Genomic DNA, 144179 nt, shown 5'->3' on the forward strand with positions numbered 1-144179 from the left:
GGAACACTATTAAATGTTCAATTTCAATACCATATACCAAAACAAGTTCGAGGGTGTGGTTAAAACAGTGAGTCGGTTCATGAACACTCTGAGAGAAGCCAATGGAATCTAACAGAGAGATAAACGCAGTACTGAAGCTGTCATTCTCAACATCTACATGAATATTAAAATCCCCTACAATAATAACTTTGTCCGTTTTAAGGACTAAAGTTGACAAAAACTCTGCAAATTCAGATAAGAATTCAGAGTACGGACCAGGTGCTCGGTACACTATAACGAAAAGAATTGGTTGCAGTGATTTTCAACGCGGGTGCAAAAGACTAAAAACAAGGCTTTCAAATGAGTTATAGTTTAGTTTAGGTTTAGAGCTGATTAGTAGGCTAGAGTCGAAGATAGCTGCAACTCCACCTCCTCGGCCTGTGCCTCGAGGAATGTGAGTATTAATATGACTGGGAGGGGTGGATTCATTTAGGCTAACATATTCTCCATCACCCAGCCAGGTTTCAGTAAGACAAAATAAATCAATATCATAATCCGATATTAGTTAATTTACTAGTACACCTTTAAAGAGAGAGATCTGATGTTTAAGAGTCCACATTTAATTTTCCTATTAGTTTGCACTGTTGGGACAGGGGACAGGCCTTTAATTCCTTTTGCACAAAACTGAAACTACTATGAAACAATTTATTTATTTCAAACAGAATATTACTTGGATAAAACATATCCAATAATATCAAATACATGTCATTCATTTGATCTAGCTCTGACATACGCTTTTATTTTGAAGTAACATCACGAAAACAACACGGAGCAGGATGAGAGAAGTTAGCAGACAGACAGAGATATACCTCACAGGATTTACAACTTTGATTAATTGTTATGAAAAGCTGTTTTGATTCTTTTGATCGGTGGACGCTTACAGACTAAAGGAATATAAATAATGAAGGACCGGACACATTCGGACTTAAGGAGCAGACTTAACGAGCGCTTCAAAGGTAACGGCAGTCAGCACTTTTTTTCCTTTCCTCTCTTGTACCATGCAGGTTACTCTGGTAAATCTATAACAATTAGACTTTGGGGCTCCTTGTTTCTGTTACATGAACTAAACGACTGAATTGTGGAGAATGTTCCTACACCAGGCCAGTAAAGGAGTTAGGCGGCTATTTGGGACTTTGCATTAAAAGATGAGTTATTTCAACCAAATTCCTGTATGACGATTAATAGTTTAACGTGAATGCAGAATTGTCATTTTCAAACGAGTCATTTCCCGGAAAGAACGTCATTTGGTATAAATAATAGGGAAAACGGGGATGCCTTTGAGAAAAGATCTGTATTTAAACCCAAGCAGGATTCACTTTATTCATTTATCATTGGAAACTTTATTCTCCATACAAATTGAATTGTACCGTGCCTGTAGGCAAATTTACTTTTGCATGTTCAGCTGACCTGCTGTGCACTGACTAAATCACTCTCTTTGATTTACTTAATTAGAAATGTACCATCTGAACACTGTCCCTTGCTTCCCTATAATTGGTACCAAATTAGATAGTTCTTTTGAGGAAACTTCTTGGAAATTATTAGAAATTTTGGACCTCTTAATGAAAGCATTGTATTGTATTGGACTTGGTTGGCAGAGTGTCAGTATTAAAACGCCACAACACACAATCACAACATCCCTCCTTCCATCCATGATCTTATCATGTCAAAAAGTGTCACATGTCAGTTCAAAAACAACAAAATCATGTACTTATCTGCGATAAACAAATCATCAACACAGTTACATTTTTAAACTTTTATTCACTTAAATTCTCAAGTGTTAAAGCAAGAACAAAACATTTATAATGTCCTTTGGTGGGATTTTATTACACTTTATTAATACTGTATATGTAAACTGATATTCTTTGATGCCAGCACGTTGCCAATACAAAGGAAAATCAACTGCACAACTAAAAGTAATCAACAAATAAGTGATTGAAAGAAATAGAAATCAAAAGGAAAGAAAACGGTAAAAACAGTTGCTTCTGCATTTGGATGTCTTAAATAGATACATTAAAGGTTGCCTTTTTTCAATCACAGTTCGGCAAAGATACAAAAGGACTACATGACTCTTTTTTTGTTTGCTCTGTCGAGAAAAGAACTTGCAAATACACCGATGGTTTTCTATGCACTTCTCGTCTGCTCAGGTGAAAACTACCCTCTGTCCATGATCATAGGGAGCAAGGTGGCTCTAAGATAGAAAAAAGAATCAGACAGCTTAATTGGAGTATCTTTTTGCAAGAGAGGAAAGGAGGGGAGGGGAAGGGACTTCTTACACATGTGCATCACTAACATCGGACAAAAGAATCTTTCAACCAACAAGGGTTTACAGAGTAACGTTCACGAAAGCACAGGGTCAGTGGCAGCATGGCGAGGGTATTCGGGGTTGGAGGACAGAAAGGGAGGGAGGATGAACAGGAGGGAGAATGAGATAGAGCTCAAAGGAGAGACAAAAAGCTAGAGAGGGATCGACATGGGCAAGGTTTTTGTGTCACAAAGTGGTAGTCCGGACAGATTTCCTTCTATCCACAAAGCACTGACAGCAAAGAATGCTTCCTGTGTTTTCTCCTCTTTTTGTTTGTCATCGTACTGAAGTATAACGGTTATTGTTTCAGAGGCCAGTCTTTGCCGTTCAGCGGGGACAGCTTCTTTGAGTTTTCTTCAGCGTCAGTTCAGCCAACATTAACTCGCAGAAGCATCCCAGGGAGGGATTGTCGGCCACTGTCTGCTCGTGCGAGAGCTGATTGGTCGCAGCTGTTGTTGCCGTGGCAATAAGAGAGGAAGTGAACGAGTCTGTCATCTTCACTTATCCCTTCTCAAACTAGAAGGAGCTCAAGTACCTGGTATGGCTTAGAGGGGGAGGGGGGTCTGACTTTGCTCATTTTACTTTTATTAGGCAAATGCTCAGTTACTTTTTTTTAAAATAATATCTGGCATAGAAGTATATGTTTTTTTTTCATTTCTATATATTCTTTGAAATTAAATGAAGAGTTTTTGCACTCATTTGCCTGGCACATTCCCTTTATCGTCAGCGCGAGTGTCCATTGAGTCTGGCGGCGGAGAAGCTCAGTACAATACAGTCCAGAAAGCTCATGATTGTTCTTGTTTAATGGTTTTTGATTATTTGAAAGGGGGGATGGGAAGGTTAAGGTGGAGGCGGTGGGGAGTTGATCACTCCCACCAGGTCATGGGTCTCTTCAGAGCACGTCAGGCCAGCAGGAGGCCTCTCTCAGCAGTGCCGAGCCCAGCAGCAGCAGCAGCAGCAGCCTGGGGGACGGTGGAGCCATCAGGGGGGCCTGGCCCGAATCGGGGCCCCCGCAGCCCCCCAGCTCCGTCTCGCAGCGGGGCTTCTCACACTGTAGGCCCGTGTAGGCTGAGGGACAGTTGCAGCGGACATTGTTTACACACTCCCCGCCATTTTGGCAGCGCAGGAGCTCGTTGTCACACACCCGGGCTAATGTAAAGACAGGAGAGAGCAGTGAGTATAAAACATGCAAGAGAATTTTGGGTGACACTTTACTTGAAATGCACTGTGATACATCCAAAGCATCACAGTGCTCACAGTACTCATTATTAATGCTAGAAAATTTGTATTTCATCTCATCTACTGCCCCATTAAGATGATACATAAATGATACCTGTGGGGAAAGCAGGAATTCTCTCATACTCTGATTCTTACAAATCAAAAACTCACAAAATGTTTTCTTCAAGTAAAGTGTTACCGCATTTTATTTCAGAATAGATTTTTTGTATTTAGCAAAATGTAGAACTAGTACTTCAACATTTCATTATGCCATATACTGGAAGTGCAAAAAACACCCTGATACATATATAAGTATATATTATTTTTAAAGCAAACTCTGGAGTGCATGCATCATAATTATATCAGTTACAATTGAAATATATCATGTTAGTAATGTTAGCATAAAGGTAAAGTCACACATTAAAGCCACTATGTGTAAAATTGAAATACAGTGGTAGTATCTAAAAATACATTTATTTTCACAGGTATTGTCTCGTTGGTCTACTTGTGCAATTATGCCATCAGAATAACTTTCAAGAATTTCAAAACACCTTTCATATAGTAACTACTTTTTCCTAGTTTAAAAAAAATTACCTAAAATTTCACATTCCTCCTAAGAATATAACATGTAATGTTACATTATGGCACCTTTTTAAAGGTTACAAAAAAGAAGAATGATTATCAGTATCTAGCTAGACAAAACCCCTTTATAGATACCTGGCAACCGGTTTCAACTCATCTTTTGCCTGTAAACCCAATGATTCTGTCTTTAGTGTGAGCAAATTCCCTATTAACCATTTCCATTTCTTTACTAAAAAACTTGATTAAAGCTCCATCCCATCAGCTATGTTACTGCACACAAATCCACAGTTTCCTCAAAGCCTGAAAGGCTTTCCCCCAAACAGCACTGGCTTTAGACAAACTGAACGTCAGGTGAAAATTGGTGTATATTTAGAGCTGGGACACTGAGGCCACTCTATTCCCAGTGGAGGCAAGCTGTCAAGCAAGCTGGAGGCAAACAAAGCAGCACCGCACAAACTAATAAACCAACAGAGACAAATAAACAGTGATAAACACAGGGGCCACTTCTGCCCATTTCAGTCTTTTATAGGAGTGGAAAACAATGTGGTGAGCAATCTGTGAACTCTATGGTACATAAATATCACAATAACAAATATCAGGCCTCTCTCCTAATACTCAGCATTGGATGCATGCTGTCTCCAAGGAATAGCCAAATTGGGCTTTGATGGGAGGCTTGTTAAGAAACATTGACTCCAGAATCCTATTTGTGCCACGTCTGTTTTGCAGGAGAAAAGGGAGCTGCTGTTTGGCTCAGTAAGTTTTGCTTCAGGCCACAGCTCACCAATTTCTATGCACAACAAGATCCAAATAAGACATCTGAACTCTTTGTCTTTTTTTTCTTTCCAACTGACATATCAATTTCATGACCAATTCAACCACTCAGTAGAAACTAAGGTAATGAATATCAATATATAGAACTACGACCACTGCTACACAAAACAATTTCTTTCTTTGGAAAGCCTTTGTTTACTTGGTTTTGTCCTTATGATGAGGAAGTTAAACTTGAAATGAAAATGTCTCCTCCCAGATGACAAGGAAGAGCAATCAAGTGTATTAATTAAAGAATGTTTTCACAAAGAGGCCTTGATATGATCAGTACACGGGACTCTGGAGAGACTCATTTAATTAGACAATGACCTTTCATCTTGTCCATTCTATCCCTCCTTTCTAAGGATAAGTTGTTTGTTTGTATTATTTCTGTCCTCTAAATGTATCATAAAAATACTCGAAATGATGTGCAAGGTATCATTATGTGTACATACCTTTTCAAAGTGAAACCAACCCTAGGTCAACCATGAACATACTAGAGCCTGAGGGACCTGGAAGCTAGGCTCAAGCTGTGCTAGCTAGGCTGCTGTGTGCAGCAAATGTGCTTGCAGACTAGTTTTCAACAATGACACCTTGTCAGAAAATAACAAAAGTAAATAACTTTATGATATTAATATGATTTTATCATATTAAAATAACAATATAACTCCAGTGTCAAACAAGTCCATAATGTCAAAGAATATGAATTCAGTTGTGTTGGTTTTGTTTTCCAGAAAGTAGGCTAAGCCCAAATACAGTAACATGTGAACTGGGCAAAATGGATTATTTCTTTTGGAACTTGAAAGACAGAGATATATCTTTAAAGGCAGGGGTCATATAGAAATGTTAAAATTTTCATTTTAAGGTGAACCACTACTTTAAAACTTAATTCTGGATGATGCTCAACACTGCATAGCAAGTTCAGTTGACTTTTAAGGAAAGTTCAGGTAATTGACGACCCCTGCAGGCAAAGGGGTTGCTTCATTGGCTGCTAATTAAGCAATGCTAATGCTTGATTTTTAAAAAGAACATCAATAACAAATTAGATGAGATTAAAGGTTCTGGACCATTGTGAAGGGGACAGTAAAACTTGAGGGCACATAAAGTCAACAAAGGGCATTATGGGCTGTGAACTTGTACTATTTGGTCCTTGTTCCAGGAAAAAGGTTCTAACTATGAAAACACGTGTAATAACAGTTCAACAATGTTTTTATCACAATAAAGGTGGGTGTTCTAAAGATGAGTGAGCAATTGTGTTGAAGGCCGAAAAACTGAGTTCAATATTATTGTGAGATCTCTGCACCTTTGTCTCTCTTCAGTCAACCAGTTAACCATTTCTCTGTATGTAAACAGAGCCAGCACAGGCAATAAATGACGAGATTTGTAGCGTTTGCTTTTGATATGAGTGATAATATTTAGAGAGGGGGCCGTTGAACTAGGTGTGCCTGTCTGGGACTGTGATGTGTTTGACAAGAGATCTGAGTTTTAATTGCATTCTTCAGTCTGCATGCAGATAGTCTTGTCCGTGCACATAAACACTGCAGCTGCGGGGAAGCAAGGGAAGGTCAAAACTGAAAAGTTTTCAAACTATTTAAGTCGTGGAATTACTTTTTGTGGAACAAATTCACCATAAAACAGCTATGTGTATTTTTCACTTTGGACCCATTTGCTGTTAAAGTTATTTTTCTAATTGTCGTGTAAAACTGGCTTTTAAGTTATTGCCAGAGGAGTGAAGAAATTCTTTTAGCAGACCAGAATGCAATGCAGTCAGGGCGTTCATTGTTGTCAAAATAAAACTATCCATCTATCTGACATAATATTGTTGTCCCTCTCTCTGCACATGTACAGCACAGCACAGAGAACACCTGTCTTTGGGTGTCCTGCAAAGGCATTTTGGGAAATGTAGTAAAACGTGGTAACTGAAATACTAATAGAAAGTGGGATTGCCAACAGAATAAATTTAAATTTAATTACAAAAGAACACACATCACTCATGTAAATACAAGTTATAAGAGCATCCCAAGATGGATTTTTAAATTTTGCAGTATAAACCTCTTAGGGCTCATTATAGGAAGAGTTTGAGGCATGCTGACTTAGAAGTTGAGTTCAGGCAATAATGTTTGTTTGATTTTCTAATCACAGTTTCATAGCTAATCTGACAAATGAAACCACCGATCCATTCTGTGCTCTGTCTCACAGTGTGTGACTTCCCATCTGTTTTTTCACTTTTCATACTTGTAAACATTGATGCATTACTTGGTGAAATACTGAGAATGTGCTGTACAGCAACAGTAATTCGGAGTTTGTATATGCATTCGTTATAAGATGGCATGGGATGTGAGCCACACCAACCTATGCCTTCACCCCTACCTATTGTATAAACAGATGTGCGTGCTGACAGCGTGTATTCGCACAATACACACTGAATATATTAGTCAAAAACAGTGCATTTTAATGAACATCCATCTGTCTCAGGAACTACTAAAATAAAAGGATTATTCATTTTACGCTGAATTCAAATCATAATGCAGCTGACTTTAAAACACTTTTATTTATGTTGGAGACTAAGGATAATGCAGAGGCATTTTCAGAAACTATAGAAAACAACCACATTGAAATTTGATTTTGAAAGAAAAGTCATCACTGCGGTATATGATCTCATCTAGCCATATTCTAGATATTCATTACAAAGTGTTTTTATTAGTCTTTTATTTAAACCCTTTTCACTCTACAACAGCCTGCCGACTAAACACAGCAAGTTGTGTGGCTGCAATGGAGAAAACTCTGGTCTCTTTGCCTCTTTGATGATGGATTTCTCCATTGACTGTTGAACACCAACGGCAAACAGCGTTTTCAGAACAGTCTGTGAAAGGGTCGATATTGTCTTTGTTTGTCCAGCTATCTTATCTAATGCCACAAAACAAAACTGGCTCGATCATTAGATCAATTTGACAGATGCTTCATTTATCAGGCTCATTTAAGTCCAGTTCCATTTAAAAATCAGTGTACTGAAAATATACTAACAGTTTGGTAGTGGTTCCTCTTATTTTCTCCATTTTGTCTTTAATAGAGGGTATCTCTTTTTTTTGAAAATACACAAAAACTATCCCAGATGAAGCCAAGTCATTTATCTATCCTCAAAGTTTATTTTGTGCATTCATTGTGCTGTGTCTGAGTTGGGTGTTTTCATATGACTGGTCACATTCACGGACTTCTGTGTGGAAGGAAGCAGACCAACTTTTACACCAATATGCTGACATTGTTCAGGATAAAACTATACTCTGCTTACACCTTACATCAAAGAAGGAAATAGAGGCCTCCAACAAGAAATGAATCCCTCAAAATCACAATGTCGAGGTGTCTTACTTAGGACACCTTTGTTAGCTAGAAAAGATATTAATGTTGAGCTACAAGAGGTAGGCTAATAGATGCCAACACCTTAGTGTAAACGTCTACAAATCTGAAGTAACTTATTCGCAGTTAAGAACAGTGATACAAAAAACGGTCACTGTTGATTAAATCCCAATCAGCACCAATTATTAGCTGGTCCACATGATAAGTCAGAGAGCTCCAAAGAGGCCAGATCTTCCGTGCCAAAACTACAAGCGCATTAGTCAACAACTATGCAGCATAAACAGTGTGCAATGGAGCTTTTGTAGCTCAAAGTTCTTTGAGTTAGAATCCTTCATCATGAGGTGTGTAGTTTATTATGGCTACCTCATGTGGGTTTGTCAGTGATGTTTGACTTAAAAAAACAGTGAAAAATTGGTGACATTTGAAAAAAATATGACTACACAGGGCATGCATTGCAAAATGGCCGGGGGGAAATATAAACGGTAGACAGTAATAAATGGGCTGGAACACAAAATGACCTGCATTCTCTATTAAAAATGTTAGTGTTGGATGACATTGTCCTGCTGTGGGCTGGCGAGGGGGTGATGGCTACTCAAACAGATCACAGGCAGCCTGTCAAGCAGTCAATATTGACTCAGCTGTTGTTTTGTTGGTGAGGGACATGGCTGGATAACTGAGTTACTTAGCAGCATGCATCCTGCCATGCTATTGCTTTTCCTGTATTGGAGCCATGTAGGGCACCTGCTGATATTGCATTGTTAACGCAGCCGCAGCAAATGTGAAATGCAGGTTCAGTTAGTAGGCTATATTAGGTTAGCTCATGTTATTGGTTAGGTCTATATTTGCTAAGGCATCTGTGCAATCCTGCGCACGTACAGCACATTCTTCCAGCCAATGCTCAGGAATTACACAGAAAGAAAAGAAATCAGAGAGAGAGAGAGAGAGAGAGAGACAGAACGGAGGGGGAGAACAGTCGGGAGCTGCGTGGAAAGGTTTGTGGTTCTACTTACATTTGCAGCCATCGTCCCACAAATAGCCGGGAAGACACTCCTGACACTTAGGCCCTGTAGTGCCCTCCTTACATATACAAAATCCTGTGCCATTACAGCGATCACTGACTGAGCCAAAGGGATTACAATTACACTCTGGAAAAACAAGACACACACATACACACACAGGGCTGGATACAGGGTGGTGCTTTGACTTCCTAGCACACTTCTAGGATTTTCACAGCGCGGACCACATTCCTCGAGGTCAAATGTAACGTCAACTATTACAACAAGGCATTTGATTATTTTTAACTGGTAAAAAAAGAAAAAAGTGAATAGATTTAAAGACTCATACAGAAAAAATGCTACCATTTCAACTGTAATGGAGACAGAATGAGAAAATAATGAAGTTGAATCTAGATGCATGAAAACTTTGTATTCATTACAGCATAGTTGTAATTATTAAAACATTTATTTTATGGTTATGTAGATAAGATAAAGGTATACAACGTGCAATGAGCAAATATGCAAAGCGTTATCCGTAGCTTTGATTTAAGATGATGAAAAATGGCCTAATCTACACATGCTTTTGAAAAATCTGATTCAGTCATACAGGTACAGATAGAAAAAGATTGAAAGAGGAGACAGGAAATGTGGTGAGCAGGTATCACATAGATAATGGCGTGGAACAAAGACAAAGTGTGAATGTTAAGGTTTTAGCGGAATGAGAGAACAGAGAGTACATTGAAATGGGCATTGTTGTAATATGTTCTTTAATTCTCCCTAATTTTCATAAGGCTGTAAATACTTAATATTAGCCTTCTTAGGAAGATTTTGGGATAATCTTCAAATGCTTCTTTATCATTAACAGAAGAGAATGGTAATTAGCCACACTAAGATTTTGAATATCCTTTATAAAACCTTCTCTATAAAAAAACAACCTGTCAAGTCTCTGGTGTCCTACGCTCAACTGACCTTCCAGCTTTCCACAGCAACTGGAGCACTCTGCAGTCAAAGTGACACCTATTTTGACAGTTCCTGACCATCACATCGCACCTTCTGTGGCTGTGCTGGCTGCACGTGGCTGCACCCGATTGACATCCGGGGGTCAGGCAAAGGAGAGAGGTGACGGCAAGTGACAAACGGCGGAGTCAGTAAGAGAGGGGCAGGGTTATGGCGAGTTTGGCACAAGGCAACGCCTCAGTGAGTCTTAACAACTTGTGACAGTTTTCAGCTGCTACTCCTGAGGCCATTTCATGTATATGACATATGCACTTGCGTGGCACCTCTGACTGGCGGTGTGACTTCACTGCGACATTTCTCTCAGAACTCTTGTTGCTTGTCAGGCTCTCCCCTCAGGACTCACAAATGCACCTGGCACTGAGCGCTGTGAACTCACACTCTACATGCAAGCTCAATAATCCAACAGGGAACCAAACTATTGCTGTAGGACTATGTGAAATGCAATTTTGACACATTTTTACATGTAAGAAAAAGATGGTGCAGTGTATGAATGACTGCATAAAGGTCAAGGACAAAATAACAGAAACACCAGATGAAAATGGCATTTTAAGTTTGATATGACTATCAGGTGAACACTGTTTTTGCAGGTAAGTTATGTGAAATTGAATACTATTGAGACTAAGCAATGGTATTCAGTGTTTATCACAGATTTTATGCATCAGGTTTAAGAAAAGCATTACTTAGCTACATGCTTAATTGGTAAAATTACATATGACTTGCTCGCAAATTATGCAGTTATTTAAAGGAATAATTAAATTGGGAGTTCAATGGGAAGATTGCTACCACTCTCATGTACGCTATATGTCGCTGAAGCCAGGAGACATTTAGCTTAGCATCAAGACTGGAAACGAGAAAACAACTAGCCTTGCTCTGTCTGAAGGTATTACAATCTTACAATAATATTACAAACAGCATCGATTTTTACACTTGACATGTTTGTTTAGAGCTTTAAGAAACAAGATCTAACTTGTTAATTAGCTTTAGAGGTGCTAGTAGGTATATTTGTTAATTTTAGATAGCCGTGCGAGATGTAGCCCCCTGCTTCTATTTTTTATGCTAAACTAAGCTAACTGACTGCTTATTTACTGTCCAAACATGTGAGTGGCTAACTCAAATAAGCAGATTTCCCAGTTATTTCTTTAATGTGGCAAGGAGGAAGTTGAGTAGAAAATCAGAAAGAAAACTACATTATCAAAGAGAAACAGTGGTCACTAGTAAAAGCATACCTAGAGCGAGATGAAAATTAGCTGACCATAGAGGATTATCCTACTTTTCTTTTTCACATTTTTGGTGTTTCCATTAGTTTGTGCACATGCTATATTCTTCATCATCTCTAATGCTTGGTACATGTTATGCCTCAACTAGAAACCAACTGTAACATACTAACAACATCAATAAATACAAGCTATAAACTAGAAACAAGGTACATTCAAGATTGCCACTAGAAGCCAAATGTAAATTACTGCATCAGTAAATAAAAGCTAGCAGCAAGCCCAAAATCAGTCTGCAAACATACCTACCATAGATAGGTAACATACCAAGGAATGAGTGAAAATCACGTAAGCATCAAGGTGTTGTGTGTCTAACTAAAGCTGAAATACTATCATCCCTCGTAAAACACTGATTCTGACTATCGAGCTTGAACAGTGACTATATTTTGGCATCCATATAAAATTTGACATTTAAGGCAAAACTGGAATTGAAAAAGGTAACATTGGCAATGAAACATTTGTATAGAAAAAAAGTTTTACAGAAAATTAAAACTACATGCATTAAAATATTTTTCTGCTTTTTTTACACTTTTTTTTTGTGTCACTGGTTTTCAGTTTCAGCTTTCTAACACTGTTTTGACATGGAGAGTAGTGATCTGAGGGGAGGGGTTAAGTATTATCTGCATACTGATGAGAGAACATCACTCTTTCTGGAATCACCGCAAACCTGAGGCAATCACCGTAGATGTGTGGTCATGTCAGGGGATTACTATGGTGAAGCCAGCTGCTGTTTGGACTTTGATGTGTCTATTCATGCAGTTAAGGTGTAAGTGCTTGGAGCGGCTCAGCAATCATTTCTCACCATATTTTCTCAATAAGTAGTCAATAAAAATAAAGGCTGATCTCAAATACAGGTCAGGGGCAAAAAACAACGGTGAACAAACTCCTGGCGCGTATTACACTGCATCAAGTCATCCTCAGCTCAGAATAAAACTTAAACTCTTGATTTCCTTTTTTAATACAGCGCTCAACGTTAAACTTTTTTGCAACCGACCTGTCAATCACAAGGACCATAATTTACTCAATGAACATCATGTTGTGTTGAAGAATACTTGAAACTAGCGACTGAGACCATAAACTCATTATTAAAGTGTTTGCTGAGGTAATAATTCAGCTGAGAAGTAGCAACTTCTCGCCACCCCTGCTGGCCGTTAGAGAGAATGCAGTGTTAAGTTCTGTCTGCATGTTTTCGCTTTCACACCCAGAGGTTGCCGCTTGATTGAGATTAGAGAAATAACATTTGACACCCACTCGTCACGTAACTACAAATCTGAATTGGACAATGGTGCGTGCCATGAGCTGCAAAGCAACTGCAGGAACTGAGTTTCTGATTTATTTTTTTTAAATACCAATGGGCCAGTGAGTAGCTAGCTCAACCGTCCCGACATAACTTTTTACTGGCCCCAGGCCATCGGGCCATCGTCAAGCCCTGTAATAAAACTGTAATTCTGTGTACACAAGACAGCTTTGTTTTGTGTGTTTGTTAGAGCAATTCCACTAAAATGTTTATTGCACATAATGTGTATCAATCTCAATTTAAAAAATAAAGACATGTAGGATCAATGAATAATTATCTCTATCACTCATGATGTGATTGGTTGCACTAATGGAACATAATTCCTATAATATTGGAGATTATATGTTAATATTTCTGAGTGAGCAGGACAAGTGATAAAACTGTATTAAAACATGGCTGGCTTGATGCGTTAATGCCCTGAAATGGCTTTCATGAGTTCACCTGGAACTCCCAAACCATAAGTAAGTCTGTTTATCTCTGTTGTTGTTTGTTCACATGGACCCTAATGTTAGCTAGTCTAACATTAACTTTGTCATATACTAGCTAACATTTAGTGCTTGTTCCAAGGGACCTCTGCCAGACCAGCATAACATCAGTCAAAATTTACTTTAAACCAGCCCGATTCTATGTGAGAAACATCTATGGACGAGAGGAAGGCTGATTCAGGAAGTGTGACATTATCTCTTTAGTTTGTAGACAATATTAAATCACACTCTCCTTGCCCCTCCCATTAAACCCCTCCTCTCTATGAAAAAATGGGGACAGAAAGTTGAAAGTGAAAACCAGTGACACTGAAACCTGCCGGCATAAAAAAACCTGTCACTGCAAAAAGTACATGAAGAAAAAAACAGAAGATTGTCATTGAAAAACCAATGAATGCAAAAAAACAAATCAAAAAATAATTTCAGTTCCAGTGTTTCCTTTCTCACTTCCAGTTTTGTTTTAAATGCCAAATTTTATTTCCAATGCCCAAATTTAATGTCAGTTTAGGCCCAAATCTGACAAGGACTTAAATGAGTGACATTGTTGTATAAAAGCAGAAGAAGCAAAAGAGGAAGATGTAGAGACCACTGATAGACATGGAGGCAGGAGGGTGAATGGATGATGAAGCAGCGGGGGAGAAAGATGGCACTTTCTCTGGTGGTGACGAGTCAAAGACAGGAGGTGAGGTTTGTGTGAAAGCAGGGTGGCCGTGAAAGGGGCTGAGTGGGGGACTGACCTATGCACACATTTTCATCGTCCAGTTCTGCCGAGGCATTGCGGTAGTAGCCCAGCTTGCATAGCTGGCAGTGCTGGCCCCTAGTGTTGTGCTTACAGCTCACGCAAATGACGGTGTTTAGCAGCTCGATGTAGCTGCATCGGTTGGAGTGGCCGAAGCATTCGCAGTCTTGCAAAGAGAGAGGAAGTGTGAAGGGAAGAGAACAGAGAAAGAGAAAGAAAGGGAGAGACGCGGTACGGAGTGTTGGAATTGCTGGTGTTGCTGCTAGTGCTACGGCGGTGGGGTTAGCAAGAACTTGAGCGAGGCGCCATGGCATGCAAGGTTAAAAATGGAGACTGCGTTGTGAGGGTGGAGAAGGAAATGTTGTGATGGGAGGGAGGGGTAACTCTGGCATTAGCCTGGCATGGGCACAGCCAGAGTTAGAAAAAGACATCACACAAAAAAGCACGGCGTTAGTAGGATTCAAAGAGGTCACATCACTTCAAGCACACCACAACACGAGGCGAGGAGGGCTCCAAAATGATGGCACAGAGACACGGTCACATCGGGAACACCACACAGCTTAAGGCAAACCATGAATGAAATGGATCTTTCAACTCAGGGAATGGTGTTGGGGAGTTTTTAGATTTTTGTCTAATTGATCTGTTGAATGTCATGGTCAGTCTGGTTTGATGGAACAGGATGAAACTCCTAATCTTCAAGCTTCATATATCAACCCTTTGTAATCCAATACATGATGAATTCCAAATCCTTTACTCATCCGATAAACATTTCTAAAGTGGCTGGGTAGTTGTTTTTTAGAGACTTATTACAATCCAACTTGTACTGTCTTCAGAAATCAGTCAATAAGGCAAGTGAGCGTATGGTGAGGTGCAGCTGGGAGAGAGTGTGTCATTGCCTGCTATGCAGTGTTATATCATGCTAAATTAGATATATGGAGTTGTCGCTGGGCTGCAAAACCTCATGCTGCAGTCTATGATACTCACTGGCAGCCCTGGCCCTAGGGGTTTGGGATGGGAGGGGTGCAGCCCCACTTCATCTCTCTCCAACTGAGGATCAGTCTGCCACGCTGAGTGACCACTGACACCATGTGTCACAGCGCAGACAGATGTGACCCTTAAGCCTCACTGGCAGCTGCCTGAACAGAAAGCCCAGTCACAGATCCAGGAGGGGGGGGGGTTGGTCCAAGGGATTGTGGTTATTAGGGATCTGTATTGAGGTCAGGTCTCCGGCAGCTAACAACCTGACAAGGCTTAGAAATGACGGAGAAACAAGTCTAGTCCACTCTAGCTTTCACCTAAAACAGAAAGTCTTGTTTGAGTGTAAGCTAAGATCTTCTACATTAGATACCCCACTGTCGCAGACATACTCTCAGAAGATAAATAATCTCTCCTTTCCAGAAATAGGCTAAGGTCATAAATCATGCACGCATGGGGAATAAAAAGTCTTCGGTCTTGGAAACATGTTCCCCCAAAATAGTTGTAGTCTCACCCACCCACTTTATTTGCACGGAAAAAGACATGATTCCAAGGGACATTTAGAGTGCTTAGAAATGATTCCATTGACCAATGAATCCTCAATGTGCTCTGTATAGTGAAAGCCATCAGTCCAGCACTGGGCTGGAGATATGGATACAGAGTGCTCCAGCATTGGGTTAGTGCTGCAAAGGTTAGGGGGCTTACAGTTAAACAGACACATCAGTTCATACAGTGAGAAGACGTGGGTGTCATCTGGGGGTAGAATGGGGAGGGGCAATGTATGAATTCCAGAGCTCCTACCTCGCTTGCTGTTTGCAACGTGGACAGAAGGGGCAGTGGACAATGCAACTTGAGGAGCTACTAGACAAGTTAAAAGAAGAAACAAACAAACAAAAAAACCCCCATGATATTGCAATTAAACAATAAACATGTAATGTCAGAGAATTAAGAATGCTAAGCATCATGCTTAATATTAAATATAACAGTAAAAAAAAAGAAACATACGCAATAATGATGAATGATGGCATTGGGAAATAAAGAGTGACATTGCCAAGTGAAGTTGGCTGCATGTAGCAGCATCTGTTACAAATGCCTTAGATGGTGAACAATTCAAATATTATGGTCTCTCTTTTATGCTTCGTTTCATTAACAAGTACTTTGTATAATTCAAAAGTCTGTGTGTATGTTTCCCCAGACAGAAACTATCCCCTGACAAACTACTTTCCACCTCAACTGAAGGCCAGACGAGAATTTTCACCCTATAAATTTGCGCACAGCAGCATGGGTAAGGAAACTGGCTAGCAGTGAACACATCAATCCCTCGAATCCTTTCCGGTCATGAAACAAACAGTGGGAAAAAGAAATAATAGGCCCAGCCTCTGCCATTGTACTGGGTGACATAAGCCCTTGACACATACACCGTGTGCGCTTGGCTGCAGTCATGGAAACGAAGAGCTAAGTGGTTATGGGCTGGTTGTTTGCGAGGTGGCTGCGCATTAAATCTGCACGATGGATTAAGCTGAGATAAGCCTAACATCAATCTGCATAAAAAAACACCGTGAAACCTCTCCTGCTTTTCTTCCTGATACGCTAACATCGGACTGAGATTCCCTGGAAGCTCTGCACCTAATTAAAATCGACTGCGTATGTATAAATGTACAGTGCACACAATGAGTGTTTGAGAGGATAATGTACGGCACCGCAGCATGTTGCAACATGAGGGCTCCACGAATACCCAAGCCTCCACTGAAGGAGCCAAAAACCTTTATCATGAGCAAGGCAAGCAGACTGAGGATGTTTTTTTGTTTGTAAGGAGATTGGAAAGGGGAAGATACTACCCACAAATACTCTTAGCTACCAAAGAGTCATATTTTTCTTACTATATAAACACCCCGAGGTAAATTGATCTGTGAAAAAACATAATTATTGCATATTCTTAGATGCCTACCTTCTTTTCGGTTAGCGACACCTAGGGATGAGACATTCGGCCGAACTGCGTGCAATTGAGAGAAACCAGGAGTTATTAATGTGCACTTGTGTGATGCACTTTACAGATAGTCTAGAGGGGGGGACTACGTGGTAGTGGACACACACAACTGGAGACAAGAACATGTCCAGCATGACTCAAACCAGTAAATCAGAAAACAGCAAATACTGTAAAAAAGGGCAGGGCTGACATGGACGAGCAAAGAGAATGCATCCAAAGACCCATTAAGGACATTGGAGAGACGTTGTATGTAATTTCTGTGACTGCCATGGGCTTGCTGTGTATGTGTATGTTTATGGCAATGGCAATGATGAGTGAAAAACTGAAAAAAGATAAAACTTAGTCATGATTTATGCAAGCGAGTCTAAACTATGTATAGCCAATTAAGACGTTAGGGGGCATTTTGTTTAATTCATCACATCGACTATGTAATCAATATCTAATTACAGTGTATTTCTGGTGGAAGAATAACAATGAATAAATAATGGCAGGTGTTGGGACTTGGAATGACGGACTGCTGTGGGTAGCAAAACCTCATAATTACATACAAGTCCGTATTTCCGTGTCAAGGAAATACTTTGCGGTTGGAAATGGAGAGGACTCAAGCAAAGGGAGGAATACGGATAAGTTTCCTCATCGTGCCCCTTAGTCTCTTCACTTGATCTTGCTGTCCTTTTGCTATTGACTCCATGAATCATGCAATCTTGCGTAATTAATGTCCAGTGGTGCCTTGGCAAGATGCCCATCACCCAATGTGCGAATAGAGAATATGACTGCTGTTCAAAAGGCTGAATCATTTTAGAAATGCCTTTTTCACATGGAACAATTGTTTCAAACTTTTTTTTATTGCATTTGTATGGAATTAAATAATACACTAGCTTTGAGCTTGGCATTTATTTATTTATTCTTTTAGCTGACACTTTCATCCAAAGCGACTTGCTATGCATATCAGAGGTCGCACTCCTCTGTAGCAACTAGGAGTTAAGTGTTTTGCTCAGGGACACATTGAAGGAAGTATCACAGAGGGAATTGAACCCAGCTCCCTCACATCAGAGGCACGTGTCTTATCCACTGCCCCATGGCATCGCTACACACTGTAGCAATCACTTTTAAACCCCCCTAACATAACCAGTCATTGATTTGAAAACAGCTTGAACAAAAGACTATCATGCTGTATCTCCTGTCTCATCCTTATCTTTCATTTTTTATCACCCCAAAAAATGTTTCACAATTGATCCTGCTTGAGGATTCTGGCATCGGTGATGAGTGCGACATCTCCAGTGGGTTAAAGTCACTTGAGTCACTCGATGAGAGGCTCTTTGAAATGACAGATTAGCGAATAAAGAGTTTGAGAAAAAGGGTACGCCACGTCAACACTGAAACTCAGGTCTTATATCTACTAAATTGTCAAGAGCCTTGTTCTTTATCTGAGTTGATTTCCTTTGTTAGGCATTTAGCAGTGAAACTGTTTGCTCAAAAACAAAACTGACTTGTGAGGACATGAACAATTAATCTATGATGACAACACAAAGTATGAATAATTTGATAAAAAATGCAACACACATGAGCAAACCACACTCTCCGGATCTATAATGTCTAATTGGTAAAGTAAGTTCATTTTTAGTTATTCTGTGTTGGCAACTGATTGGATGTAACACACATCTGGGTTCCATTAATTATTTTGTTATGGGGAATATTCAGGTATGGCAAGCTAAATGAGTGGTGACGGATTTTAATCAATGCCATACCCATAATGAAATGCAATCTTGCAGAGCCAGAATTGTTTTTTTAAATATTAATTTTATTTTAATGGTCCGCATTAGGCAATTCTGCCTGGCTTAATAAACTTGAAATAGAATTGAGAAAAGTCAATAAGGAATTCAATTACCTTCAAACAACAACATGAAAAGTGCAGCGCTTTCTTTCTTTTTCCACAATAGCGCTGCTTCTAGTCTGTTTGACAAACCCAAGGACATCCTAACCTTGTCCACTCAATTCTTACTTTATTAATAACGCAGACATAACAGTGGTTTGTGTTTGCACTGAAAACAGCCTCATCCTCTTCCATGTGTTCAGTTTTTTAGAGCTTTGCCTGTTCTTTGGGAGGCTGCTGTGACAGGACAGCCGTGAGAACTCTAAATCCCTGTGGGCCAATCTGGGTGAGAATTGAAGACTTTGGTTTGTCAGTGTGCTTTGTACATCACAAAGCCTACCCCACCCACCCCCCGCACGCACGCACGCACGCACGTACGCACGTACGCACGCACGCACGCACACACTTATCAGCATGCACACTCTCCCTGTAAAGGATTTGAGGACAGCCTTTGGACATGGTCTGGCCTGGCATTAGGATGGGACAGAGAGGACTTATGTGAATATGTATGCATTTATATACAGCATGTATGAAGAGCATGCACACACACACACACACACACACACACACACACACACACACACACACACACACACACACACACACTAAGGTCTCAGGCCATGCTGTAGTGGAAGTATCATTTCTAAGGTGTCAGGGAGGCATGCAGTGGAAGATTGGGAGGGGGTTGGTTTGGTCTTCTTGGCCACCTGTCCATTTCTGACTCTTGACGTAGCATCAGACTTTACAACCACTGTTGACTTCCTGTGTAAGCTACCACTCAAAGCCTGATTAAAAACCACCTCGGAACATTCTGTTTTCACCCTGTGTCTCACACAGCACGTTTTGGGAAAATTGCCCAGCAATCATCTTAGCCCTCAAATGATGAAAACAAGACAAGCGTGCATGTGTCGTCCATGTGTCCCTTACATATAACCTGGGCTTGGTGATACTTGGGCATTAACTAGATATTGAGTGAAATTAAGCCGCAAGCATTATATGGAACATATGGAACTCAGAGCTTAAAAATACATTTGTGAATTTTCTCTTTTTTGCTGAGAGTAAGATAACTGATGAAAGCTGAGCCAAGAGACAGTTAGCTTAACCTAGCAGAGGGAAACAGCTAGCCTGGCCCTTTTTACACACAAGTTTTTCTATTGACTAAACAATATAATGTGTTAATTAGGGAGCTTTTAGAGGTGTTTGTGTGATGTGACTGTTTATTTTACCTTTGAAAAGAGCCAGTTCAGAAATTTCCCCTGCTTCAAGTCATTGTCCTAAGCTAAGCTGTTTTCTGATTATAGCTTCATATTTAAGGGACAGCTGTGAGAGGGGCATCGTCATCCTCTAACTCTCAGCAAGAGAGTAAATACCTGTATTTCTCAGACAGTCAAAAACTCCTTAAAGTTGAATTTTTATATGTGTATATGGCATTGGTAAAAAGTACAGAAACTGAAAGGATACAGACTTTATAATGTATCTTTTCTTTTAAATATATATCTAAATCCACAGATAATTTCATAAAAGCATCTTGCTACTAAAGGTCAGTTGTTGGGTGTCTTTGTGTCTTTAGATGAAGTTAATTGATTTCATCACTCATTCCAGTGTATGCTCAAGTGTTAGCATGGAGCACCAGAGCCAACAATACTGCAGCAACAGTATAGATGCCTTTAATTTCTGCTGTCTATATCATCATTTAACAGGTAAGTTGATTATTGTGGTCAATTTATCAAAAACGTGCATGTGTCTTTGTGTCAGAGGACAGGGAGGGGGCAATTTGCTAATCAATTTGCTGGAACAGAAGATACTCTCTAAGAGCAGGGCAATGAGAAGAAAGATAACAGAGAAGTGAGCCAAGCTGTGAATGCACTTTGACTTGTTCAATACAGTCCTATGGTTCCTGCATCACACAGCCTTCCAGGCAGCGGTAACTTGAGACACGGCACCTCTCTTCTTCCTCCCCCTCCTGAGGGGCTACTGGTTGACGAAGATAATACCAGCTGAGGTGCTTGCGGCTTATATTAAAATGACCTCCTGTGACTTTATACTGCCAGAGAGGTCTTGGCACTTTAATAAAGTCTAGATGCCATTTATTTATAATGTATGGGAAAGAGGGGGAAAAAACAACAAATGACATTCTGCATGCAGAGTCAGGCAAGTGTTATCTAGTTGAGTTGAGTCTGGAAAAAGTAAATTAATATGCCCATATCATGACAATATAGCCCCCAGTAATTGCTTATCCCCCACCCGGTCAACAATTGTTGAGTGATCATTCGTAGGTAGGAATCAGAAATGAACACTTGGCACCAAGTTCAGGGTTGTATGGTAAACGGTGGCACAATAGGCAAAGCAAAGCATCAAGCATTCATATAGTTCCTATGTAACTGTTTACTTACTAACTGGACCAATGTTATTCGGAATACCTGCAAAAGAGAAAGAGAAAAAGAACAATTTAAATTAAGGCATACAATTGTCTTTAAGTCACAACTACAACATTTCTTCTTGAGACTAGGAAGTACATTGTTAGTCCTGCCATCCTCTCTCACAGTTGACTGAGTTCCCACCCCAAGACTCATGATTCATCTTGATGAGCTGCATACACTTAAAATGACACACACACATCTAAAGCAATGCTACTCTTCACCGTGATTTGAATGTATTGTCTACTGCACGTTTAGCTTCACTGTTTGTTTTTTTTTGGTTTCTTCTGGTTCCCTCCATTATTTCTGCTTTGATGTCCCTGTTGTTGGTAGTGCCAGAAAAGGTCATGGCTGCCCTCTCCCACAGCAATGAGGCACACACCTGAAAGTGTCCCAACATCAGTGAAAAAACAGTTTCAGTGAATACGACAGGCTCATTGTTGTAAGAGACTGTAATATTTGAGTTATTTTAAAGTTCAAATGTTGAATACTGCTTTAGGAAAAGATGTCGCCCAAGACGCGTAAGGCAGAATTCTCATGCACACAGACACACAATCACACTCTACATATCAAAGGACGTCATAGATGGCAAACTCTGCCTCTGATGCCAAAGGAAGACATGTCTTATCCTGCTGCATGCCTATCCATCCCTCCATCAAGCAATCCCTTGTGCCAGACAGCCACTGAGCAGATAATACAGTCTGTCTCATCCCCATGGTGACCAGATCTCTCCCACACTAGGACATCGCCAGGCTTGTTGCGCCAACCATTTCGCCATCTGAACCATCCACCGACATCTTGTTTTGGGTATTAATTAGCCTGTGAATATGAATTCACACTCGTGGCTGTTTCAGACACCATGAACCATCTGTATCCTGAACAAACTGGTGAGTATTTTGGGTCGGCATTTGTTTTCAAAGGAATTTGCTTTCAGGACATGGACGCCATCTCCAGTTTTTCTAATCATCCGTTTGAACGGAGGCCCTCCCTCCCATCCGTTCTACACCCTGCCCTCAATAAGGCAGTCTGCCCACAAAAACAAACAACCCCCTCACCATGGGAAGGGGAAGCATGCTGGGCATTTGGAGAAATGCGCCCACGTAAACTAGAGAAGGAGGAATGAAATAAAAAGAGTGCTTTCTTCCTCTCTAGCTCACATCTCTCGTGTCAGCCGCTCACCACTACACCTACGGCTGAGGAAGCTGAGGAGGCAAGGAGGCATCTGTGCAGGATTTTTTGGTGGGGCCTTTCATCTAATGGAGCCGTCACGAAATATCTCCAAGGAAACATGAGGATTTCCTGAGTGTGTGCGTGTGTTTGTGTTCGCGGACTTTGATCAAACTCCTGTCATTCAATCACTCTTCCTCTGATCTCTGCCTGCAAGCTGTATTTAGGAGCCAAATCTGTGACCTGTCTGAGAGCTGTGAAGTGCAGGAGGCTATGCTGACATATGGAGGTGGAGCGTAATGGGTGTCAGACCTCAAGGGGGTGGGCAGATGCTAACCAGGAGACTGGAAGGACAGGAGCAATGACAATCACAATCACTGTTTTCGCAAAGTACAGTTTGATTAGACAGCACTGGTTCTGAGAGTGTCACAACTCTATGAAATTGTGGAAACTAAATATCATTCTAAATAAGTGTGTGATTTAAATTCATCTATGTAATATGTAATGGACTGTTTGTTAAGCATCTGCCCCAAACAATTGTCCTGTCTTAGCTTAGCAACGATAACAGCTGCCTCAAGTGTGCATGGGGCTAGTAAGAGAAATACTTACAGAGAGGGTTACACTTTTCCTTATCATAAACATTAAACAAAGACTAACACTAGCTCTCAAAACTACAACACAAGGCTAATGCTGTATCTTTATTTCTATTGTCTGATACATGGATCATCAACTGTTGAGGATGCTGACTTTTTGCCTGGGACATGCAGGTTTAGTCTCGGCCTTTTAGCATGGCATTGTTTATTTATATATATATATATATTTATATATATATATATATATATATATATATTTATATATATATATATATATATATATATATATATATATATATATATATATATATATATATATATATATATATATGTATATATATATGTAATGTGTGTAAACAATCAGTAAGCATAATTATGTCAGATATGGACACCATTATCTATTAACACATGTCGGCTACTGCAAACTTTATTTATGCATACACCACTGAGCCAAACATGAATTATACAAGGTTCCTCCATAGATTCAGAAAGTCAAAAATGTGAGACTGCAAGTATTTTAGCTCTGTAGGTGAAATGTGAGACAAAAAACTAAATAAACACAAAATAACGCAGTGCTAAAAAGGGCCTGGTTAAAGTAGCTGACTGAGCAATAATACGCATTATCTAAATCTAGTCTGGAAAATTTTCAGGGGACCCACTATATTAAATGGAGAGGGGATATAAATATATAACCAGAGAGAGGTGACTTGTGCATCACCAAACGTTGAGCAGAGTGAATATTCTTTATAAAAGTGTTTATATATATATAAAAAATTACAAAGTACTGCGCTGCACCAACTGTACATGACTGCTGTTGGGTGTCTGCTAAATGTCAAAAACACATCAGCTATCCTGATGTACTGGAAGGGCGTGCACGTATATGTGACAAATGTTGAACCCATTACACCAATGTGTTAACTATACATAAAATAGCAGTAGTTTAAAAATGATTTAGCCTATGAGGTGTTGATCTTCCTCTATTTATGATGCAAAACATTTTCCTATGCAATAAAATGTTTGAGTAGTCAAAATGACTTCTCATTCGACAAATTACACTTTGTCAGCTTGTCTAGTTCGGGACCAAATAACCTTTTCTTCCAGGTCATGATCCGGAACACGAATGGCCTGTCAGGGCAATTATTCGCCACTTTATGAACAACCTGTGGGGTTCAAGCAGATGTTCAGGATCCCATGTCGGGTCATTCGATTAATTTACAATCAGCGTCATTTCCAATCCCCTTCACCTGCCTGGCCCCGCCATTATGGGGCACGGCTGCAATCTAATTTTGTCCTATCGCACAGGAAGAGCATTAGGAGCTGCTTATGTTGACGGCGTGCTCCATTGATTTTCATGAGTTGTGCAGGGATCATGGTGGCCAGCCACTGGGTGGTGAACGTGATCTCAGAGGGGCGTACCATTCACTGAACATGGAATCATACACTGTGTTCTGTTGCATGTGGGGCCCCCAGAACACAGTGTATGATTCCCGTCTGTCGCTCCTGTTGACTTTTTTTCTTGTCCCGTCCCAGTCCCGTAATGATTAGTGAAATTGACTACCATCCTGCAGGAACACACACACACACACACACACACACACACACACACACACACACACACACACACACACACACACACATACGTTTGTTCCACTAATGCCACTAATGGGGACATCTCCTTGACATAATGCGTTCCCTAGCACCTAACCCTAACCTTTACCTAATTGTAAGCTGATCCCTGAACCACGTCTTAACCCTTAAAAAGCAACCTCTACCCGTGGGGACCTCAAGAGTTTGTCCCCAAGGGGACACGCTGGGTTGGTGTACATTCAGGTCAATGTCCCCACTGAGATATAAAAAATGAAACACACGCACACACACCCACATAAGACACACAAATGTGGCATTAAAATACAGTACAGATCCTGAGTCATGTGGGGCATCAACTCATTCTCACTTCACAGAGCTGTGTGGTTACAAGTCCCAGTGCTTGATGTTCATCCTTCACTGGTTCAGTTCCAATTATTTTGTCATCCATCCAAGACCATCACTGAAACCTTCCTAATGGATTATCAGAAACCAATAATAAAATGTTCTCTCATGGATCTATGGGTTTTAAATCTTTGGCATACATCCTCACTGAACAAGCTAATCTGTCAAAAAAAAAAAAGAGGATTTCAAATTTGCCATATGGTTCCTACCTTTAACTATCAAGAGCCAATTCAGTTGTTGGCATGGGAGTACGATTGTGTGTGTTTGTTTATGTCTGTGTGACTGTGGGCGTCCTTACATTGTTTCTGTCAGTATCCATTCTGCTTTGACCTTCAATGTGTCTCACCTGTTTGACTTGGCGCTAACTGGACTGCTCTGGAAACGGGCTTATCTGCTGAATTTCCACCGCAGGCAAAGTTGGTAATTACTTTCCCTGTTTGCCATCATTTTACAGCAATCCATCATTATCTTTGGCTATATAGAACCCAGTGATGGTGACAGGCATTGCTAACTGGTTAGTAGCGGAAAGACTGCCAAAACACAAGCACACGGCATGCAACTTGATTGAATTCCTCCGGAGCAAAATTACAGCTTGCCTCGCCAGAGTGCCCGGGTTGCTCACTCGCTCTCAATGTGTAGATCTGAATTGAAGGTGGCACGTCTTAAAGTGCCCAGGAGCCAAGTTGGAAGACGTGCAGTTTAAGATTTCAGGAGAAGGAATGAAGTGTACGTTGGTGGTGGCAGCATTGGGCGATGGAGTGGGGAGATGGAAGAAACAAATATTTGAAATAAAGATTACCGTCACAGCTGCACGCAGCCAAGATGTGGAAAAGACAGAGTAAACAAGCCTGGTCTCTGGGGTGGTTGGGGGTGTTGTGGGGGAGAGAGAGAGAGAGAGAGAGAGAGAGAGAACATGCACATGAAACAAAACCAAGAGATAGAGCGAGAACAGGCGGAGGCAGAAGAAGAAGAGGAAGAACAAGGTGGTGGGGAAGAAGGGCAGAAGGAGCAACAGAACGAGAGGATGCAAAACAACAGGCGATGAGTTTTACAGAGAAGATACAGAAAGGGAAGGGGGCTAAAATGGAAATTCAAATAGCTGCGTAAACAGGAGTAAAAGCATAAATGTGTGGGTGCTGTGTGTGAGGGAGAGGGAGAAGGTTGGAAGTGAGGCTATGTGTGCACAACATGCGTGTTTAGGTGTGTAGATGCATAAACACATGGTGCCAATTGAATACACCGTAGAGCTGTGAGCCTGATGAAAAAAAAAAACTCACATTTTACACAGAGCAGTCTCTCCTGCAAAGCTGAGGAATGACTCTGAAATTAAACACCTTCTTTTTGATCAAGCAATTGTAAGGTAAACAATAAACACAAGGGCCTTCATTTTGTTGAAATTCCAGAAGGAATACATATATTGGCACATGTGTAATGTGATTACATTAGCGCTTGATTAGTGCTTCATTAGGAAAGTAATGTGATTACACTAATGCATTAGTATTAATGTGCTACCCAGGGCTCATTAAACCATTTGAACGCCTATAATACATATTTAAACAACATATTTTTGAAGGCATTTTGCTGTATTTTTGTGCAAACCCCACATAATCCTGTCAAACCTGACTCTCTTTCAGTGGCATAATCTAAAGAACACATCTCGGAGACCCATATGCAGTAATGGATGTTTGTGTTCACTCACAAAAGCACGAGATTTATTCTACAGTGGCATGATCAGTTCCTCTGGGATTTGGTCTTGCCATTAACCTACTTCCTCTGCACAAGTGGGAATAATATTAATAATAAATAAATAAAAAATCTAAATGTCTGTATACATGTCTGTGCAAATAGGTGTGAAGCATTATGTGTGTGTATTTGGTCCCATTTTCATGATCAGCGCCTACCTTTTGGACTAGAGGGCTGATTACAAGGCTGTAGCATCTGGTAGCTCTGCATTAATGTACGCTAATTAGAGAGCAGCAGCAGAAGAATGTAATTTGTAGGTTATAAAATAATATTTGTTGTTATTGTGACTGCCAACTCCAGATATCACAGAGCTTCTTTTCATTTTCATGAAATGCAGGGTTTTCAGTCAGACGGTGGAGGGCTAATGTGGATCTTCTTTCCAGGCACGGGATGAATCATTACAGTGAAATCCACTGCATCCACGTCTTTTACTTCTTTGATCAAAGGCGATCCATAAACTCTGAAGCTGGCTTCAGCTAAATCTGAGCAAGTGTCTACTAATCCTGTCCTGACAAGGAAATCTATTCATTTTATCAAGCTGCAGACAGAATAAATGGCAAATGAATCTCTAAACAGTTTTGAAATTGGGAGAAAATAAATTTTTACTGAAAACAGTCATTTGCGAGGTCGCAACCCATTAAAGTCCCATTCGTTTGTCCTATTGTCAGTTAAGTAGCAGGACAGCTACTATGTTAGGCCTTTCGCTGAAGAAGAACTAATCAGGTCTTTCTTTGAATAGCACCAACATGCTGCCATTTATATATAACTTGTTTTTTTGAAAATCCAGATTTCAGCATTTTAGCTAAGGTACATGTTTGCACTCTTCTTTCCAATATCTGTTCAGTTGAGTGGCCATTAGTGTGTGAACATATTTTGTAAATGAGTCTGTGTTTGTGCATGTGTGTATCAGTTTGAGCTGATGGGTTGAAGCTATTTGAAACCTTAAGTTGCTACAGCAATACACACTGCATGCAAGCACATGCAGGACGCAAAAAAAGGTCTAATTCTCCAGTTATCCATTTAAAGTGCCTTTAAGGATAATTCCTTTAATATAACATTCAGGATACATTTTATTATTTGAAATCAACTTTTCAGAGGGCACCCATTACTGCTCCAATCCACCGCTGGCTTCTATCTCCCTCCGTATCCTCAGCCTTACAGTGAAATGAACTGCCATGGTTGATTCTCAAACTGATCCCTCTCCTTCTGTCTCCACAGAGGGAGGAAGCGTGAGGCTGAGAGATGGGTGGGTGGGTGGGTGGGTGGAGGGGGTTGCGGTGAGAGACATAGATGGAGAGAGGGAAAGTGAGAGAGACAGAGCCACCCCAGAAGGCTGAGTTAGCTGTGACAGAGAGTGATGCCCACTTCCCCTCCTTCTATCTCCGCCATCCTTTTCTTTCATCATCACTTTTTAAATCCTGTTCTTCTTCTTCTTCGTGCCATAGTAAGACGAAATATCACACACACACACACACACACACTCCACACCCCCTTCGGATGATGATTCATCGATCCCCTTATCGCATCAGACGACTTGATGGGCATAGTAAAAAGAAATTAAATCTTAATTAAATTTTCATCTTTGACAAATTTGTCTCCGAAGAGCTGCCATATGCTCGCTGGGTTCAGGGGAAATCATTGAGAGGGAAGGAGACTTTTGGAATTGGTGTTGAATGGGCTTGAAAATTACAAAACAGCACAAGGTGCATTTTTCTGTCGGCCTTGTGCATTTTTTCTTCTATTTAGGAGGGATAGCCTTGCATTCCTATAGATTTTTCACCGCGTTATTACGTTATGGATTTTTCCCCCTCCAAGACAAAGTATAATAATGCAGTTTATACTAAGACTGTTTTTCATCACTTGCAGGGTAAAGGGAGCGCGTGTGTCCTCGTGTGTTGTAGTTATGAATGAGCGTGGACGACTGGATCAGCACCGGTGTGTGTGTGTGTGTGTGTGTGTGTCAACTTTTTTAATAATGTGCTGTCAATCTGAGCTCTGGGTATGACTATTTCACTAACCCTTCCTTAGTCTCATAACACAGATCCTCTGGGAGGGAGAATAAGTCATCAGCCGGCGGCCGAGAGTCCTCCAGCACTGTAGAGAAAGACATCCCATCAGATGCAATAAGGGCGCAGGGCGGGCTAAAACTTGGGTTTTCAAATAAGCACACTTGAACTTATAGCAGTGCTGCTCATTGCTGTCTTAGCGGATGTATGGCATTCAAACTGGCCACTATGGATCCTGTATTCACATGGTATTATATGGAGAGGATAACAAGAATGGGATGAAGTAGACTGTTTTTTATGTTAAATGTGAATGCTATATTAACTCACAAGTCCATCATTCATTTATTAATTCATTCATTCACTGACATCTTATTTACCCCCTTTGTGGGTGTCTTCACATGAGACAGTGGACATGGATCGTAGCTCAGCTCCTGACTTCAGAGCCACAGAGTGCTGCGTGACGGACTTCCTGCTAGGTTCACACTGCTGTTGCTTTGCTTTCTGTTTCCAGGGCTGCAGACCTAATTGGGAGGTAAATCCACAGTTTCCTTGGGCAGAGCTCCTCATGTCAAAATCTCGGCGCTGTGACTTTTGGTTTCCCTTTTCTTTGTTTTTGCAGCACAACATCCATGCCGCTCATTTTCACTCATGCTCTCCATACACCACTTTACAGATTCCTCCCATCCATAGGTTTTGTTGGTTTTGCTTGTTTTGTTGTAGATAAATTGCCTTGTTACTTAGTTTACTCTGTGTCTCCCATTTTTTGTTGCAGTCTACGAGCCAGGCTTTGTGAGCCGACACTGTGTCCTTGTTTTGTTCATACCCCAGGAAGAGCAGCTGTTGTGTTTGTCTGTTGGGGATCCAAATAAATAATAAAAAGCAAGAGTTTGGGTATGTGTTGTAGAGAGAACCCTTGAAAAATATGGAGATTACAATACATCCCAACTTTTGCATGGCTTGTAAATAGTTTTGCGTTCCTCCTTCTAGTCAAGGCAAGTTTATCTTTATAGCCCAATGGGCAAACAATGGGCCCCAAGAATCTTGCTTTTTCTCCCTTGAGGTTTCCTCATGCTCAGGAGTGCACACTCTTTTTACTACACAAAGTTGTTGTAAATTGCTCATTTCATTTCATGAGGTTTGGTCATTAGCATTATTGACGTCTCTTTATTGCCACACAAGTTTCATCACAAAAATATCATACAAGGGTTAAAAAAAATTCACACTGCCCAGCTTCAAGTCAGAAATCAACATATTTAGCAGTACCAGTAGTCACATTAGTGGACCCAATACAAATAAACATGTTAATACATATTTATCACTCGCTTGTGCCAACTGACCCTTCGCTAAGCCACGCCCCGAATACACAGATGGCCAATCACAGCGCAGTATAGAACTCGCTCTGAGGTCCAACGCTTTTGTGGCTGCGCTCCATTGACTTGTATGCAAAAGGTGTCACTTTCTAGCTTTTTTTTGCTGTATTTTTCCAAGATATGGTCAAATGCTGTTCCTGGGGCACTTGTAATATCTACAATCACTACCCAGAGAAGTTTAAAGGAAAAGTACGATTTATTCACTTTCCAAAACCTAAAATAAAATGATCCAGAATCCAGAAAAATGTAGGCTGTGGATTGTTCCTAAAGTGATGTTAGTTAGCTAACACTAGCTAACTTACTACTGAATGTAACGTTATAAAGCCCTACTGTTCTGCTTTGTAATGATTGTAATAGTGAATAGAGCCCTACCCAGCTGTACGGTGGTTCACTTTTACACTGTGATCGGTAGACTTTAGCTTCCGTCTTTATTTTTTTCACGTCAGTTTGAGTCAGTTTGACAGCCTAAAAAGAATCTTCAAATGTATAATGTAACTGCAAAACGATCTGCTTCTTTCTGAGATCGCTTTATCCCAGAATTAGACAAGATTTCTCCAGGGACTGCAGTAATAGACAGGGGCAACACTATGATAAAAGTCTGACAGGTCTGACAGTTTGTCGGACTTAGCAACAGAAGCTAAGAGGGGCGTGGCTTAGCGAAGGGTCAATTAAGAACAAATCTGTTCATAGGAGTGGTTCTTGTGTGAGGCCCACTGTCAAATTGGGCTTATTGGGCCCACATTAACCATGGTTCCCACCACTGCCTAAGCTCTAGAAGAAGATGTGACATCACCATAAGACATTTGACTAAAAGGAGCTGAACCACTTTCTTCAGCTCAAGCAGGGGTAAATAATTGGTTCCGTCTTACATTAACATCTAAGCTGCAGCTGGAGAACATTATTTATTAACTTTATATGATAACGTTATGATATAGTATTAGTTTAAAGCAAAGCTTGTGCCCCTACATCAATAGGTACTTCAAAATAATAATGACTGTGGGGGAATTTAGGGGTACTATGACACAGGTTTCCCCAGGTCATGTACGGGTCCAATAGCTTAGCTAAAGTAGGCCAAAGGTGACAGCCAGGGACTCTCCAAAACAGTAGATCAGACTCTGTCTCTCCTCTCTGCGTGCTTGGTCGGCTGACTGATGTAGTTGTCTGGATAACGATGCACTGTTATCCATTGGCAAGGTATCACAAGGTCGAGATTATCTTTATAGTTTCATTCTATACAGACTGACTGGCTTTGTTTAGAAAGTGATGCATGTGGCTTAAATGACACACAGCGTATCTTGATTTGAACCAATATCCAAAAGACTCTTCACACATGTATGTGAACAACTACCTTATTTGGACACTTAGTGAGTCTCTGTAATTCTAGGAAGGATTTAAATCTTGAGATTTTGTGTTGGCATTCCATGTGTTCACACGTTACATGCTGGCACTGTATCTCTTCTGCCCAGGCTCCATAAACAATGCTATATCCTATATGTTTTCATGAGTCATCTTCATCACACCTGAACCTTTATTTTGACGCAAGACCATGCTGCTACCCATAATGAATGGATCATACATGGAGTCATGGTAATTGGCCACTTTAACTGCACATGGAAATAGTGTAGTAAGTTTGTTATAGATGTATTGAAGACCAGTGTTCCTAGTGATAACAACTGGGAACCTGCAACAGTGTTATCCCATTTGTACATGCCAATTCAATTCTTTCATGAAAAGGCCTCGGGGTCAAGAGGGGATAACAAAAATTTGGCAAAGTAGGCAAGCCTTCTGCTGGTATGTCACGACTTGTTTTTTTACAAGAGTGAAAGAAAAGTAGCCACTTATAATTATTCATCCAAACTTCTATATTAAAACTACATAAGATTGAGACAGGACATTGTGAAAAAAGGGGGGAGGGAATAACTAACACTGCAAATCATATATAATATATAATCATTGCTTCATTTATTAATACAACCCCTACAACAATGTTCTCGGTTACTACAGCTGAGCCAAAAGTTTCATCAAAGCAGTGCTTATTTCATGAGGTCTACAAGTCACTTCCCCTGTTGAATACAGGTTAAAGAATGAGTGAAATTGAAAAGTAAAGTGAACTGAAACCCTGACCCTGCACACTCAGTATGTTCACACACAGAGGAGAGAGCATGTGTGGTCTTCTCAGTCCAAGCACTGATTTGATGGCGTGGGTGTTTTGCAAAGGATAGAAAGACGGTAGCGAAGATTGAAGGCAGACACAGGACATCTGCTGCTGTGGCTGCTGCTCACTATTGCTTTGACATGGGAGGACTAAGTTTATTACCAGACAGACATACAGCACACACAGTAGTCGCAGTGGGCTTGTCTGTGAAGGACTTTACGCACAGACTTGATAATTCCCACAGGACATGAATAATCAAAGATACAAAAGTTGGTCTCCCCACAGTTTTTGCTTCTCTGCCTTTTTATCTCTTTGAAACATCGTTAATTGCTTCACATCAACTCAGTATGTCTGTGTAGAAGCCTTTGTTATTTAAATCAACATTTCATAGGAAACCTACATTACCAATACAAATACCTGCTGTGTCATATGACCCATCCTTTAAATTACTCAAAATGTCTGTTGTGTGTGTGTATGTGTGTGTGTGTGTGTGTGTGTGTGTGCGTGTACTCACAGATATTAGCCGTGCCCTTGGGGATGGGCAGGTAGGAGCCAGCACTCCACGCTCGCCCCTGGTAATTCTTCTTACAGCGGCCACAGTCAGGCCCAGTGGTGTTGTGTTCACACTCGCAGCTCAACTTCTCTTTGTCATACACACAGCTGTTGGCGTGAAGGTTGCACTTGCACCTGTCAAAGAGGGTGAGAGAAGGGTGGTCGGGAGGTGGGAGAGGAGGGGAGCGGGGTGGAGTTGAAAGAGGACAACCACGTCAACACAAGTGAATATTCCCTGCGCTGAATGAAAATTCAGACAGGTCTTATATTGGTGGAAAATGCGGCTGAAGGGCAGCGTGTCCTTGACTAGTGGTGGCACTGGAACACAGTCATAACGGCTATAGCAGTTGCTTCATAAACTTCAAGAGGAGCTAGTTCAAAGGAGCCCTGCGATTGCACGAACAAATCTAGGCATCATTATTTCCTCCCTTTTCTCCCCCCTCCTCCCTCCACTCCGGAAGGTAGCTCAGTTTTAATTGTCCCACTGGAGGATGCATAATTGTAGTAAGGTCACAGTTGATGGGCAAGGGAAGATCAGGAGGGAGAGAGGCACAAAGAGGTGCGGAGGAAAATAAGCCAAGTTAAATTGTGGAACAAGCACTGAGAAGATTGAAGGCATCGAGGCTTGTAGCTCTGCAAGGCGAGGAATAGCTCACAGTTAGCCAGAGGGCGGCATGGAGAAACAGCACGGCTATGTTCGCTATGACAAATTAATATGAGATGAGATCTCAGAAGCATATTTCCAGTTTGGAAAGAGGGACTCCCTTAAGGTGCACTAAATTCCCGCTCACATCCAGCTCACTAGAACCTTCATTTAACAATAAACTCAGCAAATTCATTTTCTGCTGTGGCTAGATGAGCACTGAGGGGATATCTACCTGTTAAATTAATTTATGATCCTCATGCAGCATAAAATACTCTGAGGAATGGATAGAACTTTGAATTGCTAAACCTCTTTTTGAAGAGCTTTGCAGCAGAGCACAACATGACTGAGCGTTAAAGGAAGGATCCCCCATCTGATACGATTTTTTCATTTTAGATGTTTTATTACAGAAAGTGTATGAAACCCATGACACATTCCGTCATTATGTTACCTATGGATGGCATTATAGTGAAATTAAACGATTCCCCTTTTTGCTGGGGACCCCCTGGAACACCCTCAAGGACCCCTGCGGTTCCCCGGACCCCACTTTGAGAATCACTGGACTAGAGAGTTTAGACAAGTACAGAGCTGGAATCACACGCTGCTTGACATCTAAAGCTGAAATGTGATACTATGTATTCTCAAAACATCAGCATGAGAAACATGAGATTCTCAAAGATAACCTTATTGTTTCCAAAGTGCTAACATGAGTCACGATCACGCACCAGTTCCAACACTGGCTGCAACTTTGTATAAACTCTGGAAATCTGACTTCCAACAGGCATGACTCATCGTAGTCATGCCTGTTTGTGTATTTTAGGAGAAAGGACTAAGAGGCAGACAAAATGGCACAACTCAAGCCTCCTTTTGAAAGTGCCCTTTCATCAGGCCATCCAGTTTTTTTTTAACTGGGACCCAGGTGAAATGCATCTTTCAATTTGTTCCTCAGGCAGAGGGAGACAGAGAGAGAGAGTGAGGGAAAGGTGTAGAGGAGGGAGATGACACAGATAGCCCCACAGTTGTGTTCGCTAACGTCTCAGTGAGAAACTCCGGTGACAGCTGGCCTCTTTCATCCAGCCCATTCTGCTTCGCCGCAGCTTAGTGTGATCCTCAAACAAATATAATAATTTGGAGGGAAAGCATTCATCCCCCCTTGACCCTGGCATATCTGCTATTTGCCCCAAACTTAAGAGCTGTGTGGTGAATCGGGTTTTGGGGTCCAATAGCTTGTCACATTTCAGATCCGGCTTCAGGCTCATCAAATAAAATACTTTGCAAAACTCAGAGGATATTGAATCTGATAAGGAGACATTTAGGCTTCTTATGAGGCGTCTCATTTTTAGCTAGCAACACATTACTTCTTAAGGATTTACAGCACAGGTGTTTTTTTCTGTTTCAGTAACAAGAAGTGTAAGGGATTACAGTTTGAAATTCAGTTACTATTCCCAGTAATGCTCCGTTACTTCAACATTCTGGGGGTCTGCTTGTTTGCTGTCTTACTGGAGATGTTGGATGGAGGGCTGATATCAGTTTCTGTTCAGTAGAAAAAATGGTACGGAAAATGTTGCATGGTGCAGGGGATGGAGGTAGAGGAAGGTGGTTAGCCTTTATCAGAAGAAGAGAAATGCAACTCCCAGTGCTTTTGCAATTTAGCAGCACAAACAGACTTACATCAGTTTCAGTAGTCAGAATCTCCCAGTTAAACATTTTCATGCATATCATTTTAATTTTACATTCTAATTTGGGACATGCAGTTTGGAGTAAGTAGCACATGAAATATAAGGGATGACTTCACCTGTTACTTCATCATGTCAGATACATTTTCAATATGCATTTCACATCTTATCCTGCTCATCTTTCTTTTCAAGTTGTAGATACAAGATATGAATAATGTTTAGGCAGACACTCTTAACTGTAGTGTTGCTGCTTTCTAAGCCAAAGGAAGCTGATAATACATCTCAAAATAACTCTGAGTTTTAGTTTTAACTTTGGTAACAAATATTTAAAGTTAATGGATAAATGGATCCAATTCGAAAGGATTCAGATTTGAAAAAATGCAATCTACTTCACTTCAAAAATCAACCACATAATAATACAAGTTATTTTGTTTTGATTGTCCACATTTGTCTGGTTGCACGGACACACTATAATTAGTGATGTTTGTCAGGCCAAAAGTATGTCTTTTCATTTTTCATAATATTAGTTTGAATTTTCTCTCACAGCTTTCTATTGCCTTTCTACAGTATATATGTGTATGTGTAAGAGGAGTGGATAGGGCGTGTGGTGTGGAATGACTTCACATGGAGCCCTTTGTGGTTTAACCTTCAGCTTCTTTTAACCTCGCCAACATTTTAATCAGCGTCCAGAAATGATAGCGCCGTCGGCATAATAATGGAGACCGCCAGAGAGGCCCTTAGGGTCTCATACCCACCAGTGCTGTTGCACTGCCAATCAGCAGTGGCTCCTGAATGTGGATACCAGGGGAGGCTCCCTCACCGCTGCACCAGCAATTACAGCTTCAGAGAAGGTGCAAAGTAAATGTGTATTTAAGAGCATTTTAATAGGAAATTCCCAACAGGGTTCCCCATACGTACAGTGTTTTGTCTTCATTTCCTATTGGGCATATTTCTCTTGAAACCTCTGTGGGTTGTGTCCTCCATGAGTCTTTGTATCATTCTCTTAACATCTCTCTTCTCCATCCACCTATTAGACCATCACTTTTAACTCTGCTCCAGAATCTCTTATTAATAAATATTCATGAAGCTAAGGCATCTTTGTTTTTGTGTTTTGCTCTCAAAGTGATATTGCTCGAGGCATTATTGAGTGTGCCAGCCACCGCCTGTGAGCTAAAGGTCCTGATATGTATTCATAAAATTACCCGTGAGGCCATGAGCGCAAATTGCTAGACTGGCAAAAAAAACAAAAAACAACACAGAGGAAAAAAAAAACCTCAACTGAAGTTATGATTCCATTTTGTCTTGAGAAAGAGCAGTGAACATATTCTTATATGACAAGAGTTTAAAGTTCTCCTTGAAATGTGGGGGGCAGAAGATATTGTTGGGCCCAAATTTATTATTTTTCTTTATCACAGTGGAAATGCGAGCGGAGCAGCCCGTCGAGACTTGGCTTACCTGGAGCAGTGTGTTTATGACCTCTGCAGTAATGGGATCCTGATTGACACCATGGGTGCCGACGACATATTGTGCCTTCCCACTGATGATGCCAGCCACAACAAACAAAAACAAAGCAACCCAATGCCCTGTCTCTCAGATAAAATGCCCCTTTCCATCACTTCAGCCATTATCTGCATAGTTCCATTCAGCCAAGTTCATCCCCCAACATTGCTCTATTTCGCTCATTGAGGCTTCAAAGCCAAAAGTATCAGCCACTAATTAATAGTAATTATCCATGATCCAAGCCTACAACATCCCCGACTCACAAAGCTGATGATCCCAACAAATTGAGCAGACTAAACGCAACATGGTCCTTAAGTGGGTTAACTAAGTGAAGCAATTAAATTTCAATCTAACGCCCAGGTGTTTTCATACGCAAGCCAATCGGGTCAAACATTGGGTTAATAAACGCTTCTTTTTTTTCGCTCATGTCTGCATCCAGTGTCTGCAGTAAATGAGCGACAAAACACCGGAGGTAGCGAAGGGCGGGAGGTGGGGTGGGGCAAGTGGCGGGGGCTTAATTATGTGTAAAATAAAATAGAAACACAGGATTGACTGGTAAAAAGGGCGTGTGAGGTGTGCTTGTGTGATTTGTTGTCTGTCGAATGGCTAATTGCACAACACACACACAGAATGAAATTTACTGTACGATATATTTGTCCCACCTGATCTCCCCAAACACATGCACACACACACACACACACACACACACACACACAGACATCTTTATAGTGATACACACTACTGGTTCTCTGCACATTGATATGTGACTTCCATCTGCTGCCTATACTGGCTTAAAACTGATACACCTGCCTGCTAATGTGTTACCAGCTAATTGCCTTCCCCCAGCCTGCAGTGCATTGTGGGAAGTGGAAGGAGTGAGCGCTCAGCCCCAGCTCTCCTGGGATAGACCTCAGCCCCCAATCTTCCCCCTTATTATATCCTTCTTTGCCAGTCATCCCTCTCCTCTCACTGGGAAGTGGGCAGTTAGAGAAAAATGGAGGCTGTGGGAACCATGGCACACTCTCTGTTGCTCCTCTCTAAAATGTCAATTTTTGGTTCAATTTGTTGGCATGAGAAAATACAAGTACAGAGCCACGGCATGATAAGAAATTATAGACCTATTCAACATCATAATTTCTATCAAATTCATGTGAATGAAACAAGACAGAAAGTTTGCTTTGCATTCTGTCTGAACAGACAGTTGCAGTTCAATTTGAAGTCCTCAGTTTATAATACACAGTTGTTAAACAGGTGAAGGCGCTGGCTGACAGACGGGCGGACTCTTGTCCCTTAGTATTTAGCAATCTTACATATCCATCATTTGTAACACATTTTGGTCTGGTAAGGCTGCTTGTAACAGCTAAAACTAATAACAGAAAAATGTACTTGAAGTCAAAGAAAAAGCAAGAAAGATCACTAAGAGCAGCAAAACTGTAAAGATCTGTTGTGTGTGTTTTTTTCAAATTATATTTTTAAACAGGTGCTGGTCAGTCCTGTCACCTTTAGCACTTTCATTTATTTACAAGCGTTTGGCAAGTGGAGAGAGACACAAAGGAGAGAAAGAGGTTGCAGGAACTGGTTGCAGGCCAGAGAGGGTAGCGCAGGCAAACCACAGTTTTTGTTACAGTTTGCAGAGGTGCAACATACATGAACTGACTGGGAGTTAAGTCTCTACAGAAGCTACAGGCACAGCTGAGTTGGTTGAGCTGCCTGGCTGTGCTCATATGTACAGCAGTACATATTGGAAAAGTGATGTGCTTAAGTTGCCAATTAAGCCTTGGAGTGGTGCACACAGTAGTGACCCAGCTGCTGAACTATGGCGGCAAGCTTAAAAACTGCAACACTTTAAATCATTTTAATGATTGTTTTGGTGAGCTGATGAGTGTTTTTTCTTTCTGCTGCATGTTCCTCTCAAAATAAATCATTATAAATGTAAAAAGTAATCTTGCAAAACTAAAATGGCACAAAAATAATTATAGCCCCTCTGGTGTATAACCAGCCACAAAATGCCAAGACAACAGTACAATATCTGTATTTTGTGATCTTTGTCATTACACTGCAAGTTCAGTTCATCTCTGGTTCCCTGCATTGAAGTTAATGTGCCACCTGCCTGCATCAATCCGTCTGGGCTATTCATCTATTGAATCCTCAGCATTACTAATGTATGGAGTTGGACATGCTATCCAAGCAGGAGTCAATCAAGAGGTCTTTACTGCCTGTGACATGCCAAGCCAGTTCAATAGAATCGACATGCTGGGCCTCGCTGATACTGCTCTCAGATAAAGACTACTGGCTGTGGACCTGGCGACAGCAAAATGCCCTGCGGAGGAGTGAGAGAGCATCCCATCACTGGGAGGACAGTGCCACATAGATTCAATGCGAGGCCAGGTGGAGAAAGTGATGTTAAGCGTTCTTGTCATTTCATAAGCGGCATCACTGATTGGAGCCCTTAAAGAAAATAACTCCCCAAAGATCCCGCAGCATTGATTGCTTTGGGTCGGTAGCCGGTCCACAGACTGCGAGAGGTGAGACTGCGTTTGACCTCTGTTTGCTTGTGTGCTTGTGTGTGTGTGTGTGTGTGTGTGTGAGAGAGAGAGTGCATATGTTATGTTGCAGCATAAAATATTTGCCTCATCCATAGCCCCATACTTTCTCATTAATAATCTTAATAAACATTTTTGTTTGATAAAAGTATCCATTTTGTACTTAGTATCAGTCACTACTTTATTTACATTTCTTAAATACTTCTAAATTTTTTTTCTGTTAACTTGTTGCCTCTTGCTAATGTCACTAGCCATCAAACTTTGTAACTTTGACAACCCTCTTCCCCAGGGAGGAAAAGTTAGGACAAATCCATCCAAATTTCCAAAATATCTTTCCATGTTTCATCAGCTCTAAACTTAGGAATTAATGTCTCCATTTTGTAATGACAATGTGTTTACTGTGTATTAGGCAGGCGGGGAGCTCTGGGAGACTGACAAGGGCCCCAAAAAATAGGTACAAACTAATATAAAATTATACGTTATATAAACCAAAAAGAGAAGAAAGACAAAGGAAAGGATGTCAATCTGTAACCCAGTTTTTCACCAAGCTGGGTAGCCTATAGTCTGTGAGTGGTGTTAACCTGTTGGCTTAATGTCCAGAGTGAAATAAGCTAGATAGCTACAGACTAGAGTTAGCCTACATTTCATCAACATTTAATCAGTGCAGGGAAACGTTTTGCAAGATATTCATATTAAATCGTTGTCCCTGCCCCTTTTAGCAGACTAACAACAAATGAGTCAGCAGCAGCCCAGTCTCCCAATAACTGTACCCCTCTCTGTCCCATTGAAGAAGGTGAGCAACATTGTGTTAATGACATGCTAGTTAGCATCATTCCAGATAGTGAACTGTATACTTTATGCAGACTTGCATGTACAAATCACCAGCAGTAAATATTGCGCTAGTACTAGTGTTAAACTACAAGAAGCAAGACAGTTGCAAGAGTTATTTAAAGCTTTTGATGGAACCGTTCTAGGTCCTAGAGACGTGGTGACAAAAGCTGCACAGAGGGGGCCCAATTAGATTTTTTTGTCATGGGGCCAAAAATTCCTGGCGGCGCCCCTGCTCTTCCCTGTTACATAATCCCGAAGTCTGGAGCAGATATCTCTCATGGCTTCACCCACCATGGGCCAAAATCTGAAACCAGGGTAGGACCCCAGGAGCAGGTGTAATTACAGAAAATGTTGGCAGTTTCACAGCAGAAGGGTTAACTCTTAGTGCTCTTAGCATTTCTTTTCCCTCTTAAACCCCGAGAGGGGTCATTAATAGCTCGGGTGGTAACAGTGTTCACTGTTGTGTTGAAAACATGAGCCCTGATAGACCAGAGGGGACAACGTTTCCACTATATTAAACGGGAGGCTGCATGGCCTCCTGGTGATTAATGAGAACGGCAGGCGATGTAAAGAATTGCTTGAAGGAGGGCATGCAGGTGTGTGTTTGTGTGTGTGTTTGAGAGAGAGAGAGAAGAGAGATGAAGATTTAGAGAGAGGGAGAAAGTGGGCTTGTGTGTCTTTACATCTGGGCCATAGGTTTTGTATTTGTGTGTTTCTTTAGTGATTTTAGGTCAGGATTTGTGGCAGCTTTTACAGTATGTATCCTTCAGTATGTAAGCCTGCAAAATATGGGCTGAAATGTATACAAATGATCTCTGAATTGTTGCATATTGACTGCTCCAGCAGGGCGGATGCATTTATGACTGGGAAAAGCAGGTGCAAAATTTGATGTTTTATTGAGCAAGGGAAGAAAAGAGAGAGAAAGAAGAGACTTATATATATATATATATATATATATATATAGAGAGAGAGAGAGAGAGAGAGAGGGCGATAAGAAAAAAGAAAGATTACAGCTTAACGAAAAGCTAGATGTATAACATGTCAGTATCAGCTTTATGACAATGCAAACTATTTCAGTGGCAGAAACAAAGAAAATTGCAGCCAAGTAAAACTAAGTGCACTTTACAGGAGCTGTCCGATCAGCACCAGAAACCACAACACAAGCCAACAGACCTACGCATTTAAAGAAAATAGGGAAAATCTAATTTCCAGGGAGGTTTAAGGCAGTACTGTAAAATTACTTGTTTATGTTAATGTATTATGTATTGGAGTGTACATGATCGTATTGAAGCAGGACTGCAAAATATGAGAGATGGGAATTTTATACAAATGATCACAGAAACTGATTAATCATTGCAGATTGACCACTGCAACAGTACTTCAGTACCAACCATACTGCAATGAAAACCATAAAGCACCACAAACTAAGCCAGCAAAGCATTAACCGCAGTCTGATCTGCCTTTTTACAGCAGAAATCTTGTCAAATCATAGACACGAACATGTAGTCTACATGTTTTTAGAAATGTAGGAATTACAATATATTTTTTTTATAATTCAAAAAAGCCCTTTTTATTCCACAAGTAATCCACAAAGTAGAAACAAAATTTAAAAAGAGGGGGAGCGGCGGAATGCAGAAAAGTGAGATCATTTAAGATATGCTAAGTATGTGCACAAATACAGGCACTCACTGGCATAAAGAACGCAGAAAATTGCTCAGTAAATAGAAATGGAAAAAACAATATTTCACTGTCAAGAAAACGTTATTTGGATTTTGTTAGCCTTAGTTTCTTTCTAATTGCGTTTGCACAATACACAGTTACAATCCTTAAAAATGTCATCATATCAAACTCAATTTATGGTTGGCATTTATTCTGATATGGCTATTAAATGTATGTACACTCATTAGTTGCCTCTGTTTATAGCAGTTTGCATTGTCATCCTCAGGGATTCATGGAAAATGACACAGGCATGGACTGTACTGTATGAAATTCAAAGCCACCAGCGACATTAGACTTTATTTCTGTAAATACCTGATACAAAAGTAGAAGTGACATTAATTTATGCGGCTCTCGAATCTGGTAATTTGTGGACAGCTTAGTAAGTCAAATCTATTGAACTTTCCCCAGACCCTCTAATCAACATCACCTAGCATCATAATCACCATCATCTCCATCATCACCCCACATCACCACTTAGTCATCCTGCTCCAGTAAGTTTCATTACCTTGCTAAAGACGCAGAGGTCTGGGAAATTCAATGCAGCACTTTTTCTTTGTTTGATTGTTATTCTTCTCTTTTGTCAGTTGCGGCTCTATTGTATGCTTCTGTTCTGCTTGAAGGCTAAAGCACCGTTGGATGGCCATACGTAATGAGCGCCTGCATTCATTGTCCTCCGCAAAAGATAATTCGCTCAGAATCACTTTTCATGACTCAATGATCACATTATCAAGCAGTTTTTATTCATCAGTCCCTGTCGTCTTCAGATCAGAATCAAATATCTCGCTCGGGGAGGTTTAGGATCTTACCACATCAGCGCTGTCACTGTGTGTGTGTATTTGTGTGAATTAGACAAACAGAAACAGTATGATGACGCTGTCAACACTTTTCCCTCTGTTAGAAATGCTGTATCTGCTTCAGCTTATGAGGGGGAAATATTGCCATATGGTGTTTTCTTCACTTACAAGGCTCTCTTCTCATGTCACCCATGCCGATATGGCTAGCTCAGTGGGATGTCTGACTCATGAGAGGATGGCCAACTCCTTTTGGTATTATGTACTACTTCACAACAACACTTCACTTCATCAACACTTTCTTTCACTTAGGTCAAGGTGGGCCCCATAGTTACTTAGTTCATTACATTGTCAGTTGTCAGATCTTACACATGCTATTTTTGCATAAATAAGTCCTTATCACATACATTTTAAGACAAGTATTTAGTATTGTTGTGAGATTATAGCTAAGAACTCCAATGTATGGCTTTATGGAACAAAAGGAGATTCCACTGTGGTACAAGAACGTCAGTATTAGACAAATCTGCAAAATCTTGGATTATTTTCCATGATAATGTTTTTTTTTTATTCCTTCCTTCCTTTTTGTTTACATCCAATGATATCATAAAAATTATATGTTAAATAATGTTGGCAAGCATCCAGTGGTCACAGAGCAACATTAACTTATTTTGAGTCGTATTTCTAGCCACATGAATGTACGTCCAGTAGTCACTCTCTTTCTTTTTTAGCTCTGTTTCTGGTCTCCTCCAACTCCTGAGGGAAATTATTTAGGTCCCTGATTAACTTGGAATATCAAACATAAAAATACACTGTGTTTGTCCACTAATTAAAATTCTTTGCTTAAAAACAAAGAATGATTCAGTCCTACCTAGCTGATCAGCCTCACAAATCAGGAAAGGTGGAAACTAGCTGGCAGCCTGCCCGGCACTGTCTCTACAGAATGTGAAAGTCAAAACCAGAATCAGGGTGAAAAAAAGGATTAATTGGGGATTTATAATATTCTGGCTTAATGTTGTAGCCACTGGTGAGCTATAGTACAATATCACTCTGGTGGTTTGATTTCACTTAAATATACTCTATAGATCAACATTCCAACATTCTTACAGTCATTGCAGATTATTTATTTAGCTGAAATGTAATCAATACTTTAATCAATAATCTGTTCTTTCCTTGTCATGCTAATGCAGCTCCAGTGAACCAAACATCAGTCCTCCCTAGTCCTAGGGAGGACTGATAACAAATCTCACTTGAAGGAGAAGAAAGTGAGCAGTATTTCGTTGATAGTAGCTAGCTAATTTTACCCAGAGCAATCCATGGAGCTGAGGATGGAAAAATCCAGCCTCCCCTACTTCTCCTACAGCATCAAAACTAATAACCAGTGTAAGTACAAGTACTGTCACGTAGTAAAAATAATATATATATTTGATAATATATTTAAGGCAGAACTCCACAACTGAGATTGTCCCTGACAGGATAACCACATTAATGTCAATACATGTAGGCAACTTTCAACCAAATAATCAGAATAACAATGGCATCAATTACATAAAGTAGTTCCTCAGATATTATATAATTAATCACTATATTACAGAATACGAATGAGGTAATTAACATCAGACTACAGAAGAGATTCCAGCCTGCAAAGATACATTTATTATTAATATCTGGGGTCATGAAGTGGGTTTTGCAGGTGTGGTTTGTTCCAGCAATGTAGCCTTCGTGGGTGATCTCTGGCGGCACTTCTGGGTGTGGAATCATCCAATATGGATGTAATTCCTGGCTATGGGCTGAAATGGGAGGAGGATGAATTTCAGTGCAAATGGAGTTAACGTTTTGAGAGTTTCTAGCACATGGTGGAATGAACAATGGAAAAATTATGTTTAATATGTTCATGTTAGGTCAACACACGGAGCAACATTCTTTTTCCAACATGAAGCAACAGGGATCAATGTGGTGGCTTTAATTTTGAGAAACATTGGCACTATAGAGGCCCCTCGCTGTGTTGATCATACAATCAAATGACAACAAAATCTGAATTAGTATATTAGTTTAACATAATAAGTTACAGTAAAATATAGAACCATGTTTAAACTTGTTCATTGTGTTTTATGATTTTCCAGATGACAAGTGTTGCCAACATATCCCCCAATCTCTACCAGTTACTGAATCCTCAGTGTGGTGGTGGGGGCTGCAAGTGAAGGAGAGGTCAACGAGGGGATTAGTCATGAAACCCTGACAGGAGGGCCCATTATGAGGGCGGCCGTAGCCGACAAAGACGGGAGGAAGACACGTTGAAAAAGGCCTCTCCATTAATGAAATGGGTCACCACATGAATGTTGAATGTGCTCTGTCGACATTGAGGAAGGGAAAATGCCTCTGACATGGCTGGGTTTTGTGCCAAGACCCCTTTCTGGCACAATAGATGAAAATTGGCTACCCTCACATGGAGATAAAAAGGCTCATTGTACCGACTGAGACTGTCATGAGTTTAATGTAACTCCATGGTAAACAGTAATTAATCATTTGGTTTGTACGGGGATATTAATGTATGGATCATGGCGTGAATCAAAGATGCTGCCTGAATTATCTGTATGTGTGTGTGTATGTGGGGATTTTAGATTGAATTCCCGCTGAACTAGATTTATGGAGTCAAATATTGGACAGATATTGCCTGGAGGATATGCACACACACACACACACACACACACATACACACAAACACACACACACACACACACACACACAGGAGCTCATGCATACACATACAAACCTAGCCTCAGTTGTGAAAATATTGTATATATTGCCACCACATCCCGTACAGTATACCAGTGAAGCATGTGTTGTCTCATGATACGTGATCAGCAGTGCAGTATTCCAGTCTTCAAGATGTAGATGCAATTTGTTGTCTGTGCTGGCTACTAATAATGGTACACCCATTGGGAGAGAAATCAATGCACAAAATATACGTTCTGCATTATCAGCAATGCAGCACTCCATGAGAAAACAAGTGGATCAACGTGAAGTGTAAACTTCAGCATCTGAAGTGAAAAATGAATGTTGCTTCATCCCTGACAACGGGAAAGGGATTTGCTGAGGCAACTTGTCTCCTGTCCTCTGCTCCTCCGCCGATAAAATCTTCATGTCACTTGTAGCTTTGCACCTCATATCTCTGCACTCGGTCGATTCCTCTGGCCTGTGATGAATAGTAAGGGATTGGCTTGTACACCTTCCCTGGGTTCAACGTCAGTGACATGGCGGCTTATCACTTGATTTCATTTGAACATAAAGCTTACAGCGTACTCGATTTTATCTCATACTGAGCTGTTCTGTACCATTTACACTGTGGCCAGCTTTTTATTTTTTTTTTTATGTTCGTCGTCCCTGGGAAATTCCAACATCAGCTGCTTTCAGTAAGAGAAGGCAATAGAGGTAAATGTGAAAGAATTTAAATATGAATTAACTATAATTGTTGGGGTATCTTTAATTAAGTTAAAAATGTTTTTTGTGGTGGATAATGTCACAGTGCTTTCATTTTTTACTCAAACAATTTTACAATAATGAGTTATTTTTATTTCTTACAAATGACAATAAATGTGTCTTTTGCTCGACTTCCCCCCAACATATCAAACAAAACTAAGGAACACAGTATCTCAAACATTACCAGCTGTATTTGTAAAAACTCAAATAAGAAGTACTTACTACTGCTATTATTAGAAACCAACCCAACAAATCTGGGAAAGACTCCACGTCAGCAGTCTGCTTCTAAAGTCACCAGTAATTTGAAAGCACTATCTCAAAAGCAAAGATTGCCACTTTCACCTTCCCTCACACAAACTACGCCCACAGAGGTTTGGCCCTTTTTATAAATACTGCTTCAGCTGCAACAGCTTCATTCAGACAGGGAACATCTGAACGTAAACACTTTGCTGTTGTGTTATGAATATTAAAAAAGGAAAAAATCACAGGCCTTATGAAAGTACAGCACAATAGGTTTAAGCTGGATTGTCTTTGGAAAGGGGCAATTCAGCAAACAGAGACTAAGCAGTCAAAATCCATCTCTCTTTCATCCTGCCATTTGTATGTGAGAGTGATAGGCAGCTTGGGGAAAGGCAGAGGTTTTAAAAGGCAGCAGGGAATCTGTGGTTGGGAAAGAGTAGTTTATATATGGTCTGGGACTTAAAAATCCACCTTAACACTCACACGCAGATTCACCTTTTGAAGACACAGGATGAATAAACTCAGACAGATGTCCTTTAACGCTGAGACATTTTTGTTTATTCTAACAAGACACAAAATATAATTCAAAGTGAATTCAAATCTGTTCTCTCATAACTAGCTACACTCTCTACACAACCTTTTTTTGCTTCACAAAGAACTTTTCATTCTCTGAAAAGGGAGCCTTGGATACATGCTCACCCCACCACCACTTTTCTATCCACATTATAATGGTGCTGAATGTTACTGATAAAAGTAACACTGATATATACGTCTCAGCTCCTAAATACCTGGTAGGTGAATACTGCAAAATCACACTAATGTGACACCCACTGTGTATGACAATTAGTGCTATTTGGAGCTTTTATTTTTTTAACGTACGTGTCTTTTAATAAAACAAAAAAGCCGGAACCCCACGTGAGTTTAAATTCTCAGAATTTATAGGATTGTAATACTTACTTAGAAGAGCAATAAGCTCAGGCACTTTAGTCAAATTCAGTTCAACGTCATGTGTTTTTTCTACGAGACATGGTGATGTCTTTGTGAAGAAAATTAAATGTCTATTTTCTCTTAAGATTAACTTCACTGTCTGTGCTGTTTATGCCTTGGGTTAGGTAAGATTCACGTCTCAAGCTCTGTTTTCATTGTGTATCTTACAACAGTGCACTAGATATTGGCATACCACTTTAGAGCGATAAATGGACTGTGCTTATATAGCACCTTCTTAGACTTCTGACCACTCAACGCACTTTAAACTACATGTCACATTCACCCATTCACACACACACACACACACACACACACACACACACACACACACACACACACACACACACAAACACACACACACACTAATATCACTGTCATCGGGAGCAATTTGGGGTTCAGTATCTTGTCCAAGGACACTTCGATATGCAGACTGGAGGAGCTGGGGATCGAACCAACGGCCATTTTTAGCCATGCCAGGAGCTCTGTGGCTCTATGGATGGCAATCTCTTTAATTAGAGCTAATTAATCACCTGAACCAATGCTTGATTGACAGGAAAAACATTGGCATTTAGAATATTTTTGTCCCACCATCCAGGAATAAGTCCCATTTTTGTCCATTGCCATTAAAGGACACAGACGTGGCCACGATGGTCCGATGTTGCCAGCAGCCATATATACAGATGACTGTGCACAGGCAGCTGTGGCCTCTAGATATGGTGTACTACGCTCTATTGCTGCCAACGCAATGCACCTCATATTCTGCCTCCGCCTATCGCATTTTTCAAATCTGCTCTCTCCTCATATTCTTTCTCTTTTACCTTCACGGTTCACATGAATATTGCTTGGGGAGGATTTTGCAGCTGGTAATATCCAATTAATTGGATAGGGGGGCCAGCTTCTATATTAATACCCCCTCCCACTACAGCTGGCTCTAGATGGGTATGTGTTTGAGTAAATGAATGTGAATGGTAAATGCTCTATACAGAAAACCACTGGAAACAAATTCCGCGTTCATTAACATGCAGTTAAAAAGCAGGAGCTGCACGAGGACAATAAGGGGACAGCAGGTGCCTTTGTGTGAGACTGGTTTTAACTCTACAAGGACAGATGGAACTAATACATCATATTAGGATTTATTTCATGTTTTCTTTTTGCCAGCTTGCCCCGGCTTCTCTGCAGCTGCAGGTTGGTCCCAAAAACTTGAAAAGCGTTGGTGTCCTGACATCTTTGCTCGCGCATCCTTTACAAGGCCTTATCAAGCAGGCACTTTCAGAGCACGCGAAGAGGGTGAGCAAAAAGTTTCTGCCCCAACCAATGAAAATTTCTTTTGAGCTCCCAAACCTGGTAGCCTCAAGCAGGGAGAGGGTGTCTGCTAGAGACAAACTGAGGAAGGAGGATCAAAGGCAGGGGTGGTGGAGAAATGGTCAGAAGACAGGAGCAACAGGTGATGTAGGAGATGATGGAAGGAGGAAAAAAGAGACAAAGGGAGAGGCAGCTGGGGCTGTTTTGTTGCGTTTGAGTCTGAAGAGCTAATTAAGTTCTGTCAGTACAAAACAGAGTGAGGTAAAGTGTCACACTCAGAAAACTAAAGGTTCATTTAACTCCCCTAATGACGTCAACCAATGTCTCAAATGTCTATTTAAGACAACAGTTACTCTTCCTTTAGCTGCCAGCTGAGGCACTGATGGTTCTCAGTCCTCACATCAGTAGTAAACCTATTTAACAAAGTCATTCTACTGTAGATTTCTTTAAATGCAGTCAAAGCTGAATAAAATCTTGAAACAAAGATACAAAATCTTGCGAGGTAACCACAAAACCTTCGACGAGGAGAGCGATAACATTTCAGTTGCAAACCACCAGTTAGTAACCATCCTACGCTTCCTCTCCCGGTGGACCCCGCAAGTGTAGGAAGGCAGCTCGCAGCTTCAAACTGAACTGACTCAAAACACAATTTTCCCTGCACACTTTGAAGTGAGAAGGAGGATAAACAAGAGCAGGGAGGGGAGAAGGCAAGTGTAGGTCAGAGGATAGACTCAGGCCATGGAACTATTTCATTTGACAATGTGTGTTTTGTTATCTAATCACTCCATTCACAGAAAGCCAACACACTTTGAATGAGTATCACTGCAATACAGTATAAAGCAACTGTCAAAATAAACATGCTAAAAAAAAACATGTTGCAGTACTGTGTGTACAAATGAGCAGTAACAAAGTACATTTACTGACTGTACTTAAGTAAAGTACAAGAACTGAAAATGTATAACAACATATATGACCACTGGAAAGTACAATGACATATAAACGACTTGTAGGAGCACTGGCAACTAGTCCAGCAAAAATTGTACCAGACCATAAGTACATTAGGTATGTCACATGACCTAAGTCACATGACATTTAACATGCGGTAAATGTTGTGTTGCAGTTTGGTTAGGTTTAGGCAACAAAACTACTTGGTTAAAGTTTTGGAAAAGATCATGGTTTGGGTTAAAATAAGTTAGGGTTAGGGTTATATCATAAGTCACATGACGGAAGTCAAGTAAGTCATCTAAGAAAAGTTAAAACTTTAAATAACTTTGACTTTCTTTAACACAGGACCCTAAACCTCAGTCTCCTGAATGAAAGTCCTGAGTTTATGCGACACCATCCATGCACCCCCATCCCCACTGCCTTACGTGGACTTTATCGCTTTTTATAATGCGTCACGTGACTTCTTCCTTGCTACAGCTATATGGCCACTAGAGGTCGCGGCATAACAAAAAATGGAATATGGGTCATAATAAGCTGCTGCGTGATTAACCTATAATGGCTTTTTTTTCTAATGAGAACGGGCCGAATAACACAGGGGCCATTCTCTCCCAGAACAAGTACTTTTACTTAGTATATACTTTAAGTACATTTTGCAGGTAATACCTACAGGTAATACAGCACCTTAAGTTGTTTTGCCGCGGTCAAGGTCAAAATGGTCTGAGAATGGCAATGTCATCTTTGCCTCCTTGAAATAGTGGCAGCGTGGACAGCAAAGTCACAGCTTGATAAATGAGGGCAGAATGAACTGAGCGTTTGATTACAACCACTTTACAGCTCTGGCCTTTGAGTGGCAACCACATAATTTCTTCCTGTATCTCCTCTGTGATGAGCCACCCCTCCACTTCCATTCCCATCATTCTACAGTAAATATGACAGGTACACACGACAGTTCGACTTATAGCCTCACTGGCGTTTGAAATACTTCATGTAACTCATTTTCGCTGGACTAACAAAAGGCTGTGGGTCATTTGATCACATGTGGCATGGGTGTTAACAGATGGTCCAAGTTATCTAGACCAATTGCTTGGCCTGTCCCACAAACATGGCATTCTCCCACACAATGACTAATGCAGACTGCTGATAAAAAAAAAAAGAGGCTGAAATGCAGAGCACAGCGGAAGGTAAATAGATGCGTATGGTGAGAGAGAGAGAGAGAGAGAGAGACTAAGGAGGGTAGACAAGTGGAATGACTTATTCAAGAGGGAAGTGGGCAGGAAGAAACATGAAATTAGCACAAATAGATTATCTGTCGACTACAGGCAGGCCTAAGAGCAAGCCAAGCACTGTGGAGGGAGAGGGAGAGAAAAAAAAAGCAGACTGACTTCTTGTTTGTTCCTCCCTTAGGGGAGATTCGATAGAGCCATCACTCACCAAATTGCTGATCTGTAGTTGAAACAGCTGTATCCAAAGCACACATGCACTGAACTACATGGCAATTAGAATGCACAAAAAGTATGACCCAAGCACTGTGGGAGAGAGTAATTGTCTTTTACATGCGTAATGTTTTTGTATGCCTCTGATGAAAGCTCTGCTTTATAGTACTTTTGAATATAAGTGGGTTGTAGTAGTGTGGACTTGTTCCAACAATGTAACATATTAGTAGGAATGCTTAAAGTAATAGTTTGACATTTTTGGAAATCTGCTTTCTTGCCAAGGGATGGTTGAGAAGATCAATACCATTCTCATGTCTGTGCACTAAATATAAAGCTACAGCCAGGTTAGCATATAGAATAGAAACAGCTAGCCTGGCTCTGTATAAAGGTAATCACACTTTGTCATTTGTGCTGAACTAACCTGCGGCTGGTGGTAGCTACACATTTACTGTACAGACATGTGGATGATATCAATCTTCTCTTCTAACTCTGAGTAAGTAAGTGAATAAGCATACTTCTTGGACTATTAACTAATTTAAGTAATGATACATAATTTCCAAAGATAGAATAATGTGCTGTATTCTACTTACCAGTAATACTTGACACTCTGTTGCAGATGTGAAGTGCACTTGTTGTAGAACAAGTAAGTTTAATTAATCAAACATGTTTTGTGCCAAAAGAAAGCATTTAAGTGAGTGGGAATGATGACTCAAGTGTGAAGGCATGGTGACGTCTTTACATTCTGCGGGCGGTGGCAATGGGCAAAGCCATATGTTTGCAATGGAAAGATTTCATACCAATCTGAATACACATTTCAATTCAGACATGATTCAAAGTATATTGAGAATTTATCTCAAACCAAGCAGAGTGCAGTTTACAAATCCAGTCTTTTTCCTTGATTTAAATTCAAATGATTTCACATATTAGGCGAGCAATCACAAATGTTATGTGGAAATTTTATGTGGTTATGTGGTACGCATTTTTTGCTGATCAAAAGACAATGTAAATTTAAAAGCGTACTCTAATCTCTAAGGTTGATAAAACATTAAAAACATCAATATACTGTAAACCCACTTAAAGAAATAATCTTCTTGACTGCAGAAGCTGACACATAGCCTGTTACACAGGATCAGAAGAATCTGTTTTGAGAAATTGAGAAACAAGCTCAAGTGCTGTGCAACCACTGCGCAGAGAAAGGATGTAATGAATCTTTGTTAAAGGATTGTTTTGAAAGTGTGCGGTCAGAGTGGAATGTTTAATTCTAAAACAAAACCTGAGAGACCAATGTCACAGTGGCACTGGTCTGTACATATTCAACAGTATCAGCTAAGTAACAAATTGGCCATTTCTGGCCATTGGCTTGTGTTGTCAAGTGATCCTGAGTTGGGAGACATGTGTGTAGTGGACTGTTGCTAGTGATTTAATAAAAAGGAAAATGTAAGAAGAAAGTTTGTTAGTGCTCGCTTGTGAACTCAATGGACTTTTGTTCCGTGTTGGTAGCACCCTAAGGATTTCAAGAGACTAAATATTAAGGAGTTAAGCCCACTCCACCCTTTGTTTGACATCCAAACGATGAGTTTTGAACTGTCAAAGTTGTGCTGCAAGTGATCTTGCCCAGCAGCAGATCCAGGGAGAATAAAAACCAGACCAGGAGTTGTCCACGGCAATATCCTGAGATGTTGGGGGTTCGTTGTCAATGTGTGAAAAAGGCTCTTTGATGATCTAGACCAGAGAACGGTTGGTTGGTCTATTAACCAGTTCACCACTTCAGGTGAACAGGGTGTCTACCCTGCAGTCAAAGTGACTTTGAACCCTTCAAGATGTTTCTGACCTTGCCTGATAATGCCCCGCAGCATTTATATGCTTTGGAAACTAAACCACAACTCCCTCTTTTTCATGGGTAAATTGGTGAAACAAACTTTCCTTTGTTTTCTGTAAGCTGGAATTTAGTTCACAATATGGGGCTTTCATTTTTTTTATGCACTGACAGCGGGAAAATGGTTTGGAAGCAATAGCACAAGTCTGTTGTCAGATTGGAAGGTTATTTAGGTTTTGTTGTGGTGGGTAGTGTTTTTCACGGGTATGCAGTTGGTGTTGTCACTTGAGTCATGCTACAGAAATGGGATGGGGCTGGGTCTTCGTATAAAATTCAATGCAGGGACCCCTTCAGAAACAAGTCCACTCTGCACAGAAGAAATAGAGCGAGACAGGGAGTAGAAAGAGATCCTTTAGCATCCTGAAACTTCTCCAGCTTTAATTACACTGTATTGATCACAGGCAGGAGGGAGGATGAGGAGGCAGAGATCAAGCGAAGAGAGGGAGAGACAGTTGGCCAAATTGCAGGCCGTAGTTACTGTAAAGCATGTAAAAAAGAGAGGCAAAGCAATTATGCCAAATTCATACGGTAGATAATTGGAAAAGCTTTGCAACTCTCCACACGTTCTCTCTACACATACCCATTTAGCACTGCTGATACAATAAAACACTGAGGGTGTCAAATTCATTTAAGCCACCGGGCCATATGCATTGTTCTCATCCATCTCACAGCTCCATGCTTGGTTTGATTTGAAATTCATTGCATCGATTTTTTGTCTCCCTTTTTCCCTCTTCCTTGTAATCAACTATAATGGAATGGTCATGCATGACATATCCCTGTAACAACTTCAGCTACATGTTACAGTTGCAAAGAGGTCCGCTCCTGCAAAGTTGTGCTTCTTCCATTCCTTTTCTATGTTGACCTACTTTGGCAAAGAGCTTAGGTTCCTTTCTTTGTTTCGCACACTGTTGTGGCAAGGGCAGAAAATCTGCGAGCTCTCCTACTGTATTTCCCTCCACACCCCCTCTTACTCCTGATCCAAGCGGATGGCAGCAGAGTCCAGCACAGTGAAATATGCCAGACTCAACCTCACTGCCCCTGCAAAATCGCTCCCGCCGAGTCTCACAGAACTGTATTCCGGGGGTTAAGGAGCTTATGTCTCGTATACGGCGCACGGAGAAAGGGGCTGAGCAGTGATTCGCCATGGGAGGGGGAAAAGGAGAGTGAAGCCTCTCTGTGTTGAGTATATCTCATTATGGCTGAACTGTGTGTTACCTTTGGTAAACAGTGGGGGACATTTCTCAGGCGAGCGTCACTCCAAAAGCAGCGGGCTGGTAAACGACAACGGCCCGATGGTGGCGCACAGCCATTGCTCAAATCTACAGCCCCACAGGGATGTATGAGTTCAGTCATGATTAGTCAGATAGAATAAATAATCTGCGTTTATGACAGCCCCCTTCATTTCAGCGGGTGTTGAATGGATGCCCCGTCCAACTCTTTTGTGTTAGTAAATTCCCTCCAGTTATTTTTGCTGAATGACCTTCTCAATCACGACAAAAGTCAAAAATTCAATTTCTGGGCGAGGAATTCATTATCATAGCCCCTTGTGCTCAAGGGTACCTGCCCATTTACAGTGCATTAGAGCAATGTGTAGTATGGCTGTACTCCATTTTAATGGCATATAAGGAAATCGACAAATTAAGAGATTCATTAAATAGCTTGACAATATTAATGTAAATAATGTCACAGCTGCAAACACATTACAGTACGACTATGTATAATTTTTTCACACAACCACATTGGTTAGAGAAACTGATGTTTGCCGTGACTGAACAGGTCACTACTGATGTTTCTATTTTTAGTCTAGTCTGTCTTCAGGCCGAGGCGCACTGTGGCACAACCACAGTGACTTCAACACTTCTACCCATAGCTTTGAGTTGTTGTGACGTTCCACAACTCTGCGCTTCCGTACTGCGAGCCTCTCATGTGTGAAAAGCAAAACAAGAGTAATTAAATCTTCATTCCTTCACCCCTACAACCACATTCACATCTGTTAAATTAAAAAAGCACACAGTGTAAAACAGATCCACTTAAGTCTATGCCCCAGTGACTCTTGTAGTAGCGTCAGGAGGCGGGGGAAGCTGTTGTCGGCCTCTCCGCTACCGGTATAATGGTGCCTTGTTTTCATGTTATATGACCCTCAGTGGATTCTGTAAATCAAACACTAATTACAACGTGCAGTGACCTGACGGCTGTAATGCCACCTCTAATGTCTTCCACAGGCTAATAGACAGCTGAGTGAATTTGGTGTCCAAAATAGATAGCTTCAGCAAACCGTAAGCTGCTTTGTTAATTAAGACATGCTGACAACTGGTGAAGTCTGCATATCATTATGGATCCACAACCTAATTGGAAAGAATGGTAACGGTAAATGCATTTTTCTTCACTATTGGGCAGTTGCACTGTCGCTGCAATAAAACCAAAGAGAAACCACTGAGGTATCAGCTTACAGAGTCATCATTATATTATCAGTCCTAAACATGTTCCTTCATATAATTAGTCCACCCATGGCTGGATTAACCTGATAGGGTACCCCAGGGCTTAAATGTCTTGTTGGACCCATTTTGATCCCATGTTTTGTTGACTGGGGCAAATTCCCTTACCAATTTGAAATCCATTGAATTATCAAAACCAATAGGTATGAACGCATGGAATTTTTGGGGTCCCCAGGGGTCTGCCTCCCTGGGACAGTTACCTGCTCTGGTAATCCAGCCTTGAGTCCACCTACTGGCATGTGTACAGAAGAATTCAGGTCTTACCTGCCCTGGACTTTGATGTCAGAGATGGCATAAAAGTATCTGGACAGGTTGTTCTCATCCACCATTGTAGCTCCTGTAGCAGGTCGGAGCAGGCGGACTCTCAGGTCTGTGATGGTAAAGAAGTCCCTCAGGTTCTTGGTAGTGTCTAGTTGGCCATAAAGTGAAGCCATGTTGTGCAGCCGGGGCCCAGCAAACAACGCAAAGCGGTCCTTGATCTCAAAGCGCACTGTTTTATCATACTTCCACACATAACCTCGTGAGTAGTCCTCAGTGCAGATGATGTCCAGCAGAGTATGCTGAGTCAGGTCCTGCACCGTCTTGGGTTCCATAGTGAAGGCGTCCAGGCAGTCAGTGGCATAGAACTGGTAGGGCTGCCAGGTTCGTCCATAATCCAGCGACTTTTCCAGGACCATCTGTTCAGGCCGGCCTGACTCAAAGGTGAGAATGATATCGTCGGTCAGCTCAATGGTCTTGTTCCAAGATAGCGTGATGTTGACCAGGAGGGCCTTTGGATACTTCTTCCAAGAAGTGGACTGCCAGAAGGTTGTGGGGTTACGGCCCTCTATATCGAACATCAGCTCTGGGGGGTGGGCGAGTTCCTCTGTGCTGGCGTCACATTCATTATTACACATGTAGGGGTTCTCCTACATAGAGAGAGAGCGCAGAGAAAACAAAACAGAGAAGGAGGAAGAAAAAGTAATGAAGAGTCATAAGTCTTGATGAAAAATAACAAGAACAAAATTAGTTCATTTTCAGAGTTGATGAAAAGAACTCTATATAAGCATGGCATTGTATCTCTCATTAAGGGATTTGTCAATCCTTTACATGAAACTAAAGCTGAATCACAATGAGGGTATCATGTCACATACTCTGCTGCATGTAATGTACAGTCATATATGAATATTTGAAGCCACATGGCTTTATGTTATACATTTATCTTAAAGAGTCTGACAACACCTCTGTTAACTTTTGTCATTACAGCACATTTCCGGTCCTGAAATTAAGATGTCTGTTTTTCTCCTGCTCTCCAATGTTGGAATCACAGGAATAGTGCAGAACACAAATCCATCCATATACTCATTTAATAAAATGAATAGCTTTTTCCCTTTTCTTTTTGAATCAGGTCATTGCCTCTGTAAGTATCTGCATGTATCTCGGGTAGTGCTTGTACCATATTTATTTTTCCAACTTGATTCATTAAAACTACATTGACCTTTTTAAAACAGGTTGTGCACCTGACTTCAGCTAAATCTTTTGAACCATCATTTCCATCATAACTTCATTCATTGAGGGCTAAAACAGGTCTATTTTTATCCGTCATGTAGGAATTTGACTTGCGTTTTTCAGAGGCTCTTCGCAAGCTTTAAATTCGTAACGGCTCAAAAGAGGTCTTTCCAAAAACATTTGTCCGATTTACCACAAATCATTACCAGGCGGTGTTCTCTCCATGTTCCCTGGGGGCTCCATCTAGCTGTCAGGGGGAGGAGGCACTCCTCCAAGAGGACTTTTCAAGTGCTACAAGCTCCAATTTATCAGGACAAGATAATCCACTACTTGATTAGGTGGGAGATGTCACCCTGTGCGCGTGCCTATTTGTGTGCGTGTGTGTGTGGATGTGAGCATGGAGATGTGGTGAGAAAACGGAAAGGAGCAGGCCTCTGATGTAAGACAGTCTAATGAAGCGGTGAGGCAGAGATCGAGTAAGTTAGAGGGAGAAACAGCTCTATTCAGCTAATAAGCTTTGCAAGTTTTTCCCCGTCCTCCAAGGCAAGGTGACAATGAAACAGGGTTCTGTCAGGCCTTCTGACTGTTGGAGGGCCCCATTAATATCCTGTCTGGACCATCCCCTACAGGCTTCTCCTGATGGCTGGGAGGAGACAGAGGGGGAAGAAGGCAGAGTGGCAGTGGAAAATTCCACTTGGGTTTTAGTGTACCATTTCATGGTGGGAGGTTAGGTGTGCCATTAACTGTAGCATCTGGCGCGCCATGTATCCACAGACAGATGTGAAATAACTCTTATGCGACAGTCATGCCTGCTTAGGGGGTATGGACAGCCTCTAAAAAACACACTTGGCATGCAGGATGGCTGATGCTGTGGCTTGTTAGAAACGTGCATTCATCGAGGGAGGCCTAAAACTGTTATTCAGTGATGGTGTAGTGCTGTGCTTGGTGCACAGGTGTAGATTTGTGGAGAGAGGAGAACATGTTCCTTTTCTTGCCCCGATTAAGCATAGTTAATTATATTGTATTTCTACTGTCTACTGTTCTAACTGAACAACAGTACAAGTCCTATTACTCACATGAATTCTTTTGATTAGCACTTTCCCTCTCATGTGGTGCCCTTATATGCTTGAAATCCTATTAAATGTTGTCAGAGACATTTATTTTAATTAAATCGCTGCCTCGAAATCAGGTTTTCAGTTACACAATATTCTATTTTTACACTGAACAATTATCTCCTCCCCCTCATATGTGCCGACTCTTTTACTGTAAGTTTTGCTTCATTCTTACTTATAAACAGCAGTGAATGAAGTACTCAGATTCTTTACTTAAGTAAAAGTAGTAGGAGTGTGACAAGATCTCGTGCCATGAGATGGAAGTGCCAGACCAAAAAATACTTGCCTGCCACAGTTGCAGGCAGTGAAAAAAGTCAGACCCTGTAAGCAACATTTCAAAATGCACCAGCATAGTTTTGCATTTTGTGACTTAGTGGAATAAAAGATCGTCTCATCTCGTTCTCGTGAACCCAATATGGTCTGGTCAGAGGACTGCACAGAACAACCTCTGTAGGGGGCTGTAGTGTGTGTCAGTACCTAGCAGTAGCCCTGCTGTTTATCATAGAATCATCATCAAGGGAAAGAATGCAGTCTGGTGGTGCTTTTGCAGCCACAAAATCAAACCAATGTGCCAAAATAGAAAAAATGTCTCAATGTGTCAGCCCTGTGATGAACTGGGATTTGTTGTTTATGCCAGTGTGAGTTTGGTATAGACTGCCCGATGCCAAAGCCTCTGTTGTAAACTTTACCTTTGGCTCCAAGACTAAGCAAACACGACTTACTTAGGGTGTCTTTATGTGAGTAATCATGTCTTAGGTCAGCCTTTTTGTTCCTTTACCTCTAAATGAGGCCAGATCCAGCAATCAGCAATTACTGACACACACACACACACACACACACACACACATCTTTGTAATCAGACAAAGATGTATCCCTATCGATCCCTGTGGCCGAGCGGCTGAAAATCTGCTGCGTGTAGCACCTGGCAACCTTAGCCAGTCGTCCGGCACTCCCCCAAACACGCAGGTTAAAACCTTTCATTACTGTTTCCCCCCTTCTTCTCGCCTAACGACAAAATACTGCCTTTATGAAGATCAATAACCTCACCGGTCAGCCCGGAGAAGAGAAAAGAGATAAAATGCTGAGTATACAGCCTCATGAAAATCAATGGCAGATTTCTGTGTTTTACTGTAGGGCACCGCCGAGGGCTCGGTTAGCCGATTAATGGTTTGGCACACATAAAATAATTGACAGCACCCGGCACTGCAGCATTTCTCTAATTACAAAAGATGTTTCTATTAATCCCAGTGTGATGATAAGTGGCCAGGATGGGGGGACAGCCACCACAGATTACAAAGCCAGCACTGAGGTTGCTGGAGTGGATCAGTCACGCTAAATTGGCGCTAATAGAGATGCCATCGACCCACTCAAAACACAGCGGCTTAATCCGATTATTAGCATTGTGATGCGGTGAGATAGTGAGAGAGCAAGTGTGCGTGTGCAGGTGGGTGTTTATGTATACCAACATGTATGTGGTTGTGGGTGGATTTTACAAATCATCAGGACGCTGCTCTAAATTCCTTTGGCATTGTTCCCATTATTCTCAAACTGCTAATTTTACCAACTGACTAGAGGAATAAAAATCAGAAGATAATGAATTAGGCTAATTTATTTCATTTAGCTGCGCTTCACAGACCAACGCTGCTAGAGCTTAGGAACACAGGAAAGTGTTTACAGATTGAACAATTTGACTGATGCACTCACAGAGGTAAGTCACGACTTCATAACACTTGTCTGAAGCAATTTAACCCTAAAACATTTGTAAATGTTCCAACCTTTACCCTAACAAAAAACCCTAAAGACAAACCTTTATGAAATGTTGTTCTGACAAAGGGGTATGGAATGTATATATATATGTTATTTTCCTCATTAGTTATTGTATTGGCACCAACAATCAGATACAGAGGGCAAAGTTGGGATCCATGAAAAGTAGGTATACAGGTACAAAAGAAGTGTACTGCAGATAAGGTTTTGACCGTGTGTAGTTTTAAAATAAGATATGACCGTGGTGGCTGACAGTCTTGGCTTGGCCGCACCGTAACGCTGATGGAGGATGGGACTTGGGGGGATATAAATTTACTAACTGTCGACAAGCCATCTAGATAGATGGGCTCCCACCAATCAAACAAATCTGTTTGTGTGACAGATGTCTTGCACTTGTAACCCAGATAGCAAATTGAATCCACCTTCAATCTTTTCTTCTTTTCCAACTTTCCCTCTTCTCTTTTTGTTTTCTCTCTTTATTTCTTCCGCTAATACATTTAATGAATCTTGTTTTTGAGTAAAAATGTATGATTCTTAAATAATTGACATTGTGAAGTGCAAGCAATATCTGTTTGAATAACAGGCCAGTCATTTTTGACTACTGTATTTTTTTTAGATGTTTCTTATCACTCCCTAACCTTGCAGAAAATGTTGGAGCAAGACATCAAGATTCACATCATCAGTACTGGTCTATTTTAGAGTTTGACCACTTTTTAAAATCTGTAATAGTAAAACAACTGGAAATAAATTAAACCTTTAAAATATTCTGTAGATGCAACCCCATTCCTATGCTGTACAAAGTTTATGATACTGACATTTACAACATAAACCGTTGATCTCCATTCACCTTCTATGAACTTAGTCTCATGTCCAAAGCCAATGGTTCTGCCACTAATATTGTTCCTTCTGATGTAAGATACTTGTAATTTACTTAATTACTTAATTAATTAATTATTTAATTCTCTCCAATTAACTGAACTGCACAATGTGTGGTCTCTAGGTGATATCATGTTTTGTTTATTCAGATGTGGACCCACACAATGCTACAGTAGGCAGACCAAGATCCATCCTACCAACACACGCACACACACACACACACACACACACACACACACACACACATTCGGCAATCTTGTCTTTGTTGTCATTGTAGCACAAAAGAGAAACAAAGGCAGATAGAGAGTGACTTAGGAAGTTTATCACTCAACAAATTATCAATACCAGAGCCCAGGAATTCCTTATGACTGAAACAGATTGTTTCCTCCCCACATGCCTTTGCAGGTTTGGTAAGAAACACTCTCCAGAAGGGATAAAAAATAAGTCCAAATCATTTTTAAGTCACACTCCCACTCTTATTCCTTGCTTTGCATCTTCAACGGTGATCTTTAAAGATTTAATTGTGTTTTAGGAGAGTATTTTTTATTGCCAACTTGGTTTTATTGCCAAAAGGGTTAAAACAACAATTAGAAGACGATTAAAGATCATGTGCTGCAATTAAACGTCCATAAATCATTGCAACATTTATTTACAGGAGACTCGTTAACAAAGGGACAATGACAGACACAATGACAGACAGGCAACAACAATACTGGTGTAAGATATTGTACCTAAAAATTATACCAAGATCCCATTGGTTTACTGTACCATCCATCCATCCTCTGTTCTGTCCAAGGTCAAGGAGGGCCCAGCATGCATAGGACAGGTCATATCAAAATTGATATATCAACTTATTCTATATTCCATATTATTTTTATATATATATATACACGCACACACACACACACACACATATATATATATATATATATATATCTAATATGGAATATAGAATTTCTCCCACCTTTCTCTCTCTTTATCCATTTCTCTTCCATGTTTTTACCTCTCTTTCCCAGCAAGGTGAGTACGTGTGTGTATATGTGAATGTGTGTGAGATGGGAGGCGCGGGTTAAAGCTACCCCTGCTGCATTAATGAGACCTTGTGTTCCACGATAGATTTCTTCATCCCCGACCCAGGGGCTTGATTGAAGCAGTGACACCTTTACTGGAGTCTCTCTCTCTCTTTCTCTCTCTCTCTCTCTCCCATGGTGATGGGTGGTGCAGACAGAAAGAGGAGCTTAACCTGGACGTGGAATGAATATTGGATGCCAGCGTGACAGATTACAGTGGTAATAGACATCCAGGCCAAATCCTCACACGGATTACAATCATATTTTCAAATGGCTCAGGGTCGGACGGAGGTCGACCGACCTGGACCATGGTCAACAAGGGGATGGGGGACCTGAAATCCGCCCCCCACACACACGCAAACACACACCTGCTTCTGCTTGCCAAGATTGCAGGCATGGTTTCAGCATATATTTTCATACATTTCAGTATAGCTTTTTGAGAAAACTTCTTATTTGTACAGTAACCTTGAGGTCAAAATAGCCACAGAAAAAAAACATGAATAAATTATTATAAATGAGCCAAAGGAATGGGTTCAAGATTAAACTGTGGTTAAGGCATTACATTTGAACAGCCACTCTCTTATACAGTACACTCATCTTCTTTACATTGTATTGCAACATTGATACATGATCCTAATCTTGTACATTACTATATCTATATTTAGTCGACAAAAAATTTACATTTTGATCATTTACTGTTAAAGTCATTCATCAAACAAAAAGCTAGCATGGTTCCAACCTCTAAAATGCGAAGACTTGTTATTTAATGACTGTTGCTCACTATCTCTTTTTTTTTATCATTGTAATTTAATAATTTGGAGTTTGTGGCTGTTGGTTAGACAAAAGAAAAGTATATAAATTGAGAAGAAATACATGAGGACGTTAGAGTTAAACCTATAAAGGTAGTCTCAACATGATATTTGTTGCACACACCCACAAACACAGATTTAAAAAGCAGCTTGAAGTGACCCGCATGCCGACAGCTACAATCCAACAGATGAAACATGCTGTTTTGGGGCACCAGTAGGGGAAATCCAATAGTGATCTAAGGCAACGAGCTGCACCGTTCAACCACCTTAAGCGCCTCAGTGCGGGCAGTCCAGTCGACCGAGGGCAGGTTATGAGGCGAGACGATGTGTAAATGTCCCCGTGTTGCGTTCATCGCCATCAGTGGCAGCAATTTTGAAGATTCATGTGCCTTAAAACAATAGCGGGGAAAGCCTTCAGCACGCAGCCTCTGCACATTCAGAGGATATAAAAACTATTTTATATTCCATTATCTTTTATATGGCAGCGCAAGCCCTACTGGGTGCCACTGCGATATGGTTTGGAGGACGGGACAATATCCCCTGCTTAAGAGATGGTATATTTGTGAGAGCAATGCGAGCTGTGAGTAGACCTTTAACACAGGCAGTTAACTCGACAGCCAAGTACTGTACCAATAACCTAAGTTAAGGAAACATATCCAAGCAGCTTCAAGTGCACAATTCACTGCATCCTTATCTGTGCAGGCTCAGTTTCCTTCTGGGGGGTAAAAATTTGTCCCATATGGAAAATCTCTGAACCACATACAGTACAGTTCTCAAATTTACCTAAATGTTAAATAACTTGTTTGTGTAAGGTGGTAACAGTTATGGAACATGTTCATTATGACAATATATTATGAGCAAAAATAAGCCAAAACTAAGGAGCAATAGATTATTTAGATCAGTGCTACCCCACTCTTTTTGACAAATTAACCAAAGCTCTGCTCCTTAATCAACACCGCCTGTCATGTTCCAAATGTGTTTATCTGAATTTCTTTAAGCAAACTATTCCCACTATTTATCAATTACTTTTAACTATTTGAACCATTTATTAATTAGCTACCTATTTAGACGTCTCTGCTTGCTTGCCAACTACTTTTAGTACTATGGTGTTCAGTTGTTACAGCTGACTCTAAAAAAAATGTAATTTAAAATTATTCAAGCTACATTATAATCTTTCCACCCCCTGGCAACTGCAGAAACACCCCCTGGGGTAGTACCCCTGGTAGGGATTTACACAGTGGCGTCCTAATACAGAAGATCCATAGCTAATAATAACGCATTATCTGTGACGACTGTTTAAAGAATACCAAAAGGCAGTGTATTAAAATGGAAAGAGGAAGAGTATGTACCATTTAAAATCAAAGCCTAATCCTTTATTCAAGTCTACAAAAGAAAAACGGAGTATTATTAATTTACAAGCAACTTTAACAGAAAAGTTAAAGAGTAATACATTTTGGTTGAGTGCCGCCTAGAACTTGTCATTTGGATTATGCATTATGCTTGTTATATAAAATTGTGACTCATTCAGTGAAAGTATGACTGTTCAGCTTCCAGGTATACAGTAGATTTGGTTCTTTGTAGCTTCAGATAAGAAATATCTTTGTGAATTAACGTAAATTAAGGACTAAATTGCTACCCCCACCAAATCAGGAATGGATCACTGTTATTTTCTACCTTTTTCAAGTGTCATTCATCTTCTCTTAAGAGGACATTTCTGCAGCGAGCCACTACACCAGAGCATAATCGATCTGCTGGCTGCTGCAATGCTACATCTCTCAATCAAACCGTCCTGTCAGATAACATGTAGACTTAGGAATTTTTCACAATACATTAAGAGATGAAAAGAAGACTAGCCTGTGGCCAGGATCACCCCTTATCTTTTAGCTGAGAAATCCCTCAGGAGGTGATATCATGAAACAGAGGCCACATCGCACTCTGCCTGCCGCTCCATTCCCCATCGCCATTCCTTTCCCTCTCTCCATCCAGGGGTATTTTTAATAACACTACATATCCTGCACAGAAAAACCCTCCAGAGAGACATGGATCACTGTCACCTTGACCAAGCTAAGAGGCTAACCCCAGCGCAGGGAGCTGCCGGGCTACTTCCCCATGGATACAAACCCTGCAACAATAAGGCTACCTTGCGAATTAGTGCTCATTTGCTGTCCTGATGCCAGTCGGAATAGAGGTAAAACCCAAAGGAATATTTGAACTATAAAAAATGGCCTCAATTATTGTTGGTATGACAAAGCATAGGACTAACCATGCCTTAGCCTGAGCAAGAGAAATTTTTACGTTGTCGTCAGTAGTGTGGTAAAAATACACAATACTACAGTGTTAAAAATAAACAATATAATTCAAGTGCAACATCTTAGTTGTAGCTGTAGCAGGGTTGAGCCGGGAAATTTGATAAATTTTACTGAAACACAATGGTGAAATTACACCTCCTGTTCTACACCAGGGGCATGGTCCAGGGGATATCAGTTAATGTATTGGAATTTTTTAAAGCTTTACCTCTAGCCTCGATTTCCAATGTCTTTTTCTTTTTCTTTTTTTTGCCATTATACACAGGTAGGAGTGAAGTTTTATGCAAACACACAAGATTTTCATAATTGCAGTTGTTGTGTATTGCAGTAGTAAATAGTTGTACAAATAGATGAACATACCGGTTGGTTTCCCATTATATTGTTTCCAGTTGTTGAGTGTATTCTGACTAATGACTGCCACCTGGGGTGTCAAAAATACCAATGCAAAATATATCTAAAACAAAATATCATGCCAACATAAACATAAATGTCTCCTACAGTTAAAGTTACAGGAAGTGATTGTTGGATTGAAAGTGCTACCGTTTATGTAATGGTTTACGTTTCATAGTAAAGGTTTAGTTTACGTCGCAATGCACAAATTCATCGGTGGAGTTCCGGTTGTTACCAATTGTGTTTCAGTTTATTTTGTGAGTTTTACATTAAAATCTGCTCATCAGATTGAAGTTTATGTTTCTTCTCATGTAAATGTAAATTCATTAGGATGCAGACTCAGCCATTCCCAACTGATAAATTCGTGCACTGAACACCATCTGTGTATGAAGGTAGTGAAAGAAAGGTGTTTATCTGACTATCAAAGCACATGGGTTGTGTGGAGGACAATGCACCTCCAGCTGTTTCACGTTAAGTAAAAATGATGAGTATGGGGAATAACTGGATTACTAATGTTTGACATAAACAATGATTGCCACTTATTTGTTGTATTAACATAAAATTAATAACCAGTCAACAGTGTCCATTGGTGTCACTGTCGGCCCGTTCACTACTTTGTTCCAGACTGAAATATCTCAACAACATTCCTTCTAGTGGCAGGTTGAGGAATAAGGATGCAATTTATGGATTTAAGAGAAACATCTTGAATGGACTGTCATAAAGTCTGGGTGCACACATTCATGTTTCCGTCAGGATAAATTGTAACAAGTTTGGTGAGCCTTTAATTTCTCTAAAACTCAAATTTTTATTAATCTAATACTTTGGTTTATGACCAAATACCTGCAAAACTAATAACATTCCTATCACCCTCAATGTTAGTGTTGTTTTCTCTAGGAACACTCTGTTAACAATGTAAGTTACAATCACTCATATAGGCGTATATAACAGCATAAGGACCATGCTTCCATGGGTGGGTTTAGTGATTGTAATAAAAAACAGGCCTATTAACGGATATTTAAATCCTCTACAAATGTCTTCCCCGGCTGCCCTGGGGTACAGAATTTGGACAGATGCCACAGTTTTCAGGGTATGATTTGGTGGCATTGAGAAACAGATACACTTTTTACTCATAAGCCCTGAAAAAATGAGCAGTGGTGAAAATAAATGCTATCAGGAGGAATTACCTATCACTCGGCCTGCTGCCATTGAGAGCAGTGTAGTGTCCCCGTCTCACAATTTGTGCTCTGGAAGCCCTCACAGTTATATAAATGCCATCACATTTCACTCCTAGCCATGCCTTTTCGATCAAGCCTCCGTCGTAAAGCTTCACCCCTCATTAGTGGCTCTACAGACCGCCGTGAGTACATGGAGAATCTATTCCCATTAATGAGCGCTTCTGTGACTCGGTCAGCAGCGGGCAGAGCAGGGGGTCAATTTAGCACCTTATAATTATCTCAAAGGCCTCTGCAGGATGAGGTGGGGGAGCTGAGGGTGTTGGGGATGTCAAAAAAATCCAATCAGTCGTCATCTTCCGGATTCAATGGATTTCTATTTTCTTTACTCCAGTCTTTAGGGTCTCTTATGTTATATATATACATACATATATATATATATATATATATATATATATGTATATATATGTATATACACATTTTTAATTTTTTTTGTGAGCTTTTAAGAGCTGATTAAAATCAATAGTGTGGTAAAGCCCGGCATTCCCAGTGTGTATATTTAACTTTGCAGAGCGTAGTTGGGATTCAGCTCCAGGCCTCTCTGTCAGATCACTGAAGGTCTATTTAGTCATTCTACAGGGAGACTTTCTTCTTTTTTTCCCCCTTTATTCTTCTTTCTCTGTCTCCTTCCCTCCCCTCCTCTTTTTTTTTTTTTAAAAACCGCCGAATCTGAGAAAATGATTGGCAGATGACTCCTGGGGAAAAAGAGCTCGGGCCTTTTCCTCTCTCCGAGCTCTGAGGATCACGACACTCAAACACACTGACAGGCAAAGTGGGCGTGCACACACACACACAGACACACACGCACACACACATTATAAAGGGCAAGTCTCACAGAACCCTTACAAATACACACACACACACACACACACACACACACACACACACACACACAGAGGTTAGTATATTTACAGAAATGATTAAAACTCCTAAAAGATTTGACTTTTTGGAGATCTTTGATTTTAAATGAAAAATACTTAATAATCCAGTACTAACAGCAGTTGTAACCACAGCAAATAATTGCATCCCCTTGCAGTAACCACTTCAAACTTTTGCCAAGGGGATTAAAAAAAGGTGGTATCAGTGTGACAGCATGAATAATTCTTTCTTAAGTTTAAAACTATAGAAAACAGTATAGTGAACAGTCACTACATCAGTCAATACAAAGGCAGCCGTCAAATATCCTATGAATAACACATCAAATTCTGCGATACGTGATTATGCGTCATCATACCTCATTTCAACTGAGTTAAAGGAACCCTGCATCAATAAAGCAAAGCAAGGAGATACACTTGAGACATTGATTCTCTCAAAACCAGTCACACTCTTCCACTTCATCACCTCTCAAGCTAAACAAGGCAGCAGTCCATAAAATAAAAACTAAAGGCAGAGTGTAATAGCGCACAGCAGCAACAATGAAACACAAGTGGATCCACTTGATTCCACGACAATAACTTCGAGCATCCGCCACCATCATAATCATAATCCTCAAAAGGGAGTCAAGGGTGCTCCGCCAGCTGATTGTCTCTGAGCTCTTGATGAGCCTCCATTATAAAAGATGAGAGAAAAGTGAGGGGTGTGTGTGTGTGTGTGTGTGTGTGTGTGTGTGGGGGGGGGGGGGTTAAAAAAAAAGAAACACAGAAAAGGAAATCAAAAACTTTAACAGGGCCAGAGGGAAATACTACACTAATCAACTCCACTCTGCTGAAATTATAGATGAATTAAGCACTCTGTTAGTGATTAATTAAACCAAGATATTCAAACTAATGAGACCACACAGAGCAATGTGTGTGTGTGTGTGTGGAAGGGGGACTGGCGCTGTAAAATTTCTTGTGTACATTTCTGGCACCAAACACAGCAGAAACACACCGGTTTCAGGCTGCAACCCACTTTAAAGAGGGATTAGATGCAGTGGTTGATCTTGTGATCGCTGCACACAGGCTCAGCTCATTAAGTAGTCAACAGGCTTAAAATAGCTAAAATAAAGGGGTATTTGCAAATGGTCTTGGACTTGAGGGAGAAGAACCTCTTTGTTTACTCACAGGACAATAAAAAAAGTAAAACCACTATATCAATGTTTATATTTTGTGTATGAGAAGAGGGAGCAAAGGGCTCACTCAGGAAGTTACTAGTGCAGTTAGCAGCAGCTGGTGTTCATGTGATATGTTATTGGGTTAGGTTAGCATGCATCATCAATTCTCAGAAATAAGACAGCTGATTTCCTTTTAACTGCCATTTATATACATATAAAACATCTTTATGTTGAGCTGATAAATTATACAAAATAACATATTTATATAGATTCATTAATCAAACAATAAAAACATAAACTTCATTTTTAATTTTTAATTTTTACAAGGAGACTATGCTTATAATGGGAGAAGGCCAGATACTGAACAATCTACCCTTGTGTGTGTTTTAGCTCGTAGCCTATTTGTTTACATTTTGGCAAATCTGCCTCATGGCTGTTTCTAATGTCTTGACACACAGTAGAACAAAATCAGAATGGTTATTATTTAATCAAATGTGTTTGTTATGTTTGGTGACTCTGGCGAAACAACCTGACAAATTTGGAAGCTAAAAGAAGTAAAGTCAACAGAAACACTAAAGAACTGCACATTCATTGATATTGTAATTTTAAAGATAGCTGTCCTGGGAATGTACATCAACCACACTTAAGCCTTTTTTCAGCTTTCAATATAAATACAGTAAAAGCAAAACAGTTTTCTGACAGTGAACAGAATGATCTGGGACAAAGAATAAAGTAATATCCCCTGGCTCTACCTTTCCTTCTTTATAGAAGTGTTTAAAAGTAGGTTTTTGTAGAGAGGGTTAGTAAAATGAAAGAGAACAGTGCTGACTGCAGGTTCCCATGTCCTATTTTGGTGCTTGACTATTTATAAACTCCTACAGAGATATGTGCAATCAAAACTGAATTTGTGCAACCGCAGTGAGATTTCACCTTACATTACAAATTTGAAGGAAGGTTTGCTCAATAGGATGCTGGGAAATCTTTGGGCCATCTTTTTGGATTTAATTATAAATGCTGTAAAGAGGATCATGTTCTTTAAGGTTGCTACATTTGTTGATCTCTTGACATGAGATTCCCACATGAACAATGTGGCATCAAGAGCCTTGTACACATTTGCAATTAAGCCATGAAGTAGTAGGTATAACCACAGAGGGAGTCATTCATTAGTATAATCAAATGTTATTGAATGAAAGCCAGAGTGCAGTGTCAGGCAGAGGCACCTGGGGGCTTATTTATCAATCACATGTGGAATAATTTCTGCGCACAGAATGTGATTGATTAATTTCCCCATGTGCTTGAATTAGTGAGTCCATATAGTACCGCTCCTGAACATGTGTACCAACAAAACAACTGGTGGTAATCGCAGTTAAACCAATTCTTAAACATTTTTCTTTGAGTGAATTTAGGCCATCTATTTCTCTTTGTGAGTTGTTTCTCTAGGATTCAGATGATCTGTTAATGTTAATCTGCACGGATTCAGAACCGTTACATATTGGTACCATTATTTGTTAAGGCCCGAAGTTCCCTATTGGAACTGAATTTCATTTTTGGGGGCCTAAACATGCACAAATACTCATGAAACTTTGTAGTGAAGACTTTTATTTTATGGGTCTCGCACATGGGCGTGGCAAAATAGCTAGAGTTAGAGCCCCCTACAGAGCAGCCCCTGCCCAAAGTTTCACCCACGTGTACGAACTTTCTGTGGTACATGTACCATGTCCAGACGTACAAAAAAGTCTTTATTTGACCATCATGTAAAGTGAAATAATTTATGACCTGTTCCATACTGTAGCTTTATTTATTAAGTGTCAAATAAAAACCATCAAAAAAACAAATATGGTTTTATTTAGTACTGTGGTGATCCAGCTGTAGACTATATATAACCAAATATAGTATTTGATGTTGTTTATGTATGTAATGAGCCTGCATGTGCACGAGCCGGTGGATGTACAACAGTTAAGATTTGTCACTGTTCATCTTGTGAAGTTGTGTGCTTGATAAGTACAACTTTTTCGTTCACATTCACAACTTGTTTTACAGATGCGTTGATAAATGAGACCTTGTTCTAGTTGTTTTAAACCGTTGCAGATACTAGTCTGCTGTTTTTTTTATTCAGGACGGGATATATAAAATACCAAGGTTGTTTAATTCCCAGGATCACTGTTTCACATTTTTTCCTCGTTCATTCTCACCCTTGGCCTCCTGTTCAGCTATTCTGTACCACCCCTGAATGGACTTTTATTCCTGTGACTGACAACAATAACAATGCATAGTGAAACTAGGGGTGCAGCGCCTGTTTCCAGCCCCAACAATGTCTCAAAGCCCTACTTGCTAAGCAGAAAAAGATCTCTCTCTCCCGCCTGTGAGTGCCTCTCCCGGTCGCCCCTCTACCACCTCCTCCTTTCCTTTACTTCTCCTCTCTGAAAGTAGATTTCATCTGACGTGACAGAGTTGTGGAAGCCATGGGCGGAGGTGTTCCAAATGCTCTGTCACCATGCTAAACATGGCAGGAAGCGAACGCCTCGACAGCTCTTGGATGCAACCTGGGAAATCGGCGGAGATGCTATGCCTCGCCAGCGCCTGTTTGACTTCAGCCTTTATCTCTTGTTTCAACTACACCGGCAAACTGTTCTGTGCCTACCCTGTTCAGCTGGCCTAGTTTTGATGCTGGTGAGGGAGAATGCGCTGGCGGGGAAGTGGTGGCAAGGAAAAGGGAGGGGAAGGGACGAGCGCTGGATGTTGAAGGGGAAAATCCTTAGTTCAAATGATACATACAGAAAGTAAACACGGTTCACTGTTTGGTTAAACAGGCCTTTTGTATGTTTGGAGTAAAACACTAAAACACCATCCACCAACAAGACACATTATCGGAACTGAAAGCAAATAGCAGCAGCTTTTTATGATGCAACAGGGATCGACAATGTCAATACCACTTAAACTGGTGTTTCATTTCAATGTAAATAATGTGTCACTAAAGCGGTGTGGAAAAAATAAAGTTAATGCATATCACTGCGGAGTATCAAACTCCCGCCTTTCCTCTGACTCAACAGTATCTGCAGAAACGAGGGGTGGCTGTAATTCAGTCTTCCTTATAGATCTAATCTCAGTGGCATTATCAGACCACTGCCTGGATTTGAAAAATATCGTAAAAGTAAAGTGTATGCTGATAGTGACAATGTTTTAACTTCAGCTGTAGGGTTAAATGATACACTGACGAATGAAGAAAGCTAGCTGATCGTGTGTATGAGCAGCTGTTTGGAATTTAATTCAAACTTCAACTCTCATGATCGTTATTAACCACACACACACACACAATCACACACACACGTTATGTCCATATGGTCCTTTATACATGATCATCTCAAAGACCATCTGGAGAAATTTTGAAATGTAATGCAAACGTAGCTGAAAATTAGGCTGTTCTTGTGGATACTAGAAAGGCTGCACTATACATCTCCCATACGACTGTTTCCTCAATGTGTGCTTTTGGTTGCAAAACGGAGTGCTTACCTGTGCAACCATTTTTACCAATTTTAGGTCCGCCTGGTCTCCTTGTGTAATAGTGCTTGTATAACCTGAACCCTGTAGAGCACAATGAAGTCACTGAAAAATTTAATGAACAATAATTTGGGTTGCTCAGAATTGTTCCCCCAAGTCTTGGCAATCATATGAACTGTCTAACCAACACACATCAAAAATTACATCATTTTTGAGAAGTCCTTCTGTTTTTCCTGATATTCATAACCTGCCACAGAGATATGTCATATTATATATATATATATATATATATATATATATATATATATACATACAACCCCTGTTGTAAAGACAAATAACAGCTATATCCTTGCCATGCACCCAGGACACTCGCCCTTGACGTGTGACATGTGCGACGAAGAATCTACACATTATTTATTACATTTAAGCTCTTCTACTCATTATTTCAGGTGCTGCCCTGATCATATAGATTTATTTATATGGGGATGGGGTAAATCTCATGTTATTCCATTGTGCAACGCGTTTGAGACCAGTGCTGCCACACACATGCCCACACAGCGTCTGTCAACATGTGAAAACAACGCCACTGATTGGTTGTCAGACTAAACCAAATGCATCATGGGATTGCCAGTGGGCGTCTAGCAAGCATGCTAACAACAGCAACGATTTTCTTTTCTTTTCTGAGGAAAGATGGATAAATTATAACAGAAGACGTTTGAGTTGAGAGTGATACACACCGCACCGGAGCACTCGTAACGGCGCAACGGTAACCTTTCGGTCAAAAAAAAAAGAAAGTCTCTAGCATGCAGCGTTCCGGAGATATTAAGGATGATGTAATACATATGCTTTGATGTCGGATGCGACTTCGTCGACCAGGCAGTGTGACCATATAGCACAGGAAAACTACCAAAATGCATCAAATCAGTATGTGGACAACTCCTCCAAATTAAACAACAAAATACATAAATTGTATGCCCTCTGCAATGGCACATAGTAGCATTTTCTGATCTTTAGCTGTTACAAATGGTGTTTTTTATGATCTGACAATGCTATTGTTATTGATTTGGTTTAGGCACAGAAACGTCAGGTTTAGGGAAAGATCATGGCTTGGGTTAAAATAAGTACTTTGTTAAGTTTTAGGAAACATTGTAGTTTGGGTTAAAATGAATACTTCATTAAGGTTAGTAGACCTTTGATGTAATGGTTACAATAAATGGGGTTATGGATACCTAATGGCAGTGATTATGCACACCCACTCCCCAAAAAAACAATGTTGACTTTTGGCTGGAAATAGTTAACATCCACCACGACCTTCTCCCTACGCAGACTTTGTTATTCTATAAAGTCACCTTACTTCCTCCTTACTACAGCCGCTAGAGGGCTTTGTCACCTGAAGGGCTTTGTCACACTTATGTGACTGAAGTTCCAAAATTTGGTGGTGAGCCCACCCAGAAGAGTGAGAAGAGTGCAGCGCATAAATGCCCATGCTTTTGGAATAAACAATAAAATATGGCTATTACCTGTGTCCACATACTTTTGGCCATGTGACAATGAAATAAGCCCAGACATTCTTCCTAGGTATGTCAACATAGCATTTGATTTGGCGAAAATTGTGTGCCAACAAATGTTTTCCAGGTTTCCAGGTTAAGACTAGCAAATGTGAAATACTGCATAATGTTTGTTCAATCGCAGTGAGCAAGTAGTAATACAAAATAGCCAATTGAACATTCATTGATAATTCACTAAAAATGTTGTAATATTACTCTAAGCCACAATATGATGCCTGAGTACATGAGGCTACTTGCACAAACACACACAGTGAAAGCAGTCTTGTTTCACTGGTGTGTGTGTGTGAGTCTGCCTCCAGTTCCAAAATGCAACCCTTGGAGAGATGTCTGTTGGCAGTGAGACAGAACAGACTTGCCAAACCTCCTCCCAGTTTTAACTTCTTAATGGGAATATGGCAGTCAATCTACCTGAATTAATAAACCTCCTAAATATCAATAAACCCCTGAAAACAAGCTGTGCTGCTGTGTGACTATTTAACATAATTGGAAATTGTGAGTGTCAATTTGACTCGCAGTCGGTTCTACTGCCATAGTGAGTGCAACAGTACAGTTCTAGCAGCGCTGTTGATGTTTACAACATTGTCTTCAAATAAACTCTAACCATACATTTAGTGATGCTCTGGCTCTGACCAACTGCTTTTAATGTGTAATTGTTTTGTTGTATTCAAGTGTTGGCAAAATGGTCAGACATCAAAGATTTCCAAGTTGGCTAAACAGCATTTCATTTATCTACTATTCTTTCTAATAATGAAGCCCTTAAGGAGGAGTTAAAAAACTGGAGGCTTAAGATTTGCAAGCCAAACAACTGACCAATCCTAAATCCTGCTGCTTTTCGCTTTGTCCTCTAATAACAACAGCAAAATAGGCACCCGGTAGAACCTTGGTCAACTTTCCCCTTTCCTGTACTTAGATATGCTATTTGTTAGGCTTGTGTATGTTGAAAAGAAAACCACATTTTGAGGATGGTTAAAAACAGTTGATTGAAGACCTGTAAAAGCGACACTCCCAGACCGGTCTTCACAGACACATTACATATGAAATAGCCGCATCTTAAGTTAAGCTAATGTTAACACACTAGCTAACGTATAACTACATCAAGAAGAGTTCTCCTAATGTCAGATCAGATTTGTTTCCTCCTTATTTCTGTGGTTATGTTAAAGAGATTTGGGAAAAGACAGAAAGGTCGGTTGCTGACATATTTTTAAGATGACGTAAATTATCATTACTCAGAAAGGTTTAAATCTAATGTTGTTTTGTGTATATTAACTCTGTAAGGCTACAAAATAACTTTTGGTGGCATTTATTCGGATATAAACAACATACATAGTGTACTTTACCAGCCCCTCAGAAGAGAAAAAGGGAAGATGTAACTGGCCATGCAGCAGCAGCGTTTATATCATCCTCAGTCTCGTCTCAACGTGTGACTGTGTGGCTTCTCTCTTTTTTGTTGAGACCAGAATGAGTCTCATTTTTGCGTGGTTTTCCGCTGTTCATAAAAGTTAAAATCGTGATTATATTCTTCCGTCGCATACCATCCTTCCTGTTGGCTTCTGAAAGCTTTATTACCTAATGCCCAGAAACACTGCAGCACCCAGCTAAAGAGAACCAGCGTCCCCATGTTTCTTTTTGAAAAAAGTTGTCCCAGCAAGTTTTCCAAGCAGCCTAGAAAGGGTAAATTGTTGTGCTGAGTTTTGCATTCTGCAGTTTCAAGCGAGATGGCATGTGGTAATATTTCTATTGTAAAAGCTCCTCTTTAGAGTGTTACAAATTTGATCTGGCACACAGTGGGGTTTCTTGTGAAGGTTTCTTGAATAGAGGATGGGAATCTTTGAGTTGACGTTTGTTGTGTACTGACCTGGGGCCTGAGCTCTGAAGGAGAACTTGAACGGCTTCAAAAGCAGCCAAGTAGCAAAGGGTACTTAGGGGCGGCTGTGGCTCAGGAGGTAGAACGGGTTGGTCGTTAATTGGAAGGTCGGTCGAAAAGACTAGAAACGGCGCTATACAAATATGGAGCATTTACTTCAAGGCCTTGAAGTCCATTGTAAGCTTCTATCTTCTACCCTTTGCATGTGAACACAAACAAAAGGTCACCACATGCATGAATGAAAGCCATTGTAGCTGCACTGGAACAAGTGTGGAGTAGAAAGAGCTGCTCCTATACCTCCAATCACATTGTCCAAGCTGATCCTGCTCTCTAAAGCTGATGATACATGTGGTAACTTTTTGAGCAATCTTGCTGGTGCCAAGTCCGACTATGTTTTCAACGGATAGCAGTGGGGCAGATGGGGTGGGTGGCGGAGTGGTGAGGGAAGGGAATTAAAGTCACGAGTTACCATTGACAGCAACATTTCCCATCACCGTTGCTCTAAAAGTTGCTCCGTGTATCATCAGTTTAAAGATGATCTTTTGAAGTGTAAGTGTGTATCTACAGTATGGAACTTGGTAAAATGTGTCTATAATGGTATTCTAATAAACAATAAATATGGGAAGTTTTATTAAAAAAAACTGTGTATAGTTCTCTTATTACTGTGATCAAAAACATTGCTCTGAAGCTCAACTCTGAGGCTGTTCTGTAAATAGTTTAATAATAAATATAGCAACTTCTGATCAGCCCATATCAGTTTCAGGCTTAAATGACACGCCCCCCATATCAGGTTTAAGCCCCACCCATTCAGAATACATGTATGGATACAGATAATTTAGGTGGTTAAACAGATACAGATAGTGGTGTACTCGCTCATCCCTAATTACAAACATATTCAATACAGTAGAATTTCTTCCAAATTACAAAAGAAAATTAGTACATTTGTACTTTCATTAGAACTCTCCAGCTAGAGGTGATGTGTTGCTCAGCTAGGTAACAAAAGGTTGTGTGCTTGTGCTCAGGAGCAATTTGGATGTGGTGGAAAGCAGACACATAAAAGATAGGAAAGAGCAAGAAGGCAACAGAGAGGAGAGCTTCAGAGTTGTGTGATTTTGTGCATGCTGTTAGTGTAGGCGTGAGGTTGTGCGTGTGAGCATGGTAGCTTTTATTTACATACGCATGTGTCAGCCTGGATATATAAGTGTGGCCAAAGCACTGCTACTTGGCTAAAATTCTGCTGAAATTGAATTTAACCTCATTTTGTAAAGCATATATTTGAATAAAAGTGAAAACTGTATAAAAATGTAAATAGTTTAATAGCTTTTTATGAAAACACTGAACAACAACAACAAAGGATGCAGAGAAAGAGACAAATGGACAGGAGCGGTGCTACTGAGAAATCCTAGTGTGTTTACCTCAACCTGAATCTCATCACAGCAGGATCTCTCTACCAGGCGAGGAGGCAGGGTGTGATCAGCAGCCAGGCTGGATCTCAATAATTCAGGCTGGTCTGCTCCTCACCTCAGCCTGCTTCACACGAGCCAACTCCCAAATGCTCGGCTTTGGCCCATGTACTGTACCATCACCAGACAAGATGACATACTGTACAGCCTTTGCTCGCACCTCTGCGCAAATGAACGGCCAAAGTCACAGGTTAGGTCGTGACAACTCAAATACTGCAGGGCCTGGTTGGGATAATGGGAGAGGCGGGTGATTATAGGTTGCACGCCTCAGCCCGCCAGCTCCATCAGCCATTTAAATATTATTGTTTGTAGCTTTCAGAACATTAGCTGAATACTCCACAGGCTCCACTTAATGCTGTGTTTTATGGCCGACAATAAGCCTAAATCGTTGACATAATGCTGGAGTGATTCAATGTAATGACTGTTTTGCAAGTTTGCATGCAGCTGAGGAATGATTCTTCCCTGCAAGTATTTTGATGCTTAACAGTGATATGACACCTTGTACCTAGATCGACAACTGTTCCAAATACTTTTTTTTTTAAAGCTGGAAAATGCAAAACTACACCATAAAACTATACACTCTTGTTGGCATAGGTCAAAGTAAAGCTTCAAATCAGACCTTGTTACGCCAAATTTAATTCTGGTTTCAGAGTATTTCATGAACATTTTATGAAGTTGTTTCTAAAGCAACAATCCAGAAATAAAACTTTGTGTCTGAGAACTTTGTGCTGACTGGACTTTCCCAGCACTGTCATGTCAACAGCTGGATTCATAGTTTCTAAAGGAAATTAATAAATTCAGATATGACAGCGGGCAGTTTGTACCGTGTACAACAAAGGTGACAAAGTACTATGAGTACCTACCAGACAAATCTAAACTGAAGCCCTCAGAACTTCAATAATTGTGGCAGCAAACTGCAGCAAATGACAAATCAAACTGCCTGTCAGTTCCCGGCAACATGAACAAAACTTGCTCTATGCCTGGTTGTATCCCCTAAGGGTGTAGTTTTCCTTTTCAGAAGAGGAAAAACAAAGACTATTATGAGAATATCCACTTGCTAATTTGAAAAGCAAACTAAACAGTGAACACGGCTGACTTGATGACAGCTGTCAGTGTGACAAGAGGTATTACCAGGTGGGATTTAAATTGTTATGCTGGAGGCAGCCAGGCGGTGTCCAGAAGGGATTTGAAAAGACAAGATCTGGGAGGAGGGGGGATGTTTAGTGGCTGTCACTCAAATATATATAACATTTCTAGCAGGACTTTATATAAAAGTTTCTGTACTGAATATTCATAAGGTATAACTTATAATGGCCTCCCCCCCAAAAAGGTAATAACAAGCACTACGCCACGAGCAATTATATAACAAAAGGTAAACACTGGTTCAGTTTATAGTAGCTGAAAACAGGGCAAGTTTTAATTTCCACATCTACTATAATTGCTTCAGGGAGCAGCCATTGCAGTTAGAGAGGGAAGAACTGGGCCTCTTATGATTAGATAAATGCTTTTCAGCTTGACACATTAAAGTGCAAGAGTAACATGGATAAAATGAAAAGAATATTGTTAATCTTGTTCTAAAAAGTCCTTCACACTTCCAACAAGAACTTGCATTATCACAGCCTGCTCTCAACTCTCGGATGCCTGAGCTTCCCAAAACTTCCACAACTTAGTTGTTATTGTGAAGAAGGAGAATTTTAAATGTTATAGCCTGAGTAAGTCTGATACAGCACAGAAGTGAGGGATTTGAAGCAATTGGATAATGAGCTGCACCAATGAACCAACGTTTGAGAATGCTATTTGTTGTGTGGTCTCACGATGTGCTTCTTCAATCACAGACACTGATCCACAGAGGTCAGCCAGCAGTTGCATCTGAAAGAAACACAAGGTCTGACAGAAGAAATGGATTTTCCAATTAGCCATCGCGCCCCTAACATGCATGTTACCAACACAGGCATAGCATCTATGGAGCAAAACAGTTATATTTATATATATTTTAACTATGTTTAAAGCTGTCATATATCTTTGCTACATAGACCACTGTGTTTTACTGTCTTTTCAGTCTTTGACTGATGTTCATTTCTAGTGTTTTTTTAAGGACAATAATACCATGCAGTACCTTTTTATTTAGCCCTGAGTAGTCTCTGCAGTTTTTCCTTTCAGGCTTCATACAGCCCCAATAACCTTTACCAACAAGGTTGGGCAGTCTGTATGTTGACACTCAGAGCAAAATAAAAGAGCTGCAAAGGTTGCTCATTGCTTTGAGCACACAAATAACAGTACTGTAATAACAAGTGACGATCGACAACTTAGATCTTCTCTCCATCTGGAATATGGTGGCATACAGGACAGAGAGATCATGGCCCAGATAGACTTTAGTAAGAAAATCAACCTGAAACATTGAAAGTGAGGAGGACACTCACTCTTATTAAGTCAAAGATTGGTTGGCTGGAGAAGCTGGGAAACCACTGGCATGACACTGTGTGGTCACTGACCTCTTTGTCCAACAATATACACTAAATTGCCACTATGGGAGTGAATTATCTCAGTTCTGCAGATTTGAAAAAAGCTAAAAAGGCAGCCTAACAAGGGTATGCTGTAGTGAGGCAAAAGCCTGTGAGCTCCCTCAGCCATATGCCAGCCTCCGCCTACACTTCCCAGCAGGCACTGCCCTCTTGTTGCAGCCCTGTTTGCGGACTGCTGCCAACATTTCTCTGGCAGAAATCTTCTGCAAGACATGCATCCAGTCAGCACAACAGTCTAACACCTTTACTTCAGGAGCCAGTCTCCCTTTATTTCACTATGCACTGTGCAATAACACAGTAGATTAAACAGCATCTCACACATACAATCTTGCACATAATCTTTGTGGTGTTATAATATAACGTGCTTAAGATTGAAGGGCTTACATAATCAAAACAATTAGACCAGCCTATTACATGCTAATATTCCTAATCACCATGTGAAACTGTCCTCCATGAACAATGCTTTAACAACGCTGCAGTTTCCAGCCTTTGCAGGATTTAGCTTCTTTTTTCTTCTCTCTCAAGTGCTTTGCCATTGATAATCTATTTCAAATAGGTTCTCACAATGAGCATGTACAGCATATAAAGTCAATATGGCGCTCTGCAAGAATTGTCACTTCAGAAATAGAGCAGCCCTACAACTTCCAACAAAGACGATTCAGAGGTGAAATCCAGTAGGCTGGCACAGCGAGCGGCTTACCCTGTGTTCTTATCTCTTGGCAGAGCAAAGCTGAGTCGCTCAGTGCCACATGGCACCCGGATACACAGCGAGACACAGTCACACACGCACACACACGCACACACACATATAGACACACGTTGGCTCTTATGATCTATTCCCCAAAAGCACTTCCGCAGGTTCAGAAGAGTCAGTAGCAATGAATGAGGGGCTCGAGCCAGGTTTTGCTTAGTTCGATCATTAACACCAGGCTAAAAATGTGGTAATTTCCTCTTGGTTTGGTCATATGATCTAAATCTGGTTGAACAACGACAATTTATGCATGCTGACAATGACAATGCTAATGTGCTGATGTTATACATAAAACAAAGTACTGGACCAACTGAAATATTGACCCGATGATGGCACTAGATGAAACATTTAGGTGTCTGCAATTAAGAGTTCATCCTGAGCGGAAGATTGACTTGAGACATTCCACTCAAAACCAGTAGGGTCAACCTGTTGGTGGCACTAGAGGAAAGTCAGGGGATCACTCAATGGCATTGCATCTCACAACTGTTGAGATATTTCAGTCTGGACGACAATGGTGGAAAGACGTACCGAGATTGCCATTCCAAGAACCCAAAATAAAGGTATCACCAATTAAGGGCGTTGCTAAACATAAAGCTCTACTGGGACACAGGCCCCTTCATCCCCCATGTCAATTTTGATTCATGATTTTGATTTAGTTTTTATTAAGGTGTATGAAATGTGGCAGTATATGCCTTACCAGCTTCCCTTGCTTAGCCCATTAATGTTGGCATTGACATGTCAGAAAGGGCTTTGAATGGAGCAAGCGCACACATGACACTGCAGTCCTCTCACTACCACCTCCCCTTTAAAACAGTCTGTCTCTGTAAAAAGCCTGAATGTAAACATCTTTTATAAAAAAAAAACACTGCTGATTTGAATGGACCTCTGTGCACTAATTCAGTCCTCATAAAGTCTGTTAAGACTGATGCTGGCAATACAGCTCTGGCTGTGGACTGGGTCTGCGCTAGTACTGGATTTGGATCAACTGTCCTTGTACTATTATCCAGCATCTACTTTACTGACAAAGCATAGCACCTGTAAATTATAGATAATAATACTTGCTAGATATTAATATTATCAGCTGCATCAGCCCCATTCAAACTGGCTCATCGTTTCAATGCGCAAGTTTCATTTCATGCATACGCGTATGAACGCATGTTCACGCACAATGTGGTTATCTTTTCCATGCTGCAGTTTATAAACATCGTTGCCCATCGGCGTTTATCAAACGTAATAAATTGTTGTATTTCACTGTAACATTTTTCAGTCACAGTCTGGCAAACAACCAGACAAAAACAGACCGAGAAGTACTGCCCAACTGGGTTAGCAAGACAGACCGAGAGAGATTCACTGCAGCTGCACATCAGACTTTGAGAGGAGAGAACACAAGTTTACCTGACTCCTGTTCCTGAATGTCACTCTCTTTGAGTTATTTTCTTTTCTTAATAGAAGAATAGTCCCTCCTTGTCCTCTCATAAAAATTGACACATTAATTTTATGACGTTTCATATATCCCATTTAACCAGTAGTTTTATTTTGTAAGTGTAACCGGACGTTGCATATATACTATTGCTAACTTCATCGGCCGTAGCAGATGTTGCTTGACTGCGGAGCGCTACACGAGCCATAACGACACCAAGGTGTCTTGACAATTTCAACGCTGGGGCACAGCACATGGATACAGGGGCAAGTGCCCCAGTAAAAAGGGTCGAGCAACACCCATGTCGCCTATGGTTTACCATATTTATAGACAAATAACAAAAATGTTTAGTCTCCTTAATATTCACAGCTGTTTAGGCATTTTAAAAAGGTAATAATGGATTTACTGTTTGGACCTAAACTTGGCTATAGTAGTTCTAAAAGCTGGAGGAGGTGTGATAAAAAATTATGCAGTGTTTAATGGGATGCTTTGTTCACTTCCATGGATGAAAAAAAGAAGTTGTTATTTTGTTTAGCCTCCAACAATAACAACACCAGTTTCACCTTCCACAATGGCTAAAAGTCATCAGTCAACCGGAGGTGGTGGCAGGGCTGAATGGGTTCAAACCTCAATTGCACACCACAGGGAGTATTTAGTGGGGTGGGGGTGGGAAGTACATTAGGGGAGGTAATTAGGATTATTAGCAGGACACATTTTATTCAGCTGGGACTAAACCAAATTGTTCAGTCATTGCAGAGCAGAACAGAAAATGAGTGCAGAATTACTGACAGCCATACTACTGCACTAGCACTTTTTTTTACAGCCAGTAGGCTATATGTGTGTTTTGTGAAGTCTAATCAGCAGTTCAAACACAAAATACAATCATCTTGCATGTTTAACACCGCTAAAGTCTATCATCACAGACCCTTTTCACGGCAGACAGTTTGACTTGTCAAAGCGGGAAAAGCACAGGCGTAAATAGCAACTTCAACAATGGCTTCATTCCATTAAGTGTCCTAGTAAGCCACGTCAGCGAAGAAGCATTAACAATAGCTTTACCTACTTTGACAAGTTAATGTCTGCTGTGAAAAGGGTCGGTTGTACCTGTAAATCATAGAATAGACATAGATTGCTAAAGAAAGATGCTGTCATATTACTGTCTATGCAATACCACTACTCCTACTACTAATAGCCTACAACTACACTACTGCTGCAGATCAAAATATGTATTTTCACTTTCTTTCAATATTTGTGTCATGTGTCGATATATATTTTTAAATGAATACTTCCGACATTTTAGAAAAAACACGCTCGCTTTCTAGCTGAGAGTTAGATGAGAAGATCAATAACTCTCACATCTGTCTGCTAAATATGAAGCTAGCCTAGCATAAAGCCAGGAGTCTTTTCACCGTGAGGTTGCCAGGCCACCAGTAGAGAAGTCACTATGCCCAGCCAAGAAATAGTTCAGCACATAGCCTCCTGTAAATCGACAACTTGTCGTTTTTTTAACCTAAGGTGTTAATCGGGCTTTAGAGGTGCCAGTAGGCGAATTTGTGTCTTTCTAATATAACAAGGCTAGCTTTCCCCTTGTTTCCAGTCTTTATGCGTATCTAGGCTAACAACCAGCTGGCAATAGCCTCATATTCGCTGTACAGACATGAGTGGTATTGATCTACTCATTTCTTGCCAAGAAATCAAAGAATCATATTTCACAGAAGATCAAACTAATTCTTAAATTAAAAAGATATGCTTGTGTTCTTTAGCTGAGACAGTTGATCCGATATTGACACATCCCCATAGTCTAACTTGGCATGAAGTGAATAATAGTTCACCAACAATAGACGTAAACTCAGATACATCACACAGATAAACACCATAAAGTTAGTGTTGTTGTCAGTATTTAAGTACATGATTACATGAGGAAAATGGAAAAAACTCAACATGAGCTGATTGAGATTTGACATCACATTCAAAAGGGCAGGTCAAAGATACCTATTCATATACATGTAATCGACTAGTTGTCTGCTTCTCAGTGTTTCTGTCATATTCTCTGAAGCAGTAAGGGTGATGGCAAGACAGCAAGCCAGCTAATAATACGAGTAGAAGAAAGCCCTTGATGAGATCCAAGGGAATTCAGGCGAGGACGGGGTAGCAGACTCATATCAAACGCCAACGTTCCCTGCCACAGTGTCTGCAGCTTGGCGTATCGCCCTCGTGTTTATGGTGAGGGAATAGTCTGAAGCCATGCTGAATGTCGTTGAAAGAGAGCCTTCAACGTGACAACAATGTGTGTCCCAGAGTAGCAGCTAATGCCTGGCACCTCAAACTAAATCATTTCATTTAGAGCCTCTGATGTGCAGACAGAGGGGATGTGAAATGCATTTCCACGCCAAGCCTCTCAATCGCTAGTTGTCCTTGCAAACATAATGAACAGATTACCGTTTGCACCCTTGTCACATGATGCTTCTCTGACAAGTGCTTGGCACCTTGCGGAGGATGTTTAAAATGCATGTCTTCTCATTCCAGAGAGGAAGACCTAAAAGAGAGACTGAAAACTAGTTTAGCAGCCACAGGAAATAAAACAACTTGCTAATTAGGGGAGCAATGGACTGAGGCAGACAGTATTGCCTGAGTGGATGGCTTGGGAGATGGAGAGGTTGAAATGCCAAGTGTCTATATCCCAGCATCCTTATGCCAAAGTCCTGCGGACACTGCAAGTCTATACCCAATTCACCAATTACTCTTTCTGTCCTGACTCGGGTTAATAAAATGCTAACCATCTCAATATCCATGACAGCACTTTACTAACTACCTCTCCTCTAGTTAAATTCAGCTTCTCTTGTCCTTTTCCTTCGCATAGAAAAGTGACTGTAACTCCTGCCTTGGCTTAATCAGGAGGATTGCTTATTAAGGAAAAGCTCTCGGGTGCTTCCTAAATTGGGGGAGAGGACAGTCTCGCCAGTGCAATAACCGCAGATTTATGTCAGAATTAGGTGTAAATAGCTGCACTGGTTATTCCCCTTCTTTAATTAAGCAAGCACATTTTCCAGGCCTTTGTCTTGTGCGCTGACTGCTCCGGTTACCACTGCTGGGCAGATGAAAGCTTACAAAGCAACTCAGCCACGTGTAGGACAGGGCACAGAGGAGCCATTTTAGTGCTCTCCCAAAAGTTCAAATGGCTAAAAATCTCAGCTGTTCTTGTATTTCTGTAATATGTGGAATGTATATACCTGTCTGGGTTTGATAAGGGCTTCAAGCAGAAATGTCACTTCATTTTACTTGTTTTGTCGTCAGCTGTCTTTTTGAACTAGTAATCTAGCCTGTTTGCAACTATCAACGAAAAGTCATCCAAACTGATACACGGCACCAAATGTGAAATTACCTCTCAGTGTCAGATCAAGCTGAGCGCACAGGAAAATGGAAATATTCTCTGAGAGTGTAATATCACTTTAAAAGAATGCAGACTCTGTACAATTCCATCTGTGGCCTCATCTCCCTGAGTTCTATTTTTGATGCATGTCCCAACAAACTTTACACCTTCTCTCAGCTGCGGCTACACTCAAATACCTGAGATGAGCGGCGGAAAAATGCTCTTATACAGTTCATGAGGAGGCACTCAGCGTTTAGATTCAGCATTCAATTTCCATCACTGATAGCGTTGCTATTGATTCAGAGTTTGCCCTATGCTCGAGGTGGGCCAGACACAACAGATCTTAGGGTTTGGTAGCTGTCAGTCAAGATAATCCAGGAGTCTTTTTTTGAAGCCTGTCATGGCGTAGCGTATCTAGCCTCACATTTCCCTCAAACAAGGAGGACGACAGAATGCAACAGAAACTGTGAGAGGAGATGAATGCTCCTCAGAGGAAAGACAGCAATACCAAGCAGGCAAGAAAGGGGCTACATTTAAAACATTTCCTTTTCCTTATCTGAGTTAAATCAGCAGCCGTTAATGCTTTGAGCCAACGACAACAAACTCAGTGTTTAGCATCAGGTCATACCCCCTTTTTCCTTGAAAAACCATGAATGATTTGATCTTTCCTCTGCATTGTTTCTCTACCTCGGTTTGCAAATGGTCTTGCTTTGACATCAAGAAATTACTCACACGTTAAATCTCTTACCCTGCATTTTCAAAGGCTGTGTGCAGCACTTCTTAATGTTCCCCTTATTTCTGATACAGAGCTGATGATTTCGGAAATACAAAAAGCTGCATTTTTCACTTCCAATCAGAGTGACATGGATATGTCATACAAAACTGATCTCAGGGTCTGCATGTGACTTGTATTTGAAAGCTGCAGTCTGAGCATAACAGGTGAAAATAACACAGTCAAATTTGAAGACACATTCTTTTTTTCATCATAGCGGTTCACATTAGTACGGCGTATATTATAGTAGGTTATGTCCTAAAATAGATGTAAACAGTCATCTAAAACAGTGAGGTGTGAGCTGCAGTTCAGAATTCATGAAAGCGTGTGGTTAGGATGTAGATACATACACAAATAGAAACAGACAAGAGGCACACAAACACACACACACACACACACACACACACACACACACATGCCCACCGCATACTCCAGTCAAAAAAAGGTATTTATTGTGCTGATAAGGGATGGGAGGCGCTGCTGCTTTGAAATGCTGAGTAGGGGAGGGAGAGCGTCTGCCACAGCGGTGGGAGCATCTGACCCCCCACCATGGATAAAAATGAGGGATGGGATCACTGGGATTGCTCCATTCAGAACACTGCCACTTATCTGCTGCAATTAACATTAAAAGCCCCCAACACAAATAAATGAAAACATGAGTGCCTCTAAATATGAATGCCACCGTATGTCATGCTTTGCACTCTGTAGGCTTGTCTGTATTGGCTTGTGTGTGTGTGCTTGCCATTTGTTATCCGTGTCCCAAAGAGGGAAGGGGATTATTGTGAAAATCAGTGTTGAAGCAAGTGAGCTCTGAGGGGAAATCCTCCCCGGGGGTTCAAGAGCAATTAAAAGTCAACAGATCTCTCCAGAAACCCACTACTGTATTGCCATCTATTCTCTGAGCCCCACGCACAGGGGCAGAAGGAGTATAGGGGGGATGATAGGGGAGTTTCAGACCATAATTTTCCATGATGAACTGTGAAATGCAACAAAAAGCCCACAGTACCGCAAGAGGGATTTAGAGCACACATAGCAATAGAAGAGAAAAGGGGGTAAAAATGCCTTTGTCAAATAAAACACATGCAAGAGATAGAGAAATCATAGAAATCAGACTGTGAAGGCCCATATGCTTGGCTCGTATATGAGTGCAGTGAACATTTAACTGTGAGACAGTGTGATATTTCTGGGTTGACTTGTAGTCAATAGCAAGAGCCCTTAATGATATTCAAAGGCTAAATCTGAGCTATGAGAGATCATTGCTCCCTTGACTTATATTCAATACCAATTTCTGGGAATTCATCATGTCAGTATCTGGAAACCAAAGCTGAATGACATAAAATGTAATGTTTTTATTTCCCACAATGAAACATTAGCCCTTCTCCTATTGACTTCATTCTCATATGCGCAAGAATATTTTTCAAGTGGCACTTTCACTTTACATTTTCCATTCTTCAGCTTCTCCAAACTTTCCTCTCCATACTTTAAGGCAAAGGAGGGAAGGTTTTGCTCCAAACTTTGACAAAAAAAAAGAAAACAACAACAACAAAAAAAAGTCAACAGAAAACCCTGTGGGAAGCTGGAGTCAAGGAGGCCCCCTGTTATCTTGTTATGGCAGCGTAAACGATGAGGCGACACTGAAAGCCTTGATGGAGCCCAGATAGACAAGTCACAGGCTCACACAACACAGCATCACAGAGCAACACCAGATGTTGCATACCTACTCTTCACTAACTTCACTTTTACAAACTTTTCTCCCCGGGAGTAAACATTTCCTTTTAAACAATACTCGTTTTTTTCCATTCATACATAAACCATAAAATATCACATAATAATCATGTGGTAAGGAAGAAAATGGTGAAAATGGAAGTGATCATGTTAAAGACAATAATACTGCTGTTGATGACGACGTTGATGGTGATGGTGATGATGATGATAGCATAGAAAATAGAGAACAAGGGAGGTAAAAATCAATATTCACTGCAGCAACAACTCCAATGCACATCAAATTGACTATTCATTAAACTAGCTCTTTTGTTAATGATAATGCTGACAGATTCACTACTTGAAATTCTTGGTCATTTTTAATTCAGTGGGTCCTTGATTTGAGACAGAAGACAAAAGAAGGTTTTGAATTTCTAGCGGGAGACCAGAGGGTTTAGCTGTATGAAATGACTTTATCAGCTGTAGCTAGCTAGCTAAATGCTGTTGTAATTAAGTTTTACTTGTAACTGAGTATAGAGACATCATGTGATAGTTAGCCATGTCGCGACATTCTCCAAGATATATAAGACAGTTCTCTGAAGATGCAAAGGGCCCCGTGTGTGAACGCATTTGTGTGTGTGTTTGTGTGTTAATCAACCAAAGGCTAGGCTATGGCATTTTTTCTGAAAGGTGTTGGATTGAAGGTTAAAATTAGACTTAAAAATAATCCCTCTGGAACAGGTCGATCAGGTCAGTGCCTGATCGTGTAACCAGGCGAGTTGTTGTGATCAGTTTGACAGTAAAAAGGAATTTATTTTAACAAATAAATGTATTGTCATAAGCCATAGTGGTCTTTGTGGTCTACCAGGTCATTTGCTATTTCCGAGTTTATCAGTGGGTGTTGGCTTCTTCCAAAGACAGCCATTAATTTACTTTTGCAAACCAACCAACCAGCATTTTGCCATGATATTTTAATCCTTAATATAAATGATGCAACTTTTCTTTACTCTCAAAGAGTGAATTATAGCTCTTTATTCCCTTTACAGTTATGTTGAGAGTACCAGAGGACTTTCAAATTGATGTTTAATGAGCACAAATTGGCGCATAAAAATTCACCAGAATGCAGGACAGAGTATTTGACACACAAAATCTCATGGGGGACGGTCCTTAGACATCCCGCTTGATTTGAGCTCCCCTCCAGCCCCGCGGGCATGGGGCAGCTGGCAAACCTTACCAGCTGATGATTTATGTAGAATACATGGAATTAAAGATCGAGCATTGCCAGTGTATTGCAGTGTAGAGCTAGTTAGTCCTGGCCTTTGAATTGCTTTTTTGTCGACAAAAGAAAACATCTGATCTTACAGTTTTTCTTATGACATTCCCATGTGTAGCTATTTAGCTTTCCTACTTGGAGTATAGTTAGGTTTACGCTTTACTGTTCAAATTTGACGTAATACGAGACGGCTTTTAGAATGAGGACTATCCACTCTGTTTGGTGCACCCACCCCTATCTTAGGTAAATTTGGCTGGGATTGCTGAAGTGAAATCGTCCCCAAAAGCTCAAACACTCAAAAGCAGGACAGAGCTGCTAACGTTATCTTAAATTCTGATACAGTAGCACCCAGGAATTGTTCCCATACAGTTGGGAAAACCTAAACAGTGTATATGCAGTACTTTACTATGTATGTATGTTAGTTGCAGTAATGATGTGCTTCTTCCCTTGGAGGTAACGCTTGGTTACAATGATAAGTTGTAAGCTTGGTAACATGCTAACAATTGCAGTTCACATTACAGCAAATAAACACCAGTGGTTAGTGGATGATCAATGCATCATGCACATAAACACTAAGACAAGGATGCATTTAAAGGTTCAGAGTGTAAGTTTTAGTGGCATCTTGTGGTGAGGTATGCAAATTGCAACCAACGGCTCAGTCACCGCTCACCCCTCCCTTTGTAAGCGGTGATTTTATAATTTTTATGAGGTTCCTAAAACACATTCTGGGAAATGTAGTGAACCATTAAGGGACCTTAACGAGATGCGTTCAACATTAAAAACTGATAAATGTGATAGAAATGTGATAGTCTTACTCAGACTGCGGACTACGCAAGGCTGGGCCACAATATGCCCTTAACAGGAAGTGTGGGATTTTCTGCCAACACCTGTTTAATGGACTTCTCTTGAGCCTGGCCTGCACTGGCTGACAAGTCTGTGTTGGTGTTGGCGCTTGAAGACCTGGAAGAATGAGCAGATGGAGGAAATAAGAAAATGATAAAAATTCAGACAGTGACGGACGCTCATGCAAAGTTTATGACACAGGACGGGTCGGAGAGAATATGATGAGATCCTCCTGTGACCACGGTATGTATAACCTTCACATTGGGCAGACAGACACAGTCTGACAGTTCTGTGCTATGTTAGACAATATTTGACTTATTCTGACTGCACTGGAAGTGTTTCAGCTGCATGTATCAAGCTACAAAATGAAAGTTTGTTATGCTGCTGGGTTTAGATTAGGGGAACCAGGGGTAGGGGCTCTACCGCTAAAAAGAGCAGACCGAGTAAGAACGAGTCATTACAACTACACACCATTGATCCACTTTTGTACACAATTGTACTTAAAGGGGCTATATGTAGTTTTTCAATGAAATTATTTATTAATAAATCACATTTTCACTGTCTTATTTTCAATGGGCTCAAAACTCACTTGGAAATGAAGCACATGCCTGTTTTCTTTGTAGCTTGCATCAGCCACTATTCTGCTATAAATGGAGCCTTTCTCAGACTACAGTGACAACACTGCAGCTAACGTCATGCAGTCCACTAACACCATGAAACAACCGTCTCCCAGCAAAACACAGACTCCACGTAAGGATACAAAACAACAATAAAGGTTTATGTGCTGAAGCCCATCACACCAAACAGATTCAGATGATGTAAAGTAAAAACACAGTGAACATCAAAGGCTGAAGAAACACAGAGAGTCACGTTAGCTCGCTGGCTAATGCTGAGCAATTGCTAATATTATCCGGTGCAAAGTTGTATCACTTTCCACAGTACTTCACCAACTAACGTGACCCATATCACTATCCTGTTTACCACTATTATTATGTCAAAGTATTGATTTAGACTGCAAGGATGGAAAGGATGTAATGATGAAAAGCAAATGTGGAGTGATTTGATTGCTAGCCTATAGTGAAGCAGGCAGGGCAGCCAGTAAAAGATACATTAGCTCGGACCTGCCGCTGTTTGCTTCGTAACGTCCAATTTAGATTTATTGTAGTTTTACTGATACTCAGGTACAGTAACAAAGAAGTACTGTATTATACACAAGGTATTTCTACTACTTCAGCACGTCTCAAAGGGCAATATTGTTGCTTCTTTTTACTTTATCTGACAGCTTCAGTTATTAGCTACTTTAAAAAATTAAGCTTTTAACACACAAAATGTATGAAGAGTTTAAAAAATAGGATATTTTGATATAAATTAAATTACTTAACAGTTAATACAAGTCCAGCTAGTAGAACTACATCAGTTAGGCGAATTGACAGAAATTTAATTGGCAACTGTTTTGGTATAGTCATTTTTCATGTAAAAACATTTCATGGTTCCAGCTTCACAAATGTGCTTTTACTTGACTGATTTTAACATATTTTTAATCATTTTGAGGTTTGGACTGACAAAACAAGCATTGTGAAGGTGTCACTTAGGGAACTGTGACAACATTTCTCACTATTTTCAGAATTTATTACAATCGATTAATGGAGAAAATAATTAGCTGATTAAAATAAAAATAATCATCAATTGCAGTCTGATCCAAAATACTTCAGCCTCAACTACATTAATCTACATTAATGCACGAGGAATAATAATCTAATGATATAATATATAATAGTATAACTGCCATATGGGACATTTTTCTTTTTGCTTTGAGTAGGCTAATATTACTTTTTAATTGGCTACTACATTTTCCAGCTTATAGCCTACTTACATACTTTTACTTAACTTTTTCAATGCAATAGGCCTACTTGCAGAGTATTTTTACAGTGAGGTATTGGTACTTTTATTTATATTTTAAAGGATCTGAATAGGCCTATGTTACTTTGCTCACCACTGGCTAAAAAAGCCAAAGGTTCTGGTTGCAAAGACGTTGGAGAGTTTTTGACTGCATCAATAATAATTTAGCTCGCATTTGGTTACACTCCCCAACATCAGCTGCTCTCACTATCTTTGACCCCAGGAGAGTGATTTTGTCCAGGAATCGAAAAATCAAAATGTTGGAGAAAAAAAATAAAAATACAGTTACCGCATTTATTGGGTCCAGCGCTTCCAACTTCCACTCCGTGTGTGCACGTGCATCCATGTTGCCTGGTAACAAACGTGCTTGCGGCGGGATCACGGAATTCATCCGGACACAACACATTTTAATTTCTGATCGGCGGAATGGCTCTGGCATTTAGTAGGCAACAGGGAAAGCTATGAACTCGGTACAAAAATGTGGTGTGTGAGCATGTGAACTGGCTGAAAGGCGTGTGTCTCACGGTGAATGCGTGAGACTTGAGATCCCTGCTGTAACGTTGCAGTAGGAGTTTACCTGAGTTTCCAGCATGTTGTGTGAAGCTCTCTCCCTGTCTCCAAATAGCCGCTCCCAAACTGCCTTTTTTTCTGGGAGTATTGTGTCAATATGCCAGTGTCTCGCTGCGCTGTCTGAAAGGTACGCAGCCGGTGTTGATCTACCTCTGAGCAGGGCGTGTTGAAGTAACAGAATCTAAACATGACTGGAGAAAAGCCATATGGCATGCTGGTGTTTCTGCGTTTATTGCAGGATTTCTGTATGAAAGCGATTGTGTTGTGGATTACGAGTTCAAGCGAGCATGCATATGAGCGCACACCTGGTTGCAATCTTAAAACCACACTGCTAGTGGCCGCTGAAAACTCCACAATGCCCCTTTAAAGTGATTATTGCAATACGCTGAGTTTCAATAGTCGGAGGCTAAATGCTTAGCACCTAGTAAAATAAATATTTTTTTTATTTTTATTGATGAGGTATGGTCTAATGTTGAAGTTTTAGTGCTTTGTATATTTAGGGAAATTTGGAAGCCTCGTTCCTGTAGCATGAGATACAGTATTATTTGTGGTTTCATCAATGGCAAAGTGACTATAACATGCCTTGTTAATGACTTCAGTATATTTTATGGCTCCTACAATGATGAAAAGTGCTCTAACCATAAAGGAGAGTGTAATCAAGTGGGAATGTTCCGGTCTGAGACGTGAATCCAATGTGGATGTCCCTTAAACCTGCATATTATTGAAAAGCTCTTCTGGTTGCAAGTCCAGCTCCATTAGAAATAATGGTAAAATGACCCTACTTCTCAGCTGATTTATAACCTCAGTAAACACTTTCCTAATGAATTTATGGTCTCAGTCACTAGTTTCAGGTCTTCTTCAATACAACATGATGTTAATTTAGTAAATTTTGGTCTTATTTAGAGGGAAATAGATGATAACGCAGAGTATGCTTCAGGGTGGGACTATTTGTGATTGACCAGTCATTACCATGGCGACCTGTCAATCAGGCTAGAGTGACTTGTACCCACAGCACTGTGTAAATTTAACCAGCGCCGTTGAAAAAGCTTATTAGAAGTTGGCTGTTCACTTTCTTTGGCGACTACATTTACTTTAAGACTGTTGTTCGCTAGACAAAGTTATCAGCCCTGTTAAAATGACAGTTAACGTGAATTACAGGTGCACCTAGCTAAGCAAGCTAACTAGCTCCACACACGGCCGTTAGCTCCACCATCTCGTCCAAATATGGTCACTTCCGGGCACGTCCTGGTTGCAACAAATCAACATGGCAGCACCCTATCGGCCAAACTCGAGGCTATAAAACGACAGTCTACAAACCAACGGGTGACATCACGATGACTACATCCACTTCGTATATACAGTCTATGAGTGTAATATGTCAAGTACAATCATGAAAATATAGTGCAGTGTGCTACCTTGACTACAAATGGAAATTGTTTGTTGAGGGTTGATTAGACTAATTAAATAACATAAAAAGAGACAGATTAAGTTCATGTGTGGAAAAGAAATTGAGAAATTATGCAAAAAATAATAACTCCAGCTTTGTTTGGCTCTCCAGATAGCTATCACTACTCAAACAAAGAACAATAATTTGTGAATTGCACACGTCTTTTTCCTTTTAGCTTGTTTTGATCCATAATCTGTGCCTCCGTCAGGAATTTCAATAAAGCTTTGATTTGGTTTGGTCTGGCAAAGAAGAAGAAGAAAAATGGATCAAGTTGACTTAATCCTCTGATGTTAAACAGTTCTATTGAATGAGTAATTAGTTTTTCAATGCTGGTTAATTGCTCCTACATTCCTGGAATCTGACCTTTTTCAAAGGCAATCAGCAGGTCTGAAAAGCCGCCTGCGTGCTTGTTTTTGCAACCTTGCCACCTCACAAAGAAAAGCCAATAAAAACAAGTTTATGAGACAGAATGTCACCGACAACACGCGAAACCATGCGAAAAAGCTGCCGTCTATTTCCTTTCACTCTCATCCTCCTCTAACCCTTGCACTGACTGTTACAATATGAAATGAGACATATTGTTGCTGACAGCGCACTCGCTTCTCAAGGAAAATGTCAGCGTGGAGCCGGTTGAGAGGCAGCACAGTGTGCGAGTGTGGGTTACGGGGGCGTTAAAAAACACTTTGTCTGAAACCTCTAATCAGGATCAGCTAATAGGACACAGTCAGATTTGTATATTATCAATGGAAGTCTATAGAACCCCTCACCTGCATGGTGCTTGTGGCTCTGTGTTACCGCCACAAGTGATGCCTGTGTTCTGGGAATCTTTGAAAGGAATGATGAACAATGAAGGATCTTATAAAAAGCTCATGATAAAAAAATAAAACTGGACCAAGAGGCAAAACTTAAATTCTGACCAAGGTAAACTTCAAAACTGATGTAAAATCAACAAACAAAACCTAGAGTTCCACATCAGATGCAACTTCTCCCACTACAGAGAAGTGAGTAGCACTGATATCTTGGCCTGATTTAATGGGGAACCATCTGCTCAGATGAGCACATGTGTGAGTTAAACTGGTACAAGTATTCAAAAACTGTACAACAACAACAAAAATAAAGAGAGAAGATGCTATTTTGACATTTAAAGTTAGCTATAAACACACACAAGGTCACACATGATCACACCAAATTTAGGTGTCACCGTTTTACCGTTTCTTCACTTGACAAATACCTGACATCTATTCTTCACCACAGTATTTTTAACCTTTTCACAGTTTGTAGCCTTGTGTAACAAAAATAAAACTACACCACAACAAGCGTGTGTTCTGTTTGTTAATAGCAGCTGGTTAATTGGCAAAACACAGGGTTGAAATTAATAATGTAAGCCACCTTCTCTTATCATGGCACAGCCTTAATGATCCTTCATCTGAGCTAAAACAGGGGGTGGGGCACATGCTGCACCACATTTTTATTAATCCCCTTTGTTTCCAGATTTAGATTTGATTGGCTATGAAATGCACCGGCCTGCCGGGACTCAGGTTTCAGCATTCATCAGCGTTTCCTGGTTGTAAATTGATGGCACAAACAGAGACGTACAGTACTTGCCCAGGAATGCATAAGGACATCCACACCCACACACATGCACACACACTTGCTCCTCTGTTCCCCTGGGGACATCTCATTGACATGATGCATTCTCTTTACCCTAACCCCAAACTTAACCTAAAACCACATCTTAAAAATCAAAAAACAGTCTCTAACCCTGGGGACAAAATTGAGGTCCCCATAGTGACATTGTGCATTCAGGTCCAAGTCCCCTCCGGGATATAAAAACATGAAACACACAAGCATGGTTTTCTAGTGTTGTATAAATTATGGAGTTGCACCTGGAAAGGGATTTCTTCTATATTTAATACCATGTGCATCAAGGAAGAACCATCACATGCAAGGTTGTGCTTGTTGAAAAGTAGTGTGTCTGAGTAACTGAGTGGATGTTACTTCTGTTTACAGTTTTTACCCATTGCTTGAACATTATACACACATGCTTAATCCAAAGTAACATAACTTTGTTGTTACTATATCTTAAACGAAAGCGCTCTTTTGCACTTTAGTTGCAATTCTGTAACACACTTGCTCCTAGACGCTACACACTACTTCATACATAAGACACTTAGCTCAAAAATGAAATCTCAGGGTACCATTGGGAAAACACATCTCTTCAAAATACAACACACATTGGTTAATTGAAAAAAACGTAGACACACACCTGAAAATACTTACTTACAAAACTGAACACCAATCAGCCAGCTATAAAAGGGTCTCAGTTAAACCATTTTGAGAACTTAGAGGCAGGTAGAGCTAGACACAGAGGAAGATGAAGACAGAGAGAGAGAGAGAGAGGAGGACGCGGTCGAAGAGGCCATGCAAGGACCCTTATTTCGGATGACATAGGAGCAACTTTGGTGGACCATGTCATGAACCATGGCCTGACTATGAGGGAAGCTGGGCAGAAAGTCCAACCTAATCTAAGCCGTTTCACAGTTTCATCCATAATAAGGACATTCTGACTGGAAAACAGGTATGTCTTCAACTCTCTACTCAACTCAGACTGTATCTAGAGTATTTACAGTACTTTACCACATCACGTTAGCGTATCACATGTATTATATTGCAGGGTGGCTAATGCACCTTTTCCAACAAAAGTGGTAGTTTTGTGAAACATACCGTGATAACGTGTTGAGATGTTTCAGTCCCGTGTATGGTAAATATAGTAAAGTACAGTATATACAGTTTTGTAAAAAAGAAGCAAACAAGAACAATTTGTGGTTGCATTTTTCTACAGAATGGCTAGAAGACTGGGGGGGAGTGAACCTAGTCAGAGCAAACAATGCAATCCGTCTCCACCAGCTACAGCAACAAATACTTATTATACGTATTCAACAACATAAAGCGAGTCAGCATTACCACTATCAGACGCATCTTGGTAAAACACAACATGACCATGAAGCAATTGTACAGGGTCCCATTTGAGAGGAACAGTGTCAGGGTCAAAGAACTTCGACATGAATATGTACAGGTAAGTGTTACAGTCCTTTACATTTACAATACACAATGGGTGCAGTCTAGTAACAGATGAATATGTACCATTGGATCAGTACCTCATAGATTCTGCTTTGAGAAAAACCATCCACAATATGTAGTTTTTGTTACAGACGATCTTGGACATGGATGGAACTGCCCAGCCGCATAGATGTATTTACACTGACAAGGCTGGATTCAACCTTAGCAAAAACAGACGACAGGGACATAATATAATTGGCCAAAGGGCAATTGTGCACATCCCAGGGCAGCGCGGGGGTAATATCACATTGTGTGCTGCCATAAGTCTTCGAGGGCTACTGCACCATCGTGCATAACCCTGTCCCTATAATGCGCAACACATAATCACATTTCTAGATGCACTTCATGATGCAGTTGTAGAGGATGGACCAGAGCAACCTAGGTTTGTTGTTGTCTGGGATAATGTTAGTTTCTATCAGGCTGCTCTGGTCCAGAACAGGTTCACCAACCATGATCAATTTGAAGTTGTGTACTTGCCCCCTTACTCGCCATTTCTAAATCCTATAGAGAATTTTTTTTCGCTTGGAGATGGCGCGTATATGACTGCCAACCATATGCCTGTATGCCTCTTCAGCAGGCAATGGAACAGGCCTGCGGAGACAATGAGTTAAGGTCAATCCAGGGATGGATTCGGCACACAAGTGGATATTTTCCCGATGCTTAGCGAGAGAAGACATTGCTTGTAATGTTGATGAGATGCTGTGGCCAGACCCCAACAGGATCTATAAGCCCACTTGTGCACAATTGTGTTCTTCTGTGTTTACAGTAGTGTATTGTTTGCTTTATTTTTGCTTTAACTGAATTTACTGTACTGTAAAATATACTAGTGTAATGTAATGATTTTGAATTAGTATTTCATTTTTTGGTTGTTGTGAAAACATGCCCTCTGTGAACTGAATAAAAACAGTGAAAACGAAAGACTGCAGTGCTTTATATAAAGTAGACTAGTGTGTTGCTACTGATCTGAAAGTGTATTCATATGATGCAAGTGGGTATCATTTTGCAGTGTTGGGCTGTTACTAGTAATGCGTTACTGTGATAATATTACTTTTCCCAGTAACTAAAGCGGTAATATTATTACTAGTAATGCTGATAGCCAAACACTAAAGGAAGAAGGGCGAACGAGGGGGAGAGGCGTTCTTTCCACAGCTGGAATTAGCTGCTGCCATTATTGTGTCACAGTCTAAGATGCCAAGAACATTGTCGTCTATTGTAAACTCTGTGCGACCAGCAAAAAGGTTCCAATTGCGAACAATTCTACATCTGATTTATTGAAGCATCTGCTGAAGCAGCACAGCGACGTGAAACTTACAGAAAGATACTCCAGCAGCTACTGTCACTAATGCTTGGACTCGTCGGGAGAGAGTGGCGTAAACGTAACGTTTTGTAACTACTGAATAGGCTACTGCTTTTATAAATAGGCCACATGTGCAGTAAAACAGCTGTTTAAAAGTCGGGATTACTTGCTTAAATTTTTTTATTTCAGCCGGTGGTGTTAAGAAACGTTAGGCCTAGGCTATATGCTTTGTAAAAACCACAGTCCTTGCTGCTGCTATGGATATGATGTTAGTTAAAAAGTTAAAAAGAGAGACAGTGTTTCCCATAATTAGCCTCTAATTTGGAAAATTCTCAACGCGGACAACCACGTACTGATCTTCCAAATTTTTATTAGGCCTATTTAAAATAATTTTTGATTAAGGAGCTGTATTGAGGAGCATATATTCGTGCAGCACCTCCTGACTCGCTCCCTCTTTCTCTCTCTCTCTCTCTCTCTCTCTCTCTCTCTCGTGAACAACGCTGCACAAACCTGTCCAACGTTAGAATAACCCCACGCTGTCATTCTGTGGCAAACACTGGAAAGTAATATAGTAACATAACTAGTTACTTTTATCTTTTATTATTTGGGTGGCACGGTGGAGCAGTGGTTAGCACTGTCGCCTCACAGCAGTGAGGTTGCAGGTTCAAACCGTTTAACCTTTCTCCCACCATCCAAAGACATGCGGACTTAGTATCCTTAAAGTGTGAGTGTGAGTGGCCCGATGTCAGCAGGGACTGGCCCCCTTGACCCTGTACGCAGGGTAAGCAGTTGACGATGGATGGATGGTGTCTTATTTGCTTGTGTGTAGAGTTTGAGAGAGAATTAGCCAGTGAAAAATGTTAATTCTTCTATGGTACGGGAGCCAGAAATACCGTAGAGAATGCACAACTGCTTCTCAGATTAATCTATATCGCTTTTACTATTTTCTAACTTGTTTCTGTTTTTTGGGTTGGCGGTTTTCAGAAAGCACAATGGTCAGAGCTTTCCATTAGTCACGAGCATCAGCAATAATACATCATTTTTGTATGAAGTCACTCCTGCATCCTGTACAAACTCAATCTTCAATTGGCTGAGGCTCTGCAACCTGTCCAGTCTAACTGGAGGGGACAGTGAAATCTTATATGATGGCAGATTTGTGTACCAGAGTTTAGTGAATGCCAGCTTATTGCTATCGAAAAGGTCACTGGGCTAGAAGGAGAATAAAACGCCTTTACTGGGGGAGTGGTGTGTATATGAGTGTATGTGTGTGTGTGTGTATGTGTGTGTTTGTGTGGGCGCAACCTGAGACAACCATGCTCATATAAGCACCACGCCCTCAAGCTGCTGCATCTCTCTCTGTCTCTCTCTCCTCTCATCAAGCTTTGGTGTCTGTTACCTTCAGCACTCCAGGAAGCAGACACAAGGCTTTAAAATACACCCGCCTCTATGAGCGCAAAATCAATTACCAGAGAGATGAAATTCTCTGATAATGTGGCCTAATGATAATTGCCCCGAATCTGCAATGATCTGACTCACAATACAAACCACTATTGGCATTGCAGAAGCTTATTGGCAGCCAGAGTAGCTGGAATATCAATGATAATTGTTCCGATGTTGATTTGGAGCCACGTTACTGCCTGGGGTAAACATAAACCAATTGCAGAGAATTGGACTCTATGGTAAGCGGCAGGGGTCATATTTCACTCATGTTTGTGTGATTTGTGATGAGTACAGTACAGTAGAGAGGGGAAATGGTTATGTGGGAGCTAACCACTGCCTGTTTAATTGAAGCACTCGTATCACATTGACTGCCGGAGACATGAGGGCGACAGCGCGGCGCAAACTCCCACTAATTCAATAAGCAATCATCAGACTGTTAAAGGGCTGGCAATAATAATAATAAAGTCAGTTTCAACTCGGCGTCCAGAAATAGAACGGTTCCACTGAAGCATCAGGCACAGATGAATGCTGTTCATCCAGGATTCGTCCACAACACAGCCGCTGCAAAGCAAATACGACACATGCTTCAGGTTCAAATGTGGATCAATCGGAGGTCACGGGGCTGCCCAGGGGGAGAAAAGAGGGTGACCCCATTTCGGCGATGACCTCCCAGATATGACATCCTACCCCCTTCAAACCACCCTGCCCTAACTCCCCTTTGCCTTCAACCAACCTTGGCCGATCACGGGAGTCAGCATTTTCCAAAAGTGCCTGAGAGATGTCTGGCTGAATAATGTGTCCTATGAATAAAACACATTAGCTACAAAACATGTTGAATTATTCACATTTCAGAGCCCCCATCCCGCCCCATGCAGGAGATATTAGTTCTTCTGTCCCCGTATGCTTTGCACATAGTCCTCTGAGTCTCCCATGTTGGCTCCCTCTCACTTCTCTCTTGATCATTCGCTCACTGGCTTTGTCATCTGTATTTTGTTAATCCCTCTCTGTTCCTCTGTGTCTCCTCTCAGCTGACTTTCTGCTGTTGGCGACCGTCTATTTATACTCCTCAAGTTACTACTTTTCCTGGAACATCTGATTATTTATCTAAAGAGCTCTTGACGCTGTTGAAGAGTGCATTTGTTCTGAGAGAATCTTTGATGACTGTGTACCACACGACGGCCTAAAATGGATTCATCATTTAGTGTTAATCTAAGGCGACCAGCTGTGAGATTCAAAGCAAAAAGGACCCGGAATAAGGAGTAGGGCGGTTTGCTAATTAAATACTTGACCTAATATGCATCTTTTGCTCATTTTATTTTCAGCTCCACAAGGCATTTGTGATTTTCATGATTACAATGTAATTTGCAGAATCAACAGCACCACATGATTTTCAAAGGGTAAACCAGTCGACCAATCACTGCTTTTTATTGTGCTGTTTAAATATAAAATCCCTCTTACCCTGCAAAACCCAGTCACCATGATTTCACTCGTGTGCAACCCTTTGTTGGCAAATTTGTTTAGTGATTTAACAACCCCTTCCATTCTATTTTTGTGAAATTAAACCAAGGTAATTGGTTCACTATTTTAAAAAGCCCAATTGAGGGAGATTGAATCAAGTGTTATTCTTCATAAAACAACTTTAAGAAAATTAGCTGATTGTTGCAAATCTTGTCATACAAAAAACACTATTTGGATTCTGTCTCTCTTTCATACATACAGCACAGTGATGATTTAAGTTGTTGCCAGTCCATGAAATCTATTTTTTGGGAAAAAATATCTGTTTTGCATCGGAGGTATTAGACAACTTTATTTTCTGGTTTGTGTACAGCCATGCTACAGGCTCTGTGAGGCTGTACTGAGCTACAGTGGTGCTTTGAGCTAAATGTTGCACAGTGACAATGCTATCATGCAAGTTTATGGTTTACCATGTTCGGCATCTTAGCTTAGCGTGTTAGAACGCTAACATTTGATTATTAGCTCTAAACACAAAGTACAGCTAAGCCTGATGGGGATGTCATTAGTTTTGCAGGTATTTGGTCAAAACCAAGGTACATACATATATTCGTACCAAATTTCAAGGCAATCTCTCTGGTAGGTGTCAAGATATTTCACTGAAATGCATAAATGTCATGAGGGTGCTAGAGAAAAAACAGACTGATATTGCCATCCATACAGCCACTTTGCTAGCATGTCTAAAAAACTAAAGCTAGAACTGAGATGGTAGCAGGGGCACTGACAACCACTGTGGTGGAATAGACACAAGAATGGCACCACCTACTTTATCTCAAAATTCACCAGAAAATCTGACAGCAGGACACAGATCTCTCACAGGAATGCAAATACGCTGAAATGGAAAGAAACAGTCCACAGTGAAAATGACCATACGGACCAATAATGAATGCTAACGCTGAATGTTATTATGTTGGGCCACTGTGTTTGAGCAACAAATACAAAAAGGTGTTGCTTAACGTGAGAAAAACAAAAATCTGAAAATAGTGCTGCACTGAAGTTCTCATACATGCTGTTGTATTTTTAGTCCACCTGAGCACTAATTCACCCAGACATTGTCTGAATTTTCAGGCCACTCACTTGTCCAGCTCTGCAAAAAGACACACATTGATGCCACGGAATAACTGTGCTGGGGCATCTTTTTACTTTGAAATAACAACGATTGAGGGAACTCTATTTTTATGTGACTCTGATGTGTGTGGGGGTGAGGTGAGTGTGTGTGTTTTCATTGGTAAAGACACATTATGCAGTGTTTTCTGCAAGTAAGCAGCATCAACAGCACATCAGTGTTTGCACTGCACACGAGAAGCAGCTCTCTAAACAGCAGAACATGACGTCAATGGGCACCAAACCTCTATTTCTTCAGCCACAGCTACGTATCTGAGTCACACAGGCTTTGAAAGAGACTGTCACAGCTGCAGGGTCAGAACAAGCCGAGCAGACACATGATACACAGATAAGGAAGATGCCTTGGTAGTTTTTTTTTACTAGGTGTACAGGTTTTTAAAAGAGGAAATTTTGAGGTTTTCCTCACTTTTGCACATACTCACCAGGGCACAGTATGTCTCTGGAGGGTCTCCACAGGTGATGTTGGGGGGATCCAGAGTAACCTTCAAGTACTGGGTCATGTCTGCTGCCTCTGGCTGGCAGGCCATGTAGTCCCAGGTTAAGCCTTCGTCTGAGTAAATTTGGGACTTGCACACATCGTAGTGACCCCATGCTGCAGGGTAGTGCTGCATGGCCGCCTGGCAAACACCGGTCCACAGCGCCTGCAGCATCAACGCAAAATGGAAATGCATGACTGGTCCTCTTTCAGCTCCTTCTCAAGGAGCCGTATCTCCTTCTGACGGTGCGCAAACAAGGGATCCCTCTCCTACTTTCACTTACTACAACTCACTCAACTGGAGTTAGGAGGCATGCCAAACTCCCCTCAGGTGGAGCGAGGGTTGGTTTAGAAGTCTTGTTGTGTTTATTTACTATTTCTGTCTCTTTCGGGTTTCTGGAGTGGTGGATAACTTTGAGGGACAGTGAGGTTACCAGCCCATTGAGAAGATAAGAGGAGATGATCGAGGGAGGGAGGAGGACAGTGGAGGAGGAGGAGGAGGAGGAAGAGGGGGGAGGCGAAAAGGAGATAGCCCTCTGACACGCTGATAGGAAGATGAGTGACAGGTCTCCTCAGCTTGCCCGGCTGTCAATCATGGCCCTCGTCCTGCGTTGTGATCTGGCGCTGCAGAGAAACGAGAAACAGAAGAAGGGGGGATGAATATACCTCTCTTATGGGGATAGAATTTGACAGTGAGAGAACATTAGCTGGCCGTATAGCATGGGTGGAAGGTGTATGTGTGAACAGAAAGTCGGGTGGGTGCTAGATAGGGGTGCCATGTTTGTGTTTGCTATCCATCAAAACACAGAAAATCAGATAGTGAGGCCATCAGGGTGAATTGGATCCTGCTGCTTTCACACCAAACCCTGATCACACTCAACGGTAGCGAGCCTACAGTGTTACACTTTTCCCCGTCCCCTCACACTCCTCACAACCCTCACATACCCCTCACAGTGTGAGCTGGAATGAGAGTATCCATCAAGATCATAAAAGATCATGTTTTGCCAAGCGATGTATAGCTTCCTCATGGAACTCAGATACACCCTGTGCCACTTCACAATGGCTAAAGGGAATTGCATTTTTCATGGCTTTGGAAAAGATCAGTTATACTGCAAAAAACAGGCTTGATAAGTTTTGGAAGATTTGGGACATCTTTTGTAACTTCCTTGAGAGAAACGATATGGATGTAGATGTCTGGATTGATGACAAGCTGAATTGAATTTATTCTTTTTGTGTGTGTGTGTGTGTGTGTGTGTGTGTGTGTGTGTTCAGTTTCTTTCTTTAAGCTGATAGTGAAATGTCTATTCATGGACTGATGTATCGAAGCCTAAGATACTCTTTACAAATAGGCCAATGTGTACTGTTGTTTTTTTATACGATTATCATAAAAGATGATGTTTTATGCATGGTCACACATTTTGATTCTTAACTTCTCTTGATCTGATTGTGCTTTCTCAATCATAGTGAGCAGTACTGTAAGGTGCTCCACCTGGTGTAAATGTATTTGTAAATTTAAATTTCAGTGTACTAAGAGCCGATGAGAGCGGTGAGCTTGAAACAAAACAGTGAGGTTTTGGGCTGTAAAACCAAAACAATGAGCTAAAAGATGCTAAAAAAAGGGAGAGAGCTGAGAGGAACTGCAGAGCTGATGTTAATAATTCTCTGTGGGTTCATCACTACGAGCGACACCTTTTACATTATACACAGTGATCTTATCCATAGTTAATTTAAAACATATTGATTATTAATGAAAATACCAGACACCAGAATTTCACTTAAACAGGATAAAGTCAGCCACTTATACTTAATAAAGTCCCACTTTGCAATTTAGGATAAAATAGACGTTAACATAAATATATAATATATGACTAGTGCTAAGTTTCTTCTCTTAAGGGTTAGAGCTGCCCATAGCAGGAGACACTGCACTATATCACATACAGTGATTTACTTCCCAGGCTACATAGCATCCATTTATATCTGCCATCCATTGTGGGCTGTGGCCTCACTTTTCCTATTGTCTAAAGTTTTTGTATTAAAACACCTATTTAAACATGGCTGGGCATCAGGCTTGCAAACATTTAACCCCGCTTTATGATTTGTTTCCCTACTGCTCCTTCCACTGGCTACAACATGTATGTTTAATCAGAAATATTTTCTGCATTTTCCTCATTTTGTTTTTGAATTGACCTTCTTTTAAATTAGGCTGTCTTCAACCTGCCTACACCTTGATGTCTCTCTGGCCAGACGCACAGCAGTAAGCTGGTTGGCTTGCGAGCCCATGGATACAGTGAAGGTTTCCCAGCTTTCAAACAGCCGGCTGGCAGCAGGTGATTGATGGAGACCGGAGTCGATACTCTGAGACAGGAGGGACAGACTGGTAGACATTTTAGTGCTGCTCAATCAGTCAGCTGAGTCAGTGTGTGTGTGTGTGTGTGTGTGTGTGTGTGTGTGTGCTGACCAGAACACCTTGCAGTCATCAGTGATCAATTAGCAGCTACAGTGTGGATAGTCTTTGTGTTTGTTTATTGTAAAAATTGTGTTATTAACACACACACACACACACACACACACTCACACATTGCTAATTAATAAAAATTTTCATTAATCACTAGATTAGATTAGATTAGATTAGATACTGGGTATTAAATATAAACGGGTTAGTATCTGTTAAAAAGGGGGAGGACACAAAATTGTATTATAGTAACATACCACATACAGATTACTGTTTATAGAGATGTTTAAAAAATCTGGATTTCCACATGAACAAAATGTGCAAAAGCAGCACTATCAAGCACAAGCTGTGGCAGAATGACAAGGTGACATAATGTAATGTGAGAGTCTGAGAAAGACAATATGTGAAAAACAATATATTGCATATAAAGGTACAGTAGGAGCTGTGTTCCCATCTATCGGTCTACCGGACGCCTGAAGACGTGTTAAAACAACTACACACCTCCTAGATGATTCATTTCATTATAGAGACAGTGACAGGGTGCATAGATAAAGGGACACTACTGAAAAACTACAACGTGAATGCACATTTGGCACTGTTCCACATTTATGTATATATGTAAGAATGTGATAATATTAGCCTCTGCAAAATGTATATTCGACGTGTTGTACCAAAGTATAGATGTACAGCTGCACCTGTTACTGTATTTTCCCGCTGTGCCATTCAGATCCATTTCAGTTTGATGCAATGCAAACCATAATTTTAAGGAACCGGCAAGGTTGGGGGGCAAAGGCTTAGTAGCATACAAATATGTCCTATAGAAAGCAGCAAATGCACACAAAGGAAAAAAAACAACATCCTGTAAAACTACTGAAAACAAGGTGATACAGGCAGGAACATTATTAAAACGTGTCTAAAACTAGATGCAAACTGAAGAATTATCTTGCTAACTGCCCCTCATGGCATATGCTGTTTAAAAAAAAACTAGCGCAAAATGAAGATCCATCATATGAATAGAAATAAGCATTACAACACCAATATGGTTGGAAATGTTTTTGCACAAGATGATCGAGAAAGACAATGTAAAATCGATGCAAAAAAATACTAGAGCAGGTATTGTAAGTCAGAGGACAGAGGCAGGAGGAAGACGTTAACGGGGAAAAGAAATGAAGCACCTTAAATGTAAAATGTAAGAATGTCAATGGGGGAGATGTCAGCAGGTGAGAAAGCAGCCAATTATCCAGAGGAACTCTTGGCACCGAGCTCCCTGTTCCCATTAAGAGACATAATATTACCGTGTTAAGGGGGAGAGTAAAGGGATGGCTGGGAAGTGTGTGCGTGTGTAAAAGTGTGTGCAAGCACTTCACGTGCAACCTCTGGATGAAGAGGGGTTCAAGTCATGGGTAATGAGACAACAAGAGCTGGCGAGGCTTCGATAACAAGCAATCGACATCACAAACGCAGGGTCGTTATCATGCCGCCATCCTGGACACAGCGGCCCCTTCCTCTCATTACTGCCCGCTCATAACCCTCCCTCGCCCCAAGGAGACGAGGTGAGGGAGAGAAAAAGGAGAGCAGATGGAAGAAGTGTGGATGTGCATTTTAAGTGGAAAAAAATGTTGTTTTTTTTAGCACAGATTCCTCCAACCATCGATCAAGGTCCGAGGACATCAGAGGAGGCACACTCACAGGAAGTCTGAAATCCTTCCATTTACAGGAATATATATTGCATGGTTGGCACAGAGCGATGGGAGGGTGTGAGGGAGGGTGACAACAATTTTTGTACTAAAGTAATTAAAATAAAATGTTTTTTTCCCCTTCCTGCTATTGTGAATATAGCAATGCTTATAATGTACATTAACGTTCCCTGTCATAACACCTTTTATCAATGGTGTAATGGCTATGGTGTTTTATTAGGAACCATGTGGAAAAAGTCAAATGTGAAAAATAGAGATCTGACATTTTAAGGTGTAACAACAATGGGAATTGTAGTTTTAACTACTTTTAAGAGATATTTACAACAGGAAAGTTGAGTAAACAACCCCCCTCCCCCGTCAGGTTTGTTTTAAGACCAATAATAAATAATGCTTTAAATAATCATTTGTGCTGAGAAAAATCTATTCTTACCCCCTCATTAAAAATGCAGAATCTTTTAATAGGCACTAGTTTAACTACTGGACACACACTCTTGTAACTACAACTACAGAGTATGCTCACTGAAGGCTCCATGTTTCCACATCATACTTGTATACTGTGAGTTGCATCCCGGAACACGACTTCCAAGCCAGTTGTGATGCCACAAAATACTGCTCGCACTATACGTACAAATCTTAAACTGACATTCAAGGTGAGCACAGAGAAACCTTTCCCATTGCAGCAGATAAATGTGAAGACAAAATCCAAGAGAAGTAACAGTAAGAGAAACACATTTTTGAGTGGAGGGGGACTTTAGATACAGACACAGGACATGCAGATAATATATAAAGTAAAAGCAGCAAGAGGGAAACAAAAGTGGGTTCTACCTTTTAAAGATATTTACAAAAGGAAGACTTTAACAATAAACTGAAGATGCAGAACAGTGGAGAGTCATGGTCATCTAAGATGTTTTCCACTCTGCAAAGAATATTTAGGGTGGAAACGCAGGATATTTGAATGTTTTGGCTTCTTCAAAATCAACAAATTTAAAAACAGCCAAATGAATACTAGCAAAGGGGTTTAAAAAATCAGGTACTGGCAGCTTCATGTCAATTATATCAACGTAGACCTTCACCGTCTGCTAGTAAACCACATACAGTGGAGCAGTTTGTGAGGTGTTCACTCAGCCTGCCTGAAACAACAGGGGACTGTAGGTAACAACTCGCCAGTGCTGCAAACAGCAAGCTTGATTTTATATTTAAACACATGAATCTTTCACGAGGCCCGGTGGACTTGGGAGAGAGGTTTGCACCCGACCACTCGCCCGTCTCTGGGGCTGAGAAAACAGCCCTTGGTGTCCCCTTCCGTTTCACCCCCGGGGCCACTCGAGCATTACTGAGTGTTTCTCCAAATTACAAGGGAGATGTTACACGCATGTCCCTGGAGCCGCTCTTGTACATCACGCATCATCAAATGAACACATGAAGGAGCACGCCCCTCGTGTCTACCCATTTTTCAATCTCTTCTTTCTCACTTTAACCCTAAAGGTGCAGGTGGGCATGTCGTCCATGGTTAGTAATTAACATACTCAAAGCATATTTGGAACCTTTTTAGTGGCAATGTTATCAAACTGCAAAATCATATCTTTATATTTCAAAATGGCTGTTTTGTTTTGTTTTCCTCTTTCTGTCCCCAGCCACCTCTTTTTAATTGTTTCCCATATTGATTATTTTTCTTTTGACCAGTGCTTTGTGTGGGTCCCGCATTTCTCAGTCGTTCTTTGATCAAAAAGGGCCCCATTTTTTCTCACCCAGGATACACTGGAAAGAATTTTCAGGTCACAATCTCCCACCAATCACCACAAGGGGCAGTACTTACACACCTGCCTGACAATTTAACAATTCGACAAATTGGAAATGTCCCAAAATTTCAAAAATGTCTACAGCCAGTCACACAGAGTAAGGTGGAATAATTACAAGGTTACCACTGATGTCCAGGCTATTTTCCCCCCCTTTCATTTTTAATTTCACGCATTTTATGCACTTTCAAGGGCAATTTCTGACCCTGCTTCTGTCCTGTCTCTACCTACTTTCATCTTTTCTTACTCTACCTGTTTCATATTCCCCACCTGTGCCTTACTAAAAGAGAAACAAGAGAGCAGGAGAGAGAAGGGCAGAAAGACAGGAGGGCAGACAGTCAGAAACAGATGAAAGATAGATATAGATAGAAGCTGGCCCGGCTTCAGAAAAAAAAAGCCTCCTGCCTTGTCTCTGTGCTCCACTCACCAGATTTCTCTGCCTGCCTTTCCAGAATCCCTAATCTTGCCTGTTAACAACCTGCCAATAGGGCCGCTGTCCTCATGAATAAACATATGGAGAGTGGAGCATGGCCCTGCAAACATGACAGCCAGTGTTGCCGTGGAACAGCGAGCACGCCTATAACGCATCCCTGGGGCTTGCCTCCGAGTCAGCCCTTCACTTAGCGCTCTTTTCCACTTCTTAAAATGTTGCCACCTTCACTCGGCAGCCTTATGATCTTTTAATAATGATGACAGGTAGAAAATGGGTGGAGACAGCTGGTTAAGTGACTCTGTGTTGGTGATGGGTGGGCAGCCACAGAAGGATTCAAAGCTGCGGCTGGGCCCTATAGGCTTAGCCAAATAGTTTGGCTGTTTCAGTTGGCCTAACCTTGGCTAGTTATAGGCTTGCTTTGAGGGTTGTTCTCTACCTCAGATATGATAAATTATTGCCTCTGTGTGAAACCTGCATGGAATAAAAAAAAAGTGTCTCCCCTTAAAGAATTTCATTAGTTTAGAGTCTTAGTTTCTCATGTTTAAAAAGCTTTTTCCACCCTCACAAGAAACTGAAAAAGTGAAAAACAACTATTCAGGAGAAACTATTCCCGGAAAAAGGCTACATTAGTGCTAGCTATCAAATAAGCCATGCTTGAACCCTGCTGAGGTAATCATTCCTTTAACAGGACATGGCGGCAGCCTGTCTTCAAATCCAGAGTGCACTGGATCTGGACCGGTCAGGCCTCTGAAGGCTAGCAAGTTCCTGACTGCTGAAGACGTGCTTCAAGCAGCTGCATCTGCCTACATCCACTTTTACTCTCTCTGTCTCCTTTAACTCCATCCACCCCACCTTCTCCCCTGAGCTGCTGAAGCTGCCACATGCACTCTGTGTGTTCAAGAGCAGCACTTCTGACAGGGCGAGTGTGGCGATGCTGCCCCAAGTCGAGCTGAACACCCCCGGGCGTCAGTTACTCCAGTACCACATGTAGGCTGCAGCAGTGCAGGGACGGGGGGGGGGGGGGGGGGTACCCAATGAGACAGTGAGTCAAGATCACGCCGCCACCGCCCTCCCTCAGCCTCTCCTCGCCACCAAGCCTGCTTCTCTTTGCGACACAGGAACACCATATGCATTATTCAAGACACTTTTCCTAAAAGCTGCTAGCACATTATTGTGCAACCACAGTGACATGTCTGGATACTCAAAATGTCCACTTTAGCTGAAAGAATGTGTTCAGCCAGGTAGCTGTCTCATGCTGGAAATATAGGCAGGAATTGCCACATGGTTTAAAGTGACAGCTGCTAACACACAAAAGATGAGTCATTATTACCTGTCATTATTTCATATGGGATCGAATGAGTAAAGACTTAAAAAAAGACTGCAATCACAATTACTAAGCCCATTAAAAGTATTATTCTCTGACTGACTCTGACTGGATGTTGCAACTTGAAATGTGATATGAAACTTTAAATGCACAGTATAGCCTCAACCCTGCACCCAGGGGTGATCATTTTTTAATAATAGCACATCCTTAAAAGAATAATTGTTAGGTATTATCCAAATACAAGGCCAAGGTAAAAATATGTGGTTCTTGCAGATTATAAATAAAACCATAACTAAAGAGCACAGACAGCTGCAGACGACTGTAAAAGAATATCTGCCTTAAGTCAAACCCACTGGGTTGCACTGGAATCAATCAGGTTTGAATTAAATGAGCAGCTAATGTATGTGTAAAGAGAGAAGCAATCTTGAGAGCATGTAGCCTACCCAAACAAACCTAACTGCAATAGGCTGCTCATGTAATGACGTGTTAAAGGTAGGCCAATTGGCTGCACCAAACGTAAACATGCGCGATAGATAGGAAACGATTTGGCAATAAGTTCCACAAGGGGGCGCCTCCAAAGATGGCATGAAGAAATGGCGTGAAGTTTTTGATGCATTCAAGGTCGTTTGTAAATATTAATGTCCCCTCCTTTGTGGTTCAGAAAGTCTTAAAAGTTGTTTATGCAGGAAAACTCACAAAAAGACCCCCCACCCACCGCACTACAGGAGATAAATGCAGCCAGGCCAGAGCCAAGTAACTTCTAACGATGATGCACTCTGCAACACAGAGGAATCAAACTTTACATGCAAAAGGGAAAACTTACATTTCTTGAATGCGCCTCTACTCCCTTTCCCACTGCTCGTTAACGCCGTTCAACAAGTTCAGAGTAGCAGAATGAACAAGAATGAAGAATGGAGCTCTTTAAGATGCGCTCCTTAACGGGAACGTGATGAGTACGCACGTCAGTCTCTGAGGAATCGCTGCGCGCACCATCCCTCACTCGTGTTTGGCCACAGAGGGGGGGAGAAAACGATCAAGAGGAGGATCTTCCTGCCACTTCAAAACAAATGACTGATCACCGTCCTGGGGGCTCGGTCAGCACCCTGCCTGCTGTAAACGGGAGGATTTCTGAGCAGGAGCTCCGGTGCCAAAGTGTCTATCATCCTCTATCCAAGTGTCATTCCATCACGGCGTCAATCTGAGGCACAGTGATGTCCACCGAAAAGAAGAAAAAAAAACACTACTGCACAAGAAACTTTGACCCTCTGGCGTGCGTCCCTCCTCTTTTTGCCCTGTTTATAATTCCTTCATTTCCAAAGACTCCTGCGTGCAGATCTCTGCGCGAATCTCGTCCTCACTCTGTCTTCGCTTTCCTTCTCCCTGGCTCTGAATAGGTTTCAGCCACAACAGGGACATGAATCACACCAATTAGACACGGCTGCTTGAGAATATCCGCTTGCCTCAACGCATCTTCTCCTGGACGTTTCCCTGGCACGGCGCAGCACCGACCGCCCAGACGGAGATGACGGGGAAGATTATGCGCTCCCAGGCTCTATTAGATGAGACGCAACCCCCCCCCCCCCACCCCCACCCCCACCCACCGCACACCTATGGTTTCTCTCCCCACCCCTCCAGTCTGTCTCCACCTCGACTTAACCCCCCCCCCCCCCACACACACACACACACAAAACGCGCGCGCACCGTCCTCATTCGGGACCCGTTAGAAACTCCGGAGGGAGGAGGATCGCTTTTAGTTGAACCTCCTTTGGTGGAGTTCACCCGACTCGCCTGATCGCGTTAAATTATCCAACAAACGCGGGCGGTAATAGTCTCAAAGGGATGATAGCATCTGGGTAAAATAGGAGGAAAAGCTCTGACTTATACTTGGTGGTTATTACTGGGCAGCAAACCAACAATGTGTTTGCTATAAAAAAGATATTTGAAGAAAAGTGCTGATGTATTTGTGTTTCTGTTCCCGCAGATGAGAGAAATGCCACACCCCTATGTGCGTATAAAGTAAATATCGGTATCAATTAAGAATGGTAATTGTTCCAAAAAGTGATTTAATTAACCCTATTATGTAAATAAAAAAGGACCCCACCCTGGTTTTAGGTAGTTTTACTATCCTTAACTTATTCAGTAAGTATAGTTTAATCTGCAAATAGGTGTAAATGGAGGAAGTCGTCTGAATAAAATAATTCTAATAGGAAAAAGGCGTCAATCCTCTGTGAAATGACTGCGATAATTGGGCATTAAAAGGCCTAATGAAATGAAGGAGAAGGAGTCCTGCATTTTTTATTATTTCACATCAAAACTCTCAGATCTGCTGTTTGAAACTGGTGTGTTTTCTCGGATAAATTGGATGGCGCAAAAACGATTTCTGCCTCATTTGTAGGCACTACTCTGCAATAAAATTGCTGAGCCCGGGGAGTGCACCGTCTTGTTAACACAGAGTGAGAGGAGGGAGAGGGGCGGGTGTTGGAAGAAGTCGGGTTGTGACACTTGGCGCACAGGTTAACCTCGCAGCAGGTTGACAAGCCTCTACACAGATTAACGTGTCAGTGCTTACAGTCTGTATGGAGCCTCTAAAGGCCCATGGAAGCCCCCCGCTACATATCACCCTAACCTGTACTGGTGCTTGTAGAATTAGAATTAGAAATAAAGCCGGGCCTCACAGAAAACGTGCGTCCAACTCTTCTTTTTACCCGACAAAGATTGGTTTTAAAGGGTGAGATAAAGGTAAAAGATCCAGCGTGACAGCAAAATTCAATTGGATGACAAGAGCGCTGTCTCTGTGATATTTAAAAATGACAAATAATCATGTGTGGTGTTGTCTGCACAGAGCATGACTGACTCATTTCAGCAGACTTAGACGTGGAAATGCAGTGCACACACCGCGCCTTGGTTCTGTGCACCCACAGCTTGTCCTTGTGTCTTTAATAGCCTCTCTTATACAGGTGAGTTGGGCAATGCTCAAAATTGTAAGAAAAACGCAGTTTACTCTAAGAAACAAAACATCTCTTTCCTTTGCGGCGTCTATAATTTCGCAACATCTGATTTCTTTTGGTTGTACCGCGCCAAACGTTTGGCTTGTGTTAATTAGTACAAACCCATGCAAGGAAAAGGCATTGTACTGAATGAAAGCAGACAAAATAACCTTACTTTCTCTAATAACGACGCACAGTGTGTCCACCCACTCGGCGCGCGTCGTGGCAAGCTTCAAAAGTTTACGCGCCCCGGTATTTGGTTGGAGATTAATGAAATCAAAAGAAATCAGCTGCCTGAGTCTCTCACCTTGGTCTTCAGTGCTTCATACCATCGAGGACAGCCAGTCGTGTAGCCTGTTGCAGTCAAATAAATCCTCTTTAAAACGGGACATCTTAGCGCGGCGCAGGAACGGGAGAGATCGCCTTGGATGCGACCAGCTTGCCTCCGCCGCTCCCGGGGAATGGACGAGAGAGCCACCGGTACCAGCGCGACGTCACCTAGAGCAGGACACACAGGTGGAGAAAATCCTCCGAGGCAAATGACGCGATTTAAAAGAAGTTGGTTCAAATGTAGCGGCTGATAAAAACATAAGAAGATAAAAATAAGATTCCAAGTTGCTCCTTACAAAGAGCCTCAGAGACAGCAGAGAGTGGCCAGACTCACTGCGCTCAGACACAATGAGGCGGTGAGCCTCCGCCAACTGACTTTCACCTGAAGTTTATTTCTCTGTTGAAACCTGCGAGCCGCAGCTGAGTGCAACCGTGAACGAAACATGTTTAACTAGAGAAATCAGCCTATTTGATAAACCTTGGGGTTTGGGATTTTTACCACCCGACACACATTTTTTTGCCACAAGTCACTGAGATCACAGGCACATCTGATCATCAGCATTAGTAGGAGGAATTTGTTGGACATGTTTTATGGCATGACGAGAAATTGCTTTATTGCACAAACCAGTAGGAAAGACAAAGCTTTCAGGATGGTAAAATAACTTCCAAATGATGTAAACCCACTTCTCTGGGACACAGAAAGTGAAGAGAGTTATGGTAAATGTGTGTGCATTTTGAGCAACTGCTGCCAGATAGAGGCTGTCACTCACCTTGATCATATTAGACTCAATTGTTCAAATTTATAACAATTGATTTGACAATAATATAGCATTGTTTGAAATGGCAAAAGCGCTGTAAATAGTTACATGAACGCTGACCTGCAACAAAGGAACTGGAACATTGGCACCTCTTTGGCACAGTGTACAGCTGTAGCTAATATTGTATTCAATTTGCTTTTATAAAAATAGAAATATGATGCCAGTAGCTCACTTGTCCCAATTCTGAGCACTTACAGCTGAGAGGGTGGCAACATATGAGTCAGTGAGTATGTTTTGAAAGCCAGAAATCTCAAAAACAAGCCAAACTGAGTCATTGGTATTGATCAGTAAACCCAGGAATGCGGTGATTTTGGTTTATAAGACAGTTCAGATCTTAGTGAACTCCTCTTTAACTTGTAACACAGTGGAAAGGTTAAGGATACAGTGTGGCTGTGGAGACAGCTCTTCGTGCAGCTGCCTCTCTCTTTCTCTTTCTCCCTCCTCTGTGAGCCCAAGGGCAACTTGCTTGACATAAACCTCTTTTTATCTAATTCACTCAGCAACAAGAAAGAGGAGTGCACAGTGGAAAAGCCACCAACGAGCACATTTAATTCCCACTTATTGACTCAGTACAATGACACCGTATAATATGTTCACTCACAATACAGGTCTGAAGCTCATCTGCAGATTGTTAAGCTCTGTCCTGTTTTTTTTTCCCTTCAGGGCCCAAGATCACTAAGCTCAGGCAGACTGCGTTTGCACAGCGACTCTGTAAATGGAGACAAGCACCATTAAAAGGATAAACACATATATGTCTCACGTATATTAACATGTTATAGTGGGACTGTGTCAAACGAGACGTGCTAGAGGTCAGCAAGGAGAATGAAAGAAGGATGTATTTGAATGTGGAGGACAATTATTACTCATGCATGCACACAAAGACAGAAAAGAAACACACACATGTGCATACATGTCCATCAGTGGGTTAAATAGACACCAATAATCATGTGGTCTCATGTTCCAATATCCCCCCTCTAGTCTTGTGTGTTGTTAAGTTTCCTCTTTTTTTTAATTCTTGCCTTATTGCATGATGGTTATTAGAAAATAGACGGGCAAAGCTGTTTTTGCACATCCCTGTCAGGCGGACGCCAGGCGCAGAGGTATTGGATTTTTACGCCTGTTCAATGGAGGGTAATGTTGCCTTCATCCGGAGGAGTGTGTTTGTTAGCATTGGCCGGGGAGGGAGGAGGGGAAAGCGGACTCGAAGCACTTTTATGTGGTAAAATACAGCTGTGTCATCAACCTAAAGTGTGAGAGTGTGTGGGGCTGGGACAGGCAGAACAGAGAGTGGTCATGTATTTAATTCACTGGATTAGCCTGTGAAACAGACACTGATCTGGTTATTGTATCTATATATGGTTTCTCAATGTGATAACAACTGATATATTCACTACATCGTGATCAATATCCTGATATACATTTGGTAAAAGGATATTTTATCCATAAAGTGCTCACCTACTGATGTGTAGAGGTGTAAGAAGCGGTTTAATGTTATAGCTGGTCTAAAACTAAAAAGTAACTTGTAACTTAAGCTGTAAAATAAATGTGGTGGAATAAAAATATATTTGCCCTTGAAATAGTGGAGTAGAAGTATAGAGTAACAAAAAATGAAAATACTCAAGTAAAGTACAAGTTAAGTACATTACTGGAGTAAGTGTATTTAGTTACATTGTTGCACTGGGGACTTTTGACTTGGACATAAACATCAGCAGGTACAAATGTTTTTTATGCAGTAATTTTGGTAGGTAAAAATGGAATTGCAAAATGTTAAAGTCCCAAAAACATTTAAATATTTAATCTTTAAACAGTAGGAATCTGCACATTTCAGAGAAGATTTTTTTCCCCCCTGAGTCTTGTTTAGATTTAGTCAGTTTTTTCAGTCACATTTTTTGGATAGGGTGAAATCTGCAAAGAGCTGAGGAGACAAATGAAAAGGACGTGTTTTTTTTGTCGTCACTTCAGTGTTACTCTGACTGCGAGTTTTTGATGTCCTGGTTGCATGATATGGACAAGGTGAATCAAGATGGTGGCTTCAGAGTTTGCTATCTTTACTTCTTTCACAAACTGCCTGACTATGCAAAGCATCCTAACTTCTCTTGGGAGGTGAGACACTTACTAAGAGTCAGGACAAATACAGGGGATACGTTGCAATATGGAATGCCTTGGAAGGACTGTATCAGGTCAGTCTCAGCACCTTCATGCACCTGCTCCATTTGGACTTTGTGTCAAAGGTTTATCACACTTCTTTCAGCCTGGCACTAACCCTCCGCTCCAATCTGCTGCTTGCAGACCTCTGCTGCTGATCCAATCCTGCACGGTGTCCTAAACCCATAACCCAACTCACCCACATTGAAATATCATATTAAGTTATAAAACAATACCTGAGAAGAATTACACAGAGGCATAATCCAAAAAGTGCATGATTGAAAAAGGATTAGTTGGGAGGTGGAGTGGGGAGAACGTAGCCACACAGTTTGCTGGATTTGTACTTTGCTCAGAGGCTGAGAGCTGTCTGCCTCGGGCTGATTGTGAATCGGGGCCATCCCGTTCAGATTTACGTGCCCCTGCGAGTGATTTGGGATTTACTTTCTTAACAGGCACCGTCCAGATCTGTCCTTGTTGTACAGTGTGTGTCCGTCCATGAAGTCACGCCTCAGCGCTTGCAGCTGGATGCATTTGTGATAGGCAGTGGCTTTTTTCGGCTGAGATTTGCAGCTCAGGGCTAGAATAAACACTGCTTCTCATTTAAATAAGTGTACTGTTTTATTACTGTTGAGAAAAAATATAGGAACATAGAGTGGGACAGAGTTATTTCCGGGTTTAGCAGCATGGGTCAGTTCCTGTTGCTAACGCTAATGATGACAAACGTTCTGGCCTGAAGGGCCCCAGAGAAATGAAGTCCACATCTCTCGCTGTTGGGACACCAAATTAGCTTTTGTCAATACTGTGTTCCCAAATTGTCCTCACAGGATGTGCTGACAGAAATATTGGTTACTGTAACCGAATGTGGGAATTGAATCCTATTGGCTTATTTACGGTATCATTAGCATACAAGGATGAATGAGCGGCCATGATTAGATATGGTCTGCCACCAGAGTCCAGTCAGGTTTCAGCAGCGATCGAAAATTAACTCTGTAGAAACACATGAAATATTTCCCCTCACTTTTTGTAGAACCCATTGAGAGTTTTGATAAGCATGTTAATCTGGTGATTAAAAACATTAAAAGGAACAAATTACTGCAGGAATTTAAATGGGCTTTCAACACTACTGACAATTATCCCAAATCAAACCAAATTACATCATAGGGATTGAAATATTTCTTGTTTTAGTTTTAGAATACATAATTCATCACTTTTGTCACAGAGGCATGCTGTTTGATTTTAGCAAGGTGACAGTGAGGTGTTGAATGTGGAGGTGAAATACCCTGAGATCCATCATTTTTCAAACACAGTACAATGCATGCCACAACGTGTGAACTAGTTTGCATAATTTCATTTTTGTGATATGGTAAAAAGCCCAATATTGCATTATATTAAATCAGTTTGTTATTGTTATTGATTTTGTTTTTAAATGGAGTGCTGTTAAGATAGACATCAAACAACATACAGTATTGTTCTAATTTTCAGATGAATTCAGAAGGAGCCTGGTAAAACGAGCTGAAGGGCTGTGGTCAACACAGATGTGAGGAGCTGTACATTGTGTTCCCATTTTTCTAGAGGCTGACAACTCAAGCACAAACCCATACTGCCGCTGTCACATGAAAACCTGATAACTGCAAGTTGTGTCTGTCTTTTACTTGTAACTTGAGGTTTAGACTGTCACTTTTGTCTCCAGTGAGTTTCTTGAAATCTCTTCTGTGAACAACGCGGTCTGTTACAACCCAATTAATAATTCTCAAAATCTAGAAAAAGTGGTTCTCTCTTCTTCAGTCCTGCTCTGCTCCAATGAATGCACCTGCCCAGCGTCTAAAGATGTTGGATACTGTGTACCAATGTGCTTTGCATTTTATTACTGACTGTGGTTTGTTGTACACTATTATATTTGTATGCTACTGCTGAGTGACTATCACTGTGTGTGCTTAGACGCTCCTATGGGTTGACTGTTATATACGAAACTCTCCTTGGGCAGGATCCTACATGTGTAAATCAAAAGCAATATGATCTCTGCTACAGATGTCAGTTCCCTGAGTTAGAATGGAGGGGCTAAAAACTACAACTTCAAATGCATTTCTCCTTTCACCTAGAACAAAATACAGCAGGGAGACAATTCAGTTCATTGTGAATTCAGGTCAGTTTTAAAGGTCACACATTATGCAAATTTTCAGGCTCATACTTTAATTTTGGGTTTCTACTAAAAACCGTTTGCATGCTTTAATATCAAAAAACATTATTTTTCTCACACTGCCCATTGCTTCAGACACGGCCGCCCGAGCTGTCTGTCTCTTTAAGGGCCCCCTCCCTGAAAACTCAACTTTGCCAACTTACCGGAAGCCTATGAGGGCCAAATCCTATCTGGTAGAGCGCTGAATCAATGTAGATAGGTCTGGCTCAAGAATCTTCCGGTCTGAGAACTGAAGGGAACGTGAAAGCAGAGATGGGGACTCGAGTTAGAGACTTGGACTCGAGTTAGAGACTCGGACTCGAGTGCGACTTAAGTTGCACACACAGTGACATGAGACTCGACTTGAGACTCGTCCTCAAAAGACTTCAGACTCGACTCGGATTCGAGGTGTGGGACTCGTGAACAATGTCTATTCTTCTGATGAGCTTGCTGTTATTCCCTCCTTCCGTTACCCATAACCTGCCTACGTAACATGTAGCATCTGCTGTGCACGGCCGCACGTGAGAGAGGACAACAGCTGCTGTGCCATTCATCATAAACTTTGGCTTTAAAACTTACTGCATACAACAAGATCCAAACAAAGAAGCGCTGAATGCAAATAGATTAGTAACCTGTGGTGAGTGAACACCACCAGCTCCCTTGGCCATCTAACGTTAGCTTGCTTCTTGCTTTAGCTACGACCTACGAAAGTTAACTCCGACTGTCGTTTGTTATGAAAAGATGAAGGAGCGTTTGTTTTTGCCAAACTTGTGGTAGTCGATTAACGTAATCATTTACGTCCCGCTGGCTGCCATCATGTTAATTAATACCGTTGGCTAGAAAGAGGTTACAAGTTTATTGTTGATCATGTAACGTTACAGTTTTACAGTCCAACATTAACACTGGTTTGAGAATGGGGGGATGTTGACTTGCAGTAGTTTATAAGCTGTCATTGACTGCATTGCACATTACATGGTTGTGCTCTGTAAGTTAAAAACATGTTACAGCTTTATTGTTGACCACGTAACTTTACAGTTTTATTTAGTTAACTTTACACTGGGTTTGAGAGTCTGCAGGGTGTGTTGACTTACAGTAGTTTATAAATTGTACATTAGGCTGCATGGTTGTGCTCTGTAAGTTAAAAACAGGTTACAGGTTTATTGTTGATTATGCAACATCATAGTTTTATTTAGTTAATGTTACACTGGGTTTAAGAGTCTGGGGAGTGTGTTGACTTACAGTATTTAATAAGACGTCAATAATGGCATTGCACATTACATGGTTGTGATCTGTAAATGAAAAACAGGTTACAGTTACAGTATTCCTAATAGCTATGCAGTTTTATAAGCAACCTGGATTGAACGCAGCAGGTGATACAACATTCGTAATAACCACGAGAGACATGATACTTGACTTGAACTCTAGCTCAGAGACTTGAGACTTGACTTAGACTCTAGCTCAAAGACCTGTGAGCATCTCTGCGTGGGAGTCACTTAAACCTGCATTCTATTGAACGGCCAGCAAGGGGCGACTCCTCTGGTTGCAAAAAGAAGTCCGGTTCCATTAGAAATAATGGTAAAATGACCCTACTTCTCAGCTGATTCATTACTTCAGTAAACACTTTCCTAATGGGTTTATGGTCAAAATTGCTAGTTTCAAGTCTTCTTCAACACAGTATGATGTTCATTTAATAAATTATGGTCCAATTTAGCGGAAAATAGATGATAATCCAGAGCTTCAGGGTGGGACTATCTGTGATTTTTACACCTCTAACGTTAATACAGAAGCTTTGTAACGCTGGATTTGGCAGAACTAGCTGACAACAGCAGCTAGCTGTTGCTGTAGCGTTAGCAACAGGCTATCTGTCCATCAGAAAACTCCATAAAGCACATAGATGTAGGACATCATAGGAAAAATCCGAAAAGGTTAACATTTCCTTCATAAAAGCACTTTCTGTCAGACATACTGAACAACCTCCAGCTGTCAGCGATGGAATGACCGCTTTATGTTGGACGGTGGGGCTGAGTGCGATGTATTTTGTTCAGTGGGCAGGTCTGTCTACTATGCTGGAGGGTTGGAGGAGGTCCTATGCTTAACAGATCCCTCGTCAAGAAGGGAGCCAGAGTCAAACAGTATGTTTGCACACACATTTACTGAAAAACTGAGCAGAAGAATAAAAAAGAGAATTTTTTTTTTCGGATAGTTTGGGGGTCTGTGGACACACTGGTGACACATATTTACGTTGAAAATACATGATGAAGTGGATTTTGTATAATATAATATTTAAAGCTGTGGTTCTCAAACTTTTTCACGACAAGATCCCATAAGCTCACAACAGATCCCCAATTGAAGATTTTGTCCCAGGATCGCCCGTCTGATAGGATTTTGGCTTTTAGATGTTTTTATTCCAGAAAGTGTATGAAATCCATGACCAAAATAGTCATGCATTCAGTCAGTCACTATGTTACTTTATTGATAGAATTACCCTTTCCCCTAGATTCCCCTTTTTTAATGTTAGCCTCCTCCATTGATGAACACGGCATTAGCTTTGGGGCTACTTTAGCAACAGGCAGTGTTATCTGCCGTTGGCAATAAATGAGAGAGGAATGAGAGGACCGGTTGCTAGAACTGGCAAAACTGTTTCAGAAGTAAATCTACTTTCACGTCTGTCAGCAGCGTAGCCTCCAACACTATGTTACGGTAACATTAAACACACTGCTGAGCCTGGAAAGTGTAGTGAAAAATGGGAGGGTTAGCAAGTCTGGTCTCCGAGAGGAAGTGATGAGAGCTATTTTTATTATTATTTAAGTCATGTAATGTCACAACCTCTTGACCGTGACCCTGGATGGTGGCTGTGTGTGTATGAGTGGCTTTGATTTGATTTTTGCCTTTTGGGTGTTTGCTGTGTGCTTGGTGGGTTTTCTCTTCCATGTCTCCTGGAGTTGGTGGTCGTGGTCTCCGGCTCAATTTGGCTGTGGCACATCTGTACTCAAGCACCTGCTCTGCATTCCCTCATCACCGCACACTACTTAAACCTGGCCAGCTCTACAGTTCTTGCTGGATTGTTGTGTTACCTGAGTATGCTTCACATCAGCCTCTGATCTCAGTTTGGTCCATTCAAGTTCTGTGTTCCTGTTTGCCTGCTAGTCTCAACTCTATCTTTTGCCTTCAGGAGATTCACCCTGTCCCCTTGGATTACCGGTCTTCCCAGTCAGTCTGCACGGTTGTCTGGATTTACCCCCACCTTCTCTTACCTGCCAGCTCCCACAACTTCTCCCTCCTCAATGGAACCTGGACCTATCCCCGACCCCCTCCTCTGCTCATTCATTCCTATCTGTTTGCTATTTTCCAAATAAACCTCTAAACACCATCAGCTCCAGTCTGTTTCTGGGTACTGTTTTGTAGCCTGACATGTAATTGATGTGACAAAAGACCAACTCACTGGGAGCACTGAGCTACCAGGAGCTACAGTCAGATGATGTTTTGTTCTGTGGTGCAGCAGTGTTAACATTGGAGCTGCAGCGCACCCTCTGGTGGGCAAACTATGCAACACTCATGACATGAGGGAAGGATCCGACTCACCCGATGCAGATATATCTGCAAGTAGCTTTTATATCGGCCAATAATATGTGCAAAAGATAGATCGGTCGGGCTCTAGTAAAGAGAGACTGCCTATGTTGCCGTTGGTGAGTGTAATTCTGGTATCTTATTTGTGTAACATTAATTAGTAGGTATCGGTGTCTACATGCATCGCTTGTTAGCTTAGCTCGCTAAGCTAATTAGTAGCTTCGAGCGACCCCAAGCTGTGCCAACTATGCTAAGTGAAAGGGAGTGTGTGCGGTCTGTGGTGCTAACCCCTGTTTTTAAAGAGTCAGAGAGAAGTTAGCATGTATTAAGGAAGTATTAGATGTTAGAAGTTGGAAAGTAAAGGCTCAGCTCGGCTTTTAGCTGACGTAATGTTAACATTAAACTTTCCAGTCAGGCAAAGTTAGATTTGGCGTTGTTCTTAAATGGAGTGACTGTTCAATTAGATAGCTAACTATTAGTCAGATACAGAGATGCTCACAAGTCTTTGAGCTAGAGTCTAAGTCAAGTCTCTCGTGGTTATTACGAATGTTGTATCACCTGCTGCGTTCAATCCAGGTTGCTAATAAAACTTCATAACTATAAGGAATACTGTTAACCTGTTTTTCATTTACAGAGCACAACCATGTAATGTGCAATGCAATTAATGACAGCTTATTAAATACTGTAAGTCAATAAAACTGTGACGTTGCATAATCAGCAATAAATCTGTCTGTTTTTAACTTACAGAGCACAACCATGTAATGTGCAATGCAGTTAATGACAGCTTATAAACTACTGTAAGTCAACACATACCCCAGACTCTCAAAACAATAAACTGTAACCTGTTTTTAACTTACAAAGCACAACCATAATGTGCAATGCGATCAATGACAGCTTATAAACTACTGTAAGTCAACACACCCTGCAGACTCTCAAACCAGTGTAATGTTAGTCTATAACTAAATAAAACTGTAAGGTTAGGCTACATGATCAACAAAAAACCTGTAACCTCTTTCCAGGCAACGGCAATAATTAACGTGATGGCAGCCAGCGGGACGTAAATGATTAGTTAATCGACCACCACAAGTTTGGCAAGTAAACAAACGCTCGTTCATCTTTTTCATAATGAACGACAGTCAGAGTAAACCTCCCGCAGCTCGTAGCTGAAGCAAGAAGCAAGCTAACGTTAGATGGCTAAACATGTTCACTCACCACATATTTGCGTTCAGCGCTTCTTTGTTTGGATCTTGTTGTATGAAGTTTTAAAGCCAAAGTTTATGATAAATGGCATAGCAGCTGCCAGGGTGTTTGTTGTCCTCTCTCATGTGCGGCCGCGCGCAGCAGATGTTACGTGTTACATAGGCAGGTTGTAGGTAACGGAGGAGAGGAATAACAGCAAGCTCATCAGACGTGTCCTAAAAAATAAACATTGTTCACGAGTCCCGCGCCTCGATTCCGAGTCGAGTCTGAAGTGTTTTGAGGACGAGTCTCAAGTCGAGTCTGAAGTCACTGTGTGTGCGACTTAAGTCGCACTCGAGTCCGAGTCTCTGACTCGAGTCCCCATCTCTGGTCAGATCATCACAATCATTTATTACACTTGAGATTCAGCAAAAAATAAGTGGTGACAACCGCACAGACTTTGCACAGCACATTGATCAAACTTTCCACTGAAAAGTACTTTAAGAGGTGGAGTCATTATTCAGCAAAGCAGATGTTGTAAGCTACCTGCCGAAATTTGCATTCACCTTTTTTTTGTTAGCAAATATGAATGTTATCTTCCGTGAGCTGCAACCAGAACTCTGCACCTGTGGTTAAGACAGGTAGGTTGGCTGAAACTAGGGGGATGTTCCTGAGTAGTGTTAAGTTATATTAGTCAAGGTGATAAATTAGGTGTGTGAAAGCTGCTTCTGAGTTTGTTTGGGGAAATGGAATCTGTGATGTCAAGTAGTACAGTTCAATAAGAAATATACATAGAGCTGACTTGAATGGTGAAAAGGTCTCTAGCGGCATAGATTACTGAACATTGCTTTTCAGTATTACAGATTATTACTGCACAGTGTCCTGCAGCAAGATTAATGTTGCACACATGAATAAACAGTTTATTTCACATTGCCACCCTAATTATTGTCACATGCCAGAGAGATTATAATGCAGAGGTGATCTCAGAGTTCATGTTTATGGCAGTTGGGAAAAACTGTGTGTACTGTCAGTAACTCTGTAGCCATCTTGTCTTTCATTTGCCAGCGCTGCTGATTGCAGAACATATCCAGATGAAGCACTGTATAGCTCAACGGGAAATAACAGTCCCAGGTTCCAGCGTGGCTCTTTCAGACCCTGCACATTACTACTTGTTTAGCCTTTTCTTTTAACTTTTACTCCACAACACCTGAACACTACTGATGTCAAATTATGACACTGGGTTCCTACATATTGATGCTTTCATGAATGAAAGATATATATATTTAAATTGTTAAACTATTGCTTGTGTATTAGGAATAGTTTGTGTTATATAAAATGGATCAGACTAAATATACCAAAAAGTATAAAATAAAAATAAAATCACATTCTTCATTCATCAGTTTCCCATGTGAATTGTAAATAGTGGGATCTAAACTTAACAATACAGCTGTAAATGAAAATATTAATGAGGTTGAACAAATCTAGAAAGTGCTGAGCTGACATACAATCTGGTAAACAGTAAAGCTCCAAGCTTTCTGTTAATACAGTTATAGAAACCTGACATCTGGTCCTAGACTATCTGGCCTGCAGGTGCAGTACATCATTTGAGAAAAACATGATAGCTGCCCAGGAAAGAAAAACATCCTGTACAACCTTCTTCCTATTGTATATTTAGTTGTTCTCCAACTGTCTTCATCATTGTAAAACCATAACACAAAACATGATGAGGATTTTCACTCCTTCCCCCAAAAATTGTTTAATAGTACTATTTTTAAGTTAGATAAATAAGCAACATTACTAATCCTCAAACCCATTTTTGTTTTACTATGCTGGAGTAGAGTTGTTTAGTTGACAAATCTACCACATTTGAATGCATACCATAATAGTCTAGCCTACTCCAATAGCAAATCAAGTGTTCTCAACAGTGCCAAGGAAAATGACCAAATCACTAAAATCAGAAGCAAAACACTGCTTCTGAAACGCTCCCTGTGAGGTATGAAGCCATGCAGAGGACGGGACAAAACCGGGTCGCAGACGCAGCGTTATAGAGCCGTGGAATCCAGGCATTCTCAGCAAACCCAGCGACACCTGGCAGCTTGTAAAACTTATAATAGCCTTTCAAGAGCGGGGCCGAAGCACCACCTCACTGATATTAATAGTTTTAGTCTCATACGTGTGCAATAAAAGTCCAACAAGCCTGCGTTATTATTAAACCTCTTTACGTTTGTTCAGAAGTGCTGCATTGAATTTACATGTTATTGTGAAAAAAGCTTTCTTAAATGTACCTTTTTTAGTGTAGTTTAGTCCGAGCACCACTGTGGGCTCATGTTAATAAACTTCATGGTTGATATTTATGTAACATATCAAATGAGTATCAATGTGGATGTGATGGAGGGTGATTCATTCAATTACATTAGCACGATATGTTATTTATATTAACATTATTGCTTAGTTATCATTAGGAAATGTTCTCATATCTATCATTGTGTCTTTCTAATGTACATCACCAAATTTCTCTATTATTCACCTCTCTTCTTATCCTACTAATGTGCTCATCGCACAGTTTAGCTGTTAAACTTTCAAAAGTGTCAAACTGAATGAAGTGCTTTTTGAAGCACCAGTCATGTTTGAAGCTTCGGACGTCATCAGTCATGTGATATTCACTCATTTGACACAAGCTTTAGCACAGTGTACTGAAACAGTGAGCTAACGTTAGCTAACTAGTGAGCAATACATATTAGGCTGATCACCTCACCAACTCACTACTACTAGCTAGTGTTACAGCTGCAGATTCACAAACCTGAAACCTGTCCGTGGTTTACTGGCTGATGCTGCTGCTGAACCACTCTCTGTGGATGGCAGCTAAGACACAAGACAACAACCCTATGACAATTTTAAGGTGGACCTATAACCTAGGGTGGCGATAACTTTTGCTCCATTGATTTGCCTGTGCAGTCAGAGAGACTGAGGAACAACAAAACAAAGTTGAAGTTATTTTAACCCCTCGGCCTGTCTGATAGTATATTATAATAGAACATCACTTTGTTCCTCATTGTCAAAAAGTTGAAACACAAGTTTAAAAGACAACTGCTACATATTGTGACTTCAGTTCTCCGTGTCCTGGACTGTGCTGTCTTTCAGTCTCATTCACCCACCCTGTACTGAGCAATGAGTCTTGAAATCAGTTAGATTAAGCACATTGTCTATTGATTGGCTCCTAAATTGCTGTGCAATACAAGACAAATAATCCCATTTCAGGTTTCAACACTTGTTTCTAATGGTTTCCAAATCATTTCAGGCAGGAAAGGGATCACAATTAGTTTAGCATTTAGCAGACAAGAGTGGCCATGCATGCACAAGTGTGATTCTGGGCTTAACAGTGGCTCCCTTGCTCTGCATTTGACATTTCCATTCCATTCCTTTGTTCTGCCTGCTGCAGGATTTTCCCCCTCCAACACCTGTAGAGGCTGAGGAGAGAATCAGCCACTGTGCGTGTACATTAGGCCAGCTACAAGTGCAGAATTGAATTTGAAAGAAAAGTGTCAGATTTTATTTTGGTCTTTCCTCGACACAAAAGTGCTGCTATGGCTACAAAAAGACGCTGAAAGATCCATTTCATACTGTACACCCCTTTCAAAACAGAGCAGGTCTGACCTTGGTCAGATGGAATCGCAACCATAGTTAGGCATCGGTCTGACTGCTTGACTTTGGAAATAAAGAGTGAGCATGGATTATATTACTGTATACAACAGCTGTACTTTAAACTGTGAAGCTGCTCATTTCAAACATGCTTGAACATGATTTTCAAAATACTGTAAGTTTTATCATTCGTGTTAACTGTGATCACTTTTATTGCAGTGACACTGAAAGCCATGTTTAGCAATGACAAAGATGTTAACAAGGGCGTAGGCTTGCATATGATATTTTGGGAAGACAAATTGTTCCTACCAATATTAGTTATTATTTATTATATTATATTATATTATCTTTAGAGCAAAGTGGCCCCCGTAGGCTAGGTCAAATTATTGGCAGAGATAAATATTGCTTAGCTGTTTTTTCAGAACCATGGACAGCCCAGAGAGAGAGAGAGAGAGAGAGAGAGAGAGAGAGAGAGAGAGAGAGAACTGCCAGCCACAAACTGTGAACATATTATTGGAGTAAAACAACTGAGCAACCGTGACAGCGGAATTTGTAGTTGTAGAAAATGGTCACACAAGTGTATCAGTGAATTTGAAGTGGCTTTAGGAGCTGCAGACTTGTAGAAATTTTTACTCTTTCTCAAATTCTTCATTGCAGGTGCATAAATCCTATTTTACAAATCAATTACAGTAATAAGCCCCTATGCTCACATTTTAGCTACAGTTGGAGTGAATGTGGTGCAAAACACAAGCACACACCCATATCAAATAAAGTCATGGACAAAATGTGCACATCCGCAAACCAGTGTGTGAATTCATGCAATGAGAGTTTTACACATGTAGAATATTTTCTGACAAATAAATTTTTGTCTTGGATATTTTTATCTCACGCACAACTGCTTGAATCAGTCTCACGTGCTGTTTTATTGCTCGCTTTCCACATGCTTTCACTTTTGCGCCACATATCTCAGTGTAATGTGGAGCAAAAGTGATTTGTGCACCCACAGAGTCAGGGGTGGGCACTATTTGAAGATCTTTAGTATTTCATCAATGAATTTTTATTTAATTAAATAAATTGTGCCCTCGCAATTTTTAACCCGTAAATCTTTTTTCTGTTTCTGTATCTTAGGGGATACAGGCATTTGACAGGCTGTGAGGGGAACGGCATTAAGTGGGTGCACGTTATATCATGAAAAACACTGAAGGGGGGATGGGTCAAGTACTCAGGCCATGTGACTGCCAACATTCAAAACTATACTAATCATTTGTATCAAGATCCATAATGGCGGTGTATGTGGACAAAGACATTGGCCATGTGTGAAGTGTTGTTACTTTTTCATGTTTATTATTTGTTGAGGTGATTTTGTTTTACAAAATAGTGTTTTTCAAGGATGACTGTATGTTGTTGTTGAAAAATAATAAATTACATTTTCACAACTTTGATAACCACGCATTGAAATTCCGTATCCTGGAGGTTGCCCAGATAAGGGTATAAAACACTGATAATTCACGCTCAGATATACTGCTGTTTTGAGGCCTATAGTTAATCAATAATATAAGGGTGTGAACCATGAAATATTGTTTAATTCCACTCTCTTACTTCATTTTCTCCTTGAATACTTCCTTCCTTGATTCCTTCTTTGATTCCATCCATCGTCAACCGCTTATCCTGCATACGGGGTCACAGGAGGCTGGAGCCAATCCCAGCTGACATCGGGCGAAAGGCGGGGTACACCCTGGACAGGTCGCCAGTTCATCACAGGGCCACACATAGACGAACAACCACTTACACTCACATCCACACCTAAGGTCAATTTCAGAGACACCAATTAACCTAGCCTGCATGTCTTTGGAGGGTGGGAGGAAGCCGGAGCACCTGGAGAGAACCCACGCGGACACGGGGAGAACATGCAAACTCCACACAGAAAGGCCGGCCACAACCTTCTTGCTGTGAGGTGACAGTGCTAACCACTGCGCCGCCCCTTCCTTGATTCCATTAGTATATAAATATTTAATAATAAATCCAGCTCCCCAAAATAACTTTTTTGTGTGATAATAAAATAATAATCCTAATATATCATGCTTGTGTGCACACAGAAAGACAACAGGATTTGTGGTGCTTGCCGTCTTGACAAAGTGCTTTGCGATGCTTTTGCTTGAAGTGTTTTGCTGCTTAAAGTGTTCGTAGATAGCAGTTGCACTGCTGTGATATGTTGGGGCTCTGTCTAAAATTCATTCCTTCCTTCCTTGATTACTACCTTCATTCTTGGATTCTTTCTTTCATTCAATCCTTTATTGATTCCTTCCTTCCTTCAATCCTTCCTTGATTTCTTCATTCCTTCATTGCTTCATTCCTTGATTACTTCATTCCTTCCTTGAGTTCTTCCTTGATTTCTTGATTACTTCCTTGAGTCCTTTATTCCTTCCTTAATTCCTTCTTTTCTTCCTTCCTTCAATCCTTCCTTGATTCCTTCCTTCCTTCAATCTTTCCTTGATTGTTTCTTTGATTCCTTCTTTGATCCCTTAATTCCTTTCTTGATTCCTTGATTGCTTCATTCCTTGATCACTTCCTTAATTCCTTCCTTCAATCCTTCCTTGATTCTTTCTTTCCTTCATTCCTTCCTTCATTCCTCACTTAATTCCTTGATCCCTTCCTTCCTTTATTTTTTGATTACTTCCTTGATTCCTTGATTCCTTCCTTGATTCCTTGAATCCTTCCTTCCTTGATTCCATTAATATATAATATATAATAATAAATCCAGCTCCCCAAAATAACTTAAAGGTTGTGTGATATTAAAAGCCCCCTCAGTTACTCACCGTGGCACCGGAGGATCGGGGTTGTTGCACACTTGGTACGTAACAACAGTTGCACTGGGAGTCAATGCTCAGGCGTGACCAGTTGTCTGGTATAAAAGGCAAAAAATGGGTTATCGTGATTATTATTTTGCTTCCCGGACACTGCAGCTGAAGCTCACTACAGAAACTGCTGTCATCAGTGTGCTGTGACAGGAGAAGACTATTGTCTTCTGTGTTCTTAGTGTACACTCATCACATGCATCCGCAGTTTTACTGCTGTGCTACATATCATTTGCAGTTGCAGCAGTTGTCACTTGATAGCATACAAAGCTTACAAAGTTGTTTTGTTTTTTAACCAATGATGAGGCAGTGGAGATTGACCTCTCCTTTTGAGCATGTGGATTTAGTGTCAAGTCTTGGCTTTTGCTTCAAGTTGCTACTGTATATGGACACACAGACCTCACCATCGTACTCCGATGCATTTGATTATTTGGCTTTTCTACTTCCTTAAATCTACTTCTTTCGTTAAATTGCCCAATTTTATACATTAAAAATAAAAATGAGGGTTGAGAACCAGTGAAGACAGTTTAATGCAATAATTACACTTCAAATGGTTTCAAGAGGCTTTGATTTGGGATTTTGAAAACCTTAGCCACATTTTCCCTATTCATTATGACCATAACTAACCAACAACTTGTTTTATGTTTTATGCGAGCAGTGTGTGTATTCTACTAGCTTTTTGCTGATTCGCACACAGTCTTTCGATACTTATTTTGTTTATTTTTTACTCGCAGTTCAAGTTCGCAGTTCAAAATGTGATCCAGCCATTATTCAATCGTTCCCAAACTGACAGACAATGCCCTTGATTTGTAGACACTACCGCTTGTGATTAATTTCCAATGTGTTCATTAGAGAGTGGGTTCATATTTGTACCGACGACACTGAAACGAATGAATGCCATATTTCAAATGATGATGGGGTGTGAAAGATGAATTATTGTCTAACATTTTCAGAACTCTGCATATTTATTAACTGCTGTATAATTAGAATGCAGAAAAGGTGCTTTATGCTATAAGACTCATTCCCATCTTGTGGCTTGAATTCAATGCACACTGAGACAGACATAATCAGCACAGTCCATGGAGTGTACATTAGTTACATAAAGGTTTAATCAACACATTGTCTTTAGTTTGACCTGGGAGCAACATAATATTCCGCAGGAAAAAATAAAAAATAATGCGCCTACAGAAACAGTGATTGTTGGTGCATGATATAAAGTTATGATTTAGTATAGTGTTACAAACACTGTTAAAGAGCAGTACAGTAGTCAGCAGGTCAATACCAATATGCTAATATTAATATAATTGGTATTCGTTCGTTTTTTAATTGAATGTCATACTGTTTTTTATATTATTTAGAATACTACAGTTATGACTTTTAAGTTATAGGTAGGTCAACGTTTATAATATTTATATTTAGCTTGGTATTTTGGGTAAATGTATTTATATTTGTTCAGCAATGAAGTTGTTATGGTGGTCAATCTTATTTCAATAAAGCCCAACATCCCACATTTTGTAAGCATCAATATCAGTATGGGTACTTCTGCCACATAAAAGTGCGTGTATTGCTATCTTGTTCAGAAATGTCATCCCCTAGCTAGCAGATATAGATGCTAAGATAGGTAATAATTAACCTAATGAAATGCAGAGCAGAGAACCCATATTTTTTAAAAGACAGTTCACTCTCAGGACAGTGATCTAATACGAATGTTATAACCTGCCCAGGGACTGCGAATGAAAATGAGCTCATTAGCTAACCCCGGCACATTTACACTGATGTGTAAACTGAAGTGCTGTTTAATGTGCATTGTCCCTGGTGAATAATGAAAAAAAGGTTCCTTGTAGCAAGGTATGGATGTATGAATGTAGCTGTACAAAAATAACTGAAGTAATGTTGGCACATGCTCAGGATGCTTTCTGTAGTTAGCTAGTCAAAACTTGTGACACATGAAACAGTCAAACAATTAATGAGTCTCATTCCCATTGGTTCAATTACGAATGAAGTCGGTAAACAATTCTCTTAACACAGTTGTCAGTTCACCAAACTCTAATCAAACTCCCTGATATATAATCTGTCCAAATCCAAACCCACCTAATGTGCATAGACTCTTAAGTAGTATAGTAAATGAATAAAGGGTGGATCAGTCACCAGATGGTCACTTTTTTTAATAACTATGCACCTTGATTGGTGCCAATGAAAAAGAACTTCATTTTCACATCTTGGTTGTATCTTGGATACAGCAAGGTCCTTGACATGCAGGATGGAAATACTTTGCTCTAAGAACACAATTACCTTTGCTATTTTGCAGCAGAATTACAACTTTGGATTAAGTCGGTGGTTTCTGCCAACAGATGACAGCATGAGCTAGTTTAAACCAAAATAATGAGCCAATTTAGTTTGTTTTTAAAAACTGAAAACCAGCCAATGTAAAACACCTCCTGTATGATGCAGCCTCCTGCCTGACTGCAGCTAGTCCAAGTCAATATATCGGTCCAAACCTCATCTGAATGCAGCATTTTGATCAGATTCCACACAATATGCATAATTAAATTCATTCGAACATCAGATGTCTGCAGCATGGCACTGAATTTATTAAACAATTTGGAAACACCTGCCTCCCTCTGCCTTACAGAGCTACACACCTACAGCTCAACATTCGTCGGCAGTTTTAGTTTCTTGTGATGGTCAAAAATAGTTTCAAATGCTTTTCCACCCGAACAATAAAACTGTTAAAACCTAGTTATAAGTAAGTACTAGAGCTGAAATTATACGTCCATTAATTGATTAGTCGATCAACAGAAAATGAATCAGCAACTTTCTACTATCGACTAATTGTTTAAGGGATTTTTAAAATCAAAATACCAAAATTTCCCTAGTTGTCTGTAATACCATAGTACAGTGATATATGGCTGGTCAAAACAAGACATTTGAAGATGTCCCGAAGGACTGTGGATACCCCTCCCCCCACCACCTTATTTTCTGAGATTTTACAGACCAAATGATTTATCATAAAGCCCTAGTGCAAATGAGTAATGGCTGCCATACTGAATATACAGTATGCAATACAAATAATGTACTGACTTTCACAAACAGTGGTTGACTGAGGTTAATAGAAATGAAAGGTGATATGCATTTTTTCCTCTTCCGAAGTAGGTGTCAGATGGTTTATTAGGTGTGAAAACAAGCGCAAACACATCATAAACAACTTCCAAATGAAGAACTGTAGTTCACATTGATTGTAGGAGCCACTGGGTGTTTTTGTCTACTGAAAAAACTGCACTCGATATTTTGTGAATATAGCTTGGAGAGATGGGCCAAAACCTAACTCTTTCATGTGTACAATGTCAGATGCACTCCCTTCATGCATTTGCCAAAGTGAGACCCAAATGTGATCTTACAGTGGTTGGATATGGATCATTTACCACTACAGTCGTGGTTCCACTTCTGGCTTTGGGACAATAATAAAAATAACTTGTAATGTGTTGCCTGGCCTGAACTGTAACACTAAATGTTGATGTCACACTACTGCTGGGCCTCACTGCTCCAGTCAGGGATGGAAAAAGTCTTAGACTGCCTTTTCTCCTCTTCTCCTATGATGTAGTCCACATGGATACATATATGTCTGGCGCTTTCCTCCGAGGGATACATGCTGACCTCTCCGGTGACCACCGTGTCTTGCACCACATCCACCGGAGTGTCCAGGTACAGCACCGCCTGCTTCCAGTGCGTCTCCGGTTTGAACGGAGACGTGGAGAGCACAAGCGCCTGCGGCTTGTCCGGGCAGGGGAAAGTCACCGTGAAGTAAACACAGAGAGCGTTCACCGCCGCCGAGCCGAACGACTCGCACCTGAACTTGCCCTTCACCGACCGCAGCTCCTCCACGGTGACCGAGTACAAGTCGAGCTCGGCGAAGCGCGCCGGGTGGGAGAGCACGTCCTCGACGGTCACCGAGTTCACAGTGATGTCGGAGTTCATGATACATCTCCTGGCGAAGTCGGACATGCAAGACATGTCGACGCCGTACTGGTCCTTGACGGTGTACCAGAAATGTAAGCGGTCCTCCACCACCGGGTCGCAGATGGGTGCGATGTAGAGCTCGGCTTTGCTGGGAAGGATGATGCCACCGGGCTTTAACCACTTGTCGCGCGCGTAGAGGACCGAGTTGAGCATGGACTCGTGCAAGAGGGCATAACCCATCCACTCGCTCACTATCACTTCCACCATCTCCGGTAGGTCCACTGTCTCCACTGTGCCTCGAATGACTTCAATTTTGTCCTCCATATTGTTCTGTTTCACTATCTTCACAGCCTGCTCGGCGATAGAACAGGCTTCGACTGCGTACACTTTCTTAGCACCGGCTTGTACACAGAACATGCTTAAAACGCCGGTTCCTGCCCCGACGTCCAGTACAACTTTACCACGTATGGACTCACTGTTCCTTAGTATCGCCATCCGGTACGTGTTAGTTCGGACGTGGTCCGCTATCATTTCCTCGTGGATAGTCACATCGGTATAGCTGTCAAAGTACAGCCTGTCCTGTCGGGTTTTATCCAATTTTCTTTTCTTTACGACATGAGACATCTTCTCGGTGTGATGCTGCAACCTCGCAGTGTTTTTGTTGCGCTACTTCCGCATTGCGGTATCTGGAACTTGTAGTTTTCCAGAGCACACAATACCAATGCACAATTCGAGACACAAATTTGAGTAGACTACAATTCCCACGGCCAAACGACAGTGTGCTCGAAATGCTGCATTCACGGTCAGCGGGAAGATGGTACATATGAGCTTCTACTGGGTAGATTAGCGAGGAATGACAGAAACGGTGCGCCACTCTTCTTTCTCCAGGTTGCCTCATCAATTTTAGAGGTGAAATGGCACAACACGGAAAATCCGTATCACTAGTTGGACACTGACAAACTCTTTTTATGTATTTGTTTCGTTATCATAGGCCTTTATTTCATCTACTGTAATAGCCTATTACATTATTGTTCGTCTGTGTATTTTCATGAGGCTACTGTTTAGTTTTGAAGAAAAAATTACATTAGTTATAGAAACTATGAAATAGGGTTGCCTGTCCTTCAGATGTGGAGAAAGATGGAAGGAATGACTAGAAGTGCATGAAACCTGAGAATTAATTTACCCCCACTATGTCTTTTTAATTCATACTTTGCTACGTTATTTTGTATTTTGTGTATTTGTCTTGTTAAAGTGTTAATATATTTGCCTCTTAATGATTCACAGGTGTCTGGAATGACGACTAAAAACAAACATTTGAGACATTGATGCATTATTCAAAAATAAAAAAGGCAGAAAAATTGATTTTGTGATGACAGAATAATATTTGGTTGTGTGGTATCAATTTGTAATCTCTTTGGAGATCTGCCATTTTATAACTATATTGAATTGTCATACTTTTGACAGTAAGTTTAAATTTTCACTAAATCCTCATTCCTCTGTTCAGTAACACGGGAACGTGTTTCAAAAGAAACCATGAAAGGTTTTCTTTCTGGCAAGTCCTTGTTTAGAGTCAGAGTGGTTCAGGAGCTATAGTCATTTCAATTTGTGTATACCATTATACAGAGGTGTCGTTAAACCTGGGCATTCAGGGCTATAGCCCCTGATGTTTTTTGATATAGAAAACAAAACAAAAATAAGAATAATATAAATATCCCTATATATTTATCTATCATTCCAATGATGCATTAAAGCCCTTGAAAATAATATGATATGTTGGGTCCATAAGCAGTAGACTGAACGGCACTCCACACTAATGTTAGTCGGCATTTTGAGTGAGCACAAGAGAAGAGAGAGAGAAAGCGTGCATTGGTTACAGCTTGGCAGCTACCACTGAATTGTCCCTAGCTATAATTTTGATCAAAAAATTTAAATATATCCACTGTTGTCCGTCAGTGTCTGGTCAGTGCATTTATATACTCAAATGGTTAATGGTCAGCCGCAAATTAGCCAGAAAATAACATGACACACCTGTCGCTCTGTGCCGCTGCTGTCTCTGTGTCCTCCTCACTCAGAGACTCCTTTGCTCTGTTTGGGACTGTCGCTCTGCTCCAGGATGCTTTTCCCTGAAGTAGCTGTGAGCTGCACTTTATTGGAGGCACTGAAGTTAACATTTGTGTGGATTTGTGGTGAGATTTATGCCTGATCAGAAGTGGTCTCTGCTGGGGTTCCCACTTCTTTGTCTCATCCATACAGTATCAAATGGTTCTGTGTCTGTCAGACAGTCTGAAGGTGGTACTACCACAACAGCAGAGCAATAATGTAGGCTAATGCACCACAGAGTACAACATAGGTAGATTTTGTTAAAATATTATTACTTTATTCTCATTAGATTGCGACTTTATTCTTGTAATATTATACCCCTTTTTCTGAAAGTATTACGGCTTTTTTTCTGGAAATGTCAGAGAACACAGATATGTGGGATAGATTTTTAATGTGCGGGAAGTTTTTAACATGAGTGAAAAACCTACTGAAACAGGTTTCCAAACAAATCAAAATTAATTAATTTATTATTGAGGTGAATAGGTGCCACATGCACATTTAAAAAGGCTACTTAAATCAGTTGTGAAAAGGTGAAGATTTCTGGGCTTGGCTAAGCCCCCAGTGTTTCAAGGGCCTACCAACACCCCTGCCATTATACATATAAGCAATTTTTAAATTCTGAAGCAGACCAGACCAAAAATTGACATTCGCTGTCACATACCTTGTTGGTTATAATGACTTATTTACAAGCCTTCAAGAAAGTGCCCGAACCTCTTCATCATCACCACCTCACCACATAAAAAGAAGACATTTTAGTAGTAACCTGATACCCCTATTTGGGCTTGCCAACACGGAAAATTATTTCAAGTGAACAGTACTGCATAGTGCAACTGTAAGATTACAGAAGCCGCTTTATTTTCCGGGCATAAATTTGCACTGTGCACCACATGATGCTAGACGCTAAAGAAGCATTATTAGATTCTCGATAGCCTGTCCTCTTTTCATATTGTGTACATTATCTGAAGCACTTACTTCACTCTCTAACCTTCACTTTATAATTAACACAGGGTCCACTCATCTATAGCACATCTACTGTACAGTGTCTATCTCATATCAAGCTGCACAACACAACATGGCCATTAGCTCTGAGCTTCTTCCAATGTTATGGCAGGCAGAACACAGCTGCATGTGGCTCAGCCCTGTGGGACCCTCTCAACTCTGTTTCAGAGATCTTTGGCAAAAGATACTGAACAAATGAGCAGGAGCAGTATCCCATTTTCATAAAGATGACAAGAAAGACAGAAGGAAGTCGTGGTTTGAGAGGAGAAATACAGAGACAAGATGCTAGGTGTTTTGTTTTGTTTTTAAGACTACCTTTTTAAAGCGAGCAAACAGCACAGCATAATGCACAGAATGTGAAATAATAGCACTGTAAAATAAGAAGAAAATATTGCTGGGGAATATGTGTGTGTGTGTGTGTGTGTGTGTGTGTGTGTGGCTTGATAACATTTCCATGCTTCTTCTAAATTTGTATCCATTGCTGCCTTTAAAGCACTGATACTCCTGGGAAAATGTGTGTATTTAATAATTCAGTCAAAACTATATAGAGAATAAAGCAGGGAAATAATTCTGCATGAGCTGATGTGTTTTCAGCTTGGGTAATGAAAAAAGCACCCATCAAGGGAAATGAGCCATACCTTTGTAGTAAACTGACTTTATATTCAAAGCTCCAGTTTTCCCTTTTGGATATAGTATTTGATTTATTCTAAACCAGAAACACAATAACACCAAACATTATCTAAAAATGCAGTGTAATCCTGAAGTGAGACAAATATCAAAGCTGGACACCCACATCCGACTGCTCAAACGCAAAAATTAGACAAAGTGCAAAGGAGGAATCAAAATATACAATAGGCGATGTTACTGGGCCGTGAAATCCAGACAGTGAAAGTTAGATTGTGATTCTGTGCACTTGGCAGGAGGGTTTGCGGCCAAACAGACAGACAAGCAGCTGTTGGCCACATCGTCCTCTCCTCCTCTCAAGCTTCAGGTTGAACTGCTGCCAGGTCCAGACACAGCCAGCACCCAGCTCCCAGCTCCCACTGAGGTTCCTGGCACAGTTTACCTTTATCCTTAAGTAAGTAAATGACAATGCGCCCGTGTTCATGCAGGGAGAAGTCTGCCATCCAACCAGTTGCAACAGGTGACCCAGGTTTAGGTCAATTCATGCATCATAACTGGGTTAGAATAACCTGGTGAGGTCATACTCCAATTACGGGAAACCAGGTTAAGATGTTTTTCCCATATTAAACATTTAACAACGACACAGAAACATGTCGAGCACCCCTTTGTATAACTATTTATTGCCTCTTTAATACACTTTTAACATTAAGACTACATTATTGGTTTGTTGCCCTCCTACTTATGTCCTTTTTTAATCAAACTCAACATACGGCTTCAGTTTGTTGCTTCAGTTTGTAGAACTCACAGTGCGGGAAGGATGCTTTCACGTTTGATGCCACTAGAGCTCGAAATTCACTCCGGCAAATTAGTTCGCAAAGTTAGTCCACTTGTCACATTTTATTTTGTCTTAATTATGTTCTGTACTGTACTTTTCTATTGTGCTGATTATTAAATATAGGGATGGTAAGATTCACCAATTCGTATTGGTGCACCAGCATAACAGTTCAAGATGTGACTGGCCCGATTAAAAAACTGTGCACCGCTTACAATAAAGGATGAAGTCAAGATGAGTCATTTCAAACATCTTCGGTAAAATCTGATTTATTTATATATCATCATTTGTCCCTACACCGTCATTATTTATAAATGTGACCAATTATTTGGTATCAAATTGATTACATTTCATGTGAATTGATTCCTCCTAAAGAGTTTCTCTCTCCTCCACTGCTATCAGTGGCCTGTCAGCTACGGAGGCCAAGACATTGTCACATTAGATTAACATGGAGGATTCCTCCAAATTAAATGTTTGGAGACACTTCGGATTTTTCTAAAGAGACAAGACGCATACAATTTGCAAAACACAGGCATCACGACTAACCTAAAAAGTAACTCACATGAAGCAGCGACATGATGTGTGCCTCCCCCACCATCCCCCTCGGATTCAGCTCTAGCTTGCCCCAGCGGTAACGCCAGCAAGACTGGTGAGCAAAGTATGCACATCTCTAGGACTCCACCCCCTCCCTTTAGGCCTCCATCCAAAGTCAATCCCCCAAAACACATTGTCATGTGCAGTGACTGCATGGCAGACTGTGCGCAGGTAGACAGGTAGATGATCTGACATTGATCGCAAACCAGCAGACAAAGAGCAAGAGGCAGGGTACTCCCTGGACAGGTTGCCAGTAGGGCCGGCACACAGAGACAGATAACCAGTCACAGTCACACCTACGGGCAGTTTAGACAGCCTATTAACCTAACCTGCGTGTCTTTGGATTGTGGCAAACACTGGTGGCTTCAAAGGCTTTTCTGAACCCTGCGTGTTTGTTTATTTTTATTCACATTTTGCTGGGCCTAGCTGATATAAATGAGGGGGCTGGACAATTCTACAAATCCCAGATTCTCAATATCTACATTCTAATATATCAATATACAGCGTCTGCACATGGCAAATATTGCATGGTGAAGGTTAGGGAAAAATCCTGTTTATGACTAATACACTGGCTAATGTATGGTTAAGGTTAGTAAAAAAGGAGGAAAAGATTGTGATTACGGTTAATAACACGGGGAATGTTTCTGTAATTGCTGGTCTGTAATGGAAGGTGAACTTCTGCATGAAAGTTGGACTTACACACACTTACTTCTGCCTTACCACATAAAGACTTTACTGTTTTTTGCATTGGCACAGACCATTTACACTAGAGGCCAATCACAAGGTGTGGAGTTTAACAGTACACTGGGCTATTATTTTGTCTGTTTGTTTTTTTTGCACAGTGCTGTTGTACAGTATGTCTTCTTTTGCATACATGAACAGAAACGCAATTCACACGTGTGTGTTCTGGTCAGCACACACACACACACACACACACACACACACACACACACACACACCCTTACCTTACACCATCATCCAGTCGCAAACACTGCTAGTAAATTCATAATACTTCCCTACTCTTGAATGAGTGGAGGATTTACAAAAAAGCCATGTATTTGCACAGATATACGCAGCTCATCCTCTTTAATTAAACTTGGCCAATTCCTGTTTGCATATCTAAATCATAGTCCCACATGCAACTGATGGGAGATACGATCAGGTCTAAGGAAGGGCAGAAGAGTGCCTGAGTGTGTAATGTGTGTGTCCTTAGTGCTTGTGTGACGGTGCCCTATTAGTGCCTGAAACATGTTGGGTGAATCCAGAGATAATGCTGAAGGCAGGAGAGATGGTGGAGGAAGCGATGCAGGCAAGGGCTGGTCAAGCAGTACTGGATGGGTGGAAGCCCATTGACTTTGGACAATGAGGGGTGTCGTGGAAAAATCTATAACTGGCTTCTTTTTTTCCATCCTCCCTCAAGCTCCAAACGTTGTATGAGAAGAAAGAGAGACAGAGAGCAAGAGAGAGAGAGAGAGGCTAGTGGGAGGCTATATCCGTAATAAAGCAAAGAAATTGAAATAAACAATACGTGAAAAAGATACATACAGAGGGGGAGAGAGATGAAGGGGAAGCACTGTGTGGGATCTTTGTACTGGAAGCCCATCAGCAGCTGTTCTTCTTCTTGGCCAGCTGCTGTCAGCATGCACGGCCTCATGGGAACTGCCTGCGTCCTGTCAGTATTACTGGACCTGTCAGCTGCAGCAGCAAACACACACACATGCATAGCAACCTGCACAAACAGGATGCCGAGGCCACAGCAAGACCCTTCGGCCCATAGGAGCCTGAGACACACACGCACATACTATACAGACTATCTGCGTGCACATGCACATGCACACAAAGCCACACACAGCCATTTGTTTTGGTGTCATGATCACCCATTTCAGAGGAAGGCAGACCGCTGAGCAACAAATACAAAGGTGCAATGGCTTCATATTGATTGTTCCCAGGGATCAATACCAGGCTACTTTGATATCTCACTCCCACAGAAAGAGACCACATCTGTGAATGCTGGTGTGTCATAACACACTTTCTGTCTCTTATTCACCTCCTTATTCACCCGTTTTTTTGCAGCAAACTTAATTCATCCCACCCAAAAAGACTGTTTCACGCATGGATCCATCTGGATGCCTTTTCCAAGTGTGTGTTATCTGGTTTCATGCTTTGACATCTCCCTATATGGACACAGTGTGCGCCAGTACTTATCAGTGGAAAGTTATTACAGCGGCCAGGGCAAAATTTCTTGCCCCAGGCGTTTTCATTCCCCTTGTTTGTACAGTTCACGAACCACCACACATACACACACCGCTACCTCCTTTCAATTGCTCCGGCCAATCACTTCACAGGATCTTGGCCTGTCAATCCAGAGCCCTGGTAATCAATTCATTAATTACATCCCTTTCCCTGCAGACTCACTTCCCTCATGCCACCCCAGTATCAGTTACATTACACAGCAATTAGATTAAATTACTAAGTACAACCTGCATGTGACAGCCGTGATGGCCGCATCTGGGGGGTATTTTGCTGATTCCATAACAAACCCACTGCGCAATTTGTAAAATGGAAATATTGTCTGTTTGTTAATGGAGGTTATTTGATAAGTACATGAATGAGGAGATACTGTGATAGTCCCAGAAGGATCCCACAAATACAGTCTGAGACAGTTATGTTGCTTGAAGATAATATTTAAAAATATCCTGCAGACATAAAACATGGTGTCTTATGACCAATAATTCTATAAAAATATTTAATTTGGGAAAATACATTTATTTGTTTTCTTGCTGAGAGTCAGATGAGATGATCAATACCACGCTCAGATCTAGACTTACTATGACGCTAGAGGTGATTAGCTTAGCTTAGAATAAATGATAGAAGCAGGAGAAACAGCGAGCCTGGCTCTGTCCAAAGCAGCGGTGTAGTCTACGTGATACGCAGGTAAATGTCGTATACCCACTAAGAAAGGTTAAGGATCTCCATATACCCACCCAAAACCCGTAACAACATTGTTTTGTGACAGAACTCTCTGTCTCTGTTGCAAAGCTCAGAATTTTGGACCACTGTGGCTTCCGTGGCCTGTGACCTTAATCTGACGCCACCTACCAAGGAACAACATTTGGTGGTCATTCTTGGTGCAAATTTGAAATTAACTAATGTGATTCACTCAAGGAGATATAAAATGAAAGCAAACTCACACCCTTCGCAAGCCTGCCCCTGAAGCTACTGCTGCTCTGGGTGAAACTCTAGAGGAAAACGTGTTGAATAATGGTGGCAGGTTGATTTTGCTGACTTGTTCAGATTTTTTCAATTTGTTCAGCTGTCCTTGATTTTTGTGCTTCTACCATGTCTAAGTAGGCTACGTAGTTAAATTGTTTCTCTTTTTGTCTCTGTGTTTATTGTTGATATACAATCGGGAGTCTGCACAGGGTATTTTATTTTGAAAATTCACCGGATTCCCTGCCATTCTGTGTCTGACTTCCTGCCTGGTTTATCTGCTCTGTGCTGCTTAATACAGCTTCTGTCAAAAATAGACTGGCAGTGAATACTAAACTTAAGCTTTAATCAAATCGTAATCGCAATATCAGGCAGAAAAATCGCAATTACATTTTTTTCCCCAAATCGTTCAGCCCTAGTTACCTGTTATCATTAATTGAATTGTATCTAGAACTAGCTAACTTCACTAACCTTAGTTTGGTGGTTCAATGAATGCGGGAGAAAGGGAGAGAGACAGATAACTTAGATACTGTGTGTGTGTGTCTGTCTTTACACAGCAGTAGAAGTAGCAGTTCCTGGATGCTTTCTTTTGCATTTAAGCTGATACAGTACATAGCCTCAGTTTGACTCTGGTTTTGGAAGATAAGTGTGCTTGAGAAGATGTTAAGTTTATAGTATTATGTAATGAGTGTTTGTGATAGAACTGCACACATGTCCATTGTTAATACTGCTACTAATAAGCCTCAGTTTTTCATTATTGTTAATTATAGTTGCTGCACTCTTAAATGTGCATTGAAAATTGCCAGCTGATAAAACCTGTGCTCCAGGGCCCATATTCATATAACATCTAAGGCTAAATGTAGCTCTTAACTGAGTTAGATGGTGATTAACACTATACAGTAGAAAATCAGTGCAGTCTCCCCAGCTGTAAATGTCATTGGCTGTGAAAGTCTTGTGTTGCTTATAATAAATTGAAATGTTGATACACATAAGCCCCACGACCCTGTACGCAGGATAAGCGGTTGACGATGGATGGATGGATGGATAACACACAAGCACTCTTTCAGAATGCTCCCAATTACATGTAGATGTATATTGTACTGGGGTGTCACATCGATCTGGGACGGGTGAGTATGAGGCTGGTAGGGAAAAATTGCGGTATGCTCACTACAAAAAACTAGACTACACCACTGGTCTAAAGGTAACAAAATCTGCCTTGCACGCCTCTAAATTTTACTGATTAATATTAGGGATGCACCAAAATGAAAATTCTTGGCCGAGGCCAAAACAGAATATGATGAAAAAATTTGCAGAATACTGAATACCGAACAAGTACATTCACAGTTTTTCCATTTATTTTGACTGTTTTTACCATTTCATAAATTAAATGTGCTTTTTACTCAGTGTTTTACTCAGTGTTTCCCACAGAATTTGGAGAGACTATGGTGGGTGGGTCCGAGGTCCGAGAGGGTCCGGTGAAGTAAATTACATGTGTCCATTTACTTTTAATGTACACATGTAATATGTTTTATACTTTCTGTGAATCTCCCCGCGACCCTGTATGCAGGATAAGCGGTTGACGATGGATGGATGGTTGGACTTTCTGTGAATCTAATCCAATTAATCTTATTTCCATCGTATAGACACCTTATTTTTAAAACCGTAAGTTGTCACATATGTATCTTCTCACTAAATTCATCAAGTCCGACCCAATTTGATAAATAATGTTGTATGTGGTTCTCGTATTGCGTGACATGAAGACTTTATTGTCTCTCTTCAGGTAGGACTTTCTTACTGCAACACCTGTCTTTATAAAGAGAGAAAATGACAGGAAAAAGACACTAACCTGCCTGTCAACACGCACTGGTCCGTTTCAGTGGACTTACCATAAAGGCTTTAATAAGTGTGCACTCCTAGCTTAATCGCCTTCTCAGAATGAGAACAGAAATACTCAAAGCGGATCAGACCGTTTGTTTCCTTTTCTAAGTAGTCAGCCACAGATGGAGTGGATGTGCTAGGAGACAATTCAGCAGAACAGTGTCTGCAAATGACGATTTTTGCATCTTTC

The 144179-nt window shown here is 40.9% G+C and overlaps 2 protein-coding genes across 15 annotated transcripts; both read right to left on the bottom strand.

The window, feature by feature from the left end:
- Positions 1-1777: 1777 nt before the first annotated feature.
- Positions 1778-113752, bottom strand: ntng1a (netrin g1a). Of its 14 annotated transcripts, XM_038724916.1 has the most exons (10): positions 110923-111629; positions 102345-103021; positions 55653-56296; positions 32893-33065; positions 21332-21358; positions 17027-17071; positions 15880-15939; positions 14102-14269; positions 9313-9447; positions 1778-3490 (listed from the first exon to the last, which is right to left on the bottom strand). In XM_038724916.1, exons 2-10 carry the CDS (start codon positions 102591-102593, stop codon positions 3234-3236), a joined length of 1758 nt encoding a protein of 585 aa, XP_038580844.1. In that variant the 5' UTR covers positions 102594-103021; positions 110923-111629; the 3' UTR covers positions 1778-3233. The 14 variants fall into 14 exon arrangements, with proteins under 14 accessions (XP_038580844.1, XP_038580772.1, XP_038580752.1 ...); XM_038724844.1 differs by lacking the exon at positions 14102-14269 and having other exon boundaries at positions 9313-9420; positions 15880-15936; positions 110923-111624; XM_038724824.1 differs by lacking the exon at positions 14102-14269 and having other exon boundaries at positions 15880-15936; positions 110923-111624.
- Positions 113753-132923: 19171 nt separating this feature from the next.
- prmt6 (protein arginine methyltransferase 6) lies at positions 132924-134428 on the bottom strand. Its single transcript, XM_038724930.1, has one exon. It carries the CDS (start codon positions 134374-134376, stop codon positions 133318-133320), a length of 1059 nt encoding a protein of 352 aa, XP_038580858.1. The 5' UTR covers positions 134377-134428; the 3' UTR covers positions 132924-133317.
- Between the last annotated feature and the right edge of the window lie 9751 nt (positions 134429-144179).

The sequence above is a fragment of the Micropterus salmoides genome, unplaced genomic scaffold (assembly GCF_014851395.1).
Source record: "Micropterus salmoides isolate LMB-PRFRI ecotype aquatic unplaced genomic scaffold, ASM1485139v1 Ms_hic_scaffold_1, whole genome shotgun sequence".
Classification (NCBI taxonomy): Eukaryota; Metazoa; Chordata; class Actinopteri; order Centrarchiformes; family Centrarchidae; genus Micropterus; species Micropterus salmoides.

Coding starts and splice junctions, on each gene's coding strand:
- ntng1a (XM_038724916.1), bottom strand. CDS start 102,593: ATGCATTTCCATTTTGCGTTGATGCTGCAGGCGCTGTGGACCGGTGTT. Junction 21,359..32,892: donor CAAGGGCACGGCTAATATCT/GTGAGTACACGC, acceptor TCTCTTTTGCAG/GTATTCCGAATAACATTGGT. Junction 15,940..17,026: donor TGTCGCTAACCGAAAAGAAG/GTAGGCATCTAA, acceptor TAACTTGTCTAG/TAGCTCCTCAAGTTGCATTG.
- prmt6 (XM_038724930.1), bottom strand. CDS start 134,376: ATGTCTCATGTCGTAAAGAAAAGAAAATTGGATAAAACCCGACAGGAC.